We start from the raw sequence: 144,179 nt of genomic DNA on the forward strand, positions 1-144,179 counted from the left end.
CACACACACACACACACACACACACACACACACACACACACACACACTTTCACCATTTTCTCGACAGGTTGTAAGTCCCCCACGACCTCCATCTCAACCCACTAACAACCTTCGTCTCATCCCTTGAGACCTGAAACGTTACCCTGTTAAACAAGTAGCTTACACTGAAAGATTTTTCTCGTAATAATTTCCCAAATGTGACTCCTGGCTCCTGAAGTACAGTAGAGGCATTGTGCAACCTTATTCAGAAAACATCAACCACTGCCAGAAGCATATAACATAGTTAGCCTATCTGCTATTGGCTAATCGAGAAGTGAGCCATCTCTATTCAATTTATAGCATTGCCACTTGTATGTAGGTTTAAATCTTGAGATAAAAAAGCTAATTGTGCTTTGTATCATTTCATGTTAAATGGAAAGAACGTTGTATAGTAGCACAGACGCCTGAATGTTCCCTGGTTGTAACTGTGGACAATGCAGAAATCTGCATCTGCATCTCTGAATATTTTTTTAATTCTCTTTAATAAGTTCTCTGTACTACATACAGGGAAAAAAAGCACTTTTTTCTTATTTATTTTTAACAGGTTCAGTATATGCCAAGTATATTCATTACTTATGGAGTCAAAACTCAAAGAGAAAAGAATCAGTGCAACAATTAGACAGAACACCTATAAAGCAAGATTAATCATCTCTAAAATGGCATTGTTCTCTTAAGTAGCAGGCTTAGATACCAAAAACTAAGCTTTTCAAAAAACATTGCTCTTACAATCACGTTAATCATTTGTTTCACTCATAAAAAATAAATTACAATCTCACTTCCCACTGTGCTGAGCTGTGCTCCTTGAAAAAACATCTGTTAGGGGATCACATCAGAGTTGGGACAAATTTGTTTAAATTTCATCAATTCAGGAAGTGTTTTGAAACTCCAATTCAATTCCAAATTGATGGTTTTTATTTTCAATTTACAGATGAATGTATACACACAGTTAGGCTGCCGACTATTGGAATATAGAGTATAGATTTATTCAATGTATTGAAAAGTCATAGAAAATGTATGACATTTTTTTCAATTACCAAATTAGAACAACATTTATTTTCACTTCGGAATTGATGGAATTTAGAAGGAATTTGCCCCAAACCTGGATCACATAACAGTAGCAAACATAATCAGATACTTAACAGTAAAATCAGACTGCAGTATACAAGTACAGTATACAAGTAAAACAAACAAACAAGTAGTGATGGTCTTAGCAGAGATTAACTGGCTTAATTGTCATCTATAGGTCACATGGATGGATGGTACAGTGCTTTAAAAAAAGAGAAAAGAAGAACTAACATTCCATTATACTATTCACCGCTGCTTGAGGCAAGGCCAAACATCCCGGCCCCCCAGCGATTGGTATACAGAAGTATCATTGTAGGGCTTTTCTAGAGTATATGCCATTGCTCTAATTAAAGCCACAATCTGTACTGTAATTCGAAAAACAACCAAACAACGCCCCACCACATAAAGCTGAGGGATGGGGTTGAAGAAATGTTACCACTCGCAAAATTATAGACAGAACTCTGGATGCAAGTCTGTGACAGTCAGCTTTACTGTTTTTTCAGTCATCAATGGATATATATCAAAAATTACCCCAAAACCGCTGCACAAATTACAGATTGTCGCTTTAACTGTTAACCCCTTCACCCACCTGGATCTATCAGTGCTAGCTGCCTATAATGGGTAAGGCTGCTCCGCTCTTCTTGGTTGAATGCCCTGTCAATCATCAAAATCTCTGAGGAGAGGCTGGTCCTCTGAAAGGGAAAAGAGCATACTGTAGATATCTGTCATTCAGCTACTATGTTCTCACATCACAAATATCACTGCTGTGTGTGTGTGTGTGTGTGTGTGTGTGTGTGTGTGTGTGTGTGTGTGTGTGTGTGTATGTGTATGTGTATGTGTATATCTTGCCAAAGAGAGAGATCATGAACCTTGCATTTACACCAACCCCCTGTCGGGCTGCACTAGAACGGAGCCAAAAAGCTGGGTAGTATAATTTTGAAGAGACTGGCTGAACGTGTCTCACTTATGAAAACCCTGTTTCAGAGCACAATCGGGACAGTGGTGCCCACTGAAATGTGGGAAGATCCATGCTTCCAAATTCTCCAGAGCCAGGATGTTGGGTGGAGGTGGAGGCGACCCTAGCAGTGAGCGCTCTGTGATATCTGCATCCAGCAGGGGCTTCTGGAGGATGTCTAAGGGCACTTATTTATGTTTGACCTTAACCCCCATTGGGAACCGCTGACCTGGAGGTTGCAGAGTACTATCCACGGTCAATGGGAGAGATGCAGAGTAGACCTGCTATCATCAAAATCCTTGGTCACTGTGGAGTGGGGAGGAAGAAGAACAGGATGAGCATAATGAGAAGCAGTCAAGCAGAAATGTGTTTACTGTAGGCATTATAGACAGAAAAACATAAAATGCTTTTAGCAGTATCTGTAGGCTACAGGTCTACACAGTAGGCTGCCAATCATTTATGTTTGAGAGAGCGACTTATATTCCTATTTAGGTCTACCAAATAGGCTAACATGTAGACATGACCTGTAGCAGTGAACAATATAACACTGTGTCTATATTATATGTGACTTAAATTATATCTAAGAGCTAAATGAATACTATTTCATAGATATTTTCCAGTCAGATCAATTTTCCCGCCCTGTCTTCATCCTCACGCTCTCTTAGGAGACGATCACTTAGGCGCTTTCTATCAATCCGAAAATGCAATTATACCTTTGTCGGACATTTTCGTAATAGCCTTTCTCCTGTGGACCACGCAAACATCAGATCAACACAACAACTCTCCTTTCTAAAAAATCATTGAGGTAAGTTATGGAGCGAGTCTATGTTTCAAACTTCGTCAGAGCAGGCGAGCAACGTTTCGTTGTCCACCGCATGCTTCAGTCATTGGCTGGGCTGCAGAAGCACACGCATCTGAATGCAGCGCAACATAGAAGAGAAAGGCATAACATGTGCGCGCTCATAGTGCTTACCTTCTGGGTGCACTGAGCTCCTGCTTAAGATATTCTATTGATTTGCCAAACAGGACTATTCCAGCATTGTTTTAAGATAAGAAAGCAGGGAAAGTACATTGTGTTATACAGTGGGGCTACGGCTTTGAAAAAAACAGCTGTCGCGTATCATCTCTGGCTGCGCAACTAAAGAAGGCCTATCACGTTCATACACATTTCCGAATTTCGATCAACACACTGTAGGTCTGGGACTGGGTGCATGCCGTAGCCAGGGTAACCCTTTTAAAAAAACAAACAAGCTAAAGCAAACATGTACAATTACATATTTAATTAGAATATTTAAAATGTATTTAGCACAAACTCACTTGCGATAGGTTCAATTGTGACAGAGGTCATGACTTCAGTGGTAGCTACGGCTCTGACTGAATAGTGTCTTTGAAATTCCATCATAAATATGCGTCATATTGATGTTGACAAGAAGAAGAGGGTGTATATTTTGATATAGTGAGTGTTTGAGGAGTGTATCATCATTTCCTGTTGAAGTAGGACAACTCATCTATAACTGATCATTCTGAAGGCTGTGAATGGGACCAGATCTCTGGTCTCCAGATCAACAGGGAGTGGTTTGTGAGAAAGTCTGGAGAGACTTGGTTGAGTACACTAATGAGTACAAAGGATAGTTTCTGCTGTGTGAAATATCGATTGGATAACTGTCTTTTAGGTTTCTCTGTACACTCTTACTCTTAACAACACCTTCTACTCTGTTCAATGATTCACACTCAGCAAAAGAGGTGGAAATGCCTGTGGCCATAAGACCGTCTTCCAAGGGTCCCTATCCCAGACCAGCATACCACAGGCAGGTAATGGAGGAAGCTGACGCTTAAGCAACAAACCAATTACACAATAAGACAGAAGATTAGAGCCCAGGGCTCATCTGCTGCAAATGGGATCAGGGCTGATTAGTGGGGTTTAGGATGACGTACTGCAACTTGGTGGCTCGATCACTCTGCTCCTCGCCTGGTCACCTCCTTTTGCAGGAAAAAGACCTACCCGGAATAGTTGTGTAGCCCGTCATCCTGTCATTTTTGGGATTTTATGTGAACATTTGACATTTTTTTTGGTGGCAGAATACACTGTCCACCCAGAACTATGGACTTTCCTGACCTGTGGGTGGTCAGAATGGGTATGAAGAGGGAAACCCTTGCCAAAGCACATTCTGTAGCTCCTTTCTGGAACGGATTACAATTTTCCAACTAGAACTCTCCACTGGAACGTTTCCGTAGAAGGTCAACTGAATTACTTAACGGTTACTGTTGAAACAAACATTCAATAAACAAGCGAAGTTTTCTTTTTTTAAATATTGAAATACTACAATTTTTTTGTCCGAGTTTTGTTTGGGGATAGAATACAATAAGAGGTAATAATGGCGCTGATGCCAGTGAAGTTTGACTTGCCCAAGCGGGTAAAGCTAGCCCAGGCCTTGTGGCTTTTGTACTGGCTCTCAGTGATGGCTGGCATCCTGATCTTTAGTCTGGGGCTCTTCTTCAAAATCGAGCTACGGAAGAGGAGCGAGATGATGGACAACAATGAGAGCCATTTTGTGCCCAACCTGCTGATCCTAGTGGGCCTGATTGCCTGTGGGCTCAATGCCTTTGGCGGCAAGGTGTGCCACGACTCTCTGGATTCAACCAAGTTCCCCAAGTGGAAGCCCATGGTGCAGCCCTATCTAACGTTTTGCGTCTTCTTCAACGTCCTACTCTTCATCACTGCATTGCTGTGCTTCTTAATGCAGTTTTCACTGTATTTTGCCCTGGCTGAGGGGTTGAAGAATGGGATAAAGTTCTACAAGGACACAGACACACCTGGACGCTGCTACATGAAGAGGACGTTGGACATGACCCAGATTGAGTTCCGCTGCTGTGGGAACAACAACTATAGGGACTGGTTTGAGGTTCAATGGATCAGTAACCGCTACCTGGACTTCAGCAACGATGAGGTCAAAGAGTGAGTACTGAAACAATATTGGGTTTCACCAGGCAACAGGAGCGGTTAATGATAGCCAGTACAGAAAATTAGTAAAGATACAATATCTTGAGTATGAGAGAGAGACAACCTATTGTATGTCTGTGTAATGCTAGAATGTTAAAAGGGAAAAGGTATGGAAGTTGGATGGCAGACAGTGGCACTGGCAGGGGAGGCTGGTGGAGGTAAAAATCGGAGGACAAGTGTTTGATACCATTTCTCACTCCATGCCACGCATTATGATGAGCCCGTCCTCGGATTTCTCCTCCACCAGCCTCTGCTGACTGGTATTCACCCTAAGCAGGTATCTATTACCTTCCCCAGAAGTTCCTTGGAATCATAAGCTTCATTCCATCCTTCAGTCAAGAGGGAGAGCTAAGTCAAGAACATTCTTATTCATACTAATCCATTAATGCTGCAACAAGAGTCTCCAATGAATTGTGAATGAAAGAATGAAACTCCTGTTCATATTTTTGGATTTTACTCATAGTCTTTTGTGTATTTATGTAGGCTGGAAAATTCAACAAGTGCTTAGCTGAATTTAGAAAAGAACACCTGTGTTCGATCCAAATAGTTGAATAATATGGTTTGATGGAGGGGGTGTGGCAGAGGGGCTTCAGTAGGTGGGCCCTAAAAAGGGGTCAGTACAGGATGAATAAGAAGAGAATTAAAGAAGGGTAAGTGGGCTGTTGAGGAAAGCAGTGTAAGTGGAGTCAGGTTCATGTGCCAGGGTTCTGATAAGTCGATAATCTTCCAGGATCTCATTTCCACGTCCTTCTCAGCTTACTGTCCTCCAACATCATAATTAGACAGGAGTTAACTGCCAGTAATAGACTCTGAGACTTAATGTAGTCGAACTAACTCCCACCCGTCTCCATAGTGTCAGCCGGAACCATATTCAAAAGATAAAGTAAAAAGCAATGAAAAAGTAATTAAAAAGACACATTTGTGCTTTTACAAGAAAAGAAATGCTAGATCGTCGCAATTTGTGTCAACTACATACAGAATAAGAGTGTGCTTCAAAAAGAAAGAAGTGTGCTTGTATACAGACATGTGAGAGAGTGCATCTATGCAGGTAGACCTACATATGCTTATTTGCATGTACAGTATAAATGATGGCATGCATAATGCATGCGTAAACGTTAACGTACTTAAGAGATATGGCCTACTGCTGTCTCTCTCACTTACCAATGATCCCATCAAGAGGATACATCTCATCAACCTGGTTTAAACTCTGCCCCTGTCAATCCTAGCTACATGCCCCTCCAACCACTGTGCTGTCAACACAGTTGACAGCCAAGTTTCACTACATCAACTAGCCTGCTAAACACTCATTAACCATATAACCTTATAGGTACTGTATAGTCTTACTAACACTCAACTCTGAACATGTGCCCTGTAAGGATCACATACTGTACAACGTCATGTGAGCTGTTAAAGCCTTTAAGAGGTTGACATTATTAACAACCATGTCACACTTACATCCTGAGCTCAGGGGGTTCACACAGCTCACTATCACAGATTGACTTGTGTGTTATTTCACATAATTATGATCCCATTACTTCATTTCAGTCTCTTTCCATGTCAGATATGTGTAATGTCATTGACACACCCCTGTTATGTTATGACTAACACATGTGTGACATGACTGACATTATTTGTCACGGTACTGATGATGTGTCTGTCTTGGTGTGTCGACAGCCGTGTCCTGAGCAACGTGGAGGGGAAGTACCTGATGGACAGTGTTCCATTCAGCTGCTGCAACCCCGGCTCTCCACGGCCCTGCATCCAACACCACCTGACCAACAACAGTGCCCACTACGACTATGACCACCGCATTGAGGAGCTCAACATCTGGACCCGGGGCTGCCGTGAGTCTCTGGTCGCCTACTACGGGGGCATAATGAACAGCATCGGGGCTCTGGTGCTGCTGGTCATCCTACTGGAGGTAAGAGACACACATACTGGAAGGAGGGGGATAGGCATGCTCATTTCCTGGGTAAATCATTGAGCCATGGGTGTGGGAGGGAGAGAGGCCCTCAAAAATACGAAGTAATAAGCAGGAGAGCATCCTTACGTTTCCGATGAAGGTACGTATTTAATACAGGTCTTCAATTGAAACACACAACACTCTCCTGCTTATCATTTCATGCTCAGTACTTCGTACTACAGTGGATGACAATCAAAGCGAACTACAGACCAACTACAACTATCCACCTACACGACCTGGCATGCAAGACTGACAAAGTAATTGATTAGCTGATGGTTTGATGGTTTTCTGTGTGCGTCCGTACTAGGTACTGTAGGTAGCCAGGCCCAGAGACGTGCAGAGAAGATGCTTGGAGAAGACAATTCTCACTCACCAGACCGTCTCGCTCCTTACTTGAAGGGTCTGGTATACAAATGACTGAAAAGTGGCCTGCAGCAAGAGCGGGAGTCTCCTGCCAAATTTGCATTGGTTTACAGGGCATCTCGAACCTCCCCTCAATTTGCTACAACTGGGCAGTTCATCTTGCATGCCAAGTCAACCTACTGTGATAAGTCTGCTCAATTGCAGATATAAAGTTTGCATTCAGTATTTTCAATGAAGGATGTACAATGACTGTAAATGGATATTAATTTAATTAATCGCATTATGTACAATAGTTGCATGGAGCCTCGCCTCATGTAGTGTGTGATTCACTACGAATCACAGACGTAGGCCAGATTTGAGTAATTGTTTTACCAGGCTTGGAGAAGACTGCTGCCATTGGGTGTCAGAATTAGAAGCCATATCTAAGAATCCAGCTCAATGTGTATGCCACCACCAAATCATCAGCTCTTGTGTTTATCCCTGACTCTGGGCACACATGCACTGAAAATTGGCTTGACATGATTTCACATTTACACTTACTCAAACAGGCTTGGCTTAATTTGATTTACATCTAATTAATCAAGCCTGAGATGTATCTGTGGTGTATCAGAGACACATACCACCTACACACTTATTTACATAGTTCATCTTTAAAGGGGTAATCTGGGATTGGTGCATACATTTTTTAACTTTTAAATTAATGATGATTAATCCATGAATTAATACCTTATTTATTTTCAATGACAATTCTAAACAAACTCCCTCACCTGAAAGAGCAAGCATTAAACACACAATTTCTCCCACATGTAAAAAATAACTTGTTTCCAAAGTCTTTGATTTTAGCAGATTTTAGCACATAATAACAACTAAAGGAGCCTCGGGGCTGAATCGGTGTGGGATTGCATAACGGTTGGTGTGGTATAAAGGCTAAGAGAGGATCAGGGTTAATCTGGCTGGGGAACAACAGGTTGTCTTCCTGTACGCAGGATACCGCTATGCTAGGAAGGAAAATCCATATTCATTTTGAGTAACTGTCACTGTAAAGGTGTTACATAGATCTCCAGTTGCTCAGGGGTCAAACAAATTGTTTTATGTATGTACAATGGGTGACTTGTCAGTGATGTTATTCTGTCTGATGTTACTCTGGTCCTCAGGTGGCAGTGATGGTGGGCTTGCAGTACCTGACCACCGCTCTGGATTCCCTGACCGACCCAGAGAACCCGGAGAGTCAGAGCGAGGGCTGGCTCCTGGAGAAGGGAGTGAAGGAGACCCTCGGAGGCTTCATGGAGAAGGTCAAGTCTCTGTGCAAACAGAACCAGGTGCAGGAGGGAGAGGGCGTGGCGAGTTGAGAGGGGCCCATTCTCAGGGACTGAGGCCTCTCCCAGTGACGGGAGCTCAAACAGAGGAGTGAGACAGGAGAGAAAAAGATCCTCTCACTGAATCAATACACACACAACACACACACACAAAATCATATACACTCATGCTTACAAGCAGAGACACATGAGCACACACACACACACACACACACACACACACACACACACATACAGTACTACACAATTTACAACTGTATCCTGTGCACGCACGGACGCACGCACACGCACGCACGCACACACACGCACACGCACGCTTAGACAAGCAGAGACACATGAACACACACACATACATACTACACAATTTACAACTGTATCCTGTGCATATGACGAATAAACTTCATTGACTACATCATTACTACATACAGTACACAAACATCAACTCACATGCTCAATCTGTGAAAAATGAAAAGTAAACCAACTTCACAAGAAGTGAGAACCAAACTAAAGAATGTGGATGTGTGTGTCCATATAATTCTGTATATATGTTAATTAGAGTCTATTTTTAAAAAGAATATTGCAAAAATATTTTGTGTTTGGGGGTTTTCAAAAAAAAAATGTATATATGAATTTGTGCATGGGATTTTAAAAATAAAAACAATTCTCCCCTCCCCTCCCCCGGACAATCCCCTCCTTGCAAATGATGGGGCAGACCCTGAAACCATCAAGCCTAATACAGTATTTCTATGATATCTATTAGTTTTACCCCTATGTTATGGTTGCACTCCACAATATGTGTTGAGTGGACACGTAACCCGATAGCTACACATTGATATGTGTATTTGTGTGAACTCATAGTAATATTTTTTTTCTACACTGCTCAATTCAACTTATAACATTCTATTCAATACTCAATATGAATCACGACACCTGGTCAGTCAGTCACAAACAGAAGGTACAGAAGGGGACAGAGGTAACACTTTCTCATGGCAGCTTATATTGGGCAGCTGCAAAGCAGGGGTCCTGGCAGTCCCTCCCAGCCCCAGGCCCAACTCACACTGTCCCTTCAGGGGGGGGAGAGAGTTTGAGCCAGGAGCTGCTCTGTCCCCATGCAGATCTCTAAGCTTTCAATCCATTGAAAAGATAACAGCACAGACAGTACATTACCATTTAAACACCACTCTCTTTTACACTCATCATATGTCAGTCAGTGTTACTATCGGGTTAAATGTCTGCTACATGTATGAGGCAGAGAGGACACTGGTTCTGTACTCCTAAGAGGGGCTACGGAGGTCTGAGTGTCCAGACAAGGTGCTGAGAGAGAGGGAGAGAGGGAGAGAGAGGGAAAGAGAGAGAGAGAGGGAGGGAGAGAGAGAGGGAGAGAGAGAGAGAGAGAGAGAGAATCAGATTGACAATCAGTTTAAATACCTAGTGCATACCTTGTGTCAGTTTTCAGTGAATACAAAAAAGTTACCAGTTGTATTTCTTTTTTCAGTGTGATCTTTATTTTCTTTCCTTTCTAATATTGAGAGTTAATCTTTTTCTGTAAATCTTGATTTCCATCAGCAGTCAGTCAGTCTTGTGGGTTGGTTGGAGCATGTAGCTGCTCCAATGTGTAAGATAAAGATATATATATAAAAATATCAAGTGTCTGATTGTCTGTTTTGTCCAGTATGGGTCATTTCTACATTGGCATCCATTACTGTTACACAATCTTCCTGTCACATGCTATACACTAGATGTACTTCCCCATGAAACTACACCTGTTTTTATTTCTTTTTCACACTGGGAAATCAATCTTCATTTTAGTTTATTATTGATCAACATGCAAATTAAGTTTGCACTAGCACCCAGAGAAAGTGCAAGAGTGAGCGGGGAAAAGGTGAACAGCTGGTATGGGGAGTGTTGAGTTAAGACCAGCCGGAGGTTCACAGCAGATGAGGGTGATGTAAAGAACCCAGTTGGAGGCCAGCTTTACCTGACAGGATCAGGAGAAATGTGTGGATTTCATACAGTAGGGATCCACAACAACTGACCAGTTACAGTATGATCATAGATGCCACTGTGAGCTCTTAATACAAAAAATAAATATGTTGCCTTTGAAGACCTTTTAACCTTTGGCTTTTTGAAGATGTCCACTGATATCTACTGTCCAACAATGACTTCTCCCTGAGTGAGCCTATGGCTAGCTGAGGGGTGGGTGCTGGCCTGGTGGGCAGGTTAAGGCAGTGATGGTGTACAGGGTAATGGGGACATCTGTCCTCTGGAATACTCTCTGGGCCTAAAGCAGCACATGAACAGAGGCTGAGGAGATAAGAGAGCTAAGCAGCTTTGATGTGCAGCTTAGCCTGGTGTCAGGTGACGGCCAATGACAGGTGCCTCTGACGCAGGGATGCCCAAAGCACCTGTGGCCTGATGGGCGGGGCAGTGTGGGGTCAAATGAACCCGTCCCCGTCCCCACTAAAGGATGCGACCCAATTCTCTGTAAATCCTTAGTCGGCTTTGAGATCCGCAATTGAGGCATGTCCCAAGTGTCCAGTGGTAGATCTTATGACTGGTCCTCAAACAACACCTACTTTTTGTATCAATTTGTATACTTATAAAAACACAGCATATGAAAAATAGTAAAGAAATCTATCTTTTTATTCATGACTAAAATTGGTAATTGTTGGATTTAAAGTAACTACCTGCTTAGCCAAGAGTACATCTGAGAAAGTGTTAAAGTGTCGTTAAAGGAGCTGGCCTTGAAAAATCGGCCAGGATTATGGAGATACAAGTGTTTTAATAGCTCCCCACCACCATGGTTCTGGTCGATGCCACCACTCTGTTGTCATATCCGTATCTGTAGCAAATATTTATTACCTGTTCAATCAAACGCTAGTTAATCAGACAAGAAAACATGCACAGAACTGTAAGCCTATGTTACACAGCAATTGTATTAGCTGTTTGAAAAAAAAATCCAGATGGGAAAAATGAATGGGGATTTTCGGCTTGAACCGGAAGTTCAGCAAACTCAAACATACTACATTCTGAAGGCATACTTCGGAGCTCTATGGCTAGTGTAAACAAACGGCTCATTGTAATTAAAATTTTGATAGAGGCAGATTTCATATGTAGCTCCTTTAAACTCATTCACCTCTCCTTGAAACTTCTGAACTTCAGCCCATCAGTGTAATCCTTGCCAGTACTTGGTAATGTGTTCTCACAATTAGACCATCAGCTCCATTCTTCAGCTGAGCCCTGGGAGCCTAATCCACCTTTATTCCTCTGTCATGGCTGTGGTTGTGCTGGGAGCCTCTGACAGATCTAGGGCAGCCACTGGGACAAGTGATGTGTACGTATGTACGTACGTACATGCACACGCACACGCACACACACAAAACACAAAACCCATATGCTTTTTCTTTATTTTATTATTGTTTTACAATATAGTACAATGTACTCATTTATACAATAATTCACATATTAACAAGTCTGTTTGTGACGTGATAATAATGATGCATCCTTGATATTGGGAGCGTGTCAAAGAATGGGGGGGGGGATTTTCAATCATGCCAACAGAGTGACGGGAAGAAGAATATGTCTTCAGGCCAACATGCCAGAGGAGGCGGAGGACACTGCAGCGTGTGTGTGTGCGTGTGTGTTCTTCTAAAGTGCCTGTGAGTGTGATTATCTTGTTCAGTTTCCGAGCTTGGAGGATGATACTTGAGCCCAGGGTCAGTCCACCTGGCACACACTGCTGTCCCCTCTGTAGCTGTGCTAATGGTACAGCCCAAGAGAACCGTATGATACGGCCAGGAGTTTTTCCTCACCAGGAAAAACTCTGGGCCCTATATGACGACTTCACAGTCAACATAAAAAAAAGAGTCTAGGGTAAAGGGATATGTTTATGTGTTCCCATTCAGAGAATGTTTTTTGCTGAACATAAAAAAAAAAATGACAATACAAAAACAATTATGAAAACAAACGCCATCAATGCACAACACCCACTTCAGAAAAAAGTAAACTAGATTACATCTCCAACCAACCAAACAAACACACTTTATCAAAAAATGGAGGATAGCCTTGCAGTGAAGGCGTACATCTTGTGGGTTAAGGGTTAACTTAAGTAGTGTTAAAAAACAATAAACTAATGAGAGAAGTCGGGATACATTCAAAAACACATACACAACCTGAAAAAGACTACCTCTCTCTCTCTCGCTCGCGCACACACGCACAAATTGAAAAACCAGACAAACAGGCACTCAGGAGTTAAAACACTCAAACACAATCAATCAAGCCCTGTTGGAATACTGGTACGTTCAAAATGAATCACTAATCTAATGTGATTGGAATGGTCAAAGCAAGCTTTGCATAGCATTGCTGCCACCAATCAAGTAATGTCAGACCAGTGATTTCAACAAGGAAGGCAGGAATATTCAAACAGGGCCAGAATATCCAAATGTATTGGGGTTGGGGGGGCCGAAAAAATGTTTGACCCCTCCAGAGCTTGTGTCAGAACTTGGGACACTAACCTGGTCTATTGAGACTATTCTGTAGCCCAAAACCGGTAATGACCAGTCAAGGGGAAAACCTTGTACTTACTCAAAAGAACACCAGCATAGTTTTGTTTAGTATCAAAGCAACTGTAAATAAATCAATACGTCAGTCGTCTACCTTAGAAATAATTTAATTATATATCTGATAGGCAGAAAATTAAATAGCATTCCTATGAAGAAGTTACTCAGAGTGTTCATGTCGGTACCCGAGTCTGTCATTGTGGCCTGATGCAGCGGCTATATGCTTTATATATAGATATCGATATATTTATACTCTTTTATATTAAATTACAAAGAACAGAGGAACACAATCTTTCCAGAGATAACAGCAAAAAAAAGAAGAAGAGGAAAACTCCTACATGCATTCATCCACTCTCAGACAGAGGGAGAGGGGAGAGTGAAAGGTGAGGCTCTTGCCATGACCTCCCTTTACCCCAATGTGCAGAACCCCCCCCCTCCCCCAACTCATGTATGGAGGAGGGGTCTGTACCAGCTCCAGAGGTGGGTGTGACCTATAGTGACCTATGACCTCACAGGTGCTGCCAGTCAATGCCCACCAGGGTCTGGTTGGCTTCTTGGGCGTGGCCAATCTCCTCTGTGATGCTGTGCTGGCGCCACAGTTTCTGAATCTTACGGTAGCGCTCGCGGCACAGGTGCAACGGGTTCCCCCGTCTAAAAAAACACACACACACTGAAAATTACTGGGCACTGCCAATGCATTACTGAGCAACTTTCAAAACATCAGACAGGCGTGTCATTGTATAACCCTGTATGCCAGAGGTCGGGAACTGGGTACTAGGGCACACAGGTTCTTTCCAAACTTAACTTCATTAGTATTATGTTCAATCTACGGCTGCAACAAATGATTATTTTGTTAGATTAATCTGTCGATTATTTTACAGATTAATCTTTTAGTCCAAACAATTAATTTACAAAACAACATGTTTTTGAATGCAATTATATTGATATATACATTTTCCAAATGCATTAAAGTGTGGGTCATTGTAATGCCATCATTCAATGGTCACATACTTTATATTTAAATTGTACCTATTGACAATATGACAGTTCATCATGACTCAATCATTTGATTAATGCCTGTAAATGCTGTGGAGTGTGGATGCCTACAATACAGGTAAGGGGGAGTACATGCAATTATCCATGTCTTCCTTCTTTTTGATCAATTTGCTTTATTGTACTCTGGTGTATTGTGATGAGTTTGCAGTGGGTGTGATGAGACACTCACCTAAGGCCCTGGTCCGTCTCCCCATAGTCGTCCAGATAAGGGGGAGCGTAGAAACAGCCCTTCGTTTTACCAGCCAGGAACAGAACCTGGCTCTCTCTCACCCTGGAACAGAGAGGGGAGCGTCACACACACACACGGGCACACACGTGTGCACACGCTAAGGACAGTACCTGAGAAAGAGGCCCAATCCAGCTCCACAGGCGAAGGTGTGTGCGGTGCAGGCCCCGACATCCTCTCCCTCCAGCTCTGTCTGGCAGCAGTAGCTTTGGGAGCACAGCATGGTGCCACACACCAGGCACAGGGTAGGAGCACGAGACTTGTCCCCACCAGACTTGGGGCATCTGGAGGGAGGGAGGGAGGGAGGGAGGGGGGGTTCATTCAGTTTAATCAGCAAATCAGTTATGATGGGACGCAGGGATCATAATTTGTTATGTAGCAGCCCTCAAGAACTAATTATTCTCCACCAAATTTTCAAAAGAAAATTTTCCATTGACTTAAAAACATAGCCTAATATAATGTGATTTGACTAATATGAGGTCGGTGACTCACGTGAAGCTGGAGGCTTGGTTGATGAGGGCACTGTAGTCATCTGGGAGGTCAATCAGTCGGTTGGACTCCCGAGGGAAACTGAGCACAGAGAGAAGGAAAACTCCATCCACGACTAATTCCTTTTTGTCCAGTTACCAACAGTCCTAAACTATGGAGGCCTGATTCGTTAAGTGTTTGCACCATGGTGCAAATTGCCCTTGTTTTTGTCAAAGGTAATTTTACGTGCAGTTAGGATTAGGGTTACCGAGCCACTGGTGTGACGATGTCGCAACGCACTGGTGAGTTTTTTTTCTCTGGTCATTCACCTCATCAAAACAACCACCGGGAGGCATCTTTGAGCATGATAGATATGTTTGAACACCGCGCATTTGGAAAAGGACTGTTGAGATATTAAGTCAGTGAAATAACAGTGCAATGACGAGAATAAAACAATTGATATTTTCACTGTTTTACTGCCCGTACAGCACAAGTTATTTGAACACCTCAGATTCCCACAGCGGCCGCACCCGCCTGGCAGCGGGTGTGTTTATAAAAAAAAAAAGATTAATGTGGGTGAATCTATGTGGAAGTACATGTAGTGCGTCATCTAAGCTACTGGTTACTACTGTGACTGCTGTTGGGTTCTACACTTCAATCCCACTACCCACTATGTTGTTCCCCCGTCAAAAGTCACCACAATTGCTTGTTTAATAGGTGATGGGCTACATTTTCGCCGGGTACATAAATAAATAAATATATAAATATATAAATAAATAAATATATATATAAATAAATAAATATATATATATATATATATACACAACACTCATGATCAGAGCTGTTTATCAGGTCCGGATGGGTGCACTCGTGTCATTTACCTGAGACCCAATTATTTCATGGTTTTCACTCACACTAACCACTATGTTATTCTTCCATCAAAGTCACCAGAATTGCTTGTTTAAGCTGATAAGGTGAAATGCAACATTTTCTCTGGGTAGAAAGGGGGAGCACAGCCCTTCACCCACATCACTACATTTCAGGTAGCACCCCCTCACGAAATATACTTCCTACGTCCCTGGATAGGCTACATTTTCGCTGGGGGGGCGGGGGACGACGACGGCAACATCTTCTGTCATTGTCGGAATCGGGACAGATAGCCAAAATGCAAGGTGTTCACCTTTCTCTCGCATTATGCTGCTCTCTCTCACTGTACAGTATGTGATATGCAACACACCCCTGACAACATTTCAGACACCTCTCCCCACTCATAGCAACTTGCGGTTACAAAAAGCTCAAATCGTTTCTCATTAACAAACAAAAGTGTGACAATTTATCTAGCCAATGGAGAAACACAATTCGAATGATCCCACCCCTCCCCTAGAACAGTACAGTTCTTCATTTAACGAAATCCATTAGTTCATAGAAGATTGACATGTACTAGCTGGGTGAATGGAATATGAATATGCTCATCCAAATAAGTCATCCAATATGCTGTAATAGAAATAACGCCATGCTCATTGCCTGCATGTCTCCTTTCCCTTTCTCATGACTTATCCAGCACGCTCTCCCTCCTTCAAACGATCCCTCAAAAAGCGCTATACAAAATAAATGCATCATAATTATTATTACATTGTGTGAATGAGAGAAGGCTGAAAATGTGGACATTCAGCACCCTATTATAACTGTAGGCTGCTTTTCTACCCAGTCTCAATCCCACTGAAACCCAACATGCTGCACTTACTCTTGTCACGCATGAATATCCCTAACTTCATTCTGTTACATTATTATAGCTGACTCGCGCTTACTCATGTTAGACTGCGCAAAAACATTTCCCCCCTTTCTCTGCACTGTGAGAGAATGAGTGATCGTCAATTCATGAGCTGCTACAATAAACTTGATTTTGCCAAAAAAATCTGATATGGCAAACCATTCTCTTTTCAAACATCCTTTGAGCTCTTCTCACCACCTTTGGTGGCTTTCGGCAGCACTGTAGAAATCTGAGCAAAGAGGTTAAAAAAGGTTAAGAGAGGGAAGGACACATTGAACTAAAACACCAATGAAGACAGCTTCATGTTCAGGTCAGTTTTTTGAGGGCTTAATCTCGTATTGAAAAACCTGGTGCAAAACGGTTAGTGAATCAGGCCCTGGGTCTCGTCAATCCTAACATCAATATGCATCCAAGTAAATGGGCATTTCTCCCGTATAGCATGACTTACCTCACAAGACTGTCACCACTCTGGAGGCTCTGTTGCAAAGCAAGGTGAGTGCACCACCTGTAGGACAGGGGGACAAACACTAGTTACTTTTACCCATCACACTGGGCTATGACATATCAATATAACCAGGCAGCATGGTCATCACACTGGGCTATGACATATCAATATAACCAGGCAGCATGGTCATCGCACTGGGCTATGACATATCAATATAACCAGGCAGCATGGTCATCACACTGGGCTATGACATATCAATATAACCAGGCAGCATGGTCATCACACTGGGCTATGACATATCAATATAATATAGTGAGTGAGTGAGTGGGAGAGAGAGAGAGAGACTCTCACCCTTGCAGTAAAGGCTGGAGCAGCTCCTGGTGACTGTGGTAGAGCTGAAGCAGGTTAGAGGGTAGATTGAGATATCCACACAGCACCTCCCACTGACCTGGGCACAGAGCTTAAAGAGACAAGCAGTGGAATAAGTCTGCTGGGTTAAATAGGGCATGTGGATGACATTAAGAGAGACTATACATTTTAATGTAATGTATTTGAGAGAGAGGGGGAGGGAGACAGAGAAATAAAGTGAGTGTGTGCGCTACTTACCATGCAGCTCTGGGGGTGTAGGGACTCCATTGAGGTGGTGGAAGAAGAGTGCTGCTCCTCTCAGGTAGGGCAGAATACCAGTCTTCACACAGCGCCACAGGTGCCAGCCAGAGCCCACCTCAGGCAGACAACTACACACACACACACACACACACACACACACACACACACACACACACACACACACACACACACACACACACAGTGAGCGAGAGAGAGAGGGCTAGGGTCCGTGAATGCGTGGGACTCTTCACTATTCCAAAGCTACTATGTGAGAACACTGAAGAAAAGCAAACTACTTGGTGGTGTGTGACTGTTCGAGCTTGAATGCGTGTGTGGCTTCAGGGTTCTCTTTAAAAAATAAAAATAACATTGGCACTGCACCACCGTGTCTCACCTGGAGGGACCCAGGGGTCTCTAAGGTACTACTGTTCACTTACCTGCCCAGGTGTGTCCTGAGAGTGTTGTAGAGATGGCAGATCCCCTCCTCCTCCTCCCTCTCTGCATTCTCACTCTCCTGCTCCATAGTGGCCTCCTCTGTTCACACACACACAGACACGTTTCGCAACCCACAGCAGATACCCAACTAATAATCATTCTACACATCAAGATCAACCAATGGAAAGATCTGCAACTGTTGAAGTGTGTGTGTGTTGAAAAACTGTTGAAAAACAGCAGAGCGATTCTTGTGTCTGATTAAGCTCCTATTCTCCACCTTTCATCCAGGTTTGCACTTCCCCTCATGCATTTAAAGCATTGGATTGGTGCAAGCATGACTGGAAAGAGATTCCATAATATTGCTTATAGTCCAGTCCATTCCTTTTAAATCTATGAGGGGAGTGTACCTTCAGGAGAAGGGTTGAGAATGGGACAGCAGCCTTTGTCTAGCAGCTAATCGTGTTTCGTTCCCTCCCTCACTCTCTCTAACCTGGGCCTGACGTGAGCAGGATCTGGACCATGTGAGCTACGGTGATAAGGTGGAAGAGGTGCAGCTGGGCAGTGTCCACGCTCAGCCCTGAGGAGTCCTGGGAGTGGACAGATGAGTAGGATAGCACCACACTCACCTGGGGGACAGACAGAGACAGACAGACCGTTTTCATCAAATGATTGAGTTAATATATATAAAAAATAACAAAGGAGCAGAGAGGTCAAAAGTGTGACTCTTTGGCAATATGTGTTGTTAATGGGTTGGTCATAAGTTGCAACAGCTAATGGGGATCCAAATAAATCAATAAAATCACTAAGTTGAGGTGTGGGCAGGGCCGACAGACACTCACCAACAGGTGGAACATGTCTACGTCCAGGATACATGGAGAGTTCTCCACCTGAGGGTCTGGAATCAGTGCTGTACCACACACACACCATCAGTACTGTACAGCTATGGAAAAAACTACCATTGACTGAAAAATACATTGTCAACACAGCAGACCACAAAAAGTGAACTTGGGTCCCAAATGGAGTGGTCCAGTTGGGAGGGTTTCTCACCTGCAAGCAGACCGATGAAGTGACCCTGCACTGTGGGGAGGGACGCAGCAGTCCAACACGCCAAGCCAAACCTGGCCAGAGAGCTCAGACAGTCATCCTACACACACACACACACACACACATTACCTGTCTGCAATGTAAACTACCAAATAAAGGAGTGTGTTACCTGTCTGCAAGGTAAACTACCAAATAAAGGAGTATGTTACCTGTCTGCAAGGCAAACTACCAAATAAAGGCTTCTCCTCATCCACCAGCAGTCGCTCTACAAACCGAGAAACAGGAAGAGGACAGAGTCATAAGTTTGAGGGAACACCATTTAAAAAGGTTTGAGGGGTTGCCATGGGGACGTTGTTGTTCTAATGTGAAGAGGAGCCTGACCTATAGACTGGATGGTGTAGGCACAGCTGCCCCAACACATGATGGGGACCCGGGGGTCCTGCTCATTGGGGTGCACCTTAAGGCCAACTTTGTAGGTAGCTGTCCCAAACGTGGTCAGCATCTCCTTTATGGTGCTAGAGTAGGGATTCCTAAAGAGGAAAACAAATACACAGGGTAGTAAAAACCCAATGTAGGGCTTCAACTAACGATTATTTTTTCACCGGTTAATCTATCGATTCGTTTTATCGATTCATCATTTAGTCTAAACAAATTATTTACACACAAAAAAACATGTTTTTAAATGCAATGATATTGATATATACACTTTCCAAATGCATTAAAGTGTGGGTCATTGTAATGCCATCATTCAATGGTCACATACTTTATATTATATTTAAATTGTACCTATTGACAATATGACAGTTCATCATGACTCAATCATTTGATTAATGCCTGTAAATGCTGTGGAGTGTGGATGCCTACAATACAGGTAAGGGGGAGTACATGCAATTATCCATGTCTTCCTTCTTTTTGATCAATTTGCTTTATTGTACTTTGTCCTATAAGAATAGAACACCCATTAGTCGGCAGTTTTTGCGTTATTTGATATCACAAAGCATTTATCATGACATGAATGTTATCTATGTCCAGATAAATGCTGAAAGAATCAAATTGATCATCAGTTGGAGGTGCTGCACTTTGGGATAGCGTTAAAAAAAGCAGATTACTTGAGGATGTGAGTAGGATGAATTTTGATCAACTGTGCACTGCGCACATGGCTACTGTTTACTGTACAGAGTATGAGACCCCGGACATGAGACCCCCGGAGCTGCGTTACATAGATCGATTACAGAAATGCTTGGGCGGAAAAAACAGCTATCGTTTTATAGGATAACTTCACTAGTCACGCAAGCATACACCGTCATTGAATGGAGCACTTTCAACGTGTCAGAACAATTTTGCTGTTATTAAAACTTAGCAATAGCTGCCTAGCTACATAGCATGAACACTTCGCTTACAAAGCTGCACTGTCCTGGCTGTGCGTCAAGTTCCCACATGGCCCCCGGATGCTTACTTTTCAAGTGTTCGTGCATAGCAGTTGTACTGCTGTGGTATGCTATTTGTACATTGCACAGCGAACAAATGTACCATATTATTGGGTTTTTGTATTCCCACATTTTAGACGCTCTGGGTCTTAGCTTTCTGGAGGAAGCCTCCTCAGCAGATCTTCACAACGACACATACAGGTGTTGTATGTGATGAACGACAGACCAGAACCAGTGACATGTTGTTGTTCAACTAAAAGGCATTGCAATTTATTTAAACAAATTAATAATAATTAATGACTATCATAAATATGCAAATTGACGGAGAGAAAAAAATCTGAGGGAAATATTGTTTTTAAAAAGGAGCCCAGACCCAGTAGCCTAAAGTACAATGTGGTTCCATGGTCACTCACGTGGGAGCGTGGTCCACGCTGAAGCCCTCCGGAGCAGGGCACTCCTCTTGGTTTGCATCTTCAACAGCCTCGGCTTCAGCATGTGTACGTACACACACACACACACACACACACACACACACACACACACACACACACACACACACCATATTGTGTACACTGATACAATGGGACTTGTCTTTCATGATGAAATGAATAGATATAAGGACAGAGATGTGGTCATATGGTAGAATAGGTGTGGAAACACTCACTGGAAGACTTGAGTTTTCTGTGGGACGAGTGCATGGCCTTGACCTGCTGACCGGTAGTCTTCAGCCACTGGCCTAGCGTAGGCTGATCACAACTAGAGAGAATGATATTGGGTGAGTGAGTGAGTGAGTGAGTGAGTGAGTGAGTGAGTGAGTGAGTGAGTGAGTGAGTGAGTGAGTGAGTGAGTGAGTGAGTGTATACTTGCACATGGGTGCGTACCTGCTGGCGCCCTTGGCCCGGGGGAGGAGAGGGATGACGGTGTTACTGAGACACTCGCACAGCGGACACAGGAACTCTCCATGTTCCACATCGTAGCTGGTGTGGACACGCAGCCGATGCTGGCGCCGCTGCTCTTTGGCCTGCACAGCCTCAAAGTACCTACAAACAGGGGGACACACACACACACACAATGAGAAGGGTCCAGCAGTCCACACCTTCTTAATCCATATTGAACCCAAACGAAAGTCAACTGTAGGCATCATGAATCTCTGACCCACCACCACCCAGACTCATTCCAAGGCCTGTGTGTGGTATTGCACCAAACTTTGCATTGTATTCCTGGTGTGTATTATTATGACTCTGGCATTGGCTCACCTCTGCCAGCAGTGGGAGTGCATGATGTGACCACAACTGCCTGTGTGTGTGCCAAACGACAGGTCGGGGTGCATGAAGAGAGGGTCGTAACGCTCTGGAACACATGCAGACGCACGCACATGTCAGACAGTGCTATACATAAAAAATTTTTTAGCTGGGGGGGGGGACTTGGATGTTAGATGAAGTTGTCTTGTGATTCTCCCACTAATGGTCAAACTTTGAATTTGGGAAGGTAAAGCTAGTCCTAGATATGTGCCTATGGCCAAAACTCTAAGCCTACACAACTTTCCGGGTATGTGCTCTGTCTGCCTGTCTCTCACCGGGGTCGTGTGGCAGTCTCTTGCGGTTCTTGGACATGACGGTGGAGCGCTGGACGAACGCAGCCAGCACCATGGCCTTCCCATCAGCCCTGATCTCCTGCTCTTCCTGGCACAGAATACAGGTCACCACCTGCCTCTTCTCCCCTGGACGAGAGCGCCTGGGGCCCACACACATCAGAGACGCCGCTTCTGATGAGGTAGGACTGAAGGGAGAGAGAGAGAGAGAATGACAGCAGTCAGAAAACACTGCGGACTGAGTGTGGATGTTTTTTTACAGAAGTGATTGTGTGGTTTGTGGTGCAAAGGTTAGTGCGCGGAGCATATCTTTTTTATATCTATTCAGGTATGTATTTGAAGCATAGAGAGGGTGTGTACCTGTGCTCCAAAGAGCTTGAGGTGGAAGCCTCCAGCTCCTCTAGGCTCTGCTGGAACAGCTCCTTGTTCTCATTGATAAAGTGCCTCTGCATCTCCGACATCTGGGCCATGATCTTCTCCCTGCGTAGACGAGCCATCTCCGCCTTCCTCTTCCGCTCCGCCTTGTCCTTATCACGCACCGTCTGAGGGCAGGCAGTCACAGGGACAGGAATGTCAATATGCTCTCCAATCAAATCCACAGAAAATCTGAGAATAATGCTAATAACAAGTGTTGCTACACATACAGCTATTGCCTGTGGTCATTTGAGAAATCAATGATCACAATTCCACAAAAACAGTGGAGGAACCTTAGATGTCCTCCAATGCAAGGAACAGAAGACAGTATGACTAACCTCCTCCTGACACTGTCCATCGCTGGCAATCACAGGGGCCGAGGCCGTACGCTCCCGTGTCGTCTTGATGTTGGCCACCATCTGCAAGGGAACATCGATCATTTGATCACCAGCATCTACATGCATGAACATATGCGCTGTGTTGGCCATGTCAGTTGTTGCGTTCAGGAAGATCCTAGCCTGCCCCCTGGTGGCTAGCCACAGTGTGTGCAGACAGTGCATTGCTCAAGCACTAGATGTCACTCTTGTATGAGACTAACAAACATCTTAAGAGAAAAGGTTATGAAGGGTTGCATTATTCAAAGCAGAACACATTTGTATCCATACGTTAGGCAGCTAATTGCTCAAACCTTATAGGAGTCGTTTGATTGGCAGAGAAAGATGAAAGCCTGGTTCATGTTCACCTTAATTCTTTGGAGAGCATTTCAAGTCGGCTATCAGTCAAACTCATTGACCTCTGCTGTGTAAGCATATAACACTCCCCCCACCCCCAGTGCTGTAATTGCAGGGAGGTTGTGTAGTAGTAACCGTGGCAGTGGCCCACCTTGAGGATCCAGCGGATCATGTCCTTGTGCACCTCCAGGTGAGGGGCATTCTGCAGGGTCTCCAGGAGCGCCAGGACACTGGCTGTGTTACTGGGGGCTTCTCCTGGGCCTGGGGGAGCAGAGACACACACCTGTTATACACACACTGTTAGGCAAAAGTAGTCCACGTAACTGTTAACATACATTCAACAAACTCCCACTGCTGCAGTATACTAATACATGCCATAGTAAAAAAGAAAAAGAACCTTAACTAGTGGCTAAAACCTTGCTAGAAATGTGAACTTTTGAGCTTTTTTGTGTGTGTGTGTGTGTGTGTGTGTGTGTTCTAGATACAGATCTATTCCATCATGTGTGTGAGAAGGTGAAGAAACAAGGGACTCACGGCAGATCTTGAGGGTGAAGTTGAAGGTGACGTCATTGTCCTCACTGCTGTTCTCTAGCTGCTGCTGTTCCTCCAACAGGGCCATGCCTATGAGGTGGAGCACCTGGAGAAATGACTGAGGTTAAAGTAGATTCTCAGGTTTTACTTGATGGTATTTGTGTAAATACTGAATTAATGTTAACCCCTCTGGTTGTGTCTTGGGTCTCCTATAAACATGTATCTGGGTCATGAGTCCCCAAAAGTCTACAAAGATGGTCTTGTTTCATCTAAAAATACACCTACCCTGTTGTAGATTCACTGCCTTTCACCTAAAACAACAGATGGTCTACACCAAGGACAAAGGCGATAAAAGCTGTGTGTTCTGCTCTAAAAAAAGTTAGTTATGCCTTAAGGTTTGACTCCAGAATCAATTCTGTTTAATAAAAGCCTCAATTTTGACTGCCCAAAACTCGTCTCTTCTCCATTTCTGGACCCCAACAGCATCACCATTCAGAAATTATAAGACTTTTTGCGTATAGTCCCCCTTTTCAGGGTACCCAAAAGTAATGGGACAATTGGTTTAACAGGTGTTTCTGGTAAGCCAGATGTGTTCTGTCACATAATTTGTGCAGGCATAAGATATCTAATATCTTAGTGTTTACATTTCTGAACGGTGAAACTAATATGTACACAAACACCATAAAATTAACGCAGAGAATCTCACTCTCACGCAGAGAATCTCTCTCGCGCGCACACACACATCTAAAATGGTATAGCTCTATTTTGTGTGTGTATCATAGACCTAAGGCATGTCAACTGCCCCTCACCCTTTGCAGCATGGACTCAGACCAGTGTCCTCCGCTGGGTTCTACGGCCCACTGCAGCACGGCTCCCAGCATGCCCAGCAGCACGTCACATTGCAGCAGGTTCACCAGGCTGGCAAACAGTGGGCAGAGGGGTGGCAGCACGGGAGGGGGCAGGGCTGCAACACACACACACACAGAGTCAGAACCCCGACACTCAAACCTGACCACTCTCATGCAGCATCCCATTTCTCCACAGATTTACATGGGGATGGATTGTACCACATTGTAAAGGTTGGACGATGACTGAAGGTGGTAAAAATGGTCTTGCACCGAAGACGACTTCACCTGTGTCCTCTCCATTCTGCCTCTTCAGTTTCCTCTGGGCCTCTTCAGCCTACAGGATAAAAAAGGCCATGACATCACCATTGTCTTATTATACAAGTGATTCTACGCATCAAATGAACCTAAAAGCAACCTCAATATGTCTCAGTTAGAAGGACCTCAGAGAGTGAAAACCAGGATTTCCAGACTGACTTGTCAACCCAACCAGCAGTTTTTAACAAACATAAGCAGCGGAGGTGGTTCGTGCATATTTGAAAAAGGATGTAAAAGCCGAGAAACAAGCTAAATTATTATTATTATAATGTAGAGAAACAAGCTAAATCATTATTATTATAATGTAGAGAAACAAGCTAAATTATTAATATTAGAATTGGCTTGAAAAATACATGTACATATGGCCGTGATATTGAGAATGGGTCGGTGATGTTTTAAAGTAAATTACATTCCTGACGTGATTGAGGTTCTTCTGAAGTCCTGGGCGTGTGTGTGTGTGTGTGTGTGTGTACCTTGGACTGGTCGGCACGGGAGTAGTGGTGGAAGTAGAGGTTGAACTGCTTGGCACTCTCTGGCCTGAGCTCATACAGCCCTCGGCCCGTCACACCAGGCTTCCTGTGGGCAGAGGTAGCAAGGGTCACCGACATGACATGACAGATGACAGACCACCAACAGGTGACCATCATACAGTTGACATCAAACAGAGAAACACACTTACTTAAACGAAGCAACGCTGTCAATCACCCTCTCCATACCAGTCTCCTTGTTCTCCTAGTGAGGGGTAGAAAATAGTGTCAAAATCAAATCAAATACAAATGTATTTGTCACATACATTGCATAGAGGCATAATTGACAGCGAAATGCTCTGAGATCTTGCTCCTCGCTCAACAACAGTCAGCAACAATAAACAAGTCAACACTAAAGTAATAAAAAATGAGCAAATAATGTGCAATAATGTCAGGAGTGCAATAATAATGTCCAATAATGTCTGATGTCTTCTGATGGGGGGGGGGGGGGGGGGTTAGTTGAGCAGTCTCATGGCCTGAGGGTAGAAACTGTTCCAGAGCCCGTCACAGATGTCAGAGGGGTGCATATTGGTGCAATACCGAAATTCCCCACTAAGTGTCAGGCCACACACACATTTCTCTGGCAACATCACATCCAGTGGTCCAGATGGTGTGTAGATTAAGGGAAATGAGCAGGGGGAAAGCAAATGCCACAGCAGCATATGTCACTAGTTAATATTATTTAAGACATTGAAAGTGGAAAGTTTCAGAGAGGCAGCCTATTCTAGGTGGGGTGTCATTGGGAGAGTGAAAGAGTCTAAGAGAAACAGACAGACAAGATAGAGATGGGGGGGATAAAGAGGGAGAGAGAGAAAAACAGAGGGGTGGGGGGAGAGAGAGAGAGAGAGAGAGCAGGGACTCACATTCTCAGGCAGGGCTTTGACCAGCTCACTGTGGGCCATGGGCCTGATACACAGCTGATGAATGATCTCCCGCTTGATCTCATCACAGCCCTCCACCTGGCCGATGCCTGCCGCAAAACGCTCACCTGAAGACAAGGAAACAGACAGCCATCAGCTACTGGACCAATTCACTCTTTGACCACCTAGTCTTGTTTGTGAATAAAATGACCCAAGTCAAAGATAGGTTCAAAACACAAACAAAACATGTCCATCCAAACCCCAGGTAAGACATTGTAGTGCAGGTGTTACAACTCACCCACAACCATCATAATGAGGTGCAGCATCTCCTCTATGAGAGTGTTGTTCTGCTGGACTACATCCTAAGAGTGGCACAGAGACAGGAAAGTTAGATATGTACAGAGATGTACTAACAGGTATAGAGAGGGTGTAGACATGGTAACAGTGGTGTAGACATAGTAACAGTAGTGTAGAGAGGGTGTAGACATGGTAACAGTGGTGTAGACATAGTAACAGTGGTGTAGAGGGGGTGTAGACATGGTAACAGTGGTGTAGACATGGTAACAGTAGTGTAGAGAGGGTGTAGACATGGTAACAGCGGTGTAGAGGGGGTGTAGACATGGTAACAGTGGTGTAGAAATGGTAACAGTGGTGTAGAGGGGGTATAGACATGGTAACAGTGGTGTAGAGGGGGTATAGACATGGTAACAGTGGTGTAAAGGGGGTATAGACATGGTAACAGTGGTGTAGAGGGGGTATAGACATGGTAACAGTGGTGTAGAGGGGGTATAGACATGGTAACAGTGGTGTAAAGGGGGTATAGACATGGTAACAGTGGTGTAGAGGGGGTATAGACATGGTAACAGTGGTGTAGAGGGGGTATAGACATGGTAACAGTGGTGTAAAGGGGGTATAGACATGGTAACAGTGGTGTAAAGGGGGTATAGACATGGTAACAGTAGTGTAGAGAGGGTATAGACATGGTAACAGTGGTGTAGACATGGTAACAGTGGTGTAGAGGGGGTGTAGACATGGTAACAGTGGTGTAGAGGGGGTATAGACATGGTAACAGTGGTGTAGACATGGTAACAGTGGTGTAGAGAGGGTATAGACATGGTAACAGTGGTGTAAAGGGGGTATAGACATGGTAACAGTGGTGTAGAGGGGGTGTAGACATGGTAACAGTGGTGTAGAGAGGGTATAGACATGGTAACAGTGGTGTAGACATGGTAACAGTGGTGTAGACATGGTAACAGTGGTGTAAAGGGGGTATAGACATGGTAACAGTGGTGTAGACATGGTAACAGTGGTGTAGAGGGGGTGTAGACATGGTAACAGTGGTGTAGAGGGGGTATAGACATGGTAACAGTGGTGTAGACATGGTAACAGTGGTGTAGAGGGGGTGTAGACATGGTAACAGTGGTGTAGAGAGGGTATAGACATGGTAACAGTGGTGTAGAGGGGGTGTAGACATGGTAACAGTGGTGTAGAGAGGGTATAGACATGGTAACAGTGGTGTAGACATGGTAACAGTGGTGTAGAGGGGGTATAGACATGGTAACAGTGGTGTAGAGGGGGTATAGACATGGTAACAGTGGTGTAAAGGGGGTATAGACATGGTAACAGTAGTGTAGAGAGGGTATAGACATGGTAACAGTGGTGTAGACATGGTAACAGTAGTGTAGAGGGGGTATAGACATGGTAACAGTGGTGTAGACATGGTAACAGTGGTGTAGACATGGTAACAGTGGTGTAGACATGGTAACAGTGGTGTAGAGGGGGTGTAGACATGGTAACAGTGGTGTAGAGAGTGGACCTTGTTGGCGTTGTCCCTGTTGTATCTCTTCCTGCAGTCGGCTGAGCTGAAGATGTGGTAGAGCTCAAATCGGCTCAGGACTATCATCAGGAAGTGGTTTGGATCCATCATGGAAGCTCCAGCCTGGACCGACCACACACACACACACACACACACGTTAGTTAACAGTCCAGAACACCACTGTGTTCATGATGAAGGACACGATGACCTTTGGGTGGTCCAAACTCACTTGGAGCATGATGAGGTCCTTGTCAAACATCTCCACCCTGCACTTGACATTGTGGTAGTAGTAGATCTGTAATCACAGAGACAGTGGTATTAGATTTATCATATTGAGTAATTTATGACAGTTCACATTAATCAACATATCAGTTTACACATAATGTAAATGTCAGAGTTATGCTGGGCATGCACGATTTTTCCACAGTTTTGCCATCCCAGACGAATTTATGATGGGGATGAAATCCTACGAATGTAGGCTAGGATCGAGACATCAGTTGAGTCCTCCCATGTTGCGGAGCAGGTCAACGACGCAACGTTAATAGCCACTATGTTCTCCGATCCAGTATGGGACGTGCAGATTATTTGATGACATTTTGGTCGTCACTTGCATCATGTGAGAGGGGCTAGGAGGCGATTTCCATAAGAATACATCTATAGGCAATAGAAACGCATGGCCTGCAGACAGGTGATGTCTAAAAAGCCTGCAGAGGTAAGGAAAACGGTCTTGTGGACAAATATGGACGGATATTGCAATGTACCAGAGTGATTGCAAGAGGAAACATTTAAAGCATACCATCTCATCTTTGAAACATGGTGGAGGGTTTGCTATGGTTTGGGCATGTATAGCTAACAAAGGAACTGGCTAACTAGTCTTAATTGTATATGTTACTGCTGACAGCAGCAGCAGAATGTATTCTGAAGTGTGCATCAACATCTTGTCTGCTTGTATACAAGCCTCCAAATTGATTAGTTGGCGCTTCATCATACAGTAAGACAATGACCCCAAACATACTGCCATAGTGCCATCCAACCAGTTTTTCAGGGCCAAAAAGCAGAAAGTTCTTGATTGGCCAAGACAATCTTCTGATTTAAATCCAGTTGAACATGCATTTAATTCCCAGATGATAAGATTTTAGACAAAAAGACCTAACCCTAACAACGAAACACAACTGAAGATGCTGCAGTACAGGCCTGGCAGAGCATCACCAGAGAACATACCCAGTGTCTGGTGGGGGTCGCAGACTTCTGGCAGTTTTTGCATGCTAAGGATTGTTGACTAAATACTAAACATGAGTATGTGGCCCTCTACAACATCCGCTCCATCAACAACAAGGCATCTGCATTGTGATAACAACATTGATCTAATGGCATAACAAATACTCAGCTCAACCAAGCTGCTCCCCCTGGATATGTTTACATTGACCAACCCCATCCCCCTGGCCGCAGAGGAGTGCTTGCTATCATTCAGACATAATGAAACTCAAACAAATTTCCATCGACAACCCAACATCATGAGTGCCTCAAAAATAAAAAATAAATAAAAATAATATATATATATATATTTTTTTTTTATTAGTAGTAATTTATTTACAGCAGCGAAACTGTATAGGGGGGTAGTGGGGATGAAGAGGTCTTTAGGAGGGACAGTTAAGATGTAGCCTGAAGAGATGGGTCTTCAATCTACAGCGGAAGATAGGTAGTGACTCTGCAGTCCTGACAGCAGTGGGAAGCTCGTTCCACCAGCGGGGCGCCAGGACAGTGAAAAGCCGTGACCGAGTAGCGCAGCTGCTGCATCCACGTAGAGGCGGCGGTGCCAGGCGGGCAGCCGAGGTGGAAGAGCGGAGTGATCAGGCAGGGGTTTGGGGGCTGGTCATTGCTTGCAAGTAGGGAGGGGCTGTACCCTTTGCCGCCTGGTGTAGTTGAGGAGGAGAGAGAGATAAGGTTTTAGGTCATCAGGGAGGCGGGTTTTTCTCCATTTCCTCTCAGCTGCCCGGAGCCCTATTCTACAAGCTTGTAGGGTTTCAGACAGTCAAGGAGCATGTGGAGAGGATCGTGCTGGCCTTGACGTCACCCTCAGGATTCAACAGAGGGTAGGGAGGATAAGACAGAGGAAAAGAGAGCGGTAAGGGAAAGGGGTGCGACGAGAAGATACAGGTTAGTCTTACTTGATTGACCAATGAGAAGCCGTTTCTCCTCCACATCCCAGCGTGTACTTGGGCACAGAGGACCAGGCAGCGTAGTGGATGTTCTATCAACATGGGTGGGCTCAGCTCACTCTGTGGACAAAGAGGAGACTATTCAGAAGACAGACAGACAGACACACAGACTCGTTGCAACTATTATGTCTTTTGGTAATCGACAAACAACGCTTTTTAAATGCTTTGTTAAGAAAAAATTATAAATTAGGTAGGATATAGCCGTTGCAGCTCAGAACAATTGACATGTAATGGGACAGTGGCTCTATACTCCAAAAGTTTGGATTTGAAATCAAACAATTACTATGAGGTTAAAGTATACATTTTCAGGTTTTATTTAAGGGTATTTCTGTAAATGTCGGTTTCACCATTCAGAAATGACAAAACACCTTTTATACATAGTGCCCCTATTTCAGGGCACCAAAAGTGATGGGACAGATTTATCATATGTCCAATTTAAGCACTTGTTAGTATTTGTTTGACAATCATTTGCATGCAATAACTGCTGGAAGTCTGCGAACCATTGTCTCCACCAGACATTGGGTATCTTCTCTAGTGATGCTCTGCCATGCTTGCACTACGGAAATCTTGAGTTGTTGTTTGTTTTGAGGTGTTTTTTTCCTAAAATCTTATCATGAGGAAATTAAATGCATGTTCCACTGGATTTAAATCAGAAAATTGGCTTGGCCAGTCAAGACCTTCCCACTTTTTAGCCCTGAAAAAACTCACTAGTTGCTATGTTTTGGGTCATTGTCTTACTGTATGAAGAAGCGCCATCCAATGAATTTAGAGGCATTTGCTTGTACTCATGCAGACAAGACGTACACGGTTGTACAGTTCAGAATGCATTTTGCTGCTACTGTCAGCATTTACATAAATTAGGACAAGTTAGCTGTTTCTAGTGGCAGCTATGCATGCCCAAACCATAACACCCTCTCCACCATGTTTCACATATGAGATGGTATGCTTTAAATCTTTGGCAGACAAAACAAGTGGTTTGCACCTTACAATGAAGCCTCTATAGTTCGGCTGGTGACATATTTTGCGGATGGTGGTCTCTGACACATTCATTTAATTTATGTCTCTTTGGTCCTCATGTTGACAGACACCAATATCAGACTCTAAAGGCAAACACAAAGCCTAGAATCAATACTAGACAGTGACAGCTCTATTATGCCTGCACAAATGATGTGACAGAACACACCATACTAACCAGAAACACCTGTCAAGCCAATTGTCCCATTACTTTTGGTGCCCTGAAACAGGGGGACTATATATAAAATGTCTATATATAAAATGGTGAAACCAATACATACACAAACACCATCAAATAAAAGATGAGAATCTATACTTAAACCTCATAGTAATTGTTTGACTTTTGGAATATACAGCCAAAAGAAAAAAAAATGCTTCACTGTCCCATTACTTACACAGAGCACTCCAATGATTAGAACCAGGAAATATTTTTCCTTCTGGTTTTTCAATAGAAAAAAGTTTGTTTAGAAAAAAATATAAACAAGTGTCATTTTCAGCACTCTACATAAAAACAATAAGGAAAAAAGAAAGAAAAAGAAAGAAATACAAGGCAGACAATTTTAACCAAGGATTTTTTGTAATCCAAATTGTTAGAGACAATTCAATGAATCGTTTCAGCCCTAACACACAACCCCTAAACCCATTTCAACACATGCCAACTCACCAGAGGTAGCTGCTCAGGGAACCTGTAGGCCACCTCTGTCTTACTGAGGAGAACGTGGAGACCTAGACAGAGAAACAGCATGTAGTCGTCTCATCAAATATCATGATATATATGATGCCAAAGCATCAGAAATCTGTCGAGCAGGTAATGGCTGGGAGAGAGTCAGTGTCCTACCTGCCAACAGACGGGATACGGGCAGATGGACGCTGACTTTCTCTTGAGACACACAGTAGCGGATGGTGTCTACGGAGTGTCCAAACATGCTCAGTGTGATGGGCTGCTCTCCGTCAGTGAAGCCACTATGGCAGTGGGTCAGGGCAATCAGGCACTTCTTATAGGCTTCAATCAGCACACGCTCCTGAACACACACGGGAGAGATGGTAGAAACAGATATAAGATGGAGGGAGAGTGTGTGTGTGGGTGAGAGATAAAGAGAATGGATTGAGAGTATGTGCGTGTTCAGACACTCACATCTGTGGCGCACCACTCCTGCATCATGGAGATGATGTGCGTGAGCTTCATCTGGAGTGTAAAGGCTGCCTCCCACTCTGGCTCCATCTCAATGTGCTGGCCCACCTGCCGCACCACAGGGTCCATGCCCTGAGGAGAAAACACACAGCTGCTCAACACAACCCCAAATCAGCCACGCACACAAGACATATTCTCAATTCAAAATCAACCCATATCCGCAAGACAAAATATCCTATTATTACCACACAACCGAAGTCGGTTCCAGTTCGGTGGGGAGCTCTACATTCACCGACACATTTGAATCAAGCCAATAAAAGGGCAAGATGAAGCAATTACCAGAGTATGAACAGATCCGATTCTCTCAGGTTTGCAGGAGTGCAGCATCACATAGATTACAACATGGTTTTGAGGTATGGCTACGCAAGACTACAGGTTTCCTTACCTGCATGCACTTGAGCAGCTCCAGGAAGGTGTCCAGTCCCTCCAGGAACTTCTCCCTGAGTTGGTCGCTCCACTCCGTGGGCCGACTGATCAGGACGTACCTGCAGACACACAGCCACATCACTAATATTCCCAGAGACACAGATTCTACAGTGGACAGAACACCATGTCATGTATGACAGGAATCTTTCCATAGCTCTATAAACCAGTAGCACAGTGCTCACACTATAGGGATGAGTGATAAACCACTGATAGGTAAATGGTCTAGACAGGTTTCCACAATATGGGCATCATGCACCCATCATGTTCTTTCAGATCAGTGGCTATGAGGGGAAAGGAGACAAGACAAGGGATCTATGGAGCCCCTGCATTGCATTGCTCTCCCCCATCCCCCCCATTCCCCGTCCCTGTCTTACTTGAGGTCTCCGATGAGGCTCTGGACGCGGCGGAACTTGATGGCCTGCTGGGTGGTGTAACGCTCAAACTGGAAGCGGCCCTGCAGGTCACGGTGGCGCAGGTGATCCACGAAGGTCCTGATGATGGTGGTCATCAGGTTCTCCTCTGTGATCAGCATACGTGCCTGGGAGAGGGGAGGGGGAGCTGGTCAGTGTGCTCCCAAATGACAAACACTCTAACACTCACTTACTACACACCATCTAGTGGCACAAACAACTCACTTCACACCATCTAGTGACGTAATAAATGCAACACAAACACTAAAACTGGTTTGACACTCATCAGTGGAGTGGCTATAACAAATATTTATGTTACAATTTGTGGGAATAATATGATTAACACATGGAATGGGGCCCTGGCTGCATAGATTTCCTTAGGAAAAAACAGGCAAGTATTTAACTAGTTTTTGCATGCAACACCTTGTGTTTAATCGATTACGACAATGAATCTATACTTAATAAAACGTGGTCACAATTTATTTCTAAGGACGTCATATAACATACACATAAGCTAAAATCCCAGTGGTATCTGCATGCGTCCCGGTTGGCCCGTACCCTGCTCACCCCAACCCTGCTTGGCCCGTACTCACCAGGGAGGGCACTGTGAACATTTGCACGGAGAGGTCAGTGACCGAGAACTCCCTGTCGTGGTCATCTTTCACATAGTCGCTCTGCAAGCGCTCATAATTCTAACGGTGGCAGGGGAAGACAAAGAAAAAGAGAGGTGTGTGTGTGGGGGTGTGTAACAGGTGAGGGTTGGGGGGTACTCACCATGGTGGGGACGGTGAAGAGCTGCACTGACAGAGAGGTCACTGACACTACACGCTCGTGATCATCCTCCATAAAATCTGTCTGGAGGCGTCGGTAACTCTAAATGACAAGGGGGGAGATTCACCTCTGGGTCAAAGGCCGTGGGTTGCCCCCACCCCGCAATCCCCTTCTAAGCTCCGAATAGAAGCTGCTCTTTAGGCACAGATCTAAGATTGGCTTACTCTCCCCCTTAACCAAAGGGTAGAAAAACGCATAGCTGAGTGTCAGTGTCTATGGGGCAACTTCACCCTACTCCCCCCACCAATCCTCTGAAGCCCTCCGGCCATTGACCAACCAAGGTTTAGAGAGCATAGATATAAAATCACAGAAGAGCAACCAAGACCAATTCATTGGCAGATAATTTAGGAAAACTACTTTCTGGAAGACTAATGTGATACAGCATGTCTACGTCAATGCCCTGACTCCAGGGTGTCGACTCATCTATATCTATGCTCGGTGGTTCAGCCCAGGACACACCTGCAGAGCCTTGGCTGAGAGGCTTTGTTTCAAATAGATAAATCAAAGGCTTCCTACCTCACTTCCTTCCTGGGAAGTAATCACTAATCTACCATGATTGGATTGGACAAAGCAAGCTTTCCACTGCATTGCTTTCCCCAATCAAGTAATGTTAGATCAGTGATTCATCCAAGGAAGGAGAGTGAGGAAGGATGCATTGTAAGAGTATACAAACAGGGTCAGAGAGGGAGAGAGCGGAGTAACTTCCAGTGTATTTCAGGGCTCATTGTATCAGAGAGGGCTGGGAGTGTCTAGGGCTGTGGGCGTGCCAAGCAGTCTGAGAGGAATACAGATCAGACACCTCCTTCTCAGTCTGGTGGCCAAGGTGGAAAGTACAGGGCAGGGTAGAAGGACACCTGCACAGCACAGCTAATGCTCAGGCCAGGCCCTGTGCCAGCACACCCCCACCAGCCTGACTATGCTACTTTGTGAGAAAACTAGTCAGATGTGTGCTGGTATGTGGGAGAGTTCATACATGAACAAATGGTTTGGTATCAGAACAAACATGGAGCTTTTGATGAAACATTCACAACAGATATTTTTCATGTTCATCTACAATTCATTACTATATCAAATTCATTGTAATAACACTGGATGTTTACATTCAGGACTGTACTAGAGATATCATAACAGGGCTAAATCCATGACTGCTGATGTAATGTTAACACATTTGTTCCTCATTAAGTGGCCAGCTGGAGAAGTGTTTTGACATTAGCACCTCCTCCCTTTCTCCTAATGGGGAATGCGTGACTTCCACATGGCTGAGTGAGGCCCTATTGATTATTCACAGTAAGCAACGGTGGGTCAAAGTAAAGAGGAGGCTTACTTTTGCAAACTGGATGGCAAACAGCTTCTTGTACTTGAGGTCCATGAGAAGGCTGCTCATGAAGAGCTGGTGGTAGACATTCCTGGCCCCTGGAGTGGAAACATCAGTATTAACAAGGGGTTGCATTAGTGTTTACAAGGACATGCACATATTTGCCACTATTAGAAAAGCATATGTTTTCAGAATGTCAGTGTGGACAAAGAGGGCAGCATGCTTCACCTTAAAAAAAAGAAAAATGTGTTTGCTCCCTGAATTGACTGAGTTGGCATGGATGAGACTCCAAACCTGTCACAACAATGAGACAATCTGCGTCTCTGCTTCCTTCGCCTTACCTTTCCACATCTTGGAGTCACAGAGCATGAGGGTGTCCACCAGGGAGGAGTTCTCTCCCTCTGGCCCTCTCTGCAGTCCCACCTGACATAGGATCCTCCGAAGAGCATCTAGACACACGCAGCGCAAAAACAACCTCAACGGCTCATATGCAAAACTATACAAACACATGTATCTAGAGGAAAGGTTGTACAAACTGATGAAGGTCACACACTACAGAAACGGGGGAGAGGAGACTGACCTGAGTATCCTATGACGTGGCCCAGCCAGGTAAGGGCCTTGAGAGCGAAGCGCTGGTGAGCCACAACTGAGGAGTGCATTACTTGGACCCGTAAGGGCTTGGACTGACGACTGGTGTTCCTCTGCACGCGCACGCACACACAGGTTAACATACACACTACAGCATCTATCACAGACAACGCACGTGTTTCGCAACTTTTTACGATAGTTTGCGTCATGGCATCAGATCGGTAAATAGCATTCTCTATCGCCGATTCCCAATCCAGCATTTTAGTGCTATATATATTGGGACGCCTGCCATAACAGCATTTAATGCTATATATACAGTGCTGCTTGAAAGTATGTGAACCCCCTAGTGCAATTATAGATTTGTTTTAGTTTTTTACCATGAAATCTTTATTTAATCAGAACCAGTCTTTTTTATCTCACATAACTGGTTTATATTTACCAATTCCATATGTTGGTTTAGAGGAAATCATGCGTGTAGTAGAAAAACTAAATTATAAAGAAATTAGTGCAGGTGCAAAAATAAGTGAACCCCAAGTTGCATTGGTTAAATCAAGCAGGCAAGTAGAATCAGGTGGGTAAATAATTGGGTACCAAATGATTCAGTCAATCAAAGGAGAGATCTTTAGGTAAGAGTTTGGGCGGGACTCTGATAAATACAGATAAGAAACCTGGTCTGGTTTGTGTTACCCATACAGGTGAATGCAAAACACACCATGCCGAGAGGAAAGGAGATCTCAGAGGACATCAGGAAGAGGGTAGTGAGAGCACAGTCTGGGGAAGGCTATAAAATCATCTCAACAAGATTTGAGCTCCATCAGTCTGTGAGGCAAATAATTTACAAATGGAGAGCATTTAACATGAGAGCAACTCGGCCTAGAAGTGGACGCCCTTCCAAAATATCCCCAAGAAAAATAATAAAATCAGGTAAAAGCCAACCCAAACATAACATCTAGAGATGCAGACCTCCCTTACTGCATCTCAGGTAACGGTGCATGCTTCAACAATAAGAACACTGAATCGAATGCCCATCTTAACTTTGCCAGAGACCTGCACAAGCCTGAAGGTTTCTGGAAGTCCGTTCTCTGGACAGATGAGTCAAAAATGTATCTTTTTGGTCACAATCAAAACCACTGTTTGGCGAAAACCCAACACTGCCTACCACCAAAAGAACCTTATCCCAACAGTCAAGCATGGTGGTGGGAATGTCAAGATCAGGGGCTGTTTTTGTTAAATAAATCACTTTCGTTAAATAAACAATGAAAATATATCATATTTTGTTTGTGTCCTTCATTTGGAATGTCTTTATTACAAATTGGGGTTTAGATAACGATTTTATAAGTTCATTTTAATACAAAAATAATGACCATCCCTGTAGGGTTCACAAACTTTCAAGCAGCACTACATATTATATTATATTTAAATATATTATACATACATACATACATACATATATATATATTTAATGCCCAGTGTCGGATCGATGAATCTCTAATCCATACCATTCACAAACTCTTATGCAAGATGAAATGTTTCAGGTTGGGGGCACAACCGGCCTATAACAGCCTATTCAATAGTAGGGGAAACACTATCCCAGAGTACTCACCACAATGACTGACTTGGCCTGTTCACAGAACTGGAAGTCACCAAAGCGCACAGATTTCCTTCCCTGGGTAAGCAAAATAAGAAAGGATTACAAACATGGATGCCATACTGGGAGGAGAATCTTTGATTTGGCTTTTTTGTTGTATAAAACACACATGACTTACATCTCTGTCCACTGTGGTGGCAAAGCCGACTGCCTCTTTCTGGGTGCAGTTGACTGCCTTCTGAAGGGTGTAGATGACTTGTTCATACGTGTGCACCTCATCATTGAAGAGCATGCAGTAGTAGGTGTCACCTCGAACTCTGGTAACGATAAAAAAAGAAAAAAAAAATGTTTTGGATTAGTAAAAAAAACATACATTACAAACAAACAAAAATTGAGGATTTATATCAATTCAATTGGCTATAGAACTTTAAATCGTTGGGTGGTTTGTAACAAGAATCACCATCACCAAAATGTTCAGTAGGCACAAGTGGGGGGGGGGGGGGGGGAGGCTGTGTAAATTGATCTGATACATTGCTGTTTCAACCCCATGCTGTACGTTCTGACACTGTGACTACGTGTTCACTTTCTGACACATTACTCACATGAGAGCACCATCAGACGGATTGTTTGTTTTGCTCAACTGGTAAACAGAAGTGCATGCACTCTCATATCGTCTCGTCTAAAGAAGTATATTGTTAGGATGCAAGGAAAATTCCTTGGGCCCAACTTTAATACTTTAAATAAAAGAAGACACATTCAACCAAGGTTTACCATTTTTACATTTTAACATCATTACAGATCTGCAGGAAAGACACAACGGCTGTCTGTGCATGGACTTGTTTCTCTGGCAGTGTGCACAATCTCCCTCTGATGAGATGTTTTTCTCAAAACCTTTATATTTGGCTTTTCTCAGGGCTAGTAACCCACGTACAGTTCAACAACCCCTTCAGGTCAGGGTGGCCTTGCACCGAAATCAGCGTAGAGCCCAGGAGCCAGACATACCCGGCGCCAACCTGACCGCAAAAGGAGGCAAGAAGGCGGACGACAGTATGCCTGCATTTGTTGCCTGGTCTACCAGGTCAGGGGTCACCACAGCCACTTGTTGTTGATCTGCACATGTTCCCTCTAAATCACACAAGATCATAACTGACTAACTTGATTTGTACCGTTACTACATAGTCATTCTAGTTTACACCAAATCCTAAAGGAGTATAATACTAATCACAACAACATCATCCCCACAAATGACCATGGTATATATTCTGATCATCCATGAGAAATCTATTTCCCCTCACAGTATAACCATTTGTATGAAGCACACTTCACTAACTGATTATTTACAGAATATTTTCATAAAAGAAAATAAACACGCATCACAAACCAATCTTACTAGTTCATTTTTTCCCACCAGTACAGTAGCAACAGCTCCTGTCAAAGCAGGCAGCTAGCTAGCTGATTTTTCCATCTGCTAGTATGAAACTTAGCTGGCAAACACAGTTACTTTGAATAATGAAAGGTACAATTGTTTATTATTTACTATTATTACCTAGAAAGCCAGAAAGCTAACTACTCAAATCTCTAATCATACCATTTGACAGCTGTAATCTCTTGCTCCTCTTCTAGCTAACATTGGCATGCTAGATGATATTGTTGTAAAGGAGATGCTGTGTATTTTTATGACACCGGCTGTTTATGAAGCTAACAGTGCATCGTGTATTTTGTCCCCAGAAAATAGCTAGCCAGTCTGTTCGTAGTTTAGGTGTGCCAAGAACGTTTGTGATAATGGTCCATGGCCTGTCTCAATAGTGAAATAAATACACCTTGCTTCTTTTGCATGAAAGAAACTGTTTCTAAGTGCAATCGGTCTATGATTAGCTAGCTTGTGTGTTTGCAGTTTAGTTGTGCCTAAAGCAAAGACTGACTTTCACAATGAACTGTTTTGAACAGATGGATTGGGGTGAACGTGTTTTTGTTTTTATATATATATATATATATAAATATATAAAAATATATATATAGTGGCTAGTAATAGCTAGATTGACTCTAACCCAAAGCATAAAGCGGTAATGTGTGTAAACAGGGTGAACCAGGTAAACCACGGTAAATCAAGTCCTGTGTAAATGGGGGGTCAGACAAAAACTACCGGGAATATTTTCTGACATTTTACTGTTATGTCTGTGGGAATATAGCTTATAATGTATGTGTGTGTGCGTGCGTGGATGTGTGTGCGTGTGCACTTACGGAGGTTCCAGGCCCTGAGGCAGCTCGTCCTCCTTGTCCCAAGTGAGCATGTCTACGGCGTACTTCAGAACAATGGAGAACACATTATAGCAGCGTGCAATCATGTCTGCTGAGAGGTGGGCCAGGGGGTCCTGAAAAACACAATCACCAAGTGGTGGTGTCACCATTATTAGTCAAATATAACCGTGACAACATTAATGAATGTATCAAGAGAAGTTTCTAAATCATCCTAGAATGTATCGTGTGTGTATATTGGTGCTTAAAGTTACACCAACATGTCACTGTGGACTGCCATTCATAAGATGTGACTGAGTGGTAGCTGAGATCACCTCCTGAGTCGAGTCACTGATGTTGGGCTCGTGTTTCTGACAGTAAGGGCCCTTCTTCCAGGCCTCTGTGTCTCCACAGTCACAGAAACCCCCTCCCCCGGAGGTAGCCATCTGGAGAGGATACGCAAGAGTTGAGAAAAGATCAGACAGACAGACAGAGCATTCGGAATATTATGAATTAAATTAATTGTTTCCCCTCATCAATATACACACAATAAACCCAACCAGAACCCAGACTTGAACCCAATCGAACATCTCTGGAGAGACCTGAAAATAGCTGTGCACCGACGCTCCCCATCCAACCTGACAGAGCCTGAGAGGATCTGCGGAGAAGAATGGGAGAAACTCCCCAAATACAGGTGTGCCAAGCTTGTAGCATCATACCCAACAAGAAGGCTGTAATCACTGCCAAAGGTGCTTCAACAAAGTACTGAGTAAAGGTCTGAATACTTATGTAAATGTTATTTCAGCTTTTATTTTTAATAAATTAGCAAACATTTCTAAAAACTGTTTTCACTTTGTTATTATACGGTATTGTGTGTAGATCGATGAGGAAAAAAAATAATTGAATCCATTTTAGAATAAGGCTGTAACATAACAAAATGTGGAAAAAGTGAAGGGGTCTGAATACTTTCCGAATGCACTGTATGTTCTCACAAGCATACACACAGTGTCATGTGCAACAGACAAGGGAAGACAGTGTGTGTGTGACACATGCACGCACCCACCCACCTCTCCAATTCTCCCTTATCACCTGCAACTGACATACATCTGCCTGCCCCAAACCAGAATGTGCTTACACAGACACCCAAACAGTATGAGTCAATTCCAATCCAAACTGAAGGTTCACTTGCCAACTTTCAAGTACACTATGACGTCAATGGAATATTTGCATGACCATTTCATTTGATTCAGTTATGTCAAGATTACGCAGCCGTTATCTGAACTTCAGTGGGGAAAGAATGGTAGGCCCAAGCTGCATGTGTCTACAGAGCCACCTGGGAGGAGATGAGCTAGCCCAAGCAGAGCAGGCCTGATGATGACAGTTTCAACCCTCCTGAGGCCCACATGGCAGTAGAGTGGTCAGCTCGGCCAGCTCCAAATGAGATTAACCCTGATCCTGAGCATGGATTCAGAGGGAGCAAATACGATGGGGTGACCCTGTCTCCGAGCACTCACCTACTCCACTTGAGAGCCTAGAGACTCAAACCTCACCACTGTACACAGGTTTTTGATACTCAGTAAAAAGTCTCCTTATACTGATTAACCTTGCAGGTGTGGTGCTTAACCCTACAGAGGTTGTGTGTGGTCCCTCTTACCCTATACCGATGCTCTTTGTGCACACTGCCCAGGAAACACTGCATACACAGCACACAGGTGGGGTCTGCAGCACATTCCCTGCAAGGGAGAGAGACAAATAAATTGGTTATGGACTTCATCTCCAACCTTTGACCTGGGCGTTACTCTAGTTGTTTTGAAATTGTGTACAATCTTTGTCTTTCTATTTGTGCAAATAAACGTAACAATTAACTTGTCACACTATTGGAAGCGCCTTTCTTTTGTAGCAGCCTACACCATTTCGATCTAGCAGTACAAAAAAATATGGGTATGCGAATGGTTATGCCATTGAACACTTGAGAAGGTATGGAATAGTTATCCATCAGGCTGATCTTTATGAAGGAACGTAGCTGCGTCTAGTACTAGAGCTCCAAACCACGCTGCTTATCAGCAGGCTTACAGTTTGACCTCTGGGACACGACACAGGAACAACATGACCTAATTCACCCAGCCACATCACAGAGAGGGGCATCACAGTGTGTGTGTGTGTGTGTGTGTGTGTGTGTGTACCGGCATGAGTAGGTGGGCTCTCCCACTTTGAAGACGTGTCCACAGAGCTGCGAGGGCTGGTTGTTCTGCTCCAGCTTGGCCAGGCCTGCGGACGGGTCCTCCCCACACAGGTACCACTCAAGTGGGGCCAGTATCAGCAGCTGGGCCATCATGTCCTCGCTCCAGGTGTTCTGGTGGGGACCAACGTAGATTTCCGGGACACAGCGAGCCATATGCTGATAGACTTCCTTGGGAAGGTCGGACACCTGTAGCCATTTCTGTAGAGGAGGAGGAAAGTAAGAAACGTGTTACTTAACCATTTGTTACGTAAAGACTTGAGGATGGCAATCGATGTAACAAGGGGAATATGGACATGTTATGTAGCTACTGTATATTGAAATTATGAACGGTTAGGCTTCACTGTTAGACCCTATGTCTTACTGGCAAATCAAAAGTTGTTGCTGTTCACGGATGATCTGAATAATTAAAAAATAGGCCTAAATGTTTGTGGACAGTCCTCAGCCTTGTATAGGGTCACAGGTGGACTTATACAAGAGGTTTGTATTCTTCAAACACCTATGGAAAGTGGGATCAGTTTCTTCCGCAGAGAAAGGTGGCAAGAGTGGAGAAGGACAGCTACCCGTGTATTTCACACAGATTGATGTGGAATGCTGAGAGAGCCTCTTGGCTCAGTAGGAGCATATCATTTCATTGGGTGAAAGCCTGTGTTACAGCATGTGCGCACCCAGACAACTCCACGCAGCCCTGTATCTCTCTGCACTGCTTAGGTCCACATACAGGCCTCTGGGTCTTAAATTACCACTGCACTTACAGACAGCAGTGGCAATGGTGCCTCCAATTTGGCACAACGTAGGCTAATCGAAATTAAATAATGTATCATAGCATATCTATGTATATTGAGATGCACTCGTCTCTTAATCACAGGAAGTGGTCCTGTGAAGAGATGTCTGTCTTGGCCTCTTATAGAACTTCCATTCATACTATTTTGTTGTGACCAAGTATGTCTTAAAATGTATGTAACAGAAGGTTTAAACGCATATCACAGTTATGTCCCTCATGCTCAGGAACAACCAATACTGGCTGTGTTATTAAGTAGAAGAGCCTTTGAGAACATGAGATAGGTGGGAAATTTAGACAACGATGGCCATGGGGTGAGATAGTGTGTTATGGGATTAGTTATCGGTCCTCTCCACACACGTTTTAGAAGGTCTTTTCAGTATATAACAAATTAATGTTCAAGTTTCCGTCAGAGATTCTTTGGGAGCTGTGGCTTCCAGTAAACAACTGTTCTATTTCACCTGGGGTCTGTTGTTGCTCTCTCCTTGCAAGTTCTTCTTTCAGTCGATTGTATTTTACTAGAACTGAATTGAGTATTGAATGAACGATAATAAATTATTCATTTGATTTATCCCAATGTATGAGAACACTGGTGTCAATCTCACTCTCTTTATTTTGAGTGAAAAAGCAAATTCCTACATCTCCATTCATATTTACGCGACTAACTCTTCTATCTGCTTCCACTAGCATTAATTGCTTTTCAATTAAAAAACGTCGGGCCACATGACATCAGTTTGACTGGCAAACACCTTTTAGTCATTGCAATTCAGACAACAGTCAGACAATGTCTCATTATTACCACCTTCTAAGAATACAGCTACAACTGTTAATATGCACTAAAGTACACAACAGCAAATGCAAATATATAGGCCTCACATAGTTCTAGGTCTTAAGACCTAGGCCCATCTATACCAAATGTATTTACAAACACTGTTTTGGTCCAGAAAAAAAATTGAGTGTCCTACCCGGCACTCGGTTTGCATAACTGCCAGGAGTGTTCCAGGGGAGTGGACTCACCGACTTTCTCTGGTGGCTGCCTCTTCGAATCGTGCATGCATGCAGAAACACAACAGCTAATTTCCGACACAGCAAGTCCATTTCGGGGATTATATTATTTTTAGGGAGTTGTTTGGAGCTTCAAACTGAATTTCACTGCGATTTCCAACAAAAGTATGCCCTGCTCCTTTAACAAAGTTCAAACGCACTTCTTATTCAAAGGAACAGTCTGCATTTACAATGTACAAGTCATTTATATTTCCGTTCAGGGTTCTCCCCAAAGAACGTGCGAGTGGCACTGTGCCACGCTGTGACCTTTTGGCACCACTATGTAAAGATTACCAGGCAAATTAAACTACATTTAGTAATGAGCGAATAACTATCTATCTTTGATCAAACAAAAGTGTTATGATGTTCCTCAGTGAATTCAGCATCTTTGCTGTATTTTTTTTAGCATTTTGACATGAATAAACGTGAGTTGGGTTTTGATAATGCAATCCAACACCACACTTCAGAAATCCTGTTTTGATAGAACACTCCTGAAATAAAGAAATGTATACAATTACAGTTCATTTCTATGAGGCTATCCTACCTTGTTTTGAGTTTTTGGTTTTGCCCTAACAATGTAGATAGCTAAAGCGAGCACTAGGGCTGCAACAATTAGTCGACGTAATCGATAGCGTCAATTATGTACATATGTCAATTTCGATATTTATGACCCACGCGTCGTTTTGTTTGGAAGACGGTGGGTTCCTCCAAAAAACTCTGACCCAGAGGGTCAAAAGTGTGGGAATACATTTAGCAGAAACCAAATTATATGGTGCTTTGTTCACTGCTCAACGCTCATGTCATACCACAGCAGTACAACTGCACAAACACTTGAAAATGAAGCATCCTGGAGCCAGCAGTCAAGCAATCTGCTGCTCTCCTCTGAAATGTCATTGTCGGGTGGCATGTGGCCACGGCTCCTGTACGGGAATGCAAAAAGAAGAGGGTTGACTTGGCTCAGCCACCATGTAAACATTTCAGAGCAAATAAACTGATACCAAAAGAGTTGGTGTTCCTTAGTTAATTCAGTGTTTTAGCTGGTGGCGCATTTTGACATTAATAAAAGCAAGTCGGTTTTGATAATCCAATCCAGCTCCACATTGTTCAAAAATCCTGTAGAGAACTCCCGAGGGTAAAATTCCATGAGGATTTTCTTAAATTCATAAAAATAACATACCATACTCCATATGTAAAAATGTGTATTGATGTTTCTCATTAAAAAGGACCAATAGATGTCATACAAGTGCATATTCACAAGAAATTCAACTTCTTCTTAATTTTCTTCAAGTGGCTCTCAAGAGGCAAAAAGTGTCATTGATTTGGGGGTGGTCCCTGGAGGCTTTGTTCCATCATAGCACTACACCAGATGCACAAATGATGCATTCTCGACCATGCATCTGAAACAGACAAGTTGTTGCAAACAGTAGCCCCGCAATTTGACTTGCTCCGCCCGAGCCTCGAACTTGCGATCTTTGACTTGCCAACACACATGACCGTCTCGTGAAATACCCGATGTAAACCAGCTATGCTATCGAAAAGCTAGCTATTCGACAGCGTGGGTGGGGTTATTTCAACTTGAGGAGTGAGTTTACCATCTCAACTCGAGACACATTGTTTGTTTGATTTGTTAAATGAATTGGGGCAGGGCATAACATAAAATTTTTGGTCTAACAGCCAAGGTGTCTGGTGGATGAGAAAATTCACCAGCTACTCTGTTTTACCAGCCCCATTTCTTTTTAAACCAACAGTAAGGCAAAGACCACAACAAAAAAAACATTAGCATGACTTCTGACGTATTGAAAATGACTCCCTGCTCAGAATGATACTCCTGTAGGCTTTAAGTTTTGCGTCTATCCCTGTGTTGAAATACTACTAATTGTTTCCTCAGGCATGTTTTCTAAAGTTGCTCTCATGCTGTCACGTGTAGTGAAATTTAACTTCCTTAAATGCTCTATTTTATGTTGTAACTAAGAAAGCTCATAGACTGAGGTTTGTTAAGTCAATCCATAATGCATACAATCTCAGTCTCGAACTATCATTATTTCGCATGCAGCAGCATCATAGCTATCGAAACGTGAGGTCTGTGTTTACTTCCTGAAAAAGTCTTGTACCGCGTTTAAATACGTCAGAGGAGAGTTTTTGCACTCCAACCCTGCTCTACTACACCAGTGATCCCCAGAGAGCAGCAGGCGCTAGCTCTAGCACTGTTCAACAGAAGGACCTCACGTGGGAGGAAGAGGGGAATCTTGGGAGTTGTAGGAATTTAATCAAATGGGCAATTTGGAACATCAGGACTGACAAGGGAATTCAAAGTGAGACATCTCGACTAGGAGATCGTTTTAAAACTGGATTTTTTTGTGAATGTGTCTATTATTGAATAATAAAAACAACAAATTCACTCTATTACAGGTAAAAATTCTGCTTTAAATTGAAGCATAGTATTTGCGTTGGATACACACCAATGTGGCTGGCAAGATTTACAATGCCAAAATGGTGGGTGTTCTTTTTTTGCCCTGAATAGCCCATCATTGCCCTTTTAAAAACGGTTCTTTTAAAACCTATAAAATATTATTACCCCGTGGTTGCGATCCACAGCTCTCATTCTGTTGCAGACTACAGTAGACCTACAATATTAGCTCACACACTTCCATTTGATTTCAAGTTAAAAAAGTAACCTCGGCGATTGAACTGATAACTGAGCTCTTGTTGCCCAGGACAACTTGTGGTTGACTGTCAAATTCACCGGTAAAGTGAACGCACCATAATCAAAGAATGCCATGACAACAAAGCTGTCTGGGGACAGACAGCAAGTTTGTATTGGTAGCTCCATAGGAGACTTGTATATATAGCTATTTTAGCTATCTTTTGAGCATGATCGGCACCGGTACAAGTAACGTGGACAATGTGACCAGTCGCTAAAATAGCTGAATAGACGACTTTTAAAAATAAATGTTTTAACCTGTTCAGTTTTTTACACTGTCTCGATTTCTGCGATAATGGGGAAAGCAAAATAATGAACATTAGTCAATTTTATTATGGTGGGATCAAGCTTGACAGCCAAATATCTGCATTTTAATGTCAGTGTTACTGCGCTGTGTGTATTGCTCTTGGTGCATAGCGAAACTTCGGCAAGTAGACTAGTCAATGCGGTGACTGCAGCGCACAAGCAGCAGTTGTTAATCTAAATGATGGCACCAAAGCACAGAAATCTCATGAAATTGAATGCCAAAGTTGCACCGAAACATTTTAGGGGCATTTTTTGCCCCTGTACCTGTGATTTCGGGGCATTATTGAATATCTTAAGGGCATTTTTTTGCCCTGTGTATTTGTACCCTAACCCTAACCCAGTACAACCCTAGAACATCAACAATTAATTCTGAATGAAAAAAATAAACTGTATTCATCACCAACAGGTGTTGTGGCTATCTGTTTCCATCACATGTTGGATTGGAGTGGTATTATAAATCTTAAACCGGTATACCTTCCCTTCCAAAATACCCTGTGACATTACTCGAACTACAGCAAGTAATTTCTCTCTCTCTCTCTCTCTGGCCATCATTACCAGCCCAAAGTCAGATTTATGACCTCCTCCACACAGACAATTATTGCTCATGCCAAATGTTGGAGGGTATAATAATGGCAAAATACAGGTGAGACGGTATAGAGGGTATTGACAGAAACAAACCGGTATAAGCTTAAATACCTAAATTCACCTGGTAATACCTTATACCTGCCCAACCCGAATCACAAATGTATAAGTAACACTGCTACTTACTTGCAATGAGAAATCAATGAGAAGTCGAGGCATTACTGTACCAAAACATGTTTTAGGTCATTCATGAATGTTTATATTACAGAAGGTCTTTGCATGTGTGCATTTGCCTAAACATTAATATGGTGGTTATTAATATGGTAGTTAATATCACCATATGGTGGTAGGGCCAGAACAGGACTGGGCAAGCTCAAGGGGCCGAGCTCCAGCGGCCCCAGGCCCCTAGTGGTTCAACAATATGCTGCAGCCAGAGAAAGACAAAATGACTGGAGTTTAACAGTAGCACTGAGCCAGCCAGAAAAACAGCAAATTTCACGCATTTCAGTGCTTCCATACTTGAAAATAAACGAAAACAGCCTGAATGTCTCATTAACCAACAACATAAATATATATTTTAAATGTATTCGATTTGCTAAAGGTACGATATGAAGATAGTTATATGACAGGGTGACGCTTAATTCGTGCAACAGCGCCATCTGCTGGAGGGGCCGGGCCCTGAATGACGAAACGCCACCGGTAACATCTGAGGGTGTTGAGCAGGGGTGCCCAATACGTCGATTACGATGGACCGGTCGATCGCGAGAGTAGTGCGGGTCGATCGTGACATTATTATTTTTATTTTTTTACGACGGACATGTGTGCTTCAGCACGGTACGAGGCAATTGAGCCAGTGTGAGTGCGCCACTTGATTGACGTACAATGCGGCCAGTCTGAGATCGCTTCTCTTCTACGGGTCACCATGCATTCGCATGTATATATTTCGCAATATATATTTAGCATTTTTTAATGTAGGTAGATCATTCTGACCTGGTCATTTTGAAAGTAGCTCGCAAGCCGAAAAAGTGTGAGCACCCCTGGTGTAGAGGTTGCAGTGCGAGTTCTAACCAGTTAATTTGCTATTGACTCGTGCTAGTGTTCTGACCAACTGCTGCGCTCCGTGGCAGTTGACCAGCTGAGACCAAAATATCTGCGTTCTATTGTCCTGCCTAGTAATATAATAATGGCAAAATACAGATGGAGACGGTATGGACGGTATTGACAGAAACAAACCGATATAAGCTTAAATACCAGAAATACCAAATTCACCTGGTAATACCTTATACCTGCCCAACCCTAATCACAAGTGTGTAAGTAACACTCCTACTTACTCGCAATTAAGTCGAGGCATTTTTGTACCAAAACATGTTTTAAGTCATTCACATTCATGTGAATGTTTATATTACAGAAGGCCTTGGCATGTGTACATTAGCCAAAACATTAATTAAAAACATCCATACATGGCTACATTGCAATGCCAATTAGCGGGCTAGGCTAGAACTTAGTGGCCAACTTGGCAAGCTTGCCCCAGTGTAAAACCATTCCAATGGGAAGTCGATATGTCTATTTTACAGCAATTTTGGTGGCTGGTATGTGCATATATTTGCACATTTCTAGCCTCAGATATTTTGGACTTGTTTGTTAGTAAGTGAGCTTGACGGAAAGATTGCCAGTTTTAAGGTTAGCTAGCTACTGTTGCTGCCTATGAGGAGTTGACACAACAACATAACATATTTTGCTTGGCTCGGCCAGTTGAGTCAGTATAAAAGGGCGAGAAAAATATTAGCTGATTAGCTAGACTGGTTAGATGCCTTTTCTTTTCACAAACATCGATGGAGACAAGTCCAACTCAATTATCCCATGTGTACTGTGATACAATCATTTGTTTCGTTTACGTTGTGACAAATTGAATTGCCCATTTTTGGACAGCTCAGCTGTGAAAGGCGAGGTAGCTGGCTAGCGCCCCCCCTACCTAGTAAAGGGCCATTCACATCGGTGAAAAACAAGTCGGAGATGGAAAAAACACGAACATCAATATATTCGACCAAATTGGCGCGACATTCTCGCATGAATCAGCCAAATCTAATGAAATGACTAACAATGTGTAAAACTGTCCCTTACCGAAGCCGTGTCCTGGGGATTGAGGAATTCGGTACGCACTAAAGCGGACGGTACTTCGCGATCAGACTCGGCCGCCGCCATCTTCACTCCTTCTACCAGCCCCAGTCGAAGGAAACGGAAATCAGCGAATTGGGAAAGCCACGAACCGACTGTGGGGACAGGTGAGTCAGTGCTGGCAGTGCCGTGGGGAAACTTTTAAAACCGCGCTATCAGTGATTTAAAAATAATAATAATTTCGCCCGCAAAAATAAAGAAATAAATACATAAGTAGTATTACTCCTATACACCTTTATGAGCGTAAAACAAGTGTTCTAGCTCTTTACCATATCATGACGTGTTACTATAAACCGATTTTGTAAACAAATTAAAGCTTCAGATCATGTTTTGAAAAAGTAATGATACTCTCAGTTAATGTACTTCCTTGAGCACAAGAGAGAGGTCATAGATATAAAAAGCATTTCCCCCTATTGTTTACATTGTGTAAAACATAAATCACTGATACTTAAGGCCAGGTCTTCCACATCCTTTATAAAGCAACAAACTTAGTGGCCATTACTTAGTTGTTACATCGTTGAATCACTCACCCGGATTTGTAGGATATTTGTAGGAGTGTAAATAAAGCCTGTTAGGAAATTTTGGGTTTTATTAGTATCCATAAAGTTAAACATACACAAGAGACACAAGACAGCATACAACATATCAATGGATAGAATTGCTAAAACTTGGCAAAGTACATACAATAACTTAAAAGAGCTGGGTTCCTAATGATTGAAAACATATACATTATTGTACATTACAGGCAGGGGCACAGAAGATTCACTATTCACAATGTATAACAGTCATGATGCATACTTTCTTGCATTTACTCTTAAAGCGTCATAATTGAATGGTGTTTATAGAAATGTTGTTTAGACTAAAAACTGTGTTAGGGGGCTTTGTCCTTAAGTTCTGGTCCTGTATCCATTCCTCGTGTTGCTGGTCTAGTCTCTGTGGTTACAGTTTCCTGTGTCAATGGGTCTCCCCCCTGTTGAGGACCTGGAGTCTCTGACCCATTGCTTTCTGTAGCCTGGGCCTGTAATCCACAGGCAACACCTGTGTGGAGACAAGAGCCCATACATTATATTGGGTCAGATAGTGATACACAGCTAATTCAAGCTCAGAGATACACAAACAGGGAAACAGGATCAGACAGGTGAATAGAATAAAAAATAAAAAATAATAATGTTATCTTATTCTTGTGTAATAAGGATAAAACATCCATGTTCCTAGAGTTTCTCCAAGTGTGAATAATGCATTTCTTTCTTCATTGAGCCAGACTTAGTTGTTCTCTGGTCTGTCTTAGGATCTGTTTAAAGAGCTGTCTTTGTGAGATGAAGTGGTGGTTGTACTGACGTGAGTTGGTCTGTAACTGGATCAGATGGTGGAGCAGAGCCTGCAGTTCCTTCATGTCTGCCCTCAGGGCACTGAGGTCCTGGTTCTGCTGGTTCTGGTCTATCTGGAGCTTCTGCAGAGTCCTGATGTGTTCCCCAGGTGCAGCAGATGAGGAGCGCCTCCTTCTGAAAGACACACAGGAGAAGATGCATCCATGCCTAGAAACATCACACAATCAGTCATACCTTTGTTTTCATGTCAAATAGATGCTATGCCTACCCCAAGCCTCTGTAACTGTCATCTGGTTTTTGTTGTTCAGAGGGATTCGCCTCTTTTTGGATCCCAAGGAACTCATCTAAGGTCTCCTGAAGTGTTAGGAAAATGAAAAGAAAAATGTGAGCTCACTCCCTCATCAATCTTGCAGACACATACAATTTAAATACAGGTTTAGAAGATGACTGTTGTCCTGTCACCTTGATCTGGGAGGTGATTTTCGTCATCTCTGCATGCCGCTCTGAGTCAATTATGATGTTATCGTCATAGAACTCCCCGAGCGGAGCGCAGTATGAGTGAATGTGCTGGTGGTCAAAGAAACGACAGAGACGGGGCATGGACTCTTCCACCTGCAGGATGATGGCTGCCTGCTGCATCACAGCATTGGCAAATGCATTGTCATACACCCTGACAGACAGACAGACAGACAGACAGATAGTGAGAGAGAATTACACTCAGCTATAGTAACAGTGAGAGTAGCAGATACATACCAAGTGAGACAGAGATGCACAAAGACACTAAAAAGTCTATACAAACTAAGGAAATGATTAACCACACCTGAATCATATCCTTTTAGTGGCCCATACCTTTGGAAGGTGTCAGAGAGGAGGGCAATCATCAGGTTTACACACAGGATGGAGGAGAGAGCTAGGAAGGTGCCACACAGGAAGTGAGCCATGATGGAGTCCACTGCCACCATGGCATCAAACTCGTACTCGTCCACCAGAGTGATGCGGTACAGGCTGTAGAGCAGCTTGGGCACGGTCCGCATGCTGGGCACCGCCTCCAGGCCTGTGAAGGATAGGACGGGAGGACACGAAGATTCAACTAAACCTGCCTTCCAACAGCTTTATATGCAATGAATCATCCTAGGACAGCCATATGGATGGCTAGATAGTTTGTTTGTTTGTTTATTTTTGTTTATTAGGATCTCAAGAAATACTATATACCCAGATAGCAATTTATTTATGTAGTTCATATTGCAGTATCTAAAAGTATCAATGGCAAAAACGTACAGTAGCTGCAAGGTTGGTTGCCCCTCCTTACCACCAAATAATATCCAGAAGGCACAGGCGTAAGGGATAAAGATCTCTGCATAGAGGAAGAGGAAGCGGAGGACATCCCCCACTATCTTCCCCAGCATGACTATGAAGGGACCCATAACCCTGTTAACAAAAGAACAAATAAGTAATGGTGATAGTTTGTTTGTTTGTTTGTTTATTATGATCTCTTTTAGCCTATAATCAGGCTAATCTTACAAGAGTACTTAAAAACGAGCCATGTTACTACAAAATTGAAACAAGTGATTCTAAGACTGCTTTATGAATCCTAAGTTTGTGGTTCTATTATGATACTAATACCTTGACATGGGGTTCTTAAAAGATATCCTACATTGCCTTCGCCATATGGGGCCTTTTGGCTTTAGTTCCTTAGTTGTCATGGTTACCTGACCCATTGGGCAGATGTTACCATGGTAACTTAAGGTACTGAGCAGATGGACACCTGGGGTGGTGGCCTATTCAGGTGTTGTCATGGAACCTGAGAACTCCAGGAGTCCAGGTGTTCCTATTATACCCAGTACAGTATACATACAAAATTGCCCAGGGAATGTGCCAGGTGCTCCTCAGCAACAGTTTGGGGGCTGGGTTTGAGTTATATATATATGCCATTTAGCTGACGCTTTTATCCAAAGCGACTTACATTGCAGTGAGTGCATACATTTCAGTATATTCAGCAGGAATCAAACCCACAACCTAAGCGTTGTTAGCGCCATGCTCTACCAACTGAGCCACAGATGACCACCGTGTGTTGCTCACTCACTTGAAGGCTCTGACATGCTTCATCAGCCGAAGCCAGAGGAAGATGATGACCACAGCAAAGAGGCGCAGGCTGATGTCACGCAGAGAGCCGGCCTGCAGGAATATGTCTGCCACATGGATGCCAAACACCACCATAAGCAGAATGTACACCAGCCAGTCAAATATATTCCTGGGAGACAAGTAACATACCTCAGTGCAAAATGATTGCCCAATATCATCTGCTCACACAAAATTATCCATGTCCAAATGCTACATGTTCATTGAGTCATATGAGATGTATATCAAAGGTGCTTACCAGAGGTCTTGTGAGTAGCTGCCCTTTATCTCGTGGATGTGCTTGATTTGCTCTTCCAAGAAGTGTTTTTCCTTTAGAACAGGAGGACCAAAGAAACATGAGAATATACAGTGCCCTGCATAAGTAATAGGACAGTGAAGCATTTTCTCTTCTTTTGGGTCTATACTCCAAAAGCTTTACTACAAAGTTAAAGTAGAGTTTCTCAGCTTTTATTTGATGGTATTTGTGTACACATTGGTTTCACCATTCAGAAATTACAACACTTTTTATGCAAGTCAGGTGTGTTCCGTTACATAATTTGTGCAGGCATAAGAGAGCTGTCAATGTCTAGTATTGATTCTAGGCTTTGCATTTGCCTTTGGAGTTTGCTATTGGTGTCTGTCAAACTGATTTGACAATTACTATGCAGTTACAGTAGAGATTCTCAGCTTTTATTTAATGGTATTTGTGTACATATTGGTTTCACCATTCAGACATTACATTACTTTTTATGCATAGTCCCCCTGTTTCATGTACCCAAAAGTGATGAGACATTATCAAATGTCCAAATTAAGCTCTCATGTTTAGTATTTGGTCGACAATCCTTTGCTTGCAGTAACTGCCTGAAGTCTGTGACCCATTGACTCCACCAGACACTAGATGTCTTCTCTGGTGATGCTCTGCCAGGCCTGTACTGCAGCCATCTTCAGTTGTTGTTTGTTTTTAGGTCTTTTTGCCTAAAATCTTATCATCAGGAAATGAAATGCATGTTAAGTTGGATTTAAATCTGAAGATTCACTTGGTCAGTCAAGAACTTTTTGGCTCTGAAAAACTCCCTAGTTGCTATGGCAGTATGTTTTGTTATCCAGTTTTGTTATCCAGTTCTAAGTTATCCAGTTCTAGTGGCAGCTATACATGCCCAAACATTAGTGGTATGTTGTAAATCTTTTGAACGATGTTCCAAACTGTTGATTTTGGCAAGCCTAAGGTTTTGGCTATGTTTCTGATTTTTCAGCCTAATAATGGCTTCCTTGACCTCCATTGACCCTGCTTTGGTCCTCATGTTGACAGACACCAATAGCAGACTCCAAAGGCATTGACAGCTCTTATACCTGCAGAAATGATATGACAGAACACCTGACTTACCAGAAACACCTGGAAAACCTGTCAAGCCACTTGTCCCATTACTTTTGCATACCCTAAAATAGGGGGACTATGCATAAAAAAAGTGTTTTAATTTATGAATGGTCATCAATTCATCAACCAAATATGTACACAAATACCATCAAATAAAAGTTAAGAATCTCCACTTTAACCTGATTTCAAATCCAAACGTTTGTAGTTATGCAGGGCACTATATATCAACTGGGTGAGGGAATGGAGGCTATACCTCAGGCCACATGGGGTGTGTGCAGCGCAGGTCGTCGTTGATTCTGCGTTTCGACCAGCTCTTCCATTTCCGCAGCTTTCTCCTGGAGTGTACTATCTCTACCAACTCACGGCCCATTTCCTCCACAGTCAGCCCCAACGCCACCACTACCACAAACACACGCCACCAGTCCTACAGAGAGCAGAGGGCAGTGGATGACTGAAAGTGTGTTCATTGTGTTTCCTCTCTTTCTCCTTCACACTCTCTCACCTCAGGGAAAATATAAGCCTTTCCGTCGTGGACGACAGACACAGAGATGGCCACCGTCGTCCAGGAAACGATAAAGAGGAAATTGAGGAGCAAGAGGATCCACGCCCCCAACCTAGAGAGACATCATTTTACAATTACTCCTATTGAACCTACATAGAGCACAAGTGGCCATAGCAAATCCCTTTACGAGAAGATTCGATTAGCTATGTAGCATATATCTCTTTAGCCGTTCACCCAATGTGAATGTGTAGAAATAATAGCTGGAAACACTTTCTATAGTGTTTTTATAATATATCATAATGTTATGTCTGTCTATAACATATTTTCCAACTGACAGAAAACGGCTTATATGATATAAGACATTATAATGCAGTCATACTGTATACATGCTTATAACAAGTCCTATAATGTGTAATGAACACATTATAACGTTATAATGACTGAACAGAAGTCCAGAGGGGCACAGTGAGGACTGAGAACCAGGAGCCCTCTGATCAGGGTCCTATCAGGCCAGGAAACACACACCTGCTGCTCACCCTCTGCCCTGACTGAGAGAACCAACCTGCCATAGAGGTTCCACTTGACAGTGATGAGCTTCAGAACCACAGGGTGCATGATGAGATCCAGCTTCCCCTGATGCACTATAAACTCCAACTGGAGAGAGGGAGAGAGTGAGAGAGATTTAGCTCATAGTACTCAGAACTGATAACCTACCACTGTATAAACTCCAACTGCAGAGAGAGGTAGAGGGAGGAAGGCAGGGTGGGAGGGAGGGAGGGAGAGTGAGTAACTACAATAGCCTCTCATTAATTTTTAGTTTGTTCTGCCTGCAGTATGTTCTTAGGAGGGACATACTGGTGAAGTAGGCTCATTGGCGACACTCTCTGGAAGACATGAAAACAAGAAAGATCAAGTCAGTAACACAACAAACAGTGTTATAAGGGGATCTCGCAAGTATAAAAGAAAATTATAAAGTGGGTTCATATAAACTGGCATTATTACATGAGGCAGTAGTTCTATGTAGAAGATGAGTACATCCTGTAAGAACGTTTGGACCGGGTACCTTGAGAACCCTGGCCCGGTGGGTTATGTTTGCAGGGTGGTTCTGGTTCCAGCAGGTTGAGGTAGTAGAACTGCTGCCGGGTCATCCGGTCCTTCACATGGAACTGGTTCAGTGCCAGGTGAGCCTGATGAAACCAAAGACAGCTCAAGTCAATTGTACATTGTGTACCTACAATTCAGCCTGTGGCTACAATATGTACAATTACTTTGTGGACAATAAATAATAATTCTGTCTGTCTTTCTCTCTCTCATGGTGCTACAGGAAGACTCTATAGAAAACCTACTAAACCTACTACGATGCTTCCAAAGCATCTTATATATGCACTGTAGGCTATATCTCATCATTGGGCCCAACCCTGGCTTACAACAGTGCTCATCCGTCCAATCATAGCAGTGATGCAGAGTTGTCCGTCAGAGTCCTTGATCCCAGCGTCCGCCCCCAGTTCCATCAGTGTCCGTGCAGCCTCGCTCCGATCTGAAAAGCAAAATAAAACCAAACATGAAGGGAAAAATATGTTAATTAATTCATTAATAGATTAATTAGTTAATTAATAAGTTATTAATAAGCATGAAATCAATTTCACACACAACCACTACTGGCTCATCCGTAGAGCTAAAACATACAGTATACAGTGCAAATGTACCACATGGCCCTGGGTAAGAACACACAGTAGCTACCTAGGTTGGCAGCCAGTTGTAGAGGACTTCTCCGTTTCCAGTCGGAGGCACAGATGTCTGCCCCGTTCTGCAGCAGTAGCCTGATCGCCCCCACCGCATCATTCTTAGCAGCGTAGTGCAGAGGGGTCTGCTGGTCCATGTTTGTCCGAGCACCAATGTCAGCTGATGGGACAAGACAGTGTAACAGACAGCGGTAAATACACCCCACTGTACACTATGTAAACTAGACCATCAAACACACACAAACAGGCAGATATACAGTTTTATTGACCTCTAACCTTTCCTCTCTAGCAGGAAGTGGATCATCTCCTCGTAGTCTAGTGCTGCGGCCACATGCAGGGGCGTGACCCCGTAAGAGTCAGGGCGCAGAACATCAGCCCCCCTCTCAAGGAAGAAACGCATCACATCCACATTCCACGCCCGAGAGATCTACAGTACACACACACAACCATTGACCACTGAAAGGTCTGTACCCTCACTATAGAATGATCTACCCCAGTACAGGCTCATGTGAGAGTGTAAAATTCTAGAAGTGTCCCATCTCACCTCATGTAACACAGTTTGTCCATATCTGTCTGCAGAATTGGGGTCGGCCCCATCTGTGATCACATCATTCAGGTACGGAAGGTCAACCTACCAATACACAGACACACATAGCAACAACATGAACCATGGCATCATTCTTCGTCATATTCTCTCTCCTGCTGACTTTCCATACCTACAGTATGATAATCCAGTGCTATTAATCTGCAGCCCAATCTACAATCTAATCTAATCTACACCTTTTAGATACCATCTGATTCCCATGTCACCTCATCTGTGTCCTGGTTGCTGGCGGCCAGGACTCTAAAGTGGTCCAGCAGTCTTGTATTGCGTTCAAAGCTTTTGTCTGCTCCGTCTGTGACATCCTCATCCCAAGCCAGACCTTTGTACTTGCTCTCCAACAATTCTTCTGTAAACACAAATGGTTTATTGTATCAATTTGAGAACGAGGGACATTGCCTTGAAGTTAAAGGAGAAAAAGTATATCAGTTTGCACAGGAAGTTACTAGACTATTGGTACAAGACTATTGGTAGATAAAGGGGCAATCTGGGATTGGTACCACCATTTGTGGACTTGATATTAACTTATATATGCGTCATGAGCTTAGTTCAACTGTCATCAAAACTCTTACCCCATCAGAACCCAAAATATAAGCTTGTTTTACCCCATTGTTTGTAAACAATAATTGTAAACACTGACTGTATAGATTCAAAACTATAATTAACTATAATTAGATTTTATGGTCAGTCCTTGCATCCATAGCTCCATCTAGGAATTTGAGAGTGGTTATATTTGTCCAGCTCCATCCCTCAGCTGTTTACCCCCCAAAATGTGCCGTGGTGACCGCTTTGTTGTTGTTTGAATCCTGAGATTGCCCCTTTAACTGTTTTAAATCTCAACTTTAATGGAGTGATGTCAGAGTTTGGCCATCCCAAGGATCCCAGTAAACATTTACCCAAGACTTTCACAGAGGATAGTTTGGTAGTTCCGAGAGGATACTTTGCTGTACTATATTCAGTCTGTAAGTAGCTGTGGTTATCTGAATCAGTCTGTAAGGAGATGTCGTTATCTGAAGGTGGAGGATACTTTGCTGTACTATATTCAGCCTGTAAGGAGCTTTGGGTATCTGAATCAGTCTGTAAGGAGCTGTGGTTATCTGAAGGAGGAGTGCTGTGTGTTATCTGAGCAAGGGGTCAGTACCTGTGGGTTTTCTCCTCCCACATTGAAGGGCAGCTCGTTTCCAGCGGCTGCAGGTGTATGATGTCCACTGGGCAGCTGTGCGCACTGCACTGGACACAGACGTCTTAGAGATCTGAGGGACAACTGGTGACGGGCGCTTTGACTGTAGTAACAAACATCAACCACACAACACATGGACACCACCATAGATACTGAAATGCTTAGGCTGAAAAAACATCTTATAAAGATCTCAAAAATAACATCCAATACAAAGCGAACACATGACTCCAGAATCAGCTACACATAAAAAAGCACAAAAAGCAACAGAACACTAAATGCCTGACGGAGTGTAAAGTAGGTTTCTCTCTCTCTCACCTGCTTTGATACTCCGTCGGTCATCTCCATCTCCAACCCAGGGTTGTCAACGCCTGAACCGACCCGGTTCAGTCTTTTCATCCTGCTGTGGTCCAGGCCCAGAGGCCTTTCAGTCTCCCAGGACAGAAACACTACTAAGTACTGCTGCACTTGGCAATTCTCTCAGTGAGAGCTGCTGTCAGTCAGAACAGGTAATCAGAAGATTCCCAGCCTGCTAAAACCTTAAAGTGATTCAGGCAAAAGATGAGTGAAAAAACGAAACAATAAGTAGCGCTGCAGTGCTTCACATATCCTCTGACAAACAAAAAAGATATTTTTTGGAATCAAGGCAAAATATTAACTTTGAAAAATGGTTGTAGGAGTGTATCTCCAAAATAGAAGGTCAACAACAGAAGCCATTCACAAAAATAAATACCAAGACACTCAATTCTGTGAAAAAGGTTAAAACATCATTATTGTGTGGCTTACCACCAATCGATGAGGGGTGGATTGTTTTCGGTCAGATATCGGGGAAGGACGTAGTATGTTCCTTTCTGCCTTTTGTTGACTAATGAGCCACTCTCCTAACAGAGCTGTACCTGAGTGTTGCTTTGCATATAACAATGTCCTTGTTACACAACAGTCTAAACAACCTTTATCTCAAAGTTGAAAGGCAATGAGTCTCACAGCGTCTTTCTCTAACAATGTTTAACTGCATTGGAGTTTATGCAAGCTGTTAAGACATGTACTGTAGAATAAATATGTTTATGGTGTCCTTATCTATGGAAGGTGTGCTCAGGGTGGACGGTTTTCAGCTTGTTTAGGGTACATGTAATCACAAGGGAACAGTATGCACAGTGACTGACATATGGCCCCATTACCCCACACTGACTGACATATGGCCCCACTCCCCCACACTGACTGACATATGGCCCCACTCCCCCACACTGACTGACATATGGCCCCACTCCCCCACACTGACTGACATATGGCCCCACTCCCCCACACTGACTGACAATCACTTCATGCTTAAATTAAATATTCTAATCTTATCATATGTAGTTGTACTTTAATCTGACAAACAAAACATCATTGAGCATGACTGGGCTGATCATGTCATTGATTGTCAGGACAGGGTTGCCTTAGCAATATGATCAACAGGAGACCGTTGCACTGCACTATAATAGAATTATAAGAAGAGCGGTGTCTTGGAGAGTATGCTCTTACCAGTATGCGGAGGCTCCCTTCTTAGGGTGTCTTGGAAAAAGGAAAAGTCCAGTGTGACAAAAAAAAACAAGGTACTAGGAAGGTACTAGGCGAGACCACAGGAAGAAAAGAGACAGACCACTAAAGACAATAAACAGAACAAACAATAACCACATTGAGCAAGAGTATGGAGTTATTGTGAAGGGTCATCTTGTTTTAACAACATTGTGATACACAACTAACACACAGATTACCTTGTTGAGTTGAGAGACACAACGACATTGTGTGTATGACTGTAAACCCACTGGTATTGTTCTTTTTAAGATGGCTAACAGTTGTGTGACTGAATGTAAATGATGTCACCACTGGAGAGTCTCTGATAGGTTAGGTCACACAGCTTTATTGAGTCTTTTAAACACAGGGTAATGTGTTACAATCCCTGAGTGGCAGCATCCCATCCTGCTCTGTTGTGCTCCATAAATCAGCCAAACCAGTGGTTGCCCATACACTCTCTGTTCCACTCAACGCCACACAGCCAGCACCATTCAGACCTACACTGGGCGCGCGGGCACACCATGTGCATACAGCCACCTGGGAACACAGCACAGAAATACAACATACTGTAACATAGCACAGAAATACAACATACTGTAACATAGCACAGAAGCAAACAGGAATGGATACGCATAGGATTAGGAGAGGGGAGAGAAGGTATATGAAAAGAAAAGAACAGAGAGAGTGGGTAGAGTGAGAGAGCGCCGTACCGTTCTTTTCCACGGGGACCTTGCACTGTGGACATGGACGGGTGGTCTCGTCGATGGTCTCCTGGGAGGCCTGCTCCCACCGAGCCCGAAGAGCTGCCTCCTCATCCACCACATAGCCCTGAGACAGAGATGAGAGGAGAGACCAGGGAGGGAAGACAGAGAGCATACTTCATAATCATAAGTAATATCATACTATGAACTAATAAATATAACATGTTATCTCAGCTACACCTACAGTACAGGTTCAAGAAATTGAACGGAGGAACTAAATTGATCGAAAGAGGAAAGATTAAAGATTGACACCTTGTGATGGAACTGTAATAATACATGGTGCATTAAACATCTCTAAACTCATCTCTACTCAAAGCTCTGAGCTCTAAATGACCCTTAAAAAGCACCAACTATATCTGACAGATCTCCTTCAAAGATGACTGTGGATTACTGTCATATTTCTGTTTGAGTGATCCCTCTCCAGTATTTACAGACTGGCCATTGGGTCAGTGTAAACATATGCTAATTCAGATTGATTTGGTTACCTGCGGAGCTCCTTCTGAGGCAGGTGCTGACCTCACTCGACACACCCCTTCATGGAACTCCTCCTTGCAGTCACGACAGAAGACAAACTGCAAGGAGACACATTGTCAGTCAACATGACCCAGGGGACACTTAAGTGGTGTAGCACACTAAGGCGCATACTATAGTATCGCAAGGTCCCTGGTTCAATTCCAGCCATCGACATATCCTGCATGTCATCCCTCCTCTCTCGCACCCATCTTTCCTCTCAATCTCAACTGTCTCTCTCCAATAAATCAGAAATGCCCCAAAAATATATATATATATATTTTTTTTTTAAAACATGACCCATTCAGTCTGAATACCACATTTACTCTCCATTCATCAAAGTGTGCATCCGTGGCTTCCCTGACAGCACATGTAAGTTCTAAAAACAGACACTTGGTGGCACCATCACTCTGCACTCCCACACTACTGTATAAACAACATAGACTGCATGTGTGAAGCTGATACACACAGACCGCATCCTCCCTCTACAGGGATTAGGGGCTGCTTTTGTATTTTTAGCTCGACGGCATCTATTGAAGCGCAACAGTGATTTTGCACTTCATCAAAGAGGGCTAGAGAGTTTTGAAGTAGAGCGTCTTGTTTTATTTTTTTTTAATTCGTCTATCTTCTGTTTTTTAAGTGTGACAGATAGCAGGCCTCCTCTCAAGGTCTGGGTGACAGACGCCTCTTTGTTTCCCTAACTCCTGTATGGAGCCGCCTGTGATGAGACAAGGGGGGGGGAGCGCTTCTGACAGACGCTTTCTTCTTCATCCTCATCCTTCTTCATCTCCCCCAGCACCTCCTCCCTTGTTCTTTCCCCCTCATATGAGCCTTCATAATCATCTTCAGCAGAAAACTCCAGTCGCATCATCAAGTGGTTTCCGCATTAAAGTGTTCTGCGATGATACATAGGTCTGTAACAATAAGCAGTGAGGCTTTGCAGTACTCAATACTGTCACACATACACCATAGTGTACTGTCACACACACACACACACACACACACCCCATGGTCTACTGTCTCACACACACGCACGCACGCACGCACGCACGTACGCACGCACGCACACACACACACACACACACACACACACACAAACACAGACAGACAGAGACAGAGATGCCCGCTCGAGCGTGGAAGACACATGAGTGGGTGGACCAGGGGTTGCAGCTGGGCTCCAATGGCTGATAAACCCATTTCCCCTCGCCTCCCTCCACTGAGCAACACAACGGATCACAGCCCTCAGACAGACCCCTCCAAGGGAGAGGGCAAATGCACGCACTACTGATACCAGCTAGCACCCTCGGGTACCTTAAGAGACAATTAGAAAACACAAACACAAGTAAGCTAAGACAATAGGAAGATGCACATGCACATGCACGCACACACACACACACAATCCATGGGAGTATGTGTGTGTATGTGTGTAAAACGTTGACATTCTTGCACACACACACACCTTTTTTAACCTGACAAGATGAAATATGAACAGACCTATAGATGTGCAGCATAGGCATGGATAACACACAGCAGAGAGTCTAATTGAAAAAGCATGTGGCACCTGCCAGGGTTTGAATTTAGTCTGACAGTAACCATGTGAAGTCTTCTAAATGAGAGCATTCTAGTGAAGCTCTGAAACCTGTTTTAACTGTAATATAAAGAGCTCTGTGAGAGGGTTAACTAATGCGTGCCAAAGTCATCCCCTTCTGCCCTCCCTTGACTGTTCTTTCTCACTCTCTCTCTCTCTCTTCACCACTCTCTCATACAAGAAGAAAGACACCCACACAAAAAGCACAAAGCACAAAACACATGCACTCCATTGTGGTACATCTGCTATCTATAACACACAGATTGACACATAGGACCCAAACAAACACACAGAGCAACATCTCAATATTGTATTTATCTCTCTCTCTCACACACACACACACGCACATGCACATACACACGTGCACACACACAGCATTCCAGTCACCCTGCTGTAAGTCCAGCCAGAGGTACAGCAGAGGGCTCTTAAAGCCTGCTCACAAAAACACAACCAGAGAGTAAATAAAAAAGGGAAGGCGGATCTGTAAGAACATCTAGCTCACCAATGACCAGAGGCCCCAAGCCCCTCTAAACCCCCATGACAACAAACACCATCAGGACCTCCTCCCTCTCATAGTAGCAGACTGACACCTATAAACACTTTATCTGCTTCCCCCAGACCTCTAGATGGACTGCCACACACACACACACACACACACACACACACACACAGATAAACCAAATCTGCATCCCTTTCTTTCAATCCCTTCCCCTGATGGGCCAAATGGGCATTGTGAACTCTTACTTTGAAGTATGCTTTGTTTTTAACCATTCAGAGCCACATTTCCCTGCCAATCCTTGTTATTGTAACTGCCAATAGTAGGCCTCCTCTCTCCTCTCCTTGTTATTATAACTGTCAGGCTACACAGTGTACACACACACACGCACACGCACACGCACACGCACACACAGAAGAGATGAGAGATGATCCCTGTGGCAGCCCCTATAGGGAGACGAAGCATTTTTGTCAAAATGTACAGTTCATAAGCTTGCCTCCTGTTCAAGAAAAAAAGTCAAAATAATGAACATACAGTTTGTGTAATAGTTTCTTGTATGTTTTCTTGCATGATTAACACGTGTTTGGTTAGTTTCTAAGTTAGCATCTCAAGGCTCTACATTAGCTTATTCATTTTAAAGTTTTGACTCAGAAATCACATCACATCACAATGGTTACGAGGACCAAGCGCGAGTTCATATGAAATGAAAACCTACAATAAACTATAAACCTGTTACACAAAGCTTAAATTAGCGACATGAACCAGGAGTACACGTTATCAACAAGCTGGAGCCCTATTCTGCTTCCCTGTAATAATGATGTCTATGTTTGCAAACATGCAATCAGTCAGCAGCACTAATGGGTGGTGAACTACACCCTAATCTTTAATCGACTGGCTAATTAGAGAACATCATGCAAATTGTGTCATAATTACATCTTAATTGTGCTATGATTGCGTTTGGTTCACATTCAAATGCTGGAGAGCACGGAGGGGGTGTTGCCGATGGAAACACCAATCCAAGGGAACAGATAGATAGGGGTCAAGGGTCAGGTTACCAAATTAAATGAAGATCAGTCTGTCAAAACCATAGCCACAACTTTAGGCTTGCCAAAATCAGTTTGGAACATCATTAAAAAGAAAGACCGTTTTCCAGACCTCTGCAGGCTTTTTAGGTACTCTTTAGCAAATTGTAACCTGACCATCCTTTTTTAGGATAACTAGTGGTTTGCACCTTGCATGGAAGCCTTTCATGTTTTTCTGGTGATGTATTCTGAGGATGGTAGTCTCTGACACATTCACGCCTACCTCCTGGAGAGTGTTCCTGATCTGTGGGACAGTTGTTTTGGGGTTTTCGTAATTATGGTGAACATTCTTCGGTCATCCACTGTAGAAGTCTTCCTTGGCCTAACAGCCCGTTTGCGATTGCTGAGCTCACCAGTGCTTTCTTTCTTTTAATGAGGTTACAAACTGTTGATTTTGCTAAGTCTAAGGTTTTGGCTATGTTTCTGATAGATTTTTCTGATATTTCAGCGTCATAATGGCTTCCTTGATTTTCATTAACTTTTTTATCCAACCATCTGTCTGTCTGTCTGTCTGTGTCTGTGTCTGTGTGTGTGTCTGTGTGTGTGTGTGTGTGTGTGTGTGTGTGTGTGTGTGTGTGTGTGTGTGTGTGATATGGCAGTCTCACCCCACAGCCCAGACCATTGCTGTGCTGACACTGGATCATCCTCCTGTCCCCCTCAGGCAGCAGGCCTGCTCCACAGCCAGGGGCCGGGCACAGCAGTCCTCCCATCTGCAGCACACACTCCTCTGCAGCATAGCACTGGTATCGCTCATACTGAGATAGAGACAGAGAGCGAGAGAGATTTCATTATTCATTCATTTACCTCGTCCAATAAAGTCTTAAAATCTAATTTACTTTGAATCTAATCAACTTTCCTGTTTATGAATTCTTGCTTTGGCAATATGCACCACATATAACAATAAAGCAAAATGTAATCAAATTGAATGAATTTAGATCAAAAGAAAGAAAAAAAGTTAAAACACAGTCATGCACATATACGACCACACAAACTCTCCACATTACGGCCGGACTCATACTGTAGTTATGCTAATTCTGCCTCTGTGACAAAGGCTAATTGCCTTCAATCATGCATGTCTGTCACACATCTGCATAAAGGCCCACCTCTGGGAGAGCTTTAACCGTCAAGTTCAGACCACTTAAGCTTTCACAATTGAGCGTTTGACTGAACAATGGATTCACAGGGGCGAGCAGAGTTCATTAAGCATTCGATACATAGCCAAACCAATGACTCATGCAAAATAATTAAATAACTGTTTTATTTCTCTATTAATAATGACCAACTTGGTATGAGAAAAGATGGGCTGAAGATTGTAAATAAGGTTAAAGTCACAATCCATAATTTGTGAAGCCGTTTTTGAATATATACAGTACACATTTATGATGTATACCCATTGATTCTTGAAGAATATTACTTACAGATGCTTCATGAGCTTACTCCATCATAACCCAAAATATTAGGCTGTTTTACTCCAATGTTTACAAACAACAGGAACATAAACAAATGCTGTATAGATTCAAAATACGTTAAAAACTCCTATGTTGATGTCAAAGACTGTCAGTCCTTCCATAGTTATGTCTATGAATTTGAGAGTGGTAAAATTTCTCCAACCTCTTCATTCATTCCTTTACAGTATGTGGCCGGGCTGAAGTTTTGTAGTTTTTACGAATTACAGATTGTGGCTTTAAATAGAGTGCATGTTAGGTCAACTGAGGCCCATAGGCCACTAGTTGGACAATATAACAGCTCTAACCCTCACTACAGCAAAATATGCAAGAGGGAGAGATGATCACCTCTGTAGTCCACTCCGAGGGAGGTGTTGAGAGGTGGGGAGGGACGGAGGAAGGTAGGGAGGGAGGGAGCAGGAAGGTATCGCTCCTTTGGGGAGTTAGGTTGTTGGGCGGTGTGTTGGAGCACCAGATGCAGCAATTAAGGAGCTGTCAGATACAATGATGTGACAGAGGGACCAGGGACATATTCCCTATGAGTCCTGAGTGAGACAGACAGAATGGCTGGGGGTTGGGTGGAGCTGAGTGTTGGGTGGGGAGCGGGTGGGTGGGGGGTGGTAGGGAAGTCTCTGACTCACCTGTTCTTCACCAAGGACTCTGAAATGATGCACCTCCTGAATGAGAGAGTCTGGACAGCCAGCTGGATGGACAGAGCAGGAGAGGGGGGAAAGAGAGATAAAGCGGGAATGAGAGGGGGAGTGAGAAAGAGGGAGAGGGAGAGACAGAGAGAAGGGTATTAGTCGTGATGTCTCTTCCAACAATATCCACAATGATGAAATCGAAAACACTTAAGACAACATGAATGACAAAACATGAATCACTTCAAGACGCACGATGTACACTACAGGTGAAAGTGTGTAGAGGATACAGACAGAGGAAAGAGGAGGCCTATTATAATAGCCTAGACATTTCCAGGAGGAGGAGAGAAGGAAGTAATGGGATGTTGTGTCAAAAAGGTCCCTCATATTAACTGCCTCAATCCTCTCCAATCGAGAGCCAGGCCTCACCTTTGAATCTACATACGGTAATCACACACTAGAAATTGGCAAACACTGAATGTGTGTGTGTGTGTGTGTGTGTGACCCCACAGGCATATGTGGGTCATCTCTCTTCTTTTAACAAGCGTTGTGGTATAATGATGTGTCCCAGTCGCAGGTAAATTGTATACTTAAATTGTAAATTGTAAAGGCCTCTCCTGGGAATGACACCAATTATCCCCGCCGAGGCTAATGACTGCTCTCATCTGCATCTGATAGCATAATTCTCCCCCCCCTCTGTCCTCCCAACCTCCCATACCTTGTCCAGCTGGCACCATCCCTGTGCTGCTTTGGAGGGGAAACTACATCACGGCAGCTTACAGGGGGATGTGGCGGCATGTGGATAGATGTTTATTGTGCATTCATACAAATGGATGCAAAACGTGCCTCTATTGAACATAACTGCAGGAGGCAAAGAGTAGTTTAAGAAGTTAAGATTGGGAGAAGGGCTGTTCCTGGATTACAATGGGCCCGTCCTCAGATTTCTACCTCCACCAGCCTCCGCTGACCTGTAGGAATCGGTATCTGAAGGACGGTTATCAGTTGCTCTGGTGACAGCTCTGGTCTGGAGAATGGCAACCGACACGGCCAGGTGTCCACTAGTCTCTACCCACAGACGGCTATATCTGATCATACATCGTCTGTTCCAGTCTGGCAAGAGAGACTACAGGTGCCCACTGACAAAGGTGTAAATGAAAAAGACGCTGGGGCAAACTCTCAGCCTCGGCTGTTGGTTCCCCTGAGTCTCTCAGGTCGGACTCCAGGACAGGTTGGAAGATGGACAGCAGTGTCTCTCTCCCTCTATATCCCCAGATGATAGCAGTGGCCAGGGGCCCTGCCTCTGTGACGTACCTGCACACTCCATAACACCAGTCAGCAAAATATTGCTACTGACTATTTATAGATGGCAGTCCCATACCAGATGTGTGGTGGTCTACAAAGCAGGCCAGGGAGTTTATCTCAGCCAAAGCTGAGCAATACATTTACATTTATGGCATTTAGCAGACGCCTTTATCCAAAGCGACTTACAAAAATACATTTGTTTAAGTAAGTGAATCATCTATACAACAGTCATCATAAGACAAAGTAATCAATGCTCACACCAGGGGCACTTGGCAGTCGTAATGCTAGTAGGCCATTTAAAAAAAATAAAATAATTATTAGCAGGAGAGAACTTGTACAGGGGGGTAGCGGGGGTGAAGAGGTCTCTGGGGTTGGGGTTAGGGTTAGTATAGGGGGGGTAGTGAGGGTGAAGCGGTCTTTAGGAGGGACTGTTAAGATGTAGCTTAAAGAGATGGGTTTTCAATCTAAGGCGGAAGATCGGAAGTGACTACAGTCCTGACCGTAGTGGGAAGCTCATTCCACCAGCGGGGCGCCAGGACAGTGAAAAGCCATGACCGAGTAGCGCGGCCACTGCATCCACGTAGAGGCGGCGGTGCCAGGCGGGCAGCCGAGGTGGACGAGCGCAGTGATGTTGCAGGGGTTTGGGGGCTAACCATTGCTTGCAAGTAGGGAGGGGCTGTTCCCTTTGTTGCCCGGTAGGCAAGCACCAGGGTCTTGAATTTGATGTTAGCTGCTACCGGGAGCCAGTGGAGGGTGCGGAGGAGGGGCGTGACATGGGAGAATTTGGGGAGGTTGAACACCAGACGAGCGGCAGAGTTCTGGATGAGCTGCAGAGGCCTGATGGCGGAGGCGGGAGACCGGCCAAGAGTGCATTGCAGTAGTCAAGATGAGAGATTACAAGTGTTTGGACCAAAAGTGCTTCTCTGGTGAGGAATGGACATATCCTTCTGATGTTGTAGAGGAAGAATCTACAGGAGCGTGCTGTCGCTGTGATGTTCGCCACACAGGATAAGTGGTTGTCAAGGATCACCCCAAGGTTCTTGGCTGTATGGGAGGAGGTCACAGTAGAGTTTTCTACTGTGATGGAGAAGTCAAGCAATAGTGCTCAGTCTGCTCAGTGTGTTTGAAAGAGGGGGTGGGGTCAAGACAAAAAGAGAAGGAAACCAACATGGATGTACATGACACGTGTGTGTGTGTGTGTGTGTGTGTGTGTGTGTGTGTGTGTGTGTGTGTGCTGTGACGTGTGTAACTGACTGCCACTCAATTCTCTCAACATTGTTTGCCTTGACAAAGGATTGAGTGATCAGCACTCACTCAGGCTTGGGCTTATAGTCATACTATGAGTGGTACAGCCAGGCACTGGGAAGTATTCATTGATTTTCCACTTTTCTTAAACATAGACAAGAGTTCAAGACAGGTTGCATGGAAACAAGCATCTCTGGTAGGGAATAAAGCACAGTTCCCAATTACAATCCAAGGTTCCTGCATAGGCCTGAGGTTTTTATTTTGAGTCTTGGGTCCTACTGTTCATGTGTCTGTCTGAGGAGCTAAGTAAGTAAATAAGTAAATCTCTGTGTGTCTGTCTGAGGAGCTAAGTAAGTAAATAAGTAAATCTCTGTGTGTCTGTCTGAGGAGCTAAGTAAGTAAATAAGTAAATCTCTGTATGTCTGTCTGTCTCACTCTCTCTTATTATAATTATTATTAGTGGGATCAGCATGTCCACCACCTGACTTATTATTCTAAATAAGAAGAATAAGTAATAGGAAGAACAATATTAGACTTGCTGAAGTTTGAGGTATCGCCACGGTAACACTAGACAGCAAGCCAAAAGAGTTCTCTATTTACCATGGAGACAGCTTCACTGACGCGATTCCCCTTCAATTGAGATGAGATTGAGATTTTAGACATTGTGAAATATGACATTTACATCCAACAACTATTTTCTATTTTACGTGTTGTATACGTATTATACCCCTGAGTTACTTTCCCTCCATTTGTTTCTCTTCTTTTTCTAACAATTTGTGAGTAAATGCACAGACTGCTAGCAAACGAACTAGATAGCTAGCTACCTAGCATTAGCCAGCCAGATGCAAATCTGCTAAGGAAAGCAGCATCTACCAGCAATTAATTAAACGTACGTTTATTTGGCCACATTACATGATTTTCTTAACTGAATTAAGCACTCAGTAACAGCAAGTACTCCCCTTTTTAAAGGGTAAATACGTTTTTTGCAACTGTTAAATTACTTAAGCGAAATATTGAGATATTACCTCATCATTTAAGGAAAATACTTTAGGGTACGCGGGTAAAAAAAAGTTTTTTTGTGCAACTGACATAAACTTAAGGCAATGGTAAGGGAAAAGTTAAGGGGCAAAACTGGAACTGGAACTTTCGCGGGTAGAACCTCCGCTGGTGCCCACGGACATCACAAAACACTTTATAATAAAATAACTGCTGCTATGAAACCCATGTCCTCCTCCTTCCCTGACTCTTCTTGAATGTCTGTTTTTAACATGTTACAATTTCAAAATCATACAGATCGCACATGACCTACCATACCTATTACTGATGGCTAACACCTAAAAAAATAAATCAAAACTCACCTTACAATTATGAATGTCTTACGTATTTCAACAATAATGGCTATTAGCAACATTTACAAAGAGACAATAACAGTTATTTGCATGATCAATGCGGGCACCCAGCCTCTGAAGAAGACCCTTCACACCCTGATGAAGACATGGATATAATTACTTAGGGGTGGGATTAGCAACATTTTCATTGACATATGATAGAAGCAGTCAGTCAGCTCAAGTGGGATCTAATCAGTGTGTGTAATTAACAAAGGAAAGAGATTTGATCAAAAAACAGTTTTGGAGTGGCTACAGAATGTTAATGGTGATTCAGACTCTGATGAAATGCCTATTACCACCAGTGATGATAGTAATGATTAGAGTGATACCGATTGTAACTACGAGCCTGATCCTCCGACACCTCAGGCTCTGCGCAAAAGAATGCTCAAAGTATGCCTCTCCGTTGAGTCAAAGGCAAGCTCAAGGGGCCGAGCTCCAGTGGCCCCACGGCCCCTAGTGGTTCAAAAAGGTGCTGCAGCCGGAGAAAGATAAAATCCCTGAAGTTTACGTCGTATCATGTGGTCCTGTGAGCCACTGGTTCAGAGGCTACACTGTTGCAATGTTAGGCAGCTCATTGATGAGCTGCACTGTTGCCCGAGGCGGCTTGTTTATTGTTTAGATGTCTGCCGCATCTTTACTATTGCTTTCCCGCAGGGTCTGCTGTGTACAAATTGGACTGGCAGAAGTACACTCACTGAGCACTTTATTAACCTGTACACCTTCTCATGGTGGAGGTGGTGTAATGGTGTGGGGAATGTTTTCTTGGCACACTTTGGACCCGTTAATACCACAGCCTATTTGAGTATTGTTGTTCACCATGTGCATCCCTTCATGGCCACAATTTACCCATCTTCTAATGGCTACTTCCAGCATGATAATGCACCATGTCACAAAGCAAAAGTCGTCTCAAACTGGTTTCATGAACATGACAATGAGTTCAGTGTTCTTCAGTGGCCTTCCCAGTCACCGGATCTGAATCCAATAGAACACCTTTGGGATGTGGTAGAACGGGAGATTCACAGCTTGAAAGTGCACCGGAAAAATCTGCAGGAATTGTGTGATGCAATCATGTCATCATGGACCAGAATCTCAAAGGAAAGTTTCCAACATCTTGTGGAATCAATGCCACGAAGAATTGAGGCTGTTTTGAGAACAAAGGGAGGCCCTACCCAGTACTAGTATAGTGTTCCTAATAAAGTTCTCGGTGAGTGTAGACACGTTGGAAATAGAAGCTGCATAATTGCGCCAACGAGAAAGAGTTCAACATATTTTTTAATCTTAAAATATATTCTGCTAATAGGATATGTCTTGATGTATGCTATATCCAACTGTGTTCATGCCGGGTGATGTGTTTTGTTTGACTGTGGTTCCACTGGCATGCATCTGAGTGTTTTTGACAGTGGTTCCACCAAAATGTTGGGGTTAAAAACACCACTGTGTAGGCTACATGCACTGTGCACATCCCAGCCCATACCGAAGCTTGGGCAGATGCACACGGTAACAAAAATCATTGTTTTGAATGTTGAATTTGGGAGCATAAGAGCTGACAGATTTGGCTGTGGACTTTGCTGATAATCATAAGAAAAAAAAAATCTATGCTAGGACCATGGGCCATTGTCACAATGCTAGGAGGAAGGATTATTATTAATTTATTTTTACACATTTTTCACATTTGACCATGGGTTGAAATACTTGTTCTCTGTTTTAGTCATAGTGTTGTTTTTTTTTTTACAAAATTAGTATTGTAATGATTCTTAAGTCCTGACGAAACACAACCAGTGCTTTATTTCTGCATGGTACGGTACAGTTCAGTTCAGTTCATCATATACAAGTATACAGTGCAACGAAATGTTTAAGGCAGAGCAGCTCTACAACATCAATCAACATAAACAATAAACAGTATAATAAGTACAAATGTAAACATAATCATAAACATAAATATAAGCGCTTAAAGTAGTAACAGTAAATAAGTAAAAATATTCAGAATATACAGAATTTTGTAGCAGCAGTAAGTAGTAAAGTGTAGTAAGTGTGTAGTGCAAGAGTGCAATGTCACTGAGCAGAAGGGGGGTTGTAGGTATAATCCATGTGTGTGTGGGGTGGTGGCGGGGATTCAGCAGTCTAATGCCTTGAAGCTATTCCGGAACCTGTTGGGCCGGGTCCGAATGCTTCGGTACCGTCTGCCTGATGGAAGCAGAATAGAACATGGGTGAGACTGGGATGGCTGTTGTCCTTGATGATCTTCCTGGTCTTCCTCTTACATCTCTCAGAGTAGATGGCGTGGACGGCTGGGAACACACGGCCCATGATGGACTGGGCCGTTTTCACCACTCTCTTTGGTTTTCGATCATGATCATGAGCAGTGCAGCTGCCATACCAGGCAGTGATGCAAACGGTCAGGATACTCTCAATGGTTTGAAAGTTTGGTTTGGTTTAAAAGTTTGTGAGGATAAACAGACACTGGTGTGCTGACTTGATGACTGGGTGTGGTGTGACTATGTTAGATCCTCAGTGATGTGGACACCAAGAAACCTGCAGCTGTTGACTCTTTCCACCTCAGCCCCTCCGATGTGGATGTACATATCTCACGTACCTCTCGCGTCAGAGCCTTGGTAATTGCTCTTGGCACCTCTGATGGCTTTTCGGAGGTCGGATCTGGACTTCATGTAGACATTCGAGTCCCCGGAGTTGAATGCGGTAATCCGTGCTTTCAGTAAGGCACAAATGTCACTGTTAATCTATGGTTTTTGTTTGGGGAATGATCATACCGTGACAGTAGTGTCTATGCAATGCTTGAAACTATTGACTGTCAGTGAAAAGTGGTCAGATTTGCAGAAGGCAGGGCAAATCTGCTCCTTGTAACTATTCCACCTAGGAGTATAAGAATGGCCAAGAATGTTGTTGCCTTGGGTGGGACAGGAGATGTGTTGGTGATAACCAGGTAGGAGGCTTCTTTATTTTTCTTTCTTTACTTCAGCAAGTCCAACTATAGAGCTCTGCATATTACTTAATAGTGGCTATACGTATGAGGAAGAACTATTGCTCTACTAATTAACCCCATCATTGTATTGATCCATCTATTCTTGCCCTCTCTCATCTATCTGTCTCTCTTACTGTATAACCTGTTCTCTGTGGCAGTCGCCCTCTGCCCATCTGTTATCTTTATCCATCCTACTATCTCACTTTCTTTCAACTACTCAGCCATCATCCTTTTTTCCTATTGCCAATCACTACCACCTTTCTCAATATACTGTATCTCAAAACCTGTATTGTATTGATCTACAGATATCTATCCCTCCCCTCTTTCATCCATCTATCTATATATCTTTCTCCTTAATATCTGCCTATATGCTACCCTCTGACCATCTTTTATCCATTGGACCATCTCACTATCTCACTTTCTTTCAACCACCCAGCAAATCTATCTATCAATCATCCAAACCATCTTTAAACTATTTCCAAAACCAAAATAGGGCTGTGCAAGCCCTCAAAGTTTCTTCTGGAACGTCTTTTCCTAGTTAGTCTTGCGCACACAGTCAGGCTCTGCAGCCTTCAGCATGCTAATGTTGCTAATCTCCCTGGGGTCCCCTACACCGCCACCACTGCACGGCAACAGTCTCACTGTTCTTATGCAAATCCCTCAGACGAAAGCTAATCACACAAGGCCTAGCCAGGAGGGTACGGTTCGAAAGGGAGGAATGTAAAAAAAAGAAAAGAAATAAGACGGGAGAAAAAAACAGACTTTGTCTAAATGTAATTGAAGATACGGACAGTGGCAGGGAGAGAGTGACATGATGTTGCCATGGTGATGTGGTGACAGAGGAGGTGAACTTGCAGACAGAAAAGCAAGTGAGAGACAAAAAAGAGAGACTGTGAGAGAGCGATAGACGGTTAAGTCAGACAAAGACAACACTGCACAGGGGGAACAGGGAAACACAGAGAGAGACAGAGAGAGAGGGAGAAACTGAAAAACTAAGAGATGGGAAGAGAGGGAGAGAGAGATATTGTAGTCTAAGCTATGTTTAGAAGACACTTCAACTAAAAGCCATGAGTTCACAGGCCAAATAAGGATTCAGAAACCTGCATTAGTATTGCGTCATTCTAATCTAGACTGTCATTCAACCAGTCAAACAAAAGGACAACTAGCTAAGAAGCAGATCAGCTTCCCTGCCGTTTAACCACTGGAATCAATAGTGTTTATTGATTGCTTCATAACAGTGTGTAAATTTGCCCTTATGATATCAGTATTGAGCTTGTATGACTGAGGAGTCTGATTGGAAGAAGAACAGAAGTACAATATACAGAAGGTCAAGAGTAGCCTGTAATATCAGTAGGAGATGGTATAAATAAGTGATTTACAATCAAAAAGAACATGGTGGAAATCCCTGTCAGGGTGAGTTGAGATAAGAGTTAAAAGAAAAATAGGACAAGAAGTTGGCTATAAAGTAAGTCACACACACACACACCTTCTCTTACTTAACCGAGCTGTCTAACATTTAAGACCCATAATGATTTCAGTATAGAAAAAGAAAAAAAAAACTTGCAGCTGAAAAAGTTTTTGGTACTGTAATGTTTAATCTCAAATCTTTGCTCCTCTGCTGTTTGGATCAGATACGCACCGACACACAGCATAATGACCCCACTGTGATTGTTCTAGCCTAATTTAGCAATTCCACTCTGTTAATTACCATTCCCAGTGTGTTTCCTGGGGAGGGGGTCTGATGCATGAGGCCCCCTGTCGGCTCGCACAGCTGTTTCCCAGGGCTTATGTAATGTTTTGGAAAATATCTGCTGAGATTTTGGGCCAGGGGCGGTCGCCGATGATGAGTTTGCAATGGATTTGTTCTCCTCTCCTCTCTGGATGCACTGAGGATTCCCCTCTCCGTGCTTCAACACATTTCCCTATTATAGCACCACTAACACATCTCACATAAAGTCTAATCATCTGATGTCAATACACTCCAGTATCAGTAGAAAACACTAATTATTGTCTTCTCTCTAGAGACATAAAGTATATGCAAGCTGTACAGCACTTCATATAGCAGGATTCTTCTCTCACACAATCATTATCTGCACTGATCTGCACTTAAACAAGGAGGATGATTGACGTCTTGATTACAAACTATGCAGTGTCTATCTGTATGGCGGCGTTAATCAATCAATTAAGCACATAGACAGAATCCTGGTGAAGGTTATGCCCCCTGCCAAGCGTGCGTGTGTGTCCGGATTGAGGCAGAGGGACACAGATCTCTCTCATTAGGTTTTGGTCATGAGCCAGGGACAGTGGGATTGGGCTGAGGAGCTTCCTAATGGGATGGCGCGAATTAGAAATGAGCAGGGAGGCCAGCCAAGCACACATTCATTCATTCATTCATTAATTCTCTCTCTCACATTTGTATTTTTAAAACCTTTATTTATCCAGGTTAGTCTGATTGAGATAACATTTCTTTTTCAAGAGAGGCCTGGTCCAACATAGCAGCATTTGGTCATGGCCACAGTAATATTGTACTATACTATGGACTAAGACACTTCTCAAGGATGCTGATAGCTTCTATACAGAAGTTTTTCAACTTTCTTTGAAGCCGTTTGCTCCCGTTTGGTGGGCCCTGTGTGGTGTGACGAGCTGGCAAAATTCATCCAATCAGCACCCATTGTTACTACCAATCCCCAACTGTCGTTCAAAACACATTGTTTTTGTTCATTTGAACATTGCACAACATTGTGGCAAAGCTAAAAACTCTGTAGTTGTGACCTGCTCAATATTCCGGAGCTAATAACATTATTTCAGAAATCAAGCTCTCTGATTGTTCCATTTTTACAAAGACAGCAAGACCCCATTAGCATTTGAAAGCATAATCAAACTGGGAACCAAACTAAACAAATGCTTGATTCCAGAGACAATCAATACTCAAGCAGCCCATGGCCTGCAATCATCCCCTGTGAATATCAGGAGTGTTCCACTGACAAGGACCCCTTCCTTCCTTGTTCTCTGATCAAACCACTGTCTACCAGCATGGCTGTGCTGACTGGGTGAAGATCCCATCTAAATAGAGGGGGGAGACAGTTAGTCCCTAGCACCAGGGGAGAATTGAATAGAACATAGCGTGAGATTAAAAAGGTCACTGGTCTCTTCTACTTTATTTGAACTCTCCTTGGAGACGACAGGGTCCAAGTCCAAGTCTTACTGTCATCATTTGAAAATAATTCATTACACATTTGCATACATATGTATTTTTACATTGTATCAGTGAAAGTGACGAAAGTGCTGGCCAGTTCAGCCCCTTAACAGGCCCCATAGCCTCTGGGACCAGGTAGGAAAGGCCTGCGTGGTTTGTATCCTTCACATTATGAGATTTTTTTCTTTTTTACATGCCTGTTAAAGACAGAAGCAATTCTGGACAAGGTCAGGGTTTTTGACAAATGAGTTCCATTACCGGCGTTCACCTTTCCCTCTTGGCTCAAAGTTACCACGGCGGCTGTCTACTAAAGCTCAGGCAAGTGTGGTTTACTCATTTTTATGGTTGCCTTGTGACAAACGACACGTTGTCTCCTTCCCCTGCCGCACAACATGACACACAGCCCCATATGCCAGCACACACACACACACACACACACACACACTTTGGCTGATTCCTGGGGAGTAAAGTGTGTGTTTTTTTGTGTGTGTGTAAAGGGGGTGGTGGTGAGAAACAAGCAGAAGCCCTGGGACTACACTACTCAGAACTAGCTGCTTGCTGCTAGATTATTTTCAGAGGAAGGGACACACACACACACACACACACACACAACTGAGATAGCTACACAAACCTACATTAAATTGTGTGTCACCATTACATGACTCTGAAGTCATACTGACACCACATGCAAGCGAGTGATAAGAACAAACTTTCAGACTTTCACACACAAGCCAGAATATGCGAACATTCACACATCTGAGCAAGGATGAGTGATGATCTTAACTGTCGGGGATTGACGGTGACACTTGTGATCGCACACCCAAGAGCGTGGAGGACGTGCACAACCACGCAGGCACGCATGGTAACACACCTCTCCAATCACACACTTACATTACAGAACCCCTTTATGGACAGGTTCCCGGTGTTTCCATGGCGATACCCAAAGTGAGAACCAATTGCCTTCACTTCAAAGGCTTGGGGACTTAAAAGCACTGCAGCAGAGAGAGAGAGCACCTTATCTCAGCTCCTGATGGCAAAGCCCTTCACCAGGCATCACTTTCACACATGCTGGTTAATTTGCAGAAAACCACTAGATAGCACTGTGAGTCATAAGCAAGAGGTGGGCTGAAGTGTCACTAACCCCCCCCCCCCCCCCCCCCCCAAGTTGCAGATGGGAAGTTTGTACTACATGCAAGTTTATGCATTTGTAAATCAGACGATCGCACAGAGGTTAAACTGAAACTCATCAAAAGGTTTGTACCTTCAAAGCTGCACAATGTTTTTTTAGAACTTCAGAACAAGAGGTCACACTGACACACAACAAATCCCTCTAGGTACACATAATGTACTATTTATTTCATCCAAAACAGCTGATTCAGTACAGCATGTTTCTCCTCTTGACAAGCCTTGCTTCTATTGATGATGTGACCTGTACACACTGCCCTCCCCACTGAGGTAATGGCACCGTGTGTGAAGGGACAGAGGACAGCCTTGGCCACACATGGAGATATTGTACTCATTGTTGTACTGTACCTCTTACAACATCTGTGAACCCTATTTACAACAATCCAGCAGGGATTCTGATCCATTCTCTTGTGTGTGTGTCTTTGCAGCACATATTCACATCCTGTCCATAGGATGTAGAACCCCTACTGTATGGCCTGTACAATGGCAAACTGGCCCAAATACAGGAAGAAAGCACAGCCAGATCGGTTGAATTCGGGTCAAATCTGAATGGGGGTTATATTTAACTTGTTCCTGTCGAAGCTCCATTGTTGTTTCTGGAAGCCTCTTAGAAAGTGAATGAGCTGCTGATTTTCAAGGTGCCATCAGCACTTCTAGAATTAACACTTTGAGAAGAGAGAGAGAGCTTTCGAAAGGGAAGGGGAGAGCTGTTTTTGCTGTTTGATTGCTTTATAAAAAGCTTTATACAATGGGTTGATGAAAACAAGCATTGTGATTGGCCAGGAGTCGTTCAACCCTGTGATTTAATAACAATAATGTCACAGTTAAATCACCTGTTATGATATTCCTACACACAGTAGATTTGTGTATCACGTTCACTTGACAAAGTTTGTCATTTTGGGAACTATATTTCTCAGTGGAAGGCAGAAACTACCTCAATCTATCACATATAATACTTAAAGCATTATTTTCTTGCCACAATTTTGGGATTTGTTGTGTAGCCGTTGTATATACGCAATAATTCCCTCTAAGCTGTGATTTATCGGCAATATTGTCACTTGGTATGTGTTTGCTGGCACTCAGCTCCTAACTGCTCCCCCTATCCATGACAATATTGACGATAAATCACAGCGGTTATTCTGTTACCCCTGCTGCTGTTGCCAAACTGCTGCTCAAACCTGCGATATGACAGAGCTTGATCAGAACCAAATGCTTTAATCATCAACTAATATCAACAGAGAATGCATACCGCTGAACAATTTATTTGACCCAGCGTTTATTAGGGACAGGTGCTTATTTGCTTCAATGTCATTCGTGGACATTATTGGAGACTCTGCGCTTATTGGGAATTTTATAGTAGCAGGCATTAATGACATCACACTACAGGTGTAAAATATAGCTGGGTTCAGTGTAAAGTAATCCAACATTTGGCTCAACTCTATTACTACTCATATTACCCATGAATGACCAATATTTCTGTCAAAGTTCTCCTCTCATTCAAACCTCATTGGTGGTGTAGTATGAGAGACAGAGAACAGGTCACATTCACGTAAGATGATATGACACAATAGATGAAAGATTCTTCAACCAGACCCAGTTTGAGAAAATCCATCAGAATTATAACTCTATTTCCACTTTAATAACTGCATGAGACAGATAACCAAAAAATGACTTTTCCACAAAGAAAGGAGCATTGAATCAATACTCATATAAGAGTGTGGTTAGTGTCTCCTCAGCAGATAGAGGTGCGTGCCATATTTCACACTCTCCCTTGGCCTCGGGCGTCCCGCCACTGATAAAGGGGGATTGAAGGTCTCCCCATCTCATTTTTAATGTCCTTCTCGTCCATGAAGGGGGTTCCAGCTGGGAACAAAGGCCTGCAAGAGGATAGCATTCAGACTACGACAATGATGAGAAATGGGAAATGCACTTTTGTTTTATGTTTGTGTGTGTGTGTGTGTATGTTCCAAATTTCTCTTGATTCTCTTAAACAGTCTCTTCTCTCCCTGTCTATCTCTCCCTCCCTCCACCCCTCTCTCTGATGTTGGAAGTGTCTTCTCTTTGGTGGGCTGAGGTAGAGATGAGAGAGAGAGAGAGAGAGAGAAAGAGAGAGGGGGGGCACCACAGACACATGCACACTTCACCTCTGGTCACTCCCCTCAGCCAATATTTCCACTTAGGCCCCACATAAAAAGTCTGCACGCACACACGCACACACACACACACAAACCATTCGCTTTCCATATCTCTCCACTCCTGCTCCCTCCCCTTCCCATCAGCAGCAGCCGGCACCAAATACACGGCCAGATTGCACATCAGTCTGGCTTCTGACGGTGGTAGTGAAACAGTTTTGTTTTTTTTCTAATTCAAATTTCCAACCTACTAATTATCTCCTAATTATCTCTTTGATTAAGGAGTACGGTGCGTCGCTTCCTCCCAGCACTGACAGCCACCATGATGAGGATTAATGGAGCCTGTTCCGTCCACAGCTCTGATGAGATGACAATGCCACTGGCAAGTCTCTCTGTGTGTGTCTCTCCGTGTCTCTGTGTGTGTGTGTGTGTGTGTGTGTGTGTGTGTGTGTGTGTGTGTGTGTGTGTGTGTGTGTGTGTGTGTGTGTGTGTGTGTGTGTGTGTGTGTGTGTGTGTGTGTCTCTCTCTCTCTGTGTCTGTGTGTGTGTGTGCGTGTGTCTCTGTCTCTGTGTGTGTGTGTGTGTGTGTGTGTGTGTGTCTCTCTCTCTCCCTCCGTCTCTCGTTACAGGTCAGTGGCCAAAACATAAAAAAATAAACATCAGAACACTATCACTGTGTAAACAGTGCCTCAGCATGTCACCTGAAGCCAATAGCAGTGATAGAGCTGAGACAAGGTTACAACCATGTCTGTGCTTTTATCCCCCGGTCCATACATCATTTATCCACATGGAGTTGGGGACTCTAGTATTAAGTGCTTTTTTGTATTCTATTATTCAAGATTTGGCCCTGATATTCTTCTCCACATCTCATGTCATAATACATTAAACACAAAGAACACAGAGCTGGAGCTTTGAGGTTCTGGAGTTCAAAGGCAGGGAGGCAACACAGGGAGGCGGATAGACTGGTGGTGGAGAGCTCTCACTGGAATATCACACTCCTCTCTGGAGAGGCTGGAAGTAAAAACTCACACACACACACACACACACACACACACACACACACACACACACACACACACACACACACACACACACGCACACGCACACTTTCCATTACTTCCCCCCTGATCAACTGGGACCTGAACCGACAACCTCCTTAGGTAATGACTCACAAAATGGCAAATAGCCCCTATTGTTTGCTGATGATATCTATGGCCAACTTACAGAGGGGTTTAACTGGCAACAACTTCAGCTTCTCTTCCTTGAGACTAGCATCAGTGTTGAGGCCTCAGTGTTCTCACCACTTCTCATTTATCTCCAAAGGAGAGACAAAAGACCTTGGCACATAAGGGCCCTGGAAACACATATTAAAGCCTCCTTCAAAACTCTGATTCTCTCACTGCCTTTATCTTCTCTTCAGGAAGCAGTCATTGTAGTTGATCTCACTGAGGAGCCAGCACACACACGCATGCTGATAAAGGTCTACACACGTATGAATCTACAGCCGATGCTCAATGTTCTTTCTGGAATATTTATCTGTGCGCTGATATAAATACTCCCAGGAATATAACCCTACTGCAGATACTGTACATGCAGACCCCCAAAAGGAATATTAATCAAGTGCAGATAAAGGTTTTTTACAAGATTACATTTCTAAAAGCCAACACATATGTCCATGGAAATATTAACCTGTGATAGATATGCAACACCTTTAAGAGAAAAAGTCCCCGGTAGATCCTCGTACAGCAACATGAATCTTCAGCAGATATGTTTTTTTTTTTTTATAGGTTCTCGGTATCTCTGCTATTACTGAGCTCTACCCTACCTAGCATACTGCGGAGGCTGCAGGCCGCGTCTGCTATTTAAGGACATTTCTCACAGCTGATAAAGTGTCAGGGTTCAGTCCAACAGGTGCAACAGCAATTCCACCTTATCTCACCTCCCCCACGGGCCGACAGGCTGGCTTGGCATGTTTAACATGCAACCCCGGTCACCACCTGAGCCCTGAGACCCCCAAAGAGACATGCAGGAAATACATCCGAGCACCCCCCTCTGACAGCCTTGCATTTATCCCCAGATATTTACCTCTACGTGTGTAGTTGACCCGCTAGTGGTGCTGGCTCTGTACTCTCAGAGTCCTGGGATAGTGTTTACTGGACAGGGTGACCCCTGAACTGTCTCCTTAGAGAGTGGACAAGATGCGGTCTTAACCTTTGACCCCCCCCGCTTCGAGAGGGAGCCTATGAGTTTCACTGTCGATCCCTAACAAGATGAAGAAATGTTACCCAAGGTGGTGTAGGGAGAGAAGAGAAAGGAGAGAAATCTAAAATGAACACAGCATCTTAGTCTCAAACTACATGTCGTCGTCAGAGCCGTCTCAGGTTGTGACGGCTCTAAAGAGAGATGAAGGGAAGGAGGAACAAGAAAGAGAGAAGGAGGGAGAGCGGATACACTTCTACTGTAACTATTCAGTTACACTACCTGTCAATAGTCAGCTAGCCTAGAGTCAATGTTAACTTGGGGTATTCTGCTTGGTTACATGTCTTTATTTATTGTCCCCCATGATGAAATCGGAGAGGGGACTATGATTCGGTCTCTGTCCATTCAAATGTCTCAAGCTTTTTCTCCGAAACCACTTTTAAATGAGAAATGTATTGTACATAGACGGTTTGACATATCTTGTGCTGCTAATCAGGTAAGGAATGTGGAGGTCTTGGTAACAGTCCTTCCCCCTTCTTGTATAAAACCTTCTGTTGCTATTCAAACCCTTTCACATGTATAGGTCTTTCACTCACATGTATGCATTCAAAAAAAGGACAGCCACTTGTTCCTACACTGCTTTTCATGGTCCTTATTGTCCCCCACTGATGAAATCGGAGAGGAGACTATGAAACAGTCTCTGTCCATTCATATGTCACAAGCTTTTTCTCAGACACCACTGGGACAATTTTTATGAAGTTTGGGTGAAAGATGTCTTGTCATAGAGATTGTTTAGGAGTTTCAAGGTGACGTCGTTAAACATGTCATAATAGGGTGCAAAGTGAAAAGCTAGGAGTGTGGTCCACCTTTTTCCAGTTGTTTTCAATGGGAAGGACATGTTTTGCGTGTTTCTGCACCAAAGTGGCCCGCTTCGCTGTTTTTAGCAGAGCGCTCCAAGCGCTCTCTTATTGAATTGTGTTCAACTTTTGGAATGGAGCGCTGCGCATCAATGTCACTTCAGATTGACGGAGGGGCGGGACAAACACAAATTTCACAGCATCATGGCGGCAGTGGAAAATGAAGATGTCTTCCACTACAGTTCCTGAAATAAATATACACTATTTTTGTGTGAAATAAACACTCTTTAAATGTATTTACCCCCTTCTTGCTAGTAAGATACTCTATTACCAGCATATACATGCCTATGAACGTCTCCATGCCGTGAGTCGCAGTTTAACAACTCAGGGTGATCTATGAGACATCCCAAGCGAAAAATATATATATAAAAAAAAGAAAAAAAAAGTACTAAAGGTAAAGTACTAAACCTTTATATTTCTAGTATACTTGGAGTTTAAATATACTAAAGTATATTAATTGATATTAAAATGACCCAGTTTAAATTGTACTAAAGTTGTATTTAATATCCTAAATTAATAAAATTAAATAATAGTAAATTATGTAGGTTTTAAGCATACAATAGTTTGGAACATCATTAAAAAGAAAAGCTACAGCTCACTAAGCTCTCCAATCGCAAACAGGCTGGTAGGCCAAAGAAGACTTTTACATTGGATGATTGAAGAATGCTCACCATAACTTGGAAATGTGTATGTAAAAACATAAAAAGTAGTAGGGCTCCACCCTATCATATTTTCATATTTCCTGTAGTACAGATGTGTTTAAAAACCTAATTTCAAAAGAGGGTTATATTTCTTAAAGGATATTAATTTATAATGGGTTATATTTAAATAATATATTATAGGGTTATATTTAAATAATATATTATAGAGTTATATTTAAATAATATATTATAGGGTTATATTTAAATAATATATTATAGGGTTATATTTAAATAATATATTATAGGGTTATATTTAAATAATATATTATAGGGTTATATTATATATATATATTTTATTTATATTTCTGTGAAAAAAAGAAGCTTCAGCCTCTTGCACCTCTGTTTATCAGCATGGCCGATCACTCAGCTTGCAACTGTTTTTTTCCCCTTTCATCTATGCCTTTTGGACAAGCATGTCTTTGGCGAGACTGTTAAAAGTTATTTAAAAGTGGAAATGGCATTTGAAGGTGACGCCTGACCTTTCTGCACAATCTCCTGTCTGCAGACACACAAACAGTGATGGATCGCCTGAACACACTAAACAAGAAGCGCCGCTTGGCACAGAGGACACGCACGCACGCACGCACGCACGCACGCACGCACGCACGCACGCACGCACGCACGCACACAATTACCTGCTAAACTAAGAGAGATAAACACATTCATTTCCTCTAAAGTGAGAGAGATGAGGAGGAGGAAAGGACTAGCCAGCATATACTGTAAGAGGAGATGGAAGGAGACAGAGGAGAGGGAGACAGGGGAGGAATCTGTCCCTAAATGTGATATCGAATGAGAGAGAAGATGATGAGAGGGAGTGGGTGAAGAAATAGAGAGTTGGGGAAAGACAAAAAGTTTGAGAAGAGAAGGAGAGGGAGAGACAATAGTAAAGCCTGAAGCGTGCATAAGGGGAGGGAAATAAAAAAAGCATGTTGTCAGTGCTGGGGGGTCAGTGGCATCCCCAGAGCCCCATTACACAGTGGCACTAACTGATGTCCTGGGGCAGGGAGGGCAGAGAGAAGGGGGCAGTCTGTGTGTGTCTGTGAAGAGAGCGCTATGATACCATCTCTCTCTCACTGCAACCAGGGAGCACCCACAATCAATCACTGACAGAGCCCTCACAAAAACATCCTTAACACAACACACAGACACAGACACAGACACACACACAAGTACACAGACACGTACAAACACACACACACACAACTACTGTTTGTGGGTCCGTTGATGACTGTATAGTCCAATGCGGATGCACACTGTCTGCCACAGACAGGGCATATGAAGGCCTGACCCACTGGGGCAGGTGCAGCCGTGGGCATCTTTCTTCTCTGCCTCCTTGCCAGGCGGTGTTCGGTCCTTCTCTCCTCTGCTAGCTGCAGTCCTTGGTGGCAGAGTCCACGCCAGGTGGAGCGATCTGCAGCAGCAGCCCCCAGGGTGGTAGGGTTCATACCGTACTCCTTTAGAGAAGTCTTCAGTTGGTCATTCAGCCGCTTTTTCTGTAACTGTACAACATCTTCCGCGGCAGACGGTCAGCTGGCATCCGGATGTTGGTGGTGGGTGATGGTCGTCTCTATGCTCCTACAGTCGACTTCTGTAGGATCTCTGAGTGCGACACACGTCCTGCCAGGTCACTTTCAGGATACGATGAAGTCATTTCAAGTGAAAGGAGTCAAGGTGTTTCAGGTGGCAGCTGTTGACTGTCCATGTTTCACATCTGTACAGAAGTATGGACATGCATCCTGCCTGGTAGACTGCAACTGTGGTGTGTAGGTGCAGGTTGTTGTTGAAGACCCTTTTCCTCAGCCGCCCAAAGGAGGATGAGGCCTGTTTGATCCGGTTCTGCACATCCTGGTCAATGCTGCAGTCGTCTGAAAGGATGCTTCCAAGGTACTTGAAGTGTGGTACGATGGCAAGTAGGGAATCTGAGATGCACTATGCTTCTGTGGGGGAACCGATGACCACTGGCATAGGACCTCTATTTTAGGAATGTTGACAGAGAAACTAACCCTAACCCATTCTGCTGTAAGCTCTCATAGCAGCTGTGAGAGTTGCTTGTACTGGAGGTCTTCTGCTGAACGTGCCACAAGAGCGCAATCGTCCACATACTGCAGCTCGAGTATGTGTACAGATTACAATTTTGTTGCATTTTGGACAGTGTTGTAACACAGCCTTGCCTCACACCAGAACCTACTCCAAATGGGTCAGATTCTTGTCCACCTACTATTAAGGCCAAGTTAGCCTGAGGCCGCGAGGATACCCAATTACCGTGTGTGGCCACAAGGAGGCCTGGCCGGAGTCTTGGCAAAGGAAGACTTACACACAAAGCTGCTTCCTGGTTCACCACAAGGGCTAGCCAGCGGCAGAGAGCTGTGAACAAGAGGGTTGCAAGCAGGTGGGAAGTAGGCATGGACCTTCTCTCTAACTACACACTGCTGCACTAGACTTCACTTCTTTCCCTCTTTTTCTCCCCCCCCCTCCCACACACAGGCACAATCACACACACACACACACACACACACACACATACCTGCACAAGGCAGGGAGTACCCCACGTGTGGGTGGTGGATGAACTGTCTCTCATTGAGGCGGGTCACACAGTACATGTGGAAGCAGTCCAGACAGATGACATGGCGGTCAGGACACTGAGACACCAGCACAGGACTCCTAAAGAGGAAAACACATTTTACCTCATTACTACGCAACAGAGACAGAGGGACAAACAGAGTGAGAGAGTGAGATAGAGAAGATAAAAAAACAGAGAGGAGCAGAAACAGTAGTGAGGCACTAGGAGCCCCCCCCAGCCTGATCTTGTTTAGATATAGCTGCTACAAATACACAATTAGGTGTGGGATGCGGGTTAGAGGGATAGTGTGTGTGTGTGTGTGTGTGTGTGTGTGTGTGTGTGTGTGTGTGTGTGTGGGCTTGACAAGGTATGTGGGAGGCCTCTCTTTCCTTTCTTATATCAATTTAACTGGCCCTGCTCACTGAAGTCTTTCCTCATCTCCAATTAATTTTAATAAAAATTACTGGATTGCTCCACATGCACAAACCTCTGCTTACTCAGAGCTCAGTCGGTACTTCTTCTAACCCACTCCTTCCCCGTCAGGTCCTTAAAGTAGACCGTGGCACTCCCAACCAATGCCCTTTTAAACAAACCAAGGAGCCTCTGCTAAGTGGCAACAGCCAGGAAAAACAAAGCTCCACTCAGGAGGGTAATTGTCCGACCGTACTTCAATCACACTTGTGCCCGCTGTCCTTGATTTGAGAGGAGGGGAGAGTGCTGGTGATTGGGCTCCATTGTCTCAGAGGCCGCCAACTGGCCCTACGTTCTTTTGTCCTCTGTGGGTGGTGGTAACAGTATGGTAGCCGACGGCGTCACCACCGAAGCACAGTGTTAGTAGTCTGACCTTCATCCACTCCACATTGACAGAATCACTGCTCTGGCTCGGCTGGGATTGATTGCAGGTCTAGTCTGGTACCGGGGGTGCTTGTTAAGTACCTGACTGCTGCGTGTGTGCGCATGTGTGTGTGTGTGTGTGTGTGTGTGTGTGAGAGTTTATGGTTGACTCATGTTCTGTGTACAGGCAACATGGGGAGGATATACTCACATGATATCTGTGCAGACAATACAGGGGACAGCCCTTACATTGGGCATGATGAGGTCCAGAGCCACAGACGTGTCGTCGTCAGCTGTGGGGTGGGCGGCACATTTCAGGTAAAACTCCTGCTCAGGGGAAATGGGAGAGTACATGAAGAATGTTGTATGAAGTATAATTAGTTTGTAGATTCCGAGGTGATGTTATGACACAGTTGTGTTTGATCATGATGACTTTATTTATATAGCAGCGAGGGGTGAGAGGCAGTTGTAGACAGGTGATTGGTCTTACCGCTACACTGCCACGGCAACACTCTGATTGACACACACCATGGATACGCTCTGGGAGGAGCACATCGTCCCAGCATGAGGGGCCCTAGGGAGGGAGAGAGGGAACCTTCAATATCTTTTAAATTTTCCTCCAAACCTCTACATTCAATATCCTCTCGTTCAAAAAGTTACTCTTGAAGGAGTGGCACCCCACACACACTGGGCTGAATTCATTCATTCAATGTGCTTTTACATCATTTGTATATTTCTTCTTTTGAAACACTTCTGAAATCCTAATCCACAAGATTCATAAACGTGCGTACGCCTTGGAAAACATTTCTAATCATTACAGACTACAACACCGCTGAAGAATTATTAAAAAAAATAAGGATTATTAAAGAGAGAGAAGGATTGGACGGGTTAAGAATAAAGACATACTTTTATTTCCCAGTAAACTTCAGACGGTTATGGACATGATAAAGTCACATGACCAACTAACACAAGTTAACATTACGTTATATCTGACTCCAAAAGATATTTTATGATTAATAATGATTTGCTCATCCTTGTGTGACAGACACTGAATCATACCGGATCCTAGTTTCTGTTAAGAATACCCAATATGCTATGACCATACATAAGTTACAAGAAATCGTGAGGAGTTTACATACAGTGGGGGAAATAATTATTTGATCCCCTGCTGATTTTGTTAGTTTGCCCGATTACAAAGAAATGAGCGGTCTATAATTTTTATGGTACTTTTAGTTTAACAAATAGAGACAGAATATCAACAAAGAAGTCCAGAAAAAACACATTATATAAAGTTATAAATTCATTAGCATTTGATCAAAGGAAATAAGTATTTGATCCCCTACAAACCAGCAAGAATTCTGGCTCATACAGACCGGTTATATGCCCATGAGGCACACAGATTAGTCCTGTCACTTTAAGAAAGTACTCCTAATCTCTGCTTGTTATGGGTATAAAAGACACCTGTCAATAGAATCAATCTCTTCCATTCCAACCTCTCCACCACCATGGGCAAGACCAAATAACATTCAAAGGACATCAGGGTAAGAGTTGTGGACCTGCACAAGGCTGGAATGGGCTACAAGACCATCAGCAAGAAGCTTGGTGAGAAGGAGACAACTGTTGGTGCAATTATTAGAAAATGGAAGAAATACAAAATAACCATCAATCGCCCTCGGCCTGGAGCTCCATGCAAGATCTTGCCCCGTGGGGTAAGGATGATCATGAGAAGGGTGAGGGATCAGCCCAGAACTACACGGGAGGAGCTTGGTAATGATCTCAAGGCAGTTGGGACCACAGTCACCAAGAACACACTACTTGGTAACACACTACACCGTAACGGATTGAAATCCTGCAGTGCCCGCAAGGTCCCCCTGCTCAAGAAGGCACATGTACAGGCCCATCTGAAGTTCGCCAATGAACACTTAAATGATTCAGAGAAGGCTTGGGAGAAGGTGATGTGGTCAGATGAGACCAAAATTGAACTCTTTGGCATAAATTCGACTCGTCGTGTTTGGAGGGAGAGAAATGCTGAATGCTACAATCCCAAGAACACCATCCCCACCATCAAACACGAAGGTGGAAACATTATGCTTTGGGGTTGTTTCTCTGGTAAGGCTACAGGACGACTTCACTGCATTGAGGGGCCAATGGACGGGGCCATGTACCGTAAGATCTTGGACGAGAACCTCCTTCCCTCAGCCAGAGCATTGAGGATGGGTCGTGGATGGGTCTTCCAGCATGACAATGACCCAAAACATACGGCCAAGGCAACAAAGGAGTGGCTCAAGAAGAAGCACACTAAGGTCATGGAGTGGCCTAGCTAGTCTCCAGACCTTAATCCTATAGAAAATTTGTGGAGGGAGCTGAAGCTTCGAGTTGCCAAGCAAAAGCCTTGAAACCTTCAGGATTTGGAGAGGATCTGTAAAGAGGAGTGGACCAAAATCCCTCCTGAGATGTGTGCAAACCTGGTGACCAACTATAAGAAACGTCTGACTTCTGTGCTTGCCAACAAGGGTTTCTCCACCAAGTACTAAGTCATGTTTTGCTTGGGGATCAAATACTTATTTCCTTCGATCAAATGCAAATTAATTTATAACTTTATATAATATGTTTTTCTGGACTTTTTTTGTTGATATTCTGTGTCTATTTGTTAAAATAAAAGTACCATAAAAATGATAGACCACTCATTTTTTTGTAATCGGGCAAACTAACAAAATCAGCAGGGGATCAAATAATTATTTCACCCACTGTATGGTACGAAACCTGATGTCGGTGACTCAAGTCTACGTGTTGTTAACGATGCATGTGAACATCAGACATTAATGTGATCTCTATGTGATGACCTGATTACAATTATGTGGTGTTGTTTTAACAGAAGCTTTGTCTCGCGCACAAGAACACATTGAAGCACATAGGAAGAATGGTAATAGAGTATCAACAAATTAACCAATTTAATAGTTTCAAAGAAACAAAAAAAAAAAACCTGTAAACAATATAACCACGAGTCTAACGCTGTGTGTGTCAACACAGGAATCTCCTTATATTCCATCTGAAAAAATGTAATATAATCTACGTAAGAAACCCTCTGTGCTTTGTGATGTTTGGGGTGGGTTTTGGGAATATCTGGATTCAAATATGCTTGGGTGTATAAGCAGGTGATGTTCAGAGGCTGGTGGGGAGGGGATTTGTGGCATTTTTGTGTTATCAATAAATATAATGTAAAAATACACAGGAGACCGGTGCACATAGGCCTAACCCTAGAAACTCAAAGAAAATATTGCTGTTTTTATCCTTAAATACCATCCCAACAACAGAACATCAGAGACATCCATGAGAGAGGCCTGTTGGCCTGTACTATTATTACACTGATCACCGTTCACAATTGAAGATCAACCGAGGACAGTTTTTGTATCAACCATATGTAAATCACATGACTGTCCCCACCTAATCCGTCTACATCACACCAACATCACAGGAGTGGCCGCTGTTCTCACACACACAGAGCAGATGAAGACGCTGGCGCATTATCATAATTGTTTTGGGACGATACACCCCTTCCCCAAACCCCCTCGTCCTCCTCTATTCTCCCTGCGCCACCATCGCTCATTAGCATAAACATTTAAACATTCTGACAGCGGCCTTAATAAGCCTCCGAAAAGGTTAAGAAAATCATTACTCCCCTGTAGGGTGGGGGTGGGGAGGATCCGGCGTGCTATGGTGGTGCCTGGAGATACACTCACACACACACACACACACACGCGCACACACGCACGCACACACACGCATACACACGCACACATGCACACACACACGCATACACACACGCACACCCGCACACACACACAGACACACACACACATACACACGCACACACACACAAACGCACGCACACACACACACCTGCTCAGAGAGAGCCAGGAAAGGTCGCACAAACCCTTGACGTGTCTGTGCAACACACACACACACACACACACACACACACCCTGAATATAAATGATTAATGAGAAACACAGTTATGAATTATTCAAAAAAGACATTGCCTAAAATTGTTCACCTCAGTCTGTCTTCCTCCCCCTCTTTTTTTTTTCTTCTTTTTTTGGTGGGGATTTAACGTCTCCATCCCTGAAAGCTTTAATTAGATTATTGTTTAACAAACAGGGGGTTGTCTCTGAGCCAGCTGTGCTAATCTTATAGCTCTGACAGGGCTGGTTGATTGGTTGGCAGCAGTAGCCCACTCCATCGGATCATGTGATTGGTCAGTTGACCAATTGCTCACCTCCCTCTTTCAAAGTGCCTCAGAGAAGTAAGCACACTGTCATCATCAAGATAAGATACTAAACACAAACACACTGACATACAGCATGCAAGCACACTTAATCACTCACTCACTGCTCACACACACACACACACACACACACACACAGCCATGTGGATCTGAGAGTGGCAGAGGAAAGGTGTCTGTCCACTTTCTCAGAAGAACAAAGACTGTGTATCCATAGTGACCAATAGAGGTTCTAGTGGCTCAAATGTGCTCAGTAGGAGTACTTGGTGGTATTCATTAATGGTAATTTGCTGTGTGGGGGAAACAGGGGAGGTATCCACACTGAGACCAGCGTGCACGCTCATTAACACTTATTCTACTACCAGCCTGGGGGACAGGAACTCACACAGAGTTTAATTTCATCCCCCTGTGTCCCTGCTGCTCATAGGGAGGGAAACCAGAAGGCCCCACCATAAGAATTCCCCCCCACTCTCATGGCCGTAACAAGGGTCCTTTTCCACCCCGATACAGTTGACGTGGTCATGATGGGGTGGGTATACGGGTCTGTGTGGCCCCATGTGTTGTGGGAGATAGCAGCGTGAATGTCAGCTGGCAGGGTTATGGAGGCAGGACAGTCCTGGAGAGTGGTCAGAGAAGAGCCTTTGGGCTTCTGACTGGATATCTGGTTTTGGTTCTAATCTACAGGATATGGAGGGGGAGAGGAGAGGAGATTTGCGGGGACTGGGAGCGATCCAAGCTTCAGGTAGGTAATCATGACTGGTGGTAGAGAACTGGCACAGAGATGGGACAATGTTGGCATGGCGACAGCGGACAAACAGTCCCCGAGCGGACGTGGCAAGCCAGAGGCGGGAGAGTGGGCAGGTGGGCTTGGTGACACGTCACTCAGTCTTTTCCAAACAATGGCAGATTCCTGGGCTTTTGGGACTGTGGGACTCCTGCCCACTCACACAGAGACTGAAGTCCCACTCAGGCATAGCCAGAGTTAGATATGGCCACAGGCTGGACTGAGAGGAGGACAGCCAAACTGCTGAATCACTGTGGGACAGCATAAGAATGAGGGACTCCATTATACCTTTGTGAATTGGCAAACATATTGCACTGAGAGACTCAGTGTAGACTAGCCCTCATATGGCTAGCCTCCTAAACAAATGAGTCTGACATTAGCGATAGGGATGGGACCGATCCAAGTTTTTGGATGGTTGCCAAGGTCTATTCATCGCATCATTTCAATGACAATTTCGCATGTTTTTTTATGAATGACTGCAGAGCTCTTACGTGACCAGCTAGCCAGGAGTGATTTGATATTGAAGTGAAAGTGTGGAAAAATTGTATTTTCGGATTCATTGATTATTTATCTATTTATTTACCTTTATAGTTTGGATGTCAACAATTGAGTATTCGATCAATCCAATAAACAAATGTCTTCTGTAAGATCAAGTGGAAAAATAGGTGCTTTGAGCCAGAAGGGGGTAACCGTTAAGCTTCCAATGTCTTGCACTGACCCTTCCATGGCGTTGTCTCCACATGGAGGCTAGCCAAAAGTAGATCAACTATAAAAGGCAGGGTGCCTTTCTTGGCAGGGTCTAGTGTATTGTAGTCTTACATGATGAAAAATGTATTCCCCCTCTAACAGAATCAGCCAATGTCGTTTATTAACAGCCCAACTGTAAGCATTACATGGCATGTACAGCTGCTGTTAACAGAGTCATAAGGGTCTATAGTACTGTACTTGCATCCCCTCTCAAGTTCAGCTGGCGAATGTAGATCAATATTATATATTTAGGATTCTATATTTAGGATTCTATCCACTTCTGTGCGGACACATCTGTGAGTTATTCAGAAGTAAAAAAATAAAAAATAAAAAAAAATTGTTTATGAACAATAAATAAATCATAATGGTTAGGGAATTTTTCCAGAATTTGGGGAATACATGTGTTTTGTCTAAGTAGAAACAATAGTCATAACGGTTACCTGTGACAACACTATATACTATAAACTCAGTCACCAGGCTTACTTACCCGGCTCAGAGTGAGGGTTGCCTGTTTGCAGGCTCTGCAGCGCACACGCAGTTTCCCAGGCTGAATGGCCTTGCACACAGTCTTGCAGTACACATAGAAGCTGCTATGTGGTTTGGGCTCTGCAAAATAAATCACACAAACACACACACACACACACACACACACACACACACACTGTCAGAGCATAGGCATAAAACACAAAACCTGCAATTAAACCATTGGACTCAGTGACTGGGTACTCTCACGAAGAACACTGGTGGAGGAATGTGCAAAGTATACTACACCTACAATTTTACAGTATTGGTCCTGGTATTGTATTGCACAGTCCTTGTTTTATTAGATCAATAGAGACTCATGAGCATGATCATTTGAATTATACTGCGTCACAGTGCAAGAACAATGTTAATCTTATTATCTTGAAGACCTAGTCATCAGTAGGGCTGTTTAGGTAATGTGTAGGCGAGTGTGTTCTGTTTGTCCAGCCCTTGAACAAGCCCCACATACTGTATGATGACAGGATGACTGTGGAGGGACGAGACAAGGACAGAGAACATCTCCTGCTCTCCAGTCTGGCACCAGCCCAGAACCCAGACACCACATCCAATTAGTGAAGAAAAGCAACCCATGTCCTCAAGCAGATGATTAAGTAAAGAGAGGACGCATCCTGCATGCCGACCATACCCTCTCTCTCGCGCACCAAAGAAGCAGCATTCTCATTAGAGATAACAGCATGAGGAGCTGGCAAGGGCTGCGACACCTTGACACGATTCTCAATAAATGGGGCTGCGTAGGTTTTATAAGCCTTCCCATGTCAAATTTATGACTTCTACAAGAGAGGTGTCCATTATACTAATGCCTTTATAGGAGGAGAGAGAGGCAGGATCTGAACAGAGGGGTATAGGAGACTTTATGATGGGCTGTGTGGCAGAACGGGAGGAGGGCAGGCAGAAAACGGTTCCTCAAAGGATTGCCTTTGTGGCATGTGAAAGCAGCCATGTCCAATACCTGTGTCCCTTTAGACGTCTAAAGACTGATTGGCTGAGTCACATTTAACCGTTTGAAAGATTGCATTCAGAAAGTTGTTCCCACTCTACAAATAGTGCACTAAATGTCAAGGCCACAGAGAGCTATATTTGAGCTCACTCTGCTGAAAACAGGAAACAGAAAAATTGCAACATAGGGGCACATTTACTGTAACCTTGTCTCCAGGCAAGGCGCCTAGCCCCTAGTCAGAGCCTTTTAAAATTTGGTGAGTCATAACATAAACCTTTTGGGGAGGAAATTATCAGTTTGTTACCTTTTCGGACAAATCATGATGTCGTGGAGTTAGGGAAAAAGGTTGAAAAATGACTCTGATGTCTTCATAGTAGCAGTATTTAATATTTGGGCCAGCTATTAGTTCCATCACTGTTCCTTGCCATCGCTACCCACCGCTACTGAGACATGTGAACAAAAAGCACCTTAGGGATAAACAGACAGACACAGTCAGACACACCTGTAGGCTGGGATGGTTGTTCACAGGCTCTGTGCTCGTCTGTCTCCAGTATAGCGGCCAGGCCAGTGGAGGTGGCGGCCAGGCGGGAAGCGCTGAGGTCCAGGCGGGTGAGGCTGAGGCTGTCCACCCCATGGCCAAGGGGGCGCTGCAGGACCAGCTCAGGGCACCGGGCCGACCCTGTGGGAGGCAGGACCACGTGCACTGTGCTCTGCTCTGGGAGGTCACACCCCTGGGGAGGGAGGGGGACAGAGAGAGAGAGGAGGGGAGAGACAGAGAGAGACAGAATTACCACACCACAGCACTATCTGTGCACACTATGGCAGCACAAAAGACCAGACCAGAACAGTAACACCACACACAGATCTGGATCATATTATATTTCCATCTATATCATTTTAGATATCTTGGCCACTTCCAAAATGATAATGCTGCTACTAGAATCATGTTCAATATGTCCACTGAAAGTATAGCGTCACTACCTGGGAGATCATATGCAAATTAATCATTAAATTAAGACCATTGACCTAAATCCCTCTATTTTGTCAAAGTAAACAACTAAGTCTGTCGATAACAGACTAATTATTGTTTTTTCTTCTGAAAACCTTTCAAGTCCGATTTTTGAAATGCATCTCCCTGCAGTTTGTTTGTAGCACTCAACGTGTGGATTTGTCTTTAAAGTCTACGAGAAATCTAAATATTCTCATCAGTCAAAGACTAAAGACTAAACATCATAGATGCACAGACAACAGCAAGGATGTGTTAGCTTCAAAACAATAACCTTTCACTGACGTAGCACCAATGACTCAAATGATTGGGTGAAAAGAAAAGAAAAACCACTGAGTGCCATCAGCTACACATCAACAGACTCATTCAACTGTCAACTTTATATTAAGATCTCACTTCGCTTTTAATGGGCAGTCCAGAACTACAAACTACTACAAGGTAGATATTGAAAGACTAGATAGGTCGCCGTAAGCAATGGTGAACATTTAAAAGGGGCACACCGGCAAAATATGTGAAATTGTTACGGATATCAAAACTCGGGTTAGGGTTAGGGTCATGGTAGACTGTCTGTCAAAGATTGCATCCCTCTCCTTCAGTGAGAGCTGCAAAGTGCCAATCAAAGTGGCTGCATCATAGTTACACGCCCTCTTCCCAATTATAAAAATGTACTCAATATCTAACACTGATAAGATTGAATGCACGCACTTGCCATTGTAATAATAACGTCACAGCTCATGAAATCCAAGGACCTTTTTTATTTAAAGTGAAAACGCGGACATTTGTGACGGGTTTATTTGTTTCCTGGAGTTTATTTTCACAGAACAGAGTGATATTTGTGATGCAAATAAGCTGCTCCAGTGCAAACAGGTCCTTGTTAAAAAACTTAATAGAAAGAGAGAGCCCTGCGAGACAGAGAGAGAGAGGAAGAGACACTGATGGAGAGAGAGAGGTGCTCATTTGTGCATTTATCCAAAGACAAGAGATAATTTCACCCTGAGCACTGGCACATGCAAATATAATAACAAAATAAATTTGATCTGGTTAATTTTCTCAGCTCAACACCGCAGTGTTGTTTATTAATGCCTTAATATAGAACCTGTGGCTGGGGCTAAGCGTTCCACCAAGCGAGACCTAGCATTGCTAAGCCCATATGATTGATAGCTAGCTCGTTGCAGAGAAGGAGAAAATGACAAAAAATCTGTTGTTGGCATAGATAGACCAATGGGAAAATGATGTTAAATGAATATAAATCAAAGTCAACAACATGAATGATAACTGTACGGAGGATCCTCTCCATCAGTAATAAAGACAACATCCAGGTTGATGTCACTACGCTGGTTGTGATGCAGTCTGCTGATTCCAACCAGTGAAGTGAGTGATGATAACGCCAGCATGGCTACTTTCATGTACCTTGTCAGTCACAATTCTGGGCTTATCAACATTTAGCAACAGCACCAGTAGTTGACATCACTACCAATAACTTCAATCTCCACAGACACACCTGCAGCGGCACGCACAAACACACACACACACACACACACACACACACACACACACACACACACACACACACACACACACACACACAGACTAAATCCATCATGTCTAATGAGATTAATTAAACACAGCGAGGCACAAACACAGTGCTGAACATTGTTGCATTGAAAATAAAAGCCCCTTTGCAATAAAAGGCAAAAGAAACCAAAACAACATCACTCGTCTTAACGTCTGTAGCTTAGTCACATCTGCAATCCCTGCAGATGTTTAGAGAAGAGCTCCTATTGGCTGCTCTCTCACCCAGACACTAATTAGAGACGTCAGAAGGCTCCTGGTGCATTAGTGTATGTGGCATGCATATGAACTTGTTCTCTTGTGATCTGCTCTTTGGAAGATCAACAAGTGTGGATTCAATGGGCAGGGGTGACGTGAAATAATAATAACTAAAATAAAAAAAACATCGGTGCCAGAATTCCAATTGCATGCAAGGGAAGCAATTAATTACCTCAATGTTTTGGAAGCTTCACACGTGTGTGAGTGTTAATGGCTGATAAAAAGGGTGCATCAGGCCATGATTGGGTGAAGGTACAGGTACAGGTACATCAGGCCATGATTGGGTGAAGGTACAGGTACATCAGGCCATGATTGGGTGAAGGTACAGGCCATGATTGGGCCATGAAGGTACAGGCTGTGATTGGGTAAAGGTACTGGCTTGTGTGGACCAATTTCAGGCATTATGTTAACCACCATTTTAATGACATGACCTGTTTGTTTGTTTATTAGCATCTATTTTAGCCTATAATCAGGCTAATCTTCCAAGAGTAATCATTCTAAAATGACAGATACAAATGATTAAATAAAACAATCAATCAATCAAAGAAAACCTGGTTTTGCAACACACCAGCTATAATTTAATCACAGATGAAGCACATGATTCCAGCTCAAATATGCACTTGATGAACAACCTAATCATTTCCCTGGATACTGTAATACAGTAGGAGCCTGTTGAGCAATTGTGCAATATCAAAAAGATAAACACGGGACTATTCAAAGCCCCAAAGCAAAAAAGAAACAAGGCTCTTCTGTGGCAGTCTCTAGCACGCACGCAGACAGACGGTTGGGAAAAGCTGAGCAAAGCGTCTGAAATCCTGTGAAGATTGTGTGAATAATGCGAGCCGGGACTCCCAACTCCCACTGCAGCTCATTCAACTAACGGTGAAGAAGCTCCTCTCTCTCTCGCAGGAAGCACCACTTAGAAAAGGGAAACAATGTCAGGACGGTTGTTCTATCGCAATCAGCCGCTAAGATGAGCAAATCAAATCAGGTTGCTTGTCTTGCGGTTTAACAAAGTGTCAATCCAAGGACAAGAGGATGTGATGGTGACAGAGTCTCTTGCAATGAGGAGGTGACTCACTTCTTGGTCAACTGTGTGACAAAGTCAGACAAGTCTGTGACATTAGACTTGGCAGGATTAATGCATTTGCATACAGTCAATATCAATATCAGAATCAGAATTATTTTATTTGGCCAAGTATATTTGCACATACAGGAAATTGACTTGGTGAGGTTGGTGCGTGGGACATAAAAAACAATGTATAAGCATATAAGGCTGTGCGAGGCTAGGAGGCAATGAGGCTAGAGGCTGTGAAATGGGTGGGGACATGTACACTATAAACTAGAATAATTTATTATATCTAGTGGACATTGACAAATGAACATTACATATTGTTGTTTAACTGCTTAACTGCACAGTGACACTGAGTAAGAGGGAAAGGGAGGGATGGGGAAAGAAAGAGTAAAAGGGGACACTGAAGGGAGAGGGAAGAGAGGAGAGGAAGAGGTAGAAAGTGGAAGGGGAAGAAGAGAGAGAGAGAGAGAGAGAGAGAAGGCTATGGGAAGAGTGAACGAGAGGAGTGGAGGGGATGAGAGGGATAGAGAGATAGCACTCCTCAAGGGATGAGAAAGCTAATAGAGCACATTACAGCGATGGCTCGCATCGTCACCACAGATGTCAGCGTCTCACTCCCGAGGCAGTGACAGATAAACACCAGCGACCGTCTGAGCCCTGCAGGCACCGGGGCTCCCAGACACTCTGGGACCGCCAACGTGAGGCGCATAGCAACAGCACCGCCACGCCACCTGCGCCGCCTTACCTGGCTAGGAAGGTACTCTGACTAACCACACTGAACTAGGAGGACCATTTGTGTGTGTGTGTGTGTGTGTGTGTGTGTGTGTGTACACTTACATGAGAGTATGACACAGTGTTCAGTGTCTATTAGTCATTACTAGTATTAAAGTGTGTCTTAATTAGCACAAGTAAAATAAGTCTAGCATAATGAGGCTACCTAAAGATAAAGTGAGTAATTCAGTTGCACATTAGGGATTTGTTGATCACAGCATCAAACTGTGAACATTTTGCTACTTCAACAGAACTTGAGTGCTAAGCGTTCAGCGGCAATCTAATTAGCCATTATCTTCTTCCTACTCCAGCTATGCTTGGAAGAATGATACGCACACACACACACACACACACACACACACACACACACACACACACACACACAGGTCATGCACACTCACACAATTGCTGTGAATGGTATTCTCACTTTACAAAATTAGTCTTACAATTTGCCTGATGAAAATGACAATAGATGAGCATGCATACGGCTGAGCATACAATACCAACACAACAAAATTAGCGTAACTTAAACAAATAAATAATGCACACACAAATTTGAATAAGAGGTCATCTTCATGTCTGATGAATGACACATGCAATAAAACACATGTTTAAACCAACACGCACACAAGTCACCTTCATGTCAACTGAATAACATGAAACATTGGACCTAACACAGCAAAAGAGTGATGTGTGTCTCCATGTCATTTCCAATAACTTCAAGTCCCTATCCATCATTTCATGCTTTGAGGCACTTCATTCTCCCCGAAACCCCTGAGAACAGACAGAGCTGCTTCATACAAACACGCAGTAGCTGGCTTATACTCTAGGGGGCAGAGTTGAGTCATGCCGCTGTGCTGGTGAGCGGCAGTGGTGGCGCTAACAGCTCGCCTCAAGTGCAATCTGTCAGGGAGAAATGGAGCTGGGCAATGAGGTATAAATGTGCAGAGAGAGCAGAAACGACTGGAGGACGGCAGTCAGTCGTGGCGGCTTGCCTGCCTGGCTCCCCGGCCTCTCCTTGTGAGCCTGGCTGTTTCGATGCATAATTAAGAAGGTCAGACTTAATGAAGCACTGTGACTAAAGTTCACGGGATCCCCAGGCTCTGTTTACGCTGTCAGAGTCAGGAGGGGGAGAGAATGCCAGCCTCTCAGCCCTTACCAGAGACTTGCTTAGAGCACTGGGGGAGCCGGATGCATGCACTGACAACCCCAGCCGCCAGTACACACACACACACACACACACACACACGGTAGTAGTGACGAGTCATGCCCTTACCTGTAGTGTGCAGTCGCTGCGCAGCTCTCGCCCAGCAAAGATGACCCTCAGCTGCTCCGGTTGCACGCCCTGCAGCTGCCCCACCATCTCTTTGAGCTGGCCGATGCTCGCCACCTCCTCCAGCTCCACTGGAAAGCCATGGCTGGAGTTAAACCTCACATACACTGGGAGAGACAAGCAGACCACAGTCAGGTGAAATAACACAGAGAGAGAGTCAATAAACACGGTGAGGACAATGGAGAGAGAGAATGTATGTGCGTGTGTGTGTGTGTGTGTGTGTGTGTGTGTGTGTTCTTCTTTTTGGGGGCCCGGCCGGAGGGCAGAGACAGGTGAGTGAGAGAGGTCTGCGGAGGGATGTGAGTGAAAGTGCACATGAAAGTATAAAACACATATAGGAGACAAGCTCCAAACAGACACACAGAGGAGAGTTGAAGGACAGAGGAGATTGAGAACAGACAGTGTAGCATGGCAGGAATGGAGGGATAAGAGAAGAGAAAGGGGAGAGAGAGAGAGAGGACATGAGGAGAAGACGGGAAGCATGGGAGGAGGGAGGGGGGGCAGGTGATAGACAGAGGGAAACAAAGAGGCACGCTTTAAAATTCAGTCAGCTTAGCCACTCTGAAAATCCCCAAACTCATTCATTAAGATGAGTGAGATTTGGAGGGAAAAGTATTTTTTTCTGTTATCATTTCTGCTTATTATTTTAATTGAAATGAGTCAACCTTTTCAGAGCCCCTAGAGGCAAGGAGATAAATTCAGGACTGTAAAATGGCTGATCGGGGAAATGTCTGCAATCAAATTGGAAATTATGAGAAACTGAAGATGTGTACAGACTACCTATGCATGTTTAGAGACATAGGGTTTTGATTGAAAGAAAATGATTGACACATTGTTTGCAGACCGATAGTAGATAAGTAGATGCAGCACAATGAATAGGCTATTCCATATCTTTGACATCACTGCTTTCATAAACACACACACACACACACTTAATGAAAAATGTATGCACTCACTGCAATGCAAGTCATTTTGGATAAAAGCGTCAGCTAAATGGCATATATTATGATATGCCATTTAGGGAAGAGTGAGTGAGAGGACTGGAGGAGAGGAGAGGGATAGATATGTTTAGAATGTTTTTTTGTTTATTTTCTTGTGACAATCTCAAAGAATGTATTTTTGGCTCCAATTTTGACTGAAGTGAGAGTAAGTCTTAGACTATTGTTGAGAAAAACCTTTTCTGAAGGGAATGTCACACATAGGCAACAATAAATCATTCAACTCCCTCGTAAGTGCCATACCAAGAACCACTCGGCTTTTGCCATTTATACACACACGGCTTGGTCATCAATTCCCTTTACTCAACATCATTTGTGCACAGCTATTGCAGGAAATTGCCTCTCTGTAGATAATGTTGACTTAAGCACTGAGGAGGAAATAAATGCTACGATGGCTGCTAAAAGGCAAAAGCTGAGTGGTTCTTGGTATGGCACTTACGTGGGAGTTGACTGATTTATTGTTGCCTATATGTGACATTCCCTTTATTTCCAACAATACGACACTGTGCTGTTGGTAGTGGTGGGGGGATGAGAATCCAATTGACAATTTGATTTGAATCCATTCTCTGCATAATTAAATGTGTGTTATTTACCGCCAAAATCCCATGGCAGCAATTCATAAATGGGAGGTGAGAGAGTAGGAAAAGCAAGGAGATGCAGTCCAACTCTGTCAATCAAACCGAGGGGGGGCAGGGTATCCTGAGCAGCCAATGAATTGTGTCTGAGAGGAGTGGCAGGCCGCCAGATCAATGAGAGCCGCACACTGGCGGTAATATGAAGACAGATTGGCTTAATTCTCAACTGCAGCATCGAAGGAAAGCGGGTCTGGGGACTCTTTAGAGCAGGAGCCAGACAGAGGTAGGGAGGAGGGAGAGAGGAGGGGAGGGAAGGAAGGAGGGGGGAGGGCGGTGAAAGGGGGTGGTGTGAGGTAAGAGAGAGAGGTACTGTAGACTAACAGTAGAGAAGGGGAGGTTTTAGGGAGTTGGAGAGAAATAGTATGAGATGAGATGGCTGAACGGAAGAAAAAAGTAGATAAGTGGGGGGCGGGGAGAAGCGGAAATGTTCGCAAAAAGAACACCATTTATCATAATGAATGTGTGATTGACAGCTGCCCAGTCTCTCTGATCACACCAGGGAGCTGAAGCCAGCAGTGTCGTGTCCCCACAGGGCCATGTCAGGCTCTGCAGACAGTAGAGAAATGCTATCAGAGGGCTCTTTGGAGTCTCCTTTATGAGTGCCCGCATCAGTCCTTTCTGCTGCCCATTGATTAGCGATAAAGCACCCAAGTGGCCCTGGCAAAACTGCTCGTAAAAAAATACTGCCAACCCCACAGCCTCTAATTTCCCCTGCACCTAACAATAAGGAAGATGGATTCCTCAATTCCAGAACTCGCTTTGAGCAATTAAGAGCACAAATTCCCATCCAGCGTCACTGTAAGACTCTTTTCTACTCTGCCCTGCTCTTTTAACCCAGCTGACACAGGTGGACTATTAGCTCATGTATGACGGGCATCTTGCTGCTGTGCAGTGGTGAGGGGGAGCAGAGGCGGGTGTGAGCCCAGGCCGGCCCCTACATAGGCCTGGCTATCCATCGCCGCCGCTGCGGTAGACACAGGGCCGGTGCCAGGTTCCACAGGGCCTCTGTCCACCGCAGGATTATCTCCCAGATCAATGCGGAATTGATTCCGGTAGCACTCCATTCATCAGCTGCCGCAGCCAAGAAATATTTACCCTCCTATCTGTCCTCTCTTATTAATCTTACGGAGGTGGCCCACGTTTGCAGAATTGAACCCGCAGGAATACCAGTGCTGCCTCAGAATGCAATATATGCAGCCAGGCTAGCTAGCTACATCACCCATATGGGACGAAGATAGTCTCTCCCAGGAGATACGGCTACAATGTGATACTGTAGTCTACCTCTGCTGGGTTATTGGAACACTGGCTGCATTACCTCACAGGCACAGTGTCACTGTACACCAATGCTACAAAATAGAGATAAAAAAAAAAAACTAGCTAAGATTACTGTTGTGAATGATGCTGTGCTCTGTGGGTGAACTACAGCAGAAAGAGAAGATGTAATTTGTTGATAAACTATTTGTCATTCTATAAAGAGAACTTTTCTAACTCAGCTGGGTGCCTGTGGAAAAAAAATTCCAGTGAATGTGACTGCCATTCATTCTCTGAAAAACATTTCTCGACAGAGAAAAGTCATTTACTATAGCTATGACAGGAAAACAGGTAGGCCTAACACAATTAACCCCCAATGTTAGGTTGTTTTGGGTATGTCCAATTGTCCATTGTGCTGCCACTGGCGCAGTGGATGTGACAAAACAGGCCTGTGTTGCTGTGTGGACTGGTGCTGGGCTGGCACTGCCCACCCTCCAATCACAGCTCCATCTGAGGGGGACAGAGACAGAGGGAGGTCATTAACAATGGTAATTAAACATTAGCCAACGTCTGCCACCTGCAGCACCTCAGGAGTGGCAGAGTGACACGCGTACGCATGGCTGCCTCTGTCAGAGAGAGAGAGAGAGAGCGAGACAGATGGTGCATCCCAATAGTATCTCCCCTATTCCTCTCTCCTCGCTTCCCTCTCAAAATGCATTGAAGGAGAAGATCCAAGGCTCCCCCCTTAGATTATCCTCCAAAACGTGAAAAACGTTTTGATTAAGGTAGCGAGGAGAGAAGGAATAGAGGACAGACTATTGGGAGGCAGCAGCTAGTGGCACAGTCAGTGGAGGGAGGGGGTTGAGGGAGAAATACCGCACTCTCCGCACTCTGTCAATCAAAGGAGTACTCCTGAAGCACACAGACAGAACAGATGAAGATCCATTCCCCAGGTCACTGTGTGCTTAAACCTCTGAATGGTTCAGAGAGGCCAAGTGTGACATAGAGGTACTGGTAGAGGACCAGACTGTAGTAGATAAATACAAGCCCAAGGGGTATCAACCAAGGCCAGGTGCTCCTGCTCAGACCCCCCCCCCCCCCCCCCCCCCTCCCCTTCCCAATTTCACTTCTCGACCACAGCCATCTCATCAGCCACTTGCGTCCTCTCCATCTTCCATGTTATTAGCAACATGGCTGCCTGGCGGCACATATTTGCATGAGAGCCACTGTAACCAATTCCAATTTCAGCAAGAATTTGTTTTTCCAGACCCCATCATCACAGGTTTAATTAGAAGCCTGCTGCGTTCTATGAAAGCACCGGTTGCTTTTCAGGTAGCTGTTCGTTCGTCAGTGGAACTGAACTGTGAAATTATTCTGGGGTTCTAACCATTGACTAAACAATAAAATATAAATTCTGGGAACATTACTCAAAGAGAGGGAAGGACACAAACACACTCAGACACACTCTCTCTCACACACACACACACACACACACACACACACTCTCTCTCACACACACACACACACACACACACACACACACACACACACACACACACACACACACACACACACACACACACACACACACTGCTCAGTCCTACATGTTTTCCTGTAGTATAGCAATATTTTTAATATGATTGAGGAAAAAAGGATTGTCCAACCCATTGGATATTTCGCAGCACATTCCCATGACATGTCTTGAAATAATAGATGGATAAAAGGTCACAGCTATTGTGTAGAACTTCTGATTTCCAGCTCCAACCATCATTGTTTAATCATCAACATTCCCAGAAGGCATGGATTATACTTGTATATGCCACTGAATTTTAACTTTGAACTACTGTGACTTTACTGTGATTTACTTTTGTTAGTTATGTTCCAACACATCCTCCACCTAGCAATATCCATTTTTTTTAGGTCTTGATTCCAATATTTAATGACTTGTCAAACATATACTTTTTCTGCAGTGTTCTACATATCCTACCTATTGTTTTAATGTCCTTTCCCGAATCAAATAAAATGTCCTCAACCTTGGTTTGTTGTCCAAAACATTGATGATTCAGGATACATAGCTTTTGAGCTGCATGTATTTTAATATTAGTTAGTCAAATGTTGATTTTAATTCTGCAAAAGGAATAATGTGATTTTTTTTTATTACCAGGTAATTTATTGTTTCTATGCCTTTTAATTTCCACGTGGGCCAATTAATCGATGCATTTTGAAAAGCTATCCAAGGAGATGTGTTTTTTTCACATAGATTCTTGTAAAATCAGTTTAAATTTCTTCCATCTATTTTGGGTGTTCTTGTTATTTATTTTTAACTGTATCATTTGAAAAAAGACACACAAAAAGATCTTGAGTATGAACATCTTCAATGTGTATCAATTTTTCTTCATTTGTGGATTAAAAATATGTTGTAAGTAAAAGCCTTGGGTGGCAAGGTGACACAGCTCCAAGTCTGGAAGATTAAAACCTCCCTCAAACTTGGGAAGATAGAGAGCATCTGAATGAGAGTATATTAATTATTTGCCCATAAAACGCCTGTTAAGTAGATCTTTTTAAAGAATGTATTTGGTCAGGTAATTGGTATTACCAAGAACAGATATAAAATCTTTGTAAGTAATGCAATTCTAAACGGTTTATTCTACCTGTGAGGTTTATTGGTAAATTATTCAATTTAATTAAATCTCTTTTCATGTTGTTCAGAAAGGGGGCATCCTTGTCTTGTACCTCTTTATAAAGGAAATTCATCCAACAGGATAAGACATGCACACACGCGCACACACACACACACACACACACACACACACACACACACACACACACACACACACACACACACACACACACAGTCCTGTATGAATTATTTTACTTGATATACCTTTGATTTTCAATACTCCCCTGAAAGTTCAATGTATAAATGAAGTGGCTGGATAGGTCTTCCTTCTCCACAACTTCTGGTAGGAACAAGACTTGGGTCGTTTCATCTCATTCTACTGTTTTGCTGGTCTGTATCCTCTTCTATAGCTTGAAACTTTGTTTCCAAAAGTCTAATTGTCTTTTCATGTACCTCAATGTGCATGCCTTGTTTGTGCGTGTCTGACATTATACAGTAGCCTCTACTTTTTTTCCACACACACACACACACACACACACACAGTTTGCGAGTGCATTCAACCCTATAGCCCTTTTGTACCTGCAGCAATCAACAATACAACTACAATGACCTGGATCTATACACTGCTTGTCATTTTTCATATACAAGACTAAACATTATGCCTCCAACAGTGTCTCTCTCCTCTCCCTTCCCCCACCCCAAGGTGACCTTCAGATCACCTGGGAGGGGGTAGCAGGTAATGGCAGGGTCTGGCAAAGAGGGGACACTATCAATCCAATGAAATGGATGTGGATTTGGGGACTGAGTAGATGTTCTGTTTCCTCTTCCTCTCAGCCTAGTAATATGTATTTACCTCACATTCAAGCATTATTGATTGACTGTAATACAGTCATTATCCTCTTGGATTTCCGAGAGGGTCCTATCTTTTCCAGAGGCAATTAGCCACTAACACTACGTCAGCTCTGAGTATCTGTCCCTTTCAGTCACTTCTGCTAATTTCTCTCTTTACCGCTTCCTCTTTCTCTTTCTCGCTCTCTCTATCCATTTCCCCTCTATCATTTCTCTCTCTTTCTACCCCCTTTTCATGACAGCCAGCTTGGAGATATGAAAACTTGTGATTGACACACCAATTTCCTTCCTGCCATCACGCACCGAAGCCCAGATTTATCATGGTCCTCCTCTGTGCCTCCAGTGAAACCAATAAATGGAAATAATGAATAAAAAGGATTTGGAATTATGATAAAGCACTAAAAGACCTATTGAATGTAAATGTGTGATTATAACTGATGCCATGAAATCCCTCAACATTTCCCCAAAAGCCTTTGTGTCACATTGGCCAATTTGTTTGACTCTCAACCACAGGGTCATGAAATAGGGGAATGCACAATTAGCCCATGTAACAAAGGAGTACAACATTCATTGATGGAGTAAAAAGGTTGTACGCTTAAAAGGGATAGTTCACCCACATGACAAAATCATATACAGTGCCCTCCATAGGTAAGGGGACAATGAAGCATTCCTTCTTTGTTTGGCTCTATACTCCAAAAGGTTAGATTTGAAATCAAACAATTATAGGGCCCTTTAAAATTCCTCAGACAAAATAATGGAAAAGACACCTGGACCACTTCAAATCAAAAGCACATGCAAAAAAACAAGAAAAACTAAACTGACTGCTCCCCTACAAACAACGCCAGCCAGCAGTATGAAATCCATTCATTTGTGGTGGATTTCGCTGCAGTGTGTGTGGAGGCTGACATCTCACTTGAAAAGATGTGTAGACTTAGGCCATTCATGGTGAAACATGGCAAGCAGGGTGGCGGCTGCTAGAAACTGAAAAAGTTCTCTTCGCCAGTTACACCTGCCTACATCATGTAGTATTGTCACAGTTTCTATCAAGCATAATGGCTCCAATGGCCTTATGATAAAAAATTATATATATATTAAGTTTAAATTATGTTTTAAAATAATGTCTCTTGTATAGAATGCAATTCCCTGGCCACTAACTTAAATCATATAAGATAATATTAGCATTTTATTTTGAGAAACTCTTTTGATGATTTACACCTTTTCTCAGGCCATACCAGAGTCCCTCCATAGGAACCAGCAGAACCTCAATGATGTGTGGGCAGTGGTGACAGATAAGGCATACTACTGCATCAAAGAATGCAGAGAAGTCCTGAAAGGAGTGCTGCCCAACAGCGTCCATATGACCTGCCTGTGCCATGTCATCAATCTGGTGGGGGAGACCTGGAAGCATTTAAAGTTTTTCAAAGAGGTTGCCACCTGTCATCTGGGTCAAGTCAGCCTTCTTTAAGAAGCCAACCAGAAAGAGGAGATGGGTCTCTTTCCCCACCATCAAGAAAGCTGTCCAGACTAAAGCTTCACCTGAAGCTCATAACACCAGATGGAACAGCTGGTTTGAGGTACTGAAATATAGCTTCTATGACAAGTTCTTCTGGGCAGAAATGTCAGCTGTCATGGCTGTGACTAAATAGGGGTGGGCGATATACCGGTATGAAAGAGAATACCGGTATCACGTTGTGCCGTGATATGGATTTTGGCATATCACGGATATCACGATAAAGCACATTTTCTTTGAATATATTGAATTGTGTTCAAAATATTAGCAAAATCAGCAGAATGGTAGGTCTATGATTGTTTTAATCTACAAAACTATCGATCACAATTTATATACGTAATATACGCTTAATTCTGTTGTCGAGGTATACGCGCGCCTCTATCCTGTGCTCCTGGCACCACGCGCGTCTGCCAAGTGTTGCTCGCTTGGCTATCAGAAAATTAAATTGTATTGACTAACCGTGCAAACGAGAAGTATTTGAAATGAGTGAAAACCTGGAAGATGCTTGTGCAATTGGGGATGTTGATGATGATGTTGATGGAAATTAGTTAAGAAAAAAGGGGCTTCGTCTGTAATTTGGAACTGGTTTGGATTCAAAATATCCGACCTCAACCAAGACACTGTCTTGTTATTTGAAACGTGAGAGTAAGCATCCCTAAAGTGGAACTACCCATTTTCATTTTGTTGTTAAATTCAGCTCTTATTATTTCTCTATCCTGCGTTTTTGCAGTTTCATTTGTTTTAATGTTGTTCCTGGCTGACTTGAAAAAAGGTTGTAGGTCCTATGTAGCAAACTGCTTATCCTGCATTTTTGCACTCCTGTCCTGCAGTTTGTCATGCACTTTATTTGTTGAAGGTCAAAAAGTTCAATTATTTGCAAGATCATATGCATAATAAAAAGATTCACAAGAATGTCCCATGTCTTTCTCAGTTTTTTTTTTTATCAGGTTAAAAGCAAATCTTTGTCATCTATAAACTTTGCAGGGCTCCTAAAATGTGGTTCAGAAAAAAATATGTATATCATGATCATATCGTTATTGTTCAGAGTGTGGAAAATATCGTTAAATGAAATTTAGGCCCTGTCACCCACCCCTATGACTAACCTCCTGCAGCTGCTGGACACAGGAGAAGACAGCCACACTCAAACTGGAGATGACCTTCATCTCTGATGCTCCAAACTCTGCACAGCACTGACCATCCTAGAGGGCACCCACCAACTCAGAGCAGTGTCAGCCTACAACATCATGGAGGCCCTGGGCTCCTACCTGATCAGTCGAACGGCAGGAACGTGTGGTTTTGGCTCAAACACTGACAGCCTACTGGATAAGCTTGGAATGTGACAGAAGACGAAGATGCTCGACAACCTTCACGATGCCTTCAACCTTGTCGTCACCAAATTCTCCAAACACTGGGACGTCCACCTTGCTGAGAAGGTATACAAGCATGTAAGACTATTCGACCCCAGGCAAGCACCTGCTGTGCAGAAGCAGATTATCAAGTGCTGAAAGCCCTGGCACAACCATCTGCTGAGCTCAGTGAGATGTGGACCGCTTATCAGCACTGTGTCAGAAGGAAGCTCTCCCACTGCCCTGGAGCTCTCAGACTGCTGGAGGGTGCTGCTGTACCTTTCATCTTCTTCCCTGTGAGCTCAGTTGACACAGAGAGGCTTCAGCAAGTATAAAACACTGCTGAAACTGCAACAAAAGAAGTCATTTACTGAACTTAACACAACAATTCCCACAATCAGGTACCACAACAGGGATCTGTGTGACAGGTGGGAAGAGGAAGCATTTAGTCTTCTTTTAGCTCAATACTCCAACAGTTTGGATTTGAAATACTGTAAGGTAAGCTTTTTTTCAGATTGGTTTCACCATTTAGAAATTACAAATCCTTTTATACATAGTCTGGGTACCCCTATTTTAGGGAACCAGTTGCATTGGAAAAAAGCGGCTTGATGGGTGTTTCTGGTTAGTCAGTTGTGTTCTGTCACATAATTTGTGCAGGCATAGAGAGCTGTCAATGTCTAGTATTGATTCTAGCCTTTACGTTTTCCTTTCTGCTATTGGTGTCTGTCAACATGAAAACAAAGAGTTGTCACTGCAAGTCAAGGAAGCCATTATTGGGCTGATAAATCAGAAAGAAACAATCATAAACATATCCAATACCTTAGGCTTGCCAACAACAACAGTTTGGAACATCATCCAAAAGAAAAAAACACTGGTGAGCAAATGCAAACGGCCAAATGCAAATCAGTCCACAGTTGCTGACAAATTTGCTCACCTTACACCACTATATTGTAATTCAATGCCCATCACCAGCATTTGAAAAGAGAGTTTGTTCTGTCTGTATAAATCATAAATCATGCTGATCGCCTCACTTATCGCAGCAGAGATGTTCGTCATGGTTCTGTGATCTGTCTAATGTTAGTCTAGTTATGTTGCCATGTTACAATGCAGTTGTCATAGAGTACATAAGTATTTACAAGTCCCTCTCTTAGCTCTTAATATACCGATAGCAACTTGCGCTCTGGTAGCCTAGATATCACACTGGTTAGGCTACTCTTAAAGCCCTCACTTCCGAGCTGGGTAGCCTAAAAATTATTTGAAATACATAAATGAACACAACCATTTTATTATTTTTGTGATGGAATTGATAACAGTTCTTTAAAATATGTAAAATTTTGGCTACAGTAAAATCAATGTTTGCATGTCAATCTTCTATGAACTTACGGAATTTGTAAAATTAAGAACTTGACTGTTCTAGGGGAGGAGTGGGCCTGGATCGTACTCAGCATTTGAATTGTCTCTCTAAAAGACTGTCTAGTGGCTCAATAAATTGTCACACTTTTGTTTGTTAATGGGAAACAATTTGAGCTTGTTGTGTTAAGCGGAGCTCAAGCAAGCACACACAGGAGCTGCAGCAAAATGTGTAGCCAACAGACCATTAATGTCACACATATCAAGAACTGTCCAAGGGTACAGCATTGATATGACACATACACTTGCCCAACACTTTATTAGGAACACTATAGTAATACTGGGTAGGGCCTCCCTTTGCTCTCAAAACAGCCTCAATTCTTCGTGGCATTTATTCCACAAGATGTTGGAAACATTCCTTTGAGATTCTGGTCCATGATGACATCACACAATTCCCGTTCTACCACATCCCAAAGGTGTTCTATTGGATTCAGATCCGGTGACTGGGAAAGCCACTGAAGAACACTGAACTCGTCATGTTTATGAAACCAGTTTGAGACGACTTTTGCTTTGTGACATTATCATGCTGGAAGTAGCCATTAGAAGATGGGTAAATTGTGGCCATGAAGGGATGCACATGGTCAGCAACAATACTCAAATAGGCTGTGGCATTCAAGCAATGATTGATTGGTACTAACAGGCTCAATGTGTGCCAAGAAAACACTCCCCACACCATAACACGACCTCCACCATGAGAAGGTGTACAGGTCTTCCTAATAAAGTGTTCAGTGAGTGTATATGGAAGTTATTCATTTGTAGCCAACTATGATACATGATATGATGGACAGGGGCAAATAGTCTGAATTTTCAGCAAAGGCAGCCTTCTCTCATCCACTCAATGTAAAACACTGAGCATGTACTCTCCCTCGCTGTCCCTCATTCTAGCTACACCTGCCTGCTCCCATTATCCCTTGACACCTTTGTCAGAATAATTCTCGTCATTACATTCATGAAAGCTCTCATTTCAATCATGTGAATTATACGTTCAACATGAACTTGCGGTGCAAGAGCAGAAAATTAATGACATGAACTGCGTTCTTTGCGTTGTGTGCGTGCTGTGTCCGTATAGCCTACTGCTAAAAGTAAGTAATAATTTGCTCTTTTTGTTTGCTGTCCATGTCCACAGATCAGGAACACTCTCCAGGAGGTAGGCATGAATGTGTCAAAGACTACCATCCACAGAATATGTCACCAGACAAACTACAGAGGCTTCACTGCTGGGCGGTATGCCATTTTTTTTTATCCATGCTGTGAATTTTACGTCAAAACCGGTGTTTTGCTCCTCTCGTCATAACACAATGCAGATTTGTGCTGCAGCAGTTTAATTCATAATTTAACATGAATATAAGATGCACTATGACATCATTTAAACGTTAGCTCTCATCTGTAATATGAACACCTTTTAATCCATGACAGCGGAGACCAGCAATACAGTGGAGAATATGGGAAGCTGAAGTAGGGGAGAGTTTACATGAGATTGACACGCTATAATAACATAAAGTGACACATATCCATCAAGACAGGAAGTCAAGTCATGCATACTCATTAAACATATTTCCCTCATCAATTTTGAAAATACTGTGATATGATATTTAGGCAAAATCGCCCAGCCCTAAGACAAACTACAGAGGCTTCACTGCAAGGTGCAAACTTTGGGTTACGGTATGTAACCCCGGGTCTCCCTCATCTCCTTACATACCGTAACCTAAAGTTCTCTTCAGGTTGACTCAGTTGGACATCTCACTGTGACATTTGTACAACTCCCGATTGCCAAAGCCTGTACAGAAACCCTGATAGACATGTTAATGTACCAAAGCCTGTACAGAAACCCTGATAGAGTACATGTTAATGTACCCGGTCCACTCTACTCAGCTCCAGCACCAAGGTCTGTATGCGCCATAGAAGGTGCAGTGACATCCAGGCGGTAAAATCTCACGAAAGTATGAGAAGAAGCCCAATTGACTATTGACTGCACAAATCTCCGAAACGAGACTCCGACTCCTAAGGGGGCTGCAGGCCTTTAGAACTCTAATCTTCTGTAATAGCTTCCACTATCCAGTGGGAAAGGCAGTGTTTGGATAGCTTCCTAACCAATGCAGGGTTGAGAAACACATAAGCAGTTGATCACATCCCCTGAACACAACAGTTCTATTCATGGAGATGCATACAGTAGTGCACACGCCGGGCAGAGAGTGTAAGGGCGCCTATCCTCCAGGAAAGAAACCAGTTCAGTAGCACAACTACTGTAAGTCATAGAAATGACATTGGGAATGAATGCAGCATTAGGACATATCGTAACCCTCAAGTTACAATTTGCTTAAACGTACCTACTGGTCTTGTGGACAGATAAAACGAATATTATCATGTACTGTACCAGAATGATTGCAAAAGGAAAGTTTGGAGAAAAAAACATCTGCCCAAGATTTACAGCATAGCACCTCATCTATGAAAAATGGTGGAGGGGGTGTTATGGTTTGGGAATGTATGGCTGCCACTAGAACTGGCTAACTTGGCTAGTCCTAATTGATGATGTATTGTAACTGCTGACTTCAGGTAGTTGTTGCATGCAAAGGATTGTCAACCAAATACTAAACATGAGTGCTTAATTTGGACATTATATTAATCTGTCCCATTACTTTTGGTGAAACAGGGGGACTATGTATAAAAATTAAATGGTGAAACCAATATATACACAAATACCGTCAAATAAAAGCTGGGGATCTATACTTTAACCTCAGTAATTGTTTGATTTCAAATCCACCTTTAGAGTATAGAGCCAAAAGAAGAAAAAATGCTTCACTGTCCCACTTCCGGAGGGCACTGTATTTGGTTCCTTGCCCTGAAATGAGTCTTTGGAGAAGAATAGACTTCAATCAACACTTTGGTACTGTATATCGGGCACTGTTACTAACCGCTAATTGACAGTATGTTTAACCAATATCCAATGGAAGTCGAGGGACCCGACAAAAGAAAAGCATGCCTCCTTGATACCATACATACACATTTTAAAATAATTATGATGTAAGTCTGGCATCAATCACTTTAACTGAAAATCTTGATGGTCAAAACTGAAGTAGGCTAAGCCTAGACTAACTAGCCCCGATAAAGCAATGAAATCCCAAAATGAAAGAAACATGCACCAAATACAACCCACACGCATTCCCTCTACATTATACCACTACAGTCTGTACTACACCTTTTGGCTAAGGCCTCAGCTCATTAGTAAGTGCTGGTCTAAACGTAAATAACTGAAAACACACCAATGCAAAGGAGCACATGAGGAAAAAGAAAGATGACGAAGGTGGACACATATTAAAGACAATTATTCATAGCCCAGAGTCACTCCAAAGGCAGGAAAGACACTTAGCTGCAACGTACCAAAAATCAATAGCAATTTATTCTCTCCTTGGACTCCAAACAGAGCGAGTAAATAATCCTACCCCCTGCCCCCCAGCCCCCCATTGCCTGTCCCAGGAGTGCACTGCCACTGGCGTCTCTCTCTCTACTCAGCCTCCATCCCAGACCTCTCTGACCCCTCTGGGTATTGCCACTACGGCTCTAATACAGCTCTGCCATTGGGACACACTCCTGAGACCTTTGACATCATGGCTAGTGGTCTAAACTTCTACTGGCTCAGATGTTGTATTTGCCAACTTCTACCCCTATAGTGAATTATAAAATGTAACAATTTCCATTAATAGGGATATGCTTCACATAAAGGTTGTGTCTGATTCTGTCACTGCCCATTCTGACAGGGTTGCGCTGGGGACCTGTAGGAGTGTAGGGTAAATGGTCGGAGTGATACTTGGTAATATGGGGAGGGAGAGGATAGACTTGGCTTTTCATTGACCATTTCATTTTTGTGCCTGCATCAGTCATTTTAAGAGACAATCTTTTTTGATCCGCCCCTCTGATTGTGCAGTCATTGACACATATTTGTAATCTGACTATGATCTTGAGGGCTATCCCCAAGGTTTGGAAGGCAGCTCATGTGCTCCCTCTCCATAAAGGTGGTGACCCCTCCAACCTAGATAGCTTGGATATTGGACAGTAGTTATCTTGCCTCTCCAAAGTATTAGAGTCCCCGGTCAACTCCCAACTAAGAACCTTTTTATCTTCGCATTCTATTTTTAAATGTACACCAATCTGGCTTTAGACCTGGACATAACAGTCTCAGCTGCTACTGTACACTTGTCCTAGATGTGTTAAATTGCCTTGATAAAAAAACAAAAACATTGTGCTGCTCTATTTATAGATCTCTCAAAGGCATTCAATATGGTCGACCATTACTACTTATTCAGAGGTTGTCTGAAATAGGCCTTGATCAGACTTCATGTAGCTGGTTTGAAAATTATTTAACGGACAAAACGCAGTGTGTATTTACTGATGGTGTCGAATCAGGTTTTCTGGACATAGCAAAGAGTGTGCCACAAGAATTGGTTCTTGGTCCGGTTCTTTTTACTATTAACTATTGCCCCTATAATTGACCAGGCTCTTTCTAAGCTATTTCTGCATTTATTGTCCTACAGAAAGCATTTGTTGAACTGAAATTGGTACTCAATGCTGGTAAAATATGCTATTTTCCAAATCACGGAAATGTATATGTGATGATTTATGCATATGTACATTGGGTGGTGCCCCCATGTAGAAAGTTTACATTTAGAAAACATATGGAGGAGCTTGTTAAAAAGCTAAGATTTAAGGTGGGCTTTTTTTTTTTAAAGGGAATAGATCTTGCCTTTCCCTGAACAGCAACCTTTATGGCAGTGCGTGATTATGTTGATATCATCTACCAAAATGCAGCAGCCACCACTCATTTACCAAAAGGTCAGCTGGACCTCAAAGTCCCATAGATGGCACCATTACTCCCTTGTTGTGTACAACTGCATAAGCTCCCATTTTACCTAACCTTGTTATTCATAAGTAACTATATTTTTTACAATAACATAAGTTACCAAACTCATTCTCAGGGTCGGTTCTTCGGGTCTCCACCGAATTGGGTAAATTCTCTTTTAGTTTTGGTGAACCTCACTGCTGGAACAATCTAAAGAGTACATTACAGTCGGTTGTTGTGGTGCCGCTCAGGCTATTTAGCATTTTGACTGAGGCCCCTTTTTTAAAAATGTGGTTGTTTTTCTTGATTGTGTTTTATAATGTTGTAATTGTGTATGATTAATGGTTGTGAATTGTGTGTATGCATGGCTCCCTTGTAAAAGAGACCTTGGTCTCAATGCCAAAATAAAAGTTGATCAAAGCATTCATGGGTGACAATCATTTTAATTTAAGAGGTTGCTTGTATTCAACTTTTTGAAAATCTTTATAAAATATTCAGCTTTTTGTAAAAACAAAAAACAAAAACGTAAAAATAGAATGTTGAGTTATGCCAACATTCTGAGAGCCCCATTATAAATGCAACTGCCATGGAACTTTCAGAACTCTTGAATAAATACAGCAGGAGACCTACAGCAAAACCTCTTTAAAGGAAGCCGATTCACTCTGCCACCATCTTTGCGATGCCTCTTTGGGCGCTTATTTTATGGATAAGCAACTTTTCCTTTTGGTTTTTCAGATCACTGAAGTGTAGAAACATTTTGTGCAGTCATTTGATTGTTAAAAGTGGTTGTAATGGCTTAAAGATTGCCATGAAAGAACTGCATACTGCCATTAGCAAACAACAGACTCTGCATCCCAAAGCAGCCTTCATTCTCGCAGGTGACTTCAACCACTCCAATTTAAAGACTGTACTGCCTAAATTCCATCAAAATGTCTCATGCCCCACCAGAGGAGACAGGACATTGGACCATGTATATACCAGCGTGGCTGATGCTTACAAAGCCGTTCCCCTCCCCCACCTAGGTCAATCTGACCACCTCTCATTGTTCCTACTGCCCAAGTACTCAGCACTCATCAAACGAGTGAAACCTACAGTGAGGACAGTCAAGGTCTGGCCAGAGGGTGCTGACTCAGCGCTCCAGCAGTGTTTTGAAAACACTGACTGGAGTGTGTTTATCACACAGGCCACCCATGACTCCCACACGGACATTGACTCATATGCCTCCTCCGTTCTGGACTACATCAATTCCAACATCAACAGTGTCACCACCCTCAAACGGATTACCACTTTCCCTAATCAGAAGTCATGGATGAACAGTGAGGTCCGACTCCTGCTGAAGGCACGCGACATTGCCTTCAGATCAGGTGATGCTCAGGCCTATAGCTCATCCAGGGCTAACCAGGAGAGGGGCATCAAAAAGGCCAAGCACAACCACAAGCTAAGGGTCGAGGATCACTTCAAGAACAACTCTGACCCCCGACGCATGTGGCAGGGCATCCAGGCCATCACAGACTATAAACCTACTAACACCTCCCCCCCCTCCATCGACGCCTCCTTGCCTGATGAGCTGAACCACTTCTATGGCCACTTTGACAGGGACAACAAGGAGGTGGCCATCAAGGCTGTGCTCCCTGCTGATCACCAGCCCCTCACACTCTCCCACCGACGTGTGTGTGGCACTGAGCAGGACTAATGCACGTAAGGCTGCTGGTCCTGATGGCATCCCCGGACGCGTCCTCAGGGCCTGTGCTGTGCAGCTGACTGAGGTTTGGACTGACATATTCAACCTGTCCCTAGCCCAAGCAGCTGTCCCTGCATGCTTCAAAACCACCTCCATCGTGCCGGTGCCAAAACACCCCACTGCAACGAGCCTTAATGACTTCCGCCCAGTTGCACTCACACCCATCATCATGAAGTGCTTCGAGAGGCTGGTCCTAGCTCAACTCAAGACCTGTTTACCACCCACACAGCGTTTTAGTTTTGTTTTTTGCATTTTGACATGAATAAACAAGTCTGGTTTTGATAATGCAATCCGGCACCACACTGTTCAAAAATCCTGGGGAGAACCCTGGTATCCCCATGTGGGACTGGTGCCATCTTTCCTGTCTCCCACAAAACCAGTAACAAATCAAGGGAGTGGCATATCTCTAGTACATCAAATCTCTCTGCCTACAGTACAGAAAAAATTCTTAGAATAATTAGATAACTCTCGGTAACCTGTTCTACTCCACTGAAACCACTTAACCAACCAAGTCTACCACTCTCAATCACTCAAATCTCTACCTACTCCACTGAACTATCTAAGGCTCATCCCATCTCTCTCTCTGACTGACTCCACTCCTAATAATTTATATTCAGATTTTTCAGCTTTACTCAAATTTGCATGAAATCCTTTTCATGCCTATACCACTGTGTGCAGACTGGGTGATAGATCAAATGGGTAAAACACTAGAAGAGCTGAGGTAAAACTCAGTTCTTGGCTCAGAACACACGGCTTGCTGTCGATTACACCAACTAAATATTCCTTAAACACAAAAGTTGTCACTGTCCTTTTATTTTCTTACATAACTCAATCCAACTTTAAAATGTGTACTGACTAACCCTACTTAAAGAACTTCTATACGGATTTTTACTATTTAGACTTTTTAAACATTAAGCACATTTACACTATCTATAGTCCAAACCATTTTTTTTGATCAACTACCAAAACAAGACGTTGTAAATCCACTAAGTTTCTTCAGGAACTTCCTTTTCTAGTTAATTTCTGTTATTCCGTCATTCCATCACAAGCAACTCCCTGGGCGAACTACATGCTCACTAGCGCGTGGGTTTTACTAACAGTGCGTGTACTGCTCTTCACTTGGCAGTGACAGAGTGGTATAAGATTATCGATTAGAAGAAGGACTGATGTGTATCCTTAATAGAACACTCTGACAGGTGACAATGTTATTTAACTCCCGGGCAAAAACTAAAAAAAGACATACATACAGGCTATTTGAGCTTGTTGTCAACCTTTAGCCAGCACAGGCAGACAGCAACAGCAGTCAAGTCAGCTGTGTTTAGCAGCATGGTCCCTCCTCTTTCCTGATAGGGCTAGTTACATTTGGAAAGGTCAGATTAATTATTGAATTAAGCATACTAACAACTATTTAATCACATACCAATCATGCTGGGAATGTATGTCCTCCTCTGATTTTAAAGGGTAGACCTTCACGTCAAACGAGTCGACACTGGCTATGGATCTCCATTTATTTACAGATATGAAGTCCCTAAGAGGACTATGGGAAATGAAGTCTTATTTATTTTTGTAAACTCTTTATTAGCCAACTCGTAAATGCAGCTGATACTGACCCAATAGCTTTTTAGCTATTTCATATTGGGCCATTGTTGATCAGAAGAAATTGTACTGTCAATGTACTACAGATGCGAATCCGCAATTTGAGAGATAATACAAACTACATTTACGTCATCATACCGGAAACCCATCAGACACAGCTGATCTACACCGGATCTAGTGTTGTTTATGAATTTTGAACAGCATGCTTCACTATTTTGATTTAACCCAAGCGAGTCAATGAAAATATAAGCAGTCGTTCGTAATCTGATTTAAAGCAGGCTAGTGCTCTGATAATAATATGCATAAGGAAATGCCGGAATCTCATCCGTCTAAATGTGAGGGGAGTAATCACGAATGCATCCTACAACAAAGAACAGAAACGGCTAGTATTGGCAATATAGTAAGACTTTTTCTTGTAATATTATCTACATTTGAAAACCATAACTTGATAGCACTGCAGTAGTTAATGACGTTGACTTGTGAGTGTCCGGTCTGTTCTTAGCCATGCCATAGTGGGTCATTCACTTCCAGTACCAACAATCACATTAATAGGTTCGCTTTAATGCTCAAAGAACAACGCATAGCAGGCTGTCTTCACCTGTGACGATGACGTATATAGATAGGTTGTCTTCACGCTAAATACTTCAACCATCCTGAACCTGTAGTGAATGGCTGTGGTTCTGTCCAAGACCAGCAACGCCACGGTTCTTTGGCCTTTCAGCTGGCACAGCTTCGCATTTCATCAAGCAAGTATCCACGACCTGAACCAATAGCTTATCATTTCCACTACCGGGCAAGCCAGTGCAGGCGCCGTTTCTTTTTTCACTACAGGTGCAAATGCGAGCTTGATCCTGAAACAAAACGGCCTAATCCAAATTAATTTTATCCGGACACCGAACAGCACCATAATGGAAATTAGTAATTTAACTTGATTGGTTCATTAGTAATTTATTATCCTCATTCTGGACATCATCTTAGTACATCTGGTATCCTACTATGCCAGTACACAGATGTCAAAGTAATCGACCTTTGTAGCCAGTCATGCAGCTGAGTAATAAAAGTGCACCTACGCTGCATTTTAACATAGCATCCAAATATATTCCGTGCGTCAACGGAGGCTGTCCTGATATGATCCGTCAGATGGCACAGCACCCTAACCCTAACACCATAACAAACAACAGTGGATGGAACTACGCAGCGAGCGTCGAGGTGATCTCGACGACTATAATCAGTTTGTGTGTCCTAATCAGTCGTGTCCGTTAAAAAGCTCTGCGTGCGTCTCTTATTTCACAGGCGCGCCTTGTAGTTCCATCCACTGAGGTGCTGACTTGCTGTGCCATCTGAAGGATCATATTAGGACAGCTTTTGTAGCTCACAGCACGTTGACGCGCGCCACATAGTATATTAGGATGCAGTGTGACAGCCTAAACGCATGCAGAGCCTTTCCATTGACGAGGTTGATTAGGACCCCCAAGCTAAGATTATAGTGGGAGAGATCAGTGTTTTACCTCCAGGCTGGCATGGGTCATGGCCAATTAGGATATGGTGTCAAGCAGGTGGCATCTTTACTTGAATTATGCTCCTTTCACCTGTGTCATTCAGCTCTCCATTTGGCACAGTCAGATTACTGGAGGAGTATTGTTTAGGGCAGAGGTGTCAAGATTGGTGGCAACACGTGTCTCTGCGTGTCTTGCAGACATTTCTGCTTGGATATCAGCCCACCACCTCAAGCTCAACCTTAACAAGACTGAGCTGCTCTTCCTCCTGGGGAAAGCCTGCCCTCTCCAAGACTTTTCCATGTCCTCCCAGACAGCCAAGAACCTTGGGGTGATCCTTGACAACTACTTATCCTGTGTGGCGAACATCACAGCTTCTGTAGATTCTTCCTCTACAACATCAGAAGGATGCGTCCATTCCTCACCAAAGAAGCAGCACAGCTTTTGGTACAAACAGTTGTGATCTCTCGCCTTGACTACTGCAACGCATTCTTGGCCGGGCTCCCTGCCTCAGCCATCAGGCTTCTGCAGCTCATCCAGAATGCTGCCGAGTGTCTGGTGTTCAATCTCCCCAAATTCTCCCATGTACCCTTCGCACCCTTCACTGGCTCCCGGTAGCAGCTCGCATCAAATTCAAGACCCTGGTGCTCGCCTGCCGGGCGGCAAAGGGAACAGCCCCTCCATACTTGCAAGCAATGGTCAGCCCCCAAACCCGTGCCCGATCACTCCGCTCTTCCACCTCGGCTGGCCACCTGGCACCACCGCCTCTACGTGGACGCAGCAGCCGCACGACTCAGTCACAGCTTTTCACTGTCCTGGCGCACCGCTGGTGGAACGAGCTTCCCACTGCTGTCATGACTGCAGAGTCACTACCGATATTCCGCCATAGATTGAAGACCCATCTCTTCACACTACATCTTAACTGTCCCTCCTAAAGACCTTTTCATCCCCACAACTCCCCTGTGCAAGTTTCTCTCCTGTAAATAAAAATAAAAATAAAAAAAAGATTCCTTCTTCTAGCATTGTGACTGCCAATAGCCCCTGCTCCTAGCATAGATTACTTTTTCCTATGATGATAGATGATTCACTTACTTAGATCTTAGAATGTATTTGTTGGAAGTCGCTTTGGACAAAGGTGTCTAAAATGCCATAAGGTCGTAAATTGGACAAGCAAGCTAGGATAATGTAACCCCAGGCCGCAATCGAACCTTGTCTGTCCGTCCGTCTGACTGTACAGTATGTCGGGTCTTAGGCATGGCAAGTCTAGGTGTACAGCATCCTCATGGTCTGAGGGCAACATCTGGGTTCACAAGTCTCAGGCAGGGCTTCTCGTAGGAACGTCTGAGCTTTCTTATCACCTGAGGGATATCATCATCATCTGATCACCTTTGAGTGCTCTATGGTTACAACAGAACAGTGTGCATAATAAGTGCTACATACCGCTTAGGTCTACATGTTATGTACGTGTTGTCAGATGGAGACACTACGAAAATACTAATACTGTAGTTTAACTGCTAGAATACTATGATCCTGGGATTAGGCTATTCCAAAATGAAGGAGTCCTTGTTTGAAGCTCTGCTTTGCAAAAATGTTTGTTGTGTACACTTTAATAAATGCAGGGACCTGTTAAATCTTAGGAACCGGTAAATGATGTAAACTTCATTAATATTCAAATTGAAATGCATCAACGTAATGTTTTCTGCATCTCTTCAAATATGATGTGGCATATAACAACCCAACATGCACGGTACAATGATTGACTAAACACGATTCAATTTGCATATTAATGAGTGAGATGACAGATTATAGTATTTGGCCTTTTTTCCCTCTCCCTTCAGGGAGCAACGGTAATTTCCAGCATTTTATTTTCCTGGCATAGCTGATAGGTTTGCAAAAACAAATTGATAACTTGAACAACAATGAAACTTAATTTAATCTAGTGTTCATCAAAGCCTTTGTGGTGACATTTCCCTTTAGTGTGAAAGGAATGGTACATATGTCCTAGAATTAACTTCACCAATTATGTTTAGCCTAGTACTTCTTTCCTGGATAATGGCAGTGATCTTTCAAATTCCGTTATTTGTCTTCCCTTCCACTCCTAATACACTCACTGAGCACTTTATTAGGAACACTATACTAATACTGGGTAGTGTCTCCCTTTGCTCTCAAAACAGCCTCAGTTCTTCGTGGCATTGATTCCACAAGATGTTGGAAACATTCCTTTGAGATTCTGGTCCATGATGACATGATTGCATCACACAATCCCTGCAGATTTTTCAGGTGCACTTTCAAGCTGTGAATCTCCCATTCTACCACATCCCAAAGGTGTTCTACTGGATTCAGATCCGGTGACTGGGAAGGCCACTGAAAAACACTGGACTCATTGTCATGTTCATGAAACCTGTTTGAGACGACTTTTGCTTTGTGACATGGAAGTAGCCATTAGAAGATGGGTAAATTGTGGCCATGAATGAAAGGATAGTGTTGAAGGTGATGCCACTGCCAGAGATGTTGATAAATGTGGCTAAATACCTGTATGAAACACTGCTTAATGTCTCTCTCTTTCCCATCTAGACAATGAAAATGGAAATGGAGGTGCCAACCTCTTCCCACGCTGCAGAGCTTCAGTTCCTCAAGTCACGTATTGAAGAACTGGAGAAAGAGAAGGCTGAAATGGCGGCTGAAAACCAGCGGTTGCAGAACATGCTAGTGAAGGGTGAGGAAGAGGAGGGATGTTGGAAGATGGATGGAAGGAGCAGGAAGAAGTAAAAGCCTCTAGGAGGGCGAGTGTGTGTCCTAATAGTCTTTCTTCTAGTCCTTCGATTCCTCTCTCCTCGCTTCCTTCTCAAAACACATTGGAAGAGAATAGTGGAGAGTCCTTGGATCTTCTCCTCCAATGCATTTTGAGAAGTAAGCGGAGAGAGGATGCAAGGAATAGAGGAGAGACCAGGGACACAAACTAGTCACCTTTCGCAGTTTTGATTTGTGTAGATCAGATGAGAAACTTTTTTGGGGGGGGGGGGGGGGGGGGGGGTTCGAGTCTGGACTCAGCCAATCGTTCACATAACAACAAACAGATGGAGAGGGAGGTGAGAAGGTGATGAAGCATACTTCATGAGCTGTAACTGAAAAAACAACTGACATTTGGAAAGTTTGAGGTGTGGGGGAACAAGAATTGCTAGCATTGTTAAGTATCTTGCTAGCTGGATCGAATTTTGTTTTAGCCTGTGAATTGGACCAGAGTAATTGCCCCTCTGCAAAGTCCTTTTTAGTTTTGTAGCTAATTTGCCTTCATTCTAGGGTAAGAACTTCCTATACCCTAATCCTAAAAGTCCCACAGACCCCCCTAGCAGGTCTGTGTTTCCCCACCTCACGCATTCTTCTCACCTTTTCCACCCCTAACCAGTTTGCATCCCTGGGAGAGGCTATTGAGACACACCCTCTAGTGGCAAAATGACATTTTTAACCAAAAAACTATGGGGGTCAATGTACTCTAAATTAGCATGTTTGAAGTGTCATGCCCAAATCATCCCAAATTCTCTGAAATGACTCCATGACTTGAATAAAATGACTTTGAGATGAATTTGTAATTTGGGTAAACCATCCCTTTAATCTATCTATCCATCTACCATACATTTTCTACTCAACCCCTCCCTGGTAATCATATTCCATTGTTAATGTGTCTCTTCTCTGTTATGACATCTTTCAGAGATTCCTGGGCTGCTGTCCAGCATGTGGCAGACCTTGGGCCAAGCCAACCAGCACCCTCACCCTGCATCCCCTCAGGCTGTGTCCACTGCGACTGGGAGGGGGGAGAGCTATACGTACACACGTCACTATGGGCCAGAACACACTGGCCGGGGGTTTAGCCCCCCACTCCATCAGCCTATGTCCAACCATTCAAGCATGGGTCAGGAGGACCTGAATGAAAGAATGCCCAACTTTGGGCATGAGATGGTGGCTTCCAGTGAGGATTGTATTGACAGCGGAGACTTAGAGCTGAGCGACATCGCAGAGGATGATGACCCTCCTAGGTGTCCCAGTTTCCTGTGCAGGTCGGCAAACAAGCCTAGGATGAGAACAGACTCAGAGACACATTGTATTGATGAAGATGGTAACTCACATGTAAGGAACCTGTCCTCCTCAGTTGCAGGAGGAAAGCCATGTATAAATCTATCATCAACATTCAGTAATTTCTTACAATAGGTAAAATCTGACCGGTTCCGTAGAAAGTGATTGTGACCACACTGTCCCTCTCTCCCGCCATGACTTTGCAGGTCAACCAGGTGGAAGTATACCCAGGTTCCGGCATTCTCTGTGAAATGCAGTCCTGGCATGCGGCCAATCAGAGTCAGTCTCCCACGGCAATGGCGCGGACCCTGTTGCTAGGCGTGTTCGATATGGACACTCTGTTGAATAGCAACCTGAGAGGGGGGCGGAGCCGCAGACCAACCTACCCCAACCACCGCACCGCCCTGGACCCACACAAGCTCAACGCCATTTATAGTACGTGTGTAGCACTCAGTCTCACTTTCCCTGCCATCTCTTTATTCACGTCTCAAGTCTCTCGCAATCAAAACACTGTAACTATCCCTTATATCATGTCACTTATTGACTAGGTAACATTACTGATAACGACCATTTTCAATTATTCAATTTGGAAAGTTGTAATTTAATTGTCCTCAATCATTTAAGTGAGAGTAACACTTTTACCACTTTTACAATTGAAACTTATCTTACATGGTACTACAGTGGAATCACAAAACAGAATTTTAGCCTTGAAACATGCGTTATTAGATTGCGCTTGAGAAGGGTTGTCACTGTAATTCAATAAAAAAAGAAAAGTGAAACCTGTTTTGGAGACGATGAGGATTGAGAGGGTGTTTGTGGCATAGGCGGCTCGGCCTGTTTCCGATCCAGTAGTCCCCCCTTCATTCATCTTCATTTTGCTTTTAATGGCCTGACAGCTCTGGCAGAACTGAAAAACCGCTGTGTTCCTCTCTGTCACTCCTGCGTCGTCCTCCCTCTCTCCAACTGTTGTTGTGCTGTCGTCTCTCTCCCTTGCAGATGCCACCCTGGCCCGCTTCCCATTGGCCAGGAAGGGCCAGATTGGCACCGGGATCAACTCCAAGCTGTCCGAGATCCGGTTCCGATCCAGGAAAGTTAGCCGGGAACCCCAATATCTAGGAAGGACTGAGCTGCACGCACAGAATCGTGTTGAATCAACATTCTAACTCTGAATTGTATATTAACAGTTATTGTATCGGTGTATGAGTGCATGCTTGTGTTGAATGTTGCCCATTGCCATCTGATGGTGATAAGGAAAATATCCAACGCCAATGAAAGAGTGCATAAGAACCCGCTTTGATAGCTAAATCCCCCTCTATCACCAGCCAGTCATTAACAGACCCTACACATGAGAATAGCCCCCAGGGATTGGGGTGATCCATGTGTGATCTTCCAGTGGGGGTGACGGGAAGCTTCAATCACTTATTAGCCAGCCGCCTGCCCGTTGTTGACCTCGAGCCACTTAGACAGAGGAAGGGGGGATTTGACAGAGAGCCAAAGTTATATTTCTCCCTTGATTTCTCTGATCCTCAGCATTAAGATCCCACAGAGAGCTCCGTTACCACCCTGGTCCCTCGTGACCCCTATCCTCTCTCCCCCCACCTGAGAGGGGTATCAATTATGCCCCAGCCCTGCCTCCTACAGAGGTGTCACAGCTCCTCTGTCTAATGGACCCCCAAGTACTCACAGCCTCCAGGAGGATGACAGCATATATTCATTCCTCTGAAAGGATTTAAACAGTGTGTCACACTCCAAGTTCACCATGTCCACGGGGCCTCTGTGAAGAGAATGGTGCGGGGGATGTGGGCTAATGTTGTTTCTGAACGAGGGGAGAAGATGCAACTGTTGGTCAAAGTGTTCTGATATGTATGTGGCCATCGTTGATGTTCACGCTGTTGAATGTTGGATGAACAGCTAATACTGTCACATTAAAAGACTTGCAGTTTGCCATTGTTCCAATGTTGTGACTCTTTCTATATATATAATAATATATGTCATTTAGCTGACGCTTTTATCCAAAGTGACTTACATTGCAGTGAGTGCATACATTTCAGTATCTAAGGGATAACTGTAGTAATTATACAAATTTTCTTAACAGCTCCTACATTTTGGGCAGTTTCAACACACCCAATCTCAACTAATGGAGTTGAAATATCACAAAATATCCAATCTCATAAAAGGATTACCTGTGATGTTCAGCATTCACAGTCAACCACACCTATTGTCTGTAGGATTTCTCACTTGCCTCAACGTTTTACACACGCCTCTTAAAGCAGCTTCTATATCCTTCATTTGGTGATCTTGAATAGGGTACAATAGGGTGCATATCCCATATTGAGATGTCGAACCGAGTCGACTGAAAGAAATGTTTTAATCTAGATCAGAATAATCCCCATTGTTTTGGACAGTTTTGATCAGATCCAGGATAGCAAAAAGTAATCTGGATCATTCCAGATTAAACCTTTTGAAATACTGCTATGAAGAGGAAATTTAAAATGATTTTCCATTCCCAGAAAGGTTTTTTAAGAATGTTCTTTACTCTGTTCTTAAGTTTCTTCTTCAGAAAACATTTAAGAAGAAATGGAAATTCTTGAAAATATTTAAGATAACTCAACCCTTGTTTTATTGTAGATTCATGAGGGAATACTCATAAATGCAATTAATCATGTTTAATTGAATCTAAAATGTATATTATCAATCTTTGTGTCTCCAGAAATGGTTTATACATGTGATATTCATTAGTTGGCTCTGGGTGCTACATTCAAGATGCTTACTTGGCTCATCCACTGCTGTTAGCTGGTTGCTACGGTGATCTTTTTAAGATGTCAATTCAAGACGTTCCTGAAACAAATCAGATTTCTTGAGGAATTGTACTTAAGTAATATTTTAAAAAGTAAATTTTTTCTTAAGAAGATATTCGTTAATCCAGGCCCAGCATTCCATCTGTCTGCAGGGCATGATGTGAACGTCACAGTGAAGAAGACAAAGCTCTCTCCTGAATTCATCCTTGTGTCTGAGAGAAAATGCCAAGGACTGCTATTAAGCCAGGCATCGACTCGTTTGACCCAAAGGGCAACGTTCTCACTTTTGCCCAATTAATAATTTAATGACTTATTTTGTTTTTCTCTTTCCCCCTGTCTGTGCATCCTCCCCTCCTCTCCCCCTGGCTTCCACCGGTTCCAAAGCATCGCTGTTTCCAGAGAGGGGGAGAAAACAATCAAAGCACTCCTCACGGCGTGTCTAGTCTGGTCCCTGGCTATGAAATCAATATAGCTTTTCTGATGTTTTCATTTATCTGAGCAAAAACAAGACGCGTCCACCGGTCAAAGCCTGGACACACAGCGAGGCGCAAGATATCATCAATAATCACTGAATGTCAGGGTGAAAAAAAAATAAAAACAGATAGGAAATAACATAGCCCCTCCCGAGAGAGATAGACAGAACCAATACCTCACTGTGAGTTGTTTGCAGGACAGGACTGTATCAAATGCAGGGATGGCACACAAATGCAGAAACTGGACAGGTCACACAGTACCTGCCTGACATTACCTGGATTTTGTCAGCATCCTGGAAAACCCTTGTATCTCCAAAATGTCAACTATTCAGGAATTTAGAAAAAGCTTTCTTTTTTTTCTTAGTCCTAGAATCACAGGACATGGAGGGGGCTGACTACTTCCAATTTATTAAAATATATATATATCTGCTAAAATTTAGATGCAAGGTTTTTTTCCAAAGCATGTTACCCAATATTTTGTGGTAAAATCCACATTGATTGAATGCAGTGAAACGAGCACCCAGTTAAGATTTCTGCAATTAAAGAGCTGTAAAGAACAGGTGCAGACCAACAGTCACAATGTCCAGCTGTGTTTAGGGCTGTTAATTTTTTTTTGCCAATTTGTCAATTGATGATGGAGGTGTTTCTACTTATTTTTTATTATAAATGGAATAATGTATGTATGTCTGCAGCTGGTCTGTGATTGTTAAGTCCTAATATTTAGTGTATTTTGTTCTTCCTTTCAACAGATATATAATAATCCTAATCAGTCCCTCCTATACAGCAATGGGCCATAACAGGTTGTTGTAGCTTCCTATTATTTTTCCTGTTAGAAATAAGTGTCTTTTAGTAACCCTTTATATTGCAGCTCTGTTTCAGCTGGTATTTACCCCTATGTACTAAGACGTACCGTATGGTTACTGTGTGTAACTCTGTGGTGACAGGGGGTACTTTCTGTTACTTACCGTAATAAACCTAGCACAGTTGGTAACCATGTACTGTACTTATTGGCACATAGTGGTGCTTGAATCAGTAAAAGAGCCTTGTCTATAGACCCAGTACAAAACCCTGTCACCAGCAGGTGGTGCACTAAGTATGTTGGGGTAGAGGAGAGGAGAGGCCAGGCGAGGAGAGCAGAGGGGAGGAGAAGAGAGGAGAGTGGGAGTCCACAGAAAGAGTCCACAGAAAGAGACTGAGAATAAGGTATGGGGGAATTTTGGTAAAATAGCATCATCATTTTTATGTCTTATTGTCTTTTTTCTACTGCAATATATTTCGGGTGAAGACAGAGTGATATTATATAATTGTGCATAACATTTGGTTAATCAAAATTAAGGTATCACTTATGTAGTAGAACTAGAGTACGGTTTCAACTCTATTTCAACAATGGTTTTGAAAAAGTATAATCCAGTTCTATAAACATGTTTCAGTTTAGTATGCACAACAGCAGATCCTCTCTCGCAGCTCATACCTCATCTTTGTTTTCCCAGTGGGCCCTTTCATAACTCGATGAATTATGCAATAACCATTTAAGACAATCCACCATAATATATTTTAAAAAGAAACGTGCTCTTCTCCTCTTTCAATGTGAGAAAATCAAATTTGCAAGTGTAATAGCATTAAGGTATTTGCCGCAATCATTGCCATTAATTATTCAACGAAAATGGGGGGTTCGTCATTAATCACCTTCCGCTTTGCCATTGGATTGGAGTGGAGTCTGTCAAGTCACTCTAATAATTTTTCACATGATAATTAAGAATTGCGATGTCTGTAGATGTGGACTTAACTAAGCTGGATTCACTGCCCAGAGGCTCAAAATGAGCTCAGTGGCTCTATAGCGTTACAGGGTTGACAGAGGATTCAATTGATGAGAAATTAGCCAGAAAGTATGAGAAGTGCTTACTGTTCTTTAGTTTTTTTTTTGTCATTCATACTTGAACTATCAAGAATGTGATTTTTGTTTGTTTATGTGTTCTTTTACCTCGCCGCTGACCTCCAAGTAGCTTCCTTCCAAAATAAGATTGTGTGTCAGGCTGGACCCAGAAATGGTGGTCCAAGATATGTAAGAATTGCACTTGAAGAATGTTGGATGAGGAGTTTTCTATGCATTTTGTGTACCATATGTCTGTATCTATGTCTGTACCATATGTCTGTATCTATGGGAGCATTTGTGAAAGTGACAGAGCGAGAGCTCAGTGGCTGTGAAGGATGAGGACAGCTTTGGCACTGGATGTCTGTGCTCTGCTCAGCCCCTGTGCCTGTGCTGTGCTGGGTGGGGGCTGTGCTCTCCCTCTCCCTGCTTCGCCTCTTTGTCTGCTGTCCTTGGCAGCCCTGCAAAGAGTCCCAGTCTTCTCTCTGTGTCATTCAAGGGGAAAGAATAAGATATTGTCTTCATTAAGCAGACCTTGTTTTAGGAAGCCCAGACCTTGAGCATGGGGGCCAGGGATGCTGGACAGAGGGGGTGGGGGGGTTGGGGTTGGGGGCCCTGCGACTGAGCAGAATTTTAAAGCAAGGGTCTCTTTTTGTCCTCCTCTGTTTTACGGTTGGTTACTGTGGAGATTCATATTCAAATGGACCGGGGCTGTGTGTGAATCATCCGTTCACACATTTACACATACACACACACACACACACACACACACATACATATACCCAACCTGGATGCCCCCCATGATTAGAGCTAATTACAATGATGAATGAAACACTCAGAGAATGTAGTCTCAATCAAATCTGCACTCAAGTGTGAAGACCCTTTGTGGCGTTTTGGCGAGCCATGGTGCAAAACCTTTTTTCTTTTTCTTTTGCCCAGCCCCCACCCCTCTCATCGGAGGACCTAAGTACTTTGTTCGTTTTATGTATTTCAACAGTTATTGTATATACACTTTATCTACTAGATATTTTAAAATATATTTATATATAAATATATAATTTACATCCATTACATATTTGGTATTATTTCTGATTTACATGCTAAGATATGTTTCATTTTAATTGGTTCTTGAGATTTCTTGAGATTTGTTTTTAATTCCACTCCTCAGCTGCTCCCAGCCCATCCCACCTTTCTCGATATGCATTTACATTTACATTTATGGCATTTAGCAGACGCTTTTATCCAAAGCGACTTACAACAAATACATTTGACTATGTAAGTGAATCATCTATCCATCAGTCATCATAAGAAAAATTATATAAGATCCTCTCTTGGTTTCCTTGTGCCATGTTTTTTCAGTTGTGCTGTGATGTCTCACGTAGTTCCTGAAACTTTCAACTCGTAGAGCCTGCACAGATTTTGAGCTAAAAATGAATCTTTTTTAGTATATTTATATTGATTATTGATTGTCCGTCAGATACCAAGTCACCCAATAGTGCTTTTTGTAGGGTTATTTTTTAGACTCATATTGTTTTTTTGCCAGCCATTCCTGAACCTTACACCAAAAGTCAGACACCTAAGGGCAATACCAAAACAGATGATCTATTGCTTCGGTTTCCTCACTACAAAATCTGCATTGTGGTGATTGTTCAATGCCACATATGGTGATCATTCTTTTGGTTGCAATACTTTTATACAGCATTGAAAGGATGAGTCTATTGTTGTTTTATATATTGATTCATAAATGTGATGCCATGGGACAGGGACATCAAATGTCTGTTCCCAGTAATGTTGTATCCTGTCAGTGTCAGTGTTTTTGACCTTAAACAAAACTGGTATACTAATCTATTTAAACTAATCTTTTTCAGCCATTTGTGATTTTTAATATGAGGCAGACAAATCCTTAACTTTTCCTTTTCCAATTTGCCTCTTCCAATTTTGTGACAAGGCTGCAATCAACTGAAATTGCCTGACCTCAAAGTGCTGCTCAACACACACACACGTGCACGTGCACACACACATACACCCCAACACGGACGCCCCCCCCCCCCTTGATTACAGCTAATTACAATGATGAATGAAACACTGAGAGAATGTAGTCTCAATCAAATCTGCACTGAAGTGTGAAGACTTGTGGTGGCATTTTGGCGAGCCATGGTGCAAAACTTTGTTTGGAGAGGGGGAGGGGGTATTGAGGGGTACTCTGGTCTTGAAAGGAGAGCTGGCTGGCTTTGGTACTTCCCAAAACAACACCGGCAATTAATCACCACAGATCACCAGCTAGTGTACTGGCACCACAAGTCCGGTTCTTGCCCCATAATCATGGCAGGTTTATTGAATCCAGGCCAACAAGGAGTCAGAGAACTGACATTGATTCATTTTAGTGTATGTGTAGCACAACACCCAGTACACAGTAGTATACGACCCTGCCTAGCTCGTTGTTGCAAGGGTATAGGGGTGACATTGAAGGAGTGTCCATACATCATTGCAACGGTGTATGTCACTGATACACGATACACACAGATCATGACACTAAAGCACACAAGCTGTGTGTGTGTGTGTTTATGTGTGTGTGTGTGTGTGTGTGTGTGTGTGTGTGTGTGTGTGTGTGTGTGTGCGTGTGTGTGTGTGTGTGTGTGTGTGTGTGTGTGTGTGTGTGTGCGTGTGCATATGCGCGTGTGTGGCGAGCAGCACTTTGAAGTCACGCAATTTCCTTCACCCTAGTGACCGGCCACTCCTCTCTAACTGTGTCATGCTTGCTCCTGACAAGGAATCAGATTACCTTGTATCCTTCAAAAGTCCACCTCAGCCCCCCTGGCTCAGAGTTTGACAGTCAATACAGCACAGAGGAACTCCCCCTGGAGTACATGATACCGCTGGGCAGGAGGCAACCACTCTGCAAGTGGACATGTTCATTCTTAGAAAGGGCTCCTGAGGGTCAGACTTGTCAACAGTCACAAATCATGCCAGTCCTTTGAGAAATTTCCATAACACCCACTTCTGCATCTGAGTAAACAGGCCCTCTGTTTGTTCTCTCTCGACGGTTGGGCTACTATGCAACAGTAGGTGACATCAAAAGTGACCTTGTGAGGTCAGCTGACCCTGAGTGTTCATGTTCCTTGTGCCACTCATCTCAAACACATAGAGGACACATTCTGAGACGCAGCCACTGAAATGGGTTCAAGTGAGGAAAAAGGAGAATGCCTTGGAGACAATATGATCCAATGTTGTTATAACCCACACAATCTGAAACACCTCTAATAAGGACACTACATAACCCACCAAGAGATAATTAACAAATCTACCTACTTCTTGAAGTGGGGATAAACAAAATAATGTGTTCCCCCTGGTAATAGTATTCACAGCATAAGTGATAGTTTATATAAATGGCCATAATCATGATCGTATAGCTGTAGTAGTTACCATTTTATAAACAAGGCCATCTAATGTTTTATGATGGCATCCTACTACACAGATGTTCCTCAAGCTTGCCATTGTTCTGGACTCCTATCAAACAGGCTTGTGGGGGCGGGGGTAATAAAACTGTCAATAGCAATAAGAGGGACTATAATGGAGGCTGTGACCCCCCGGAGCCCCCTTCCTCTCGCAGGCTTTGTGCTTACCCAGGATCGGTGTCCGTCAGACGGTCTCTCCTCAGGGGGGAGGAGGGGGGTTTCATTGAAATGGTTCTGCAACAACGAGAGAAAGGGAAACTCTCTTTAATGAAGTTGTTATAGAGATGCTCAAGCTGCTTCCTCCGCTTGACGGACATCATTGGCCAAAGACTCGACTACAGATATGGCCATCACACAGCAGTCCCAACAGGAGATCTCTTTCTCTCTCTTTCTCTCTCTCTCTCTCTCTCTCTCTCTCTCTCTCTCTCTCTCTCTCTCTCTCTGCATATGAAGACTTTTGTTGCAAAATTATGTATCTATTCACCATTTTCAAAAATGTACTTTCTCTTCTGTAAAATAATTGCTGTCATGAGGGATGCCATATAAACCCTTTATGATGTATTGGAGGACAGTAGCTACTGTATGTAAAGTTATTTGCTTACAAAACAATCGTATTGTTGAAGTTGTAATCAGTCTGGATTATTATGTATTATTTGTAATCATAAATGTAACATGTCAAAAATATTTGCAAATGGATACATAGCTTTTTGGAATGAAACTCTTTGTTGTATTTATCTGTATTGTACCCAGGCTGGGACTGTGAGAAAACACTCAGATCAAGTAGTCACAACAGCACATATATAAGATATTGTGAAATGTGGGGTGTGTGTGTGTGTGTGTGTGTGTGTGTGTGTGTGTGTGTGTGTGTGTGTGTGTGTGTGTGTGTGTGTGTGTGTGTGTGTGTGTGTGTGTTCCAGAACAAGACTGCTGGTGCTCACTGGTACTCCCTGGGAGACTATGTTATGTGGGAGAGATGTTATCACATCAGTCACGGAGAATCAGATGCAGGGCATGTTTGATCCACATAACCTTTGTGTTATTTCCAGAGATGGTCGTGATCTGATCCCGTCAGTCATACTTTCATAGGTGGGTGATACTTATAGTGATTATGGTGACCTACATTCACCATTCACTGCAGAGAGTGTAGTGTAACTGTGTGTAACTATCAGACACTGCAATATTCCATCCAGACATTCCATAAGAGGTTACAATACTGGGAATTCTATGCATTTATCATGGACATCAATCCTCCAAATGATGAAAATCAGTCTCATTTGCATAAAGGACTACTGTACATAACCAACCGCATGATATTTCTATACTATTTCGAGAAATAATACATGTTAATCTGTAGAATGTTTGTGTCTACAGTATATTCATTTGACATCAGGAATATTGTGGTCCACTTTTCATTGAGACACATTTTTAAAAGCTATACTGAGTTGCAAAGGAGGATTCATGTGTCTGTCATGTAAGGTATGGTATGCCTGCCAAAATGTCACAATGCCCTTGAAAAGTAAGTGGTGCGGATGCTCTCAGATATGTAACCAAGTAGGAGATTTACTGCATACAAGGTGCTCTTTGAATTACTTGTATGGAAAAACGGGGAAAAAATAAATAAATATAAAAGGCTTTCTTCTCTTCACAAGGAACAACTCATTTGTTGGGACGACTCACTGTTCCCAACTAAATGAAACGTATCCACTCAAACAGAGCCCAAGGGTTTTCCCATTGACACTGACACTGACTGATTTGGACCATGAACAAACTGTGCATATACAACCTTTATGACCATGTGCATGTCCCTTCATGGCCACAATTTACTCATCTTCTAATGGCTACTTCCAGCATGATAATGCACCATGTCACAAAGCAAAAGTCATCTCAACTGGTTTCATGACAATGAGTTCAGTGTTCTTCAGTGGCCTTCCCAGTCACTGGATCTGAATCCAATAGAACACCTTTGGGATGCGGTAGAACGGGAGATTCACAGCTTGAAAGTGCACCTGAAAAATCTGCAGGAATTGCATGATGCCATCATGTCATCATGGACCAGAATCTCAAAGGAATGTTTCCAACACCTTGTGGAATCAATGCCACGAAGAATTGAGGCTGTTTTGATTGAGGCTGTTTTGAGAGCAAAGGGAGGCCCTACCCAGTATTAGTATAGTGTTCCTCATAAAGTGCTCGGTATACGGTCTTTTTATGACTATATATATATATATATGGTCTCTCTCTCTCTCTCTCTCTCTCTCTCTCTCTCTCTCTCTCTATAAAAAAATATATATATATATATATATATATGCAAAAATATGTGAACCTCTTCAGTCAATAGCTTGTGGCACCTCCATGAGCAGCGATAACTTGGAGTAAACGTCTTGTATAGCCACTAATCAGTCTCTGACATCTGTTTTGAGGGATTTTTGCTCACTCCTCCTTACAGAACTCAGCCAATTGAGTGAGGTTTGAGGGGTGTCGCTTTAAACTGGATTTAGGTCAGAACTTTGACTTGGCCAATTCAAAACTCAAATCTTCTTTCTCCTGAGCCAGTCTTTAGATTTGCTTGAATGCTTTGGGTCGTTGTCTTATTGGAACCCATTTTCAGCCCAGCTTTAGCTCCTTGACTGATGGCATTTTGTTAAAGATTCTCCTGGTATACCTCAGAATTCATGGTTCCCTTAATGATGTGGAGTCGTCCAGGTCCAGAGGTGGAAAAGCAGCCCCAGATCTTGATATTCCCACCACCATGCTTGACTGTTGGGATAAGGTTCTTTTGGTGGTAGGCAGGGTTGGGTTTTCGCCAAACAGTGGTTTTGATTGTGACCAAAAAGGTAAATTCTGGACTCATCTGTCCAGAAAACAAACTTCCAGAAACCTTTGGGCTTGTCCAGGTGGTCTCTGGCAAAGTTAAGATGGGCAGTTTGGTTCTTTTTTGACAGGTTTTTGGCTTCTTCTTAGCAACCCTCCAATGAAAGCCATTTAGATTCAGTGTTCTTATTGTTGAAGCATGCACCGTTACCTGAGATGCAGCAAGGGAGGTCTGCAAATCTCTAGATGTTATGTTTGGGTTGGCTTTTACCTGATTTTATTATTTTTCTTGTGGCTCTTGGGGATATTTTGGAAGGGCGTCCACTTCTAGGCCGAGTTGCTCTCATGTTAAATGCTCTCCATTTGTAAATTATTTGCCTCACAGTGGACTGATGGAGCTCAAATCTTGTTGAGATGATTTTATAGCCTTCCCCAAACTGATGTGCTCTCACTACCCTCTTCCTGATGTCCTCTGAGACCTCCTTTCCTCTCGGCATGGTGTGTTTTGCATTCACCTGTATGGGTAACACAAAACTGACCAGGTTTCTTATCTCTATTTATCAGAGTCCCGCCCAAACTCTTACCTAAAGATCTCTCCTTTGATTGACTGATTCATTTGGTACTGATTCTACTTACCTGCTTGATTTAACCAATGCAACTTGGGGTTCACTTATTTTTGCACCTGCACTAATTTCTTTATAATTTAGTTTTTCTACTACATGCATGATTTCCTCTAAACCAACATATGGAATTGGTAAATATAAACCTGTTATGTGAGATAAAAAAGACTGGTTCTGATTAAATCAAAAATCTATAATTGCACAAGGGCAGCACTTTAAGTATATATATGTATATGTATACATACAGTCTATTTTGCTGGTGTGACATTTGAGTTTTTTCTGTCTGTTTCCTACAGATTTTTCTATTGATAGCATGTCATTTGTGCATTTTAGAATTACATGATATTTCATACGATGGTGAGCGGTTCATCAGGCAGCTCACTATATCAGCAGGCTCTTAACACGCGCACGCACACACACACACACACACACACACACACACACACACACACACACACACACACACACACACACACACACACACACTCACACACACACACACACACACACACACACACACACTCACACAGTACCATCAGAGATAAGAGAGCAGAGACAGAAACAACAGGGGCAGGCAGTCTGAACACAAGCTGGAGATGCTATCAGTACAGACAGCACAGCTGGAGAAGAGAGAGGGGGAGGGAGGGGGGGAAGAGTGTGTGTGAGAGATAGGTAATCTTTGAGTGATGAGGGCATTTTCAGTGTAGTGATCTGTGTATCCTGCAGGGGGCAGCAGCTTTACCCTAACCCTAACCCTAACCCTAACCCTAACCCTAACCCTAACCCAGCTGACCACATAGAGAGATGGAGAAAAAGGTAGATGACACAATAACGTCTACTTTCCCTGTCATATGGATTTTTGACCAACACCAGAGCTTTGGGCCATGGTGGCCAGAGACAGGATAAGGTTTATGACATACATACTATGCACGTGGTTGCCATGAGTAGTACTCATGGCAACCACGTGCATAGTATGTATGTTTTCCCCTACACCCACAATGTCTATTCATAACCCTCACTGGATAGGAATTCAATTCAGCCGGGATTCAAGACAATATTTTCCTTCCACTCAGAACCTTAAAAGAGATAACATAATACTTAATGGAAGAAAAGGGGCCCTAGTGTGTGGAGAAAATTGGAGCCATTGGAGAAGGCCAAATGAGATGGACATGCTGGGTGTTGTGAAAGGCCAAACAGAAAGAGCCCTGGCTATGGGCCTGAAGAGGGCTTTTGCAGAAAGATGGTGGAAAGAGAGAGAGAGAGAGAGAGACAGAGAGAGACAGAAAGAGACAGAGAGAGACAGAGAAAGATACAGAAGCTGGACTTGGCTTCCAACCCAGTGGTGCTGTTCTCATTCTACGTGACTGGGGAACCAATCCCAGGAACCTCATGGGAAGGGTGTGTGTGTGTGTGTGTGTGTGTGTGTGTGTGTGTGTGTGTGTGTGTGTGTGTGTGTGTGTGTGTGTGTGTGTCTGTGTGTATGTGTGTGTGTGTGTGTGTGCGTGCGTGCGTGCGTGCGTCTGCATGTGTGTGTGTGTGTGTGTGTGCGCATTTGAGAGTTTGTAACAGTAGAGTAATGAAGGGACGTAACACTGAAGCCCATAGCCCAGCTCTGCTAAGACAACATACTCTCTGAAACAGGAACCCAGTGTAGCATAATTCTGCTTGTTTTACACACACACACTGTAGCCCTCAGCAAATGAGCTGAGCAGTTCCTTCCATCATGCTAGGTTTGCATCAGTAGGCCCTGCATGCAGCCAGTATTGGTGTGTATAGTATGTGTATGTATTGTAAATCGCAGTGCTGATCTATGCATGAAAAATAAGGTCACACATGCTGACCTGATTCAGGTATGTTTTGTTGGTTTTACTTTGGCCTGGATGTGTACCAGTCCACAGACTGTGGGCCCAGTTCCTCTGTTCACTATCCATTCAGCTGTCAGCGCACATTAGCCCAGAGCTTCATCATAGAATCCTGAGCACCCTGATTCCCTCTGATGTTGTCTCCGCCTAACCAGATCAATTCTATCTCTTGCAAAAGGTAAAATGTAATTAAGTGTTTTTCTCCTTTGATTGTTGTTGCTGTTCATTTAAATTACATTGATCTATGTATGACAGCAGGTAAACATTCTCCCCAGTAACAGCTAATAGGCCTTTCCATCAGCAATGGTCAGACACAGTGCAGAGCTGCTTACTAGCATACACACACACACACACACACACACACACACACACACACGCACACACACACACACACACACACACACACACACACACACACACACACACACACACACACACACACACACACACACACACAAACACACATATATTTGCAGTTTTTACTTCTTTTTTTTTCTTTTTTTTTTACAAACAAACACAAACTCTTTGATGCTCTCTGTGAGCTGCCACTGTAATGAATGTAGATTGTGATTTGTCTATCTGTCGGTTAGGGCCTCTCTGTTTCTTTAACACCATGTGTCACAGCCCTCCCCAGAGCAGTACACAGGGCTGTGAGTTTGCCTTCTGCCTTTGAACAATCACATTGCCTGAGGCAGGTCACAACGCTGTCTGCTGATGCTGTGAAGAACTTTGACTATATTCTGACAGCTATAGCAGAGGCTTGTTTAACTACTGCAGTTGAAGACACCAATCTCTTTTTTTTGGAGGGAGGCAGTCCCACTCTTATATTTTTCATTTTTATTGGATAGAGACAGTGAAGAAAGACAGGACAGTAAGGAGGAAAGGGTATGTCAGCAGGGCATGGGCCGAATTCTAACCCATGCCGACATGGGCATATGTGTGCATTGTTGATCATGGTGCTAGACCACTGGACCACCCCAGGCCATGAAGAAACCATCTTGTATGTCTTGTTGTTTACAGCAAAGTCGTGGCTCAACTCATGTTATATACATTACTGATATAAGTCACCCGTGTATCCGTGTGGACTGGAAACCTGGTTTGCCTGATTTTGAAGATCGTTTAACAACCTTATTTCCTCATTAGGTGTGCAATGTGTCACTGTGCTGCCTAGTAGATATTAGCAACTGTACCATGTAATTTCTTGGCACTGTAAGTTCAGGTTATACATGACACACACAGTAGACACACAGCGTGGGCCTTTTTGAGTGCTAATGACACATCACTACATAACAGGGCGTAATAGACAGATCCCAAACACATTTGTCAGTTTCACAAAATGAGACTCAGCCACTACTGTATATCCCTCAAAAGACAAAGACCTGAGGGTCCTGAGGGCATCATCTCCCTGACCAGGTCCTTCCCACCCTGAGGTCCCTGAGGGCATCATCTCCCTGACCAGGTCCTTCCCACCCTGAGGTCCCTGAGGGCATCATCTCCCTGACCAGGTCCTTCCCACCCTGAGGGCCCTGAGGGCATCATCTCCATGACCAGGTCCCTCCCACCCTGAGGGCCTTGAGGGCATCATCTCCCTGACTGGGTCCCTCTCACTCAGATCAATGCCCAATGACCAATCAGAGATGTGTCCTTGGGCTGCCCAAACATTGTTTGGCTCCTAATTGGTGCACCATTATCTTGGATAAACCATTAATCTATTCATCATACAGTACTCCACTATGTCATTTGCTGTTTTTACAGCAGGAATTTCATTATATACAATATAGATTAGTTGGTTTGTGGAGAAAAGAGAATATGTCAATATACAGCAATGTAGATTATGGATCAGTGGATTAGTAAGAACAAATATCACACCTTTTATAGGTATCAGGTGGAAATGGCATTCTGGAAAAGAATATGCACTGCCATAGAGGGTATTGATTAACAGATTAGGCTTGGTCATGATAAATGACTAAGGCAATAAAGGTTACTGTATAATTACAGAAAAGCAATGAGAACTGTCATTATGAGTAATATGGATTAGTGGATAGAGTGAGTGAACAAAAAAAATCTAAATTAAATAGTGGAAAACCTAATGAGATCCCTGTTGCATCCTGTTCAGTCATAATGCCATATCCAAAACAATGCAATATGATACAGTACAGTTCAGTTCAATTCAATTCAATTCAATTCAATTCAATTCAATTCAATTCAATTCAATTCAATTCAATTCAATTCAATTCAATTCAATTCAATTCAATTCAATTCAATTCATTAAAATACAGTGCATTCGGAAATTATTCAGACCCCTTCACTTTTTCCACATTTTGTTATGTTACAGCCTTATTCTAAAATTGATTCAATTATTTTTTTTCCTCATCAATCTACACACAATACTGTATAATGACAAAGCGAAAACAGGTTTTTAGAAATGTTTACTACTTTATTAAAAATACAAAACTGAAATATCACATTTACATGAGTATTCAGACCCTTTGCTATGACACTCGAAATTGAGCTCAGATGCATCCTGTTTCCATTGATCATCCTTGAGATGTTTCTACGACTTGATTGGAGTCCACTTGTGGTAAATTCAATTGATTGGACATGATTTGGAACGGCACACACCTGTCTATATAAGATCCCACAGTTGACAGTGCATGTCAGAGCAAAAACCAGGCCATGAGGTCGAAGGAATTCGTAGACATCCGAGACAGGATTGTGTCGAGGCACAGATCTGGGGAAGGGTACAAATACATTTCTGCAGTATTGAAGGTCCCGAAGAATGCAGTAGCCTCCATCATTCTTAAATGGAAGATGTTTGGAACCACCAAAGGAAGCCCAAACTGAGCAATAGTAGGAGAAGGGTCATCATCAGCGAGGTGACCAAGAACCCAATGGTCAGAGCTCCAGAGTTCTTCTGTGGAGATGGAAGAACCTTCCATAAGGACAACCATCTCTGGAGAACTCCACCAATCAGGCCTTTATGGTAGAGTGGCCAGACGGAAGCCACTCTTTTGCTTCAGTAAAAAGCAAATGACAGCCCGCTTGGAGTTTGCCAAAAGGCACCTAAAGGACTCTCAGACCATGAGAAACAAGATTCTCTGGACTGATGAAACCAAGATTGAACTCTTTGGCCTGAATGCCAAGCGTTACGTCCGGAGGAATCCAGGCACCACTCATCACCTGGCCAATACCATCCCTACGGTGAAGCATGGTGGTGGCCGCATCATGCTGTGGGGATGTTTTTCAGCGGGAGGGACTAGGAGACTAGACAGGATCAAGGGAAAGATGAACGGAGCAAAGTACAAAGAGATCCTTGATGAAAACCTGCTCCAGAGCGCTCAGGACCTCAGACAGGGGCGAGGTTCACATTCCAACAGGACAACGACCCAAGCACACAGCCAAGACAACGCAGGAGTGGCTTCGGGACAAGTCTCTGAATGTCCTTGAGTGGCCCAGGCAGAGCCTGGACTTGAACCTGATCGAACATCTCTGGAGAGACCTGAAAATAGCTGTGCACCGACGCTCCCCATCCAACCTGACAGAGCCTGAGAGGATCTGCGGAGAAGAATGGGAGAAACTCCCGAAATACAGGTGTGCCAAGCTTGTAGCCTCATACCCAAGAAGATTTGAGGCTGTAATCGCTGCCAAAGGTGCTTCAACAAAGTACTGAGTAAAGGGTCTGGATACTTATGTAAATGTGATATCAGTTTTTTATTTTTAATAAATTAGCAAACAATTCTAAAAACCTGTTTTGGCTTTTTCATTATGGGGTATTGTGTGTAGATTGATGAGGGAAAAAAAATGGAGTCCATTTTAGAATAAGGCTGTAACATAACAAAATGTGGAAAAAGTGAAGGGGTCTGAATACTTTCTAAATGCACTGTAATAACAATACGGCTTTTACAGTTAGTTCTCTGATGCTGCTGGTGTTTACTGCACAAGCTCCACTCACACTTTCGGCCACAGTAGAGGGCTACTACTGGAGTTGATTTAGCAAAATTACAAATATTGTAGGAACTGTTGGTCTTGAGAGTACACTTTTAGACGGTAGAAATTCACTTCCTCTGAGAAATGTTCAGGGTTAACTCCAGTTGTGACTTATGTTACAGTGCCCTGCTAGCTTTACAATGTCACTCCTTAGAAAACCTGCACAGACTTGCAAGCAGGCAGTGAAACGGACGGCCGTGAAACTTGTGTATTATCCCAATGGCCCTTTCCCATGGCCCTCTCAATCAATCACAATGAAAGCTTGCACCCCCCCTTCCCCGCCTCTCAATGCTCCTGCCACTGTCCCCAGTAAACAATTTTCCATTGCTAAGTAAATAGAGGGAGAGCGAGAGAGTGAGTGAAGGAGAGGGAACGACCCTGGAGGAAACAAAAGAAACAGCCCAATTATCCCCCAGCAAGGACAGCACCTCTGTCTGCGTTGGACGTGCTGGTTTCTTTTCTCCTCCTCTTTCCGGAAGGCTGGTGGAGGTAGAAATCGGAGGACAGGCACATTGTAATTAATGGAATGGAATGAGGAATGTCATCAAACACACTCTACAGAAAGGCCTGTGGTTTCCCATCACATCCCCTTATCCCAGAATGCCCCTGGTTTGTCCCTCAATCTGTGTTATATTTGTGACTTTGAATCAGCACTGTTTCAAAGTCACCAGGATACAGACAAATAGGCGCGTGGCCAACTGTTACACAGTGGTGACAGTTAGGATATGTGCCAGGCAGGCATCAATGAGAAATGCACTTAACCCAGATGGCTCCTGAGGATAACCTTTGGAATTGAAGCGTGTGAATTATGTAATAGCCTTAGATATGGAAATTATATCACGTGTCAAATGTAGACTTTGCTCTGTTCTCCACAGTTGATGATGTTGCACAACAATTGACTTTAAAGGATAAATGCTAAAGTCCAAATGTAATTTCTTTCATTTCCATCTGCTTCTAGAAATAATAATATATGTTTGCTGGTTCACAACTTGCAACACATTCCCATGAAAAAAAGCACACAGAAACATTTAAAGGTTAGGGGCAAAAAAAAAAAAAAAC

General features: G+C 43.4%; 5 protein-coding genes across 6 annotated transcripts; 2 read left to right on the forward strand and 3 right to left on the reverse strand.

Annotated features, from left to right (window-relative positions):
* Positions 1-4,434: 4,434 nt before the first annotated feature.
* Positions 4,435-8,735, forward strand: prph2b (peripherin 2b (retinal degeneration, slow); the record flags this gene model as incomplete). The annotated part of the gene is made up of 3 exons (XM_083696214.1): positions 4,435-5,015; positions 6,735-6,981; positions 8,541-8,735. The coding sequence occupies 3 exons, from the start codon at positions 4,435-4,437 to the stop codon at positions 8,733-8,735; spliced, it is 1,023 nt and encodes a 340-aa protein (XP_083552340.1).
* A 3,369-nt stretch (positions 8,736-12,104) lies between these two features.
* On the reverse strand, positions 12,105-50,057 carry ubr2 (ubiquitin protein ligase E3 component n-recognin 2). Of its 2 annotated transcripts, none has more exons than XM_083694559.1 (47): positions 49,968-50,057; positions 42,377-42,633; positions 41,848-41,926; positions 40,529-40,639; positions 40,200-40,330; positions 38,137-38,275; positions 37,974-38,036; positions 36,363-36,483; positions 36,124-36,231; positions 35,792-35,880; positions 34,230-34,328; positions 33,601-33,764; positions 33,186-33,285; positions 32,744-32,872; positions 32,447-32,630; positions 32,273-32,334; positions 30,544-30,654; positions 28,605-28,670; positions 28,376-28,498; positions 26,858-26,921; positions 26,563-26,687; positions 25,852-25,904; positions 25,646-25,748; positions 25,143-25,191; positions 24,819-24,973; positions 24,013-24,115; positions 23,630-23,739; positions 23,086-23,166; positions 22,694-22,875; positions 22,319-22,521; positions 21,999-22,092; positions 21,624-21,782; positions 21,407-21,498; positions 21,156-21,228; positions 19,697-19,845; positions 19,525-19,580; positions 19,319-19,415; positions 19,111-19,178; positions 18,762-18,897; positions 18,274-18,370; positions 17,834-17,964; positions 17,579-17,687; positions 17,231-17,287; positions 15,036-15,113; positions 14,657-14,827; positions 14,487-14,588; positions 12,105-13,912 (listed from the first exon to the last, which is right to left on the reverse strand). In XM_083694559.1, exons 1-47 carry the CDS (start codon positions 50,046-50,048, stop codon positions 13,771-13,773), a joined length of 5,256 nt encoding a protein of 1,751 aa, XP_083550685.1. In that variant the 5' UTR covers positions 50,049-50,057; the 3' UTR covers positions 12,105-13,770. The 2 variants fall into 2 exon arrangements, with proteins under 2 accessions (XP_083550685.1, XP_083550684.1); XM_083694558.1 differs by lacking the exon at positions 34,230-34,328 and adding an exon at positions 34,411-34,509.
* A 669-nt stretch (positions 50,058-50,726) lies between these two features.
* Positions 50,727-59,263, reverse strand: LOC310823373 (uncharacterized protein; the record flags this gene model as incomplete). Its single annotated transcript, XM_083696215.1, has 20 exons — positions 50,727-51,059; positions 51,360-51,523; positions 51,618-51,703; positions 51,812-52,019; positions 52,199-52,403; positions 52,659-52,777; positions 53,433-53,600; positions 53,727-53,797; positions 55,096-55,266; positions 55,345-55,456; positions 55,907-55,998; positions 56,200-56,228; positions 56,408-56,531; positions 56,772-56,881; positions 57,085-57,246; positions 57,363-57,513; positions 57,631-57,717; positions 57,897-58,036; positions 58,829-58,970; positions 59,183-59,263. The coding sequence occupies 20 exons, from the start codon at positions 59,261-59,263 to the stop codon at positions 50,893-50,895; spliced, it is 2,589 nt and encodes an 862-aa protein (XP_083552341.1). The 3' UTR covers positions 50,727-50,892.
* A 1,121-nt stretch (positions 59,264-60,384) lies between these two features.
* On the reverse strand, positions 60,385-119,588 carry prkn (parkin RBR E3 ubiquitin protein ligase). Its single transcript, XM_083696432.1, has 12 exons — positions 119,505-119,588; positions 100,834-100,997; positions 95,378-95,606; positions 93,883-94,001; positions 88,073-88,156; positions 87,794-87,909; positions 86,713-86,849; positions 66,945-67,006; positions 65,464-65,613; positions 61,668-61,754; positions 61,132-61,249; positions 60,385-60,958 (listed from the first exon to the last, which is right to left on the reverse strand). The coding sequence occupies exons 1-12, from the start codon at positions 119,509-119,511 to the stop codon at positions 60,849-60,851; spliced, it is 1,383 nt and encodes a 460-aa protein (XP_083552558.1). The 5' UTR covers positions 119,512-119,588; the 3' UTR covers positions 60,385-60,848.
* Positions 119,589-125,075: 5,487 nt separating this feature from the next.
* LOC310823493 (uncharacterized protein) lies at positions 125,076-127,105 on the forward strand. The gene is made up of 3 exons (XM_083696363.1): positions 125,076-125,301; positions 125,454-125,682; positions 126,244-127,105. The coding sequence occupies exons 1-3, from the start codon at positions 125,083-125,085 to the stop codon at positions 126,408-126,410; spliced, it is 615 nt and encodes a 204-aa protein (XP_083552489.1). The 5' UTR covers positions 125,076-125,082; the 3' UTR covers positions 126,411-127,105.
* Positions 127,106-144,179: the final 17,074 nt, after the last annotated feature.

Source organism: Argentina silus (assembly GCF_951799395.1).
Source record: "Argentina silus genome assembly, chromosome: X".
In the NCBI taxonomy this organism is placed as follows: Eukaryota; Metazoa; Chordata; class Actinopteri; order Argentiniformes; family Argentinidae; genus Argentina; species Argentina silus.

Coding starts and splice junctions, on each gene's coding strand:
- ubr2 (XM_083694559.1), bottom strand. CDS start 50,048: ATGGCGGCGGCCGAGTCTGATCGCGAAGTACCGTCCGCTTTAGTGCGT. Junction 21,783..21,998: donor CACTCCCACTGCTGGCAGAG/GTGAGCCAATGC, acceptor CCCTGTTTGTAG/GTACTTTGAGGCTGTGCAGG. Junction 19,846..21,155: donor AGCGTGGACCACGCTCCCAC/GTGAGTGACCAT, acceptor TTTCCTCTTTAG/GAATCCCTACTCTAGCACCA.
- prkn (XM_083696432.1), bottom strand. Junction 95,607..100,833: donor GCAGCGACTGCACACTACAG/GTAAGGGCATGA, acceptor CTCCCTCCCCAG/GGGTGTGACCTCCCAGAGCA. Junction 65,614..66,944: donor GAGTCCTTGGTGAAGAACAG/GTGAGTCAGAGA, acceptor TCTCTATCTCAG/TATGAGCGATACCAGTGCTA.
- LOC310823493 (XM_083696363.1), top strand. CDS start 125,083: ATGGGTCAGGAGGACCTGAATGAAAGAATGCCCAACTTTGGGCATGAG. Junction 125,302..125,453: donor ATGAAGATGGTAACTCACAT/GTAAGGAACCTG, acceptor ATGACTTTGCAG/GTCAACCAGGTGGAAGTATA. Junction 125,683..126,243: donor CAAGCTCAACGCCATTTATA/GTACGTGTGTAG, acceptor TCTCCCTTGCAG/ATGCCACCCTGGCCCGCTTC.